Below are 144,179 nucleotides of genomic sequence, written 5' to 3' on the forward strand. Positions count from 1 at the left end.
ATTTTTTTTCCACTGATTTTCTCTCTCTCTCTCTTTTTTTTTTTTTGAGATGGAGTTTTGCTCTTGTTGCCCAGGCTGGAGTGCAGTGGCGCGATCTCGGCTCACTGCAACCTCCACCTCCCAGGTTCAAGTGATTCTCCTGCCTCAGCCTCACGAGTAGCTGGGATTGCAGGAATGCGCCACCATGCTCAGCTAATTTTGTATTTTTAGTAGAGATGGGGTTTCTCCATGTTGGTCAGGCTCAAACTCCCGACCTCAGGTGATCCGCCCGCTTCAGCCTTGCAAAGTGCTGGGATTACAGGCATGAGCCACTGAGTTCTGCCTTTATATTATTTTTTTTTTCCTTCTTCTTCTTGCTTTAGGTTATTTTTGACAACTTTTCTAGATTTTTGAGGTGGGAACTGAGATTATTGCTTTCTTAAGTTTTCTTTTTTTCAGTGTATACATTGTGTACTATGCATAGTACTTCAAAGCACTCCTTTAGCAATGTGCCAAACATTTTGATATGTTGTATTTTCATTATCACTTAGTTGAATATACTTTTTATTTTCCTTAAGACATCTTTTTTTTTTGAGACCGAGTCTTGCACTGTCGCCCAGGCTAGAGTGCAGTGGCATGATCTCAGCTCACTGCAAGCTCTGCCTTCCGGGTTCACGCCATTCTCCTGCCTCAGCCTCCCGAGTAGCTGGGACTACAGGCGCCCGCCACCACGCCCGGCCAATTTTTTTTGTATTTTTAGTAGAGACGGGGTTTCACCGTGTTAGCCAGGATGGTCTCGAGCTCCTGACCTCGTGATCCACCTGCCTCGGCCTCCCAAAGTGTTGGAATTACAGGCATGAGCCACCGTGCGACGGCTCTGGCTGGAGTGCAGTGGCGTGATGTTGGACAAGCTCTGCCTCCCGGGTTCAAGTGATTCTCCTGCCTCAGCCTCCCGAATAGCTGGGACTACAGGCGCCCGCCACCACACGGCTAATTTTTTGTATTTTTAGTAGAGACGGGGTTTCACCATGTTGGCCAGGATGGTCTCCATCTCTTGACCTCGTTATCCACCCACCTCGGCCTCCCAAGGTTCTGGGATTACAGGGGTGAGCCACCTCACCAGGCCCTTTTTTTTTTTTGAGACAGAGTCTCGCTCTGTCATTCATGCTGGAGTGCAGTGGCACAATCTCCGCTGACTGCAAGTTCAGCCTTCCCGTGTTCCAGCCATTCTCCTGCCTCCGCCTCCTGAGTAGCTGGGATTATAGGCAAGCGCCACCACGCCCAGCTAATTTTTTTATATTTTTAGTAGAGGTGGGGGTTTCACCATGTTGGTCTGGCTGGTCTCGAACAACTGACCTCGTGATCCACCCACTTCGGCCTCCCAAAGTGCTGGGATTACAGACGTGAGCCACCGCGCCTGGCCAAGACATCTTTTTTGATCCAAGGGTAATTTAAAAGTATGTTACTAAGTTTCCATGTGTTTAGAGTTAATACTGATTTTCTCCATGTTACTAAGTTTCCATGTGTTTAGAGTTAATACTGATTTTCTTCATGTTACTGATTTCTGGTTCAGCTCCGTTGCTTCCAGGGAGCACAGTCTGTATGATTTCAATTCTTTACATTTGTTGAGGTTCCTTTTATGGTCCAGGGTATGAGCGATGTTGGTAAATATTCCATGGACAGTTAAAAATGTGTATTCTGCTGTTTGGTGTGGTGGTCTGCAAATGTCCATTAGATCTTATTGGTGGATAGTTTTGTTGGGTTTCATTATCTTGCTGAGTTTTTGTCCAGTTGTTTTATTAACTTTTCAGAGTTGGTTTGTGGAGTCCCAAAGTTTAACTGTGTGTTTGTCTATTTCTCCTTCCAGTTCTGACCGTTTTTTGCTCTACTTATAAGTAACTTAGTTGTGTGGTGTACACACTTTTAGAGTTGCTATTTCTTCTTTCTGAATTAACATTTTTATGATTATGTAGTGTTTCCGTTTGTCTCTCAGAATATTCTCTGCTCTTTGCATTTTATGTTATCTGATATTATAGCCATTTCTGCTTTCTTTGACAACAGCTAGTATGGTTGATTTTTTCCCATTCTTCTGTTTCAGGCTTCCACTCTTGTAATATTTGCAGTAAGTTTCTCATAGGTAGCATATTGACGGGTAATTACTTTTCACTCTGACATTTTGTCTTTTTAGACAATGTAATGCAATTATTAATATGTGAGCTCTCATGACTGCCATTTGCTTTTCGTTTCCTCTGGTTTTTGCTTCTCTGTTTTCTTTCCCTGTTTTTTGATGTGTTCCTTAAGCAATATTTAGAATTCCATTTTTTAATCAATCATTTTTTGGTGTATCTCACTGTAGAGTTTTTGTGATTTATCTATCTATTAACATAACTTATAGTCTACTTGTGCTGAGATTTTTTCAATTTGACTGCAGTGTAAACACTTTACCTTTTTATCCCTTTCGCTTCTGCATTTATAATACATATTTTTTATTTTCTCTACTTGCATCAAAACCCAGATCTGACAATGCTGTAATTTTTGCCTCAACCATCAAACTAATTTATAAAAGTGAAGAAGAGAAGTCTGTTGTATCGAAAGAAAAGTCTCTTGTGAAAGAAAGCAGAAATGGCTATAATATCAGATAACATAAAATGCACAGAGCAAAGAATATTCTGAGAGACAAACGGAAACACTACATAATCATAAAAATGTTAATTCAGAAAGAAGACATAGCAACTCTAAAAGTGTGTACACCACACAACTAGGTTACTTATAAGTAGAGCAAAAAACGGTCAGAACTGGAAGGAGAAATAGACAAATACACAGTTAAACTTTGGGACTCACAAACCAACTCTGAAAAGTTAATAAAACAACCGGACAAAAAATCAGCAAGATAATGAAACCCAACAAAACTATCCACCAATAAGATCTAATGGACATTTGCAGACCCATATTTTTACTCATTCTATAGTTTCTTTTTTTCCTGATTGTCCAAGATTTCTTCCCTTATCATTTCTATTCCAGTTCAAGCACTTCCTTTACCCTTGTTTTAGAATAAGTCTGCTAGCATCAAATTCTCTTGATTTTCCTTCCTCTAAGAATGTCATGGCCGGGCGCGGTGGCTCACACCTGTAATCCCAGCAATTTGGAAGGCCGAAGCAGGTGCATCCCCTAAGCTCAGGAGTTTGAGACCAGCTTGGGCATCATGGCAAAACCCTGTCTCTGCCAAAAATACAAAAAGTTAGCCAGGCTTGGTGGTGTGTGTCTGTAATTCCAGCTACTGGCAGAGGTGTGAGGATCACATGAGCCTGAGAGGCAGAGGCTGCAGTGAGCCATGCTTGTGCCACTGCCCTCCAGCCTGGGTGACAGAGCAAGACTCCATCTAAAAAACAAAAAAAAAAAAAAAGAAAAAAAAAAAGAAAAAAGAAAAGAAAAGAAAAAAGAAAAAAAAGAATGTCATAATAGAACCTTCATTTTATAATAATATTTTTCTGGATATACATTCTAGGTTAACATTACTTTCAGCCATTAAAATATCTTGTGGCACTTCTCTCTGGTCTGCATGATTTCTAATGAGGAATACACTGTCATTTATTTTTTCCTGTACACGAGATGTCATTTCTCTCTTGTTGCTCTCAAGATTTTTTGACATAAATTTCTTTGGATTTATCTTCCTTTAGATTCGCACAGATTCTTGAATTTTTACTTTAAAGTCTTTATCCAAATTTGGAAAATAGTCAATCTTCCTTCAAAGACTCTTTGGTCATCACCCATCTGTCATCTTTCTCTAAGACTCTAGTGACACAAATTTCATATCTTTTGTTATAGTCTTACAGATTTATCATCATGAAATAATACTGAATATTATGAATAACTTTACAAAGACAAATTTGCATGTAATTAATAAATTACTCAAAATGTGCAAAGTAGTGAAGCTAACAAATAACGTAAAGTATGAAGAGTTCCACATCTCATAGAGAAAGCCCATTCTATAAAGCTTTCCCAAGACAAAACCCCAGGTTCATTTAGCTTCAGTAAAGATTTTAAAATATTTAAGGAACAAACAACACTAACTTTATGCAAACTTCAAACATTTGAAAAAGCGGAAAACACTTGCAGTTAGGTTTGATGACATCTGTGTAAAATTTATTTCAAGATCTGAAAAGAACTCTACAACAAATAGGAATTTATGGACCAATAATTCTTATGAGCCAAGTTCTTAAGAAAATAATAGCCAACTGAATTCAGTGATATAAAAGATGGCTACTACATCATGACCAAGTGGAGTTTATTCCAGAAATGCAAGGTTGTTTGAGCATTTGAGAATCCATTAGTGTGATTCACGACATTAACTGAAAGAAGAAGAATACACATGGCAACCTGGATAGAGTCTTGAAATATGATTCGACAGAATTCAGCACTTGGCCTTCATTTTTTAAAAATGTATTTGCAAACTTGTATTAAAAAGTTATTTCTTCAGTCTGAGAAATGATAGCTACCTTATTGCACATATTAGTCTCAGCAGTGAAATATTTAAAACTCTCTCCTTCATATCTGGAGTACTAGAGGAGTTAGGCAAAGAAAACGGCAAGAAAAATAGAGATAATTGCATCCAGGTGAAATGGTCACTATTTACTCTCAACATAATCAGCTACTTAGAAAATAAAATTAGTAAACAAACTCGTAGTTTTAATAAGTGAATTTAAATAACGTTGCTGGATACGAAGTCAGTATACATTAAAGCAATTATGTTATTGATATAGTTTGGATGTTTGTCCCCTTCAAATCTCGTGTTGAAACATAGCCTCCAAGGTTGGAGGCGAGGCCTGGTGAGAGGTATTTTGGTGGGCGGCAGATCCTTCATCAACCGCTTGGTGCCATTGGGTCCGGAATTGGTGGGTTCTTGGTCTCACAGACTTCAAGAATGAAGCCACGGACCCTCGCGGTGAGTGTTACAGCTCTTAAGGTGGTGCGTCTGGAGTCTGTTCCTTCTGATGTTCAGATGTGTTCGGAGTTTCTTCCTTCTGGTGGGTTCGTGGTCTCGCTGGCTCAGGAGTGAAGCTGCAGACCTTCGCGGTGAGTGTTACAGCTCTTAAGGCAGCGCATCTGGAGTTGTTCGTTCCTCCTGGTGGGCTCGTGGTCTCGCTGGGCTCAGGAGTGAAGATGCAGATCTTCGCGGTGAGTGTTACAGCTCATAAAAGCAGCTTGGACCCAAACAGTGAGCAGTAGCAAAATTTATTGCAAAGAGCGAAAGAACAAAGCTTCCACAGTGTGCAAGGGGACCCGAGCGGGTTGCCAATGCTGGCTCGGGCAGCCTGCTTTTATTCTCTTATCTGGCCCCACCCACATCCTGCTGATTGGTAGAGCCGAGTGGCCTGTTTTGTCAGGGCGCTGATTGGTGCGTTTACAATACCTGAGCTAGATACAAAGGTTCTCCACGTCCCCATCAGATTAGTTAGATAGAGTGTCAACTGGTGCACTCACAAACCTTGAGCTAAACACAGGGTGCTGGTTGGTGTATTTACAATCCCTGAGCTAGATATAAAGACTCTCCACGTCCCCACCAGACTCAGGCGCCCAGCTGGCTTCACCTAGTGGATCTCGCACCGGGGCTGCAGGTGGAGCTGCCTGCCAGTCCTGCGCCTGTGCGCTCGTATTCCTCAGCCCTTGGGTGGTCGATGGGACTGGGCGCCGTGGAGCAGGGAGTGGTGCTCGTCCGGGAGGCTTGGGCCGCACAGGAGCCCATGGAGTGGGTGGGAGGCTCAGGCATGGCGGGCTGCAGGTCCCGAGCCCTGCCCCGCGGGAAGGCAGCTAAGGCCCAGCGAGAAATCGAGCGCAGTGCCGGTGTGCCAGCACTGCTGGGGTACTCGGTACACCCTCCGCAGCCACTGGCCTGGGTGCTAAGTCCCCCATTGCCCGGGGCCAGCAGGGCTGGCCGGCTGCTCCGAGTGCTCCTCAAATGCCACCAAAGTGGGAGCCCAGGCAGGGGAGGTGCCGAGAGCAAGCGAGGGCTCTGAGGACTGCCAGCACACTGACACCTCTCACCATCTTAGCTGTAATGCATGAGTTCTCACTCAGTTCACAGGAGATCTGGTTGTTTAAAGGAGTGCAAATCTTCCCCACTTTCTCTGTGCCCCTGCACTCACCATGTGATACCCGGGCTCCCCTTTCCTTCCCCCATGATTGTTAGCTTCCTGAGGCCCTCACCAGAAGCAATTGCCAGCACCACACCTCCTGTACAGCCTGCAAAGCCCTGAGCCAGTTAAACCTCTTTTCTTTATGAATTACCCAGCCTCAGGTATTTCTTTTTAGCAATGTAAGAATGGACTAACACAATAATGTTCTACCATAAACAAATAGAAAACAAAACCAAGAAAATAATTTTATCAATTTCCTCACCTCTTTGTTTTTTTGTTGTGGTTGTTTTTTGTTTTTGAGACAGAGTCTTGCTCTGTCTCCCAGGCTGGAGTGCAATGGTGTGATCTCGGCTCCCCACAGCCACCGTCTCCCGTTCACAAGCGATTCTCCTACCTCAGCCTCTTGAGTAGCTGGGATTACAGGCATGCACCACCATGTCCGGCTAATTTTTGTATTTTTAGTAGAGGCAGGGTTTCACTATGTTGGCCAGGCTGGTCTTGAACTCTTGACCACGTGATCTGCCCACCTCAGCCTCCCAAAGTGCTGGGACTACAGGCTTGAGCCACCATGCAGAGCCTTGTTTTTTTGTTTGTTTTTTTTGTTTTTTTTTAGACGGAGTCTCACTCTGTCGCCCAGGCTGGAGTGTGGTGGTGCGATCGTGGCTCACTGCAACCTCCACCTCCCGGGTTCACGCCATTCTCTGCCTCAGCCTCCCAAGTAGCTGGGATTACAGGCAACTGCCACCATGCCATGCTAATGTTTTTGTATTTTAAGTAGAGACGGGGTTTCACCATCTTGGCCAGGCTGGTCTTCAACTCCTGACCTCGTGATCCACCCGCCTTGGCCTCCCAAAGTTCTGGGATTACAGGTGTGAGCCACCACGCCTAGTGACAATGTCTTATTTTTTAAAAAAGAATTATTTTAACAGGTTTACTGAAGCATAATTTACATACTGCAAAATTTACTCATTGTATATGTAAAATTTAATGATTTTAGTTAGTTAATGGATTTGTGCAATTATCACAACGATCAAGCTTTATAACATTTCTATCATGTCCAAAATTTCTCTGTTTATAGTTAATTCCCACCGATACCCCAAGTCCTAGGCACCCAATGATCTGCTGTTTGTGTCTATAATTTACCTCTTCTAGATATTTTAAGTAAATGAAATCATGCAACATGTAATCTTTTGTGTCCAGTTTCCTTCACTTAGTTAACATTATTGAAGTTCACCAGTTTTGTAGTATGTATCATCAATTGTTTCTTTTCATTCCTTTTTATTCATGTTGTCTTCTTTCATTTGTGTGAATTTATAAGGTACAAGTGTAGTTTTGTTACCTGCATAGATTGCATAGTGGTGAAGTCGGTGTTTCTGCAGTGTCCATCACCCCAATACATGCATTGTCCCCATTAAGTAATGTCTCATCATCTGGAGTGCAAGGATTGAAACTTGCCTTGGGAAAACTACCCTCATGTTCATGGTATCTCCCCTGTCAGATAAGTCTATTTTTGTCCCCTTTTATTGTTGAATGATATTGCCTTGCATGGGTGTAGTACCATTTTGTTTGTCTGTTTACTAGTTGAAGGATATTTGGATTGTTTTCAGTATGAGCCTACTATGGCTAATGCTGTTCTGAACACTCAAACACATATCTTTGTGAGGACATATGTTTTTACGTCTCTTAGGTAGATTCCAAGGAGTGAAATTGCTGGGTCATATGGCAAACGTACGTTAAACTTTGTAGGAAATTGCCAATTTCCAGGTATTTGTAAAATTATACACTCCCAGCAGCACTACATAAGAGTTAAGTCTGTCTTCAAACATAATTATAATGTTGATGATACTATTAGAAATAACATCTGTCAGCCGAACACGGTGGCTCACGCCTGTAGTCTCAGCACTTTGGGAGGCCGAGGCAGGCAGATCACAAGATGAGGAGTTCAAGACCAGCCTGCCCAACACAGTGAAACCTTGTCTCTGCTAAAAACGTAAAAATTAGCCAGGCATGGTGGCATGCACCTGTAGTCGCAGCTACTCAGTAGGGTGAGGCAGGAGAATTGCTTGAACCCAGGAGTCGAAGGTTGTGCGGAGCAGGAAACACACCACTGCTCTTCAGCCTGGACAACAGAGCAAGACCCCGTCTCAAAAAAGAAAAATAAATAAATAAATAACATCTGTCTTGTTGATTTTATATTTTCTCTTTATGTTTCAATTTTTCTTTATCCAGGATCTATTTAGTGAAAGAAAGGAGTTTGGAATACAACTTACCAAAAACTGAAACTAAATCTCAACTCTTTGTAATTCTAGACTCTGTTTTACTAGTATTTAATGAAAAAAAAAATCAGTAACGAATGCCTTTTAAAAAATAAATGTGCAGTGTGTTTTAAAACAGCACCTTATAGAGCTAGTCATTCCTTATTCTGCTTTTTTACAAAAATTTCCCTAGAAAATATATTTACCTCATAAAATAACATGTCAGCATACTTGAGTTCTAAAAACAATCCTTTTTACTTGCTTTTTTGTTTTATTGTAATTGAGTTAATGGTTAACATTAAATACTCAATGTATGTATATTATATTTATGTTTTTAAAATATATATTTAAATATATGTATAATAAATATATATGTATTTAAAAAGACCCAAAAACTCTGAATTGAGGATGCCTATCAGGAATCTCTAGGCTTTCATGTGAAATTTAACTACAAATACTAACAACCTAATAATACCACAATCTTTCATTTCCCTACTTTGAAATCAATCTCTCCTACTCCATCCACCATTTCTTTATTTTTAAAAATATATGATTTTGCTCCTTTTCTTCCCATGTGCAGCAGGCCCACTCTACAAAGGTTGAATCCTGGCTTGTCTGAGCCCATGTGATCCCACAGTCATTCCATTGTTTGAGAAAGTGGGTACTGGGAACACTCTAGAAACTGTTTAGTTGATTCTTATAAAGACACACAGGAAAAAGTCATATCCTTTTCCTGCCTTTGGGAGTTGTGAAAGAATAAGAAACCTAAAGCTGCTGCAGGGGTCCTCCTACCATCTCAGGAAAGCTGACGTGCTGTGTGTGATAGAGAGATGAGCTATGAAGTTCCAGGATCGCTGGTGATGACACTGGCCTGCTGAGTTGAGCAACCCTGGAGATGCCCAGCCTTGGATCTATCGGCTATGTGAGATGATGGGTTAAAGAAAAGAAAAGCCCACTAGATGAGATTTCCCGCAATTCGCAGCAGAAGCATCTTCATTCAAATATTCATCCCACACATTTTAATTTTGCCTTAGAATTCCACACCACAAGTCTCATATAAAATGAGACAAATTATTTCCTCAACTTAGGGAATAAAGCATAATTGTTGCAACTCTAGGATCAAACAGAACAGACATAATTATCAGCTTAATATATTCCTATAGGATTTATATTCTTATAGGATTTATACATACATGTACCGCCATGTATGTACAATAACATATAACTAAAAACAAAATATGCATAAAATAAACATTGAATTTGATTGAAAATAAAATAACAGTTGTCTCTGACAGATAAATTACGTTCAAATGATTATTACTTTGAAGTAAACTTTTGAATTGATTACGTACTTTCAGATTTGACATATTTGATGCTGACTCTCAGAACAATGGAGAACCCTCCATCTTCTAAATTTGCCTTTCTCTGAAATCTATATAAGTCCTTTGATAATACTATATTATTGAAGTCTCTGGAATGAAAAACTATATACTAATTTAAAGGTACAGATTCACAATATTGTAGACGGTGTTAAGAAAAAGTTCTGATTGACTTGCTGGCTGGTTTCTCATCTCATGTTTGCCAAGTTTGTTTCAGTTGTTATAGTCTGTTCTCAGTTTTTATGCATTGCCTTTTTGAACGTTAGGTTTACTTTTTTAATTGACAAGTAAAAATTGTGTAGTATATTTATGTTGTAGAGCATGAAGTTTTGATATATGCCTATAGTGTGGAATGTCTAAATCAAGCTATTTAACATGTGCATTTACCTCATATACTTATTATATATACATGAAAACCATTATTCTATTGGGAAATAATCATCCCTTTTTCTTATTTTTTGTCCTTGCAGCCAAATGGACCAGACAATTTTTAACTCCATGTTTGAGAAACATTGAATAATGCAATGTGTTTGTGGCACTGGGGGAGTACAGATGCAGGGGAGGCAGGAAAGTTTAGGTAAAGGGAAGCACAAAAGTTGAAGATGAGGCGCTGCTATCAGTGCTGGGATTTCAGGCCAAGAGCAGGAGTTGAGGATGCCACAAGGGAGGACATTTTCTGCAGAATTGCTGAACCAGTAGCAACCTGGTCCTGACAAAGCTCTTGTGGAAGAATAAGAGCCAAGTGGGAAAGCTTTTCATTCTGCAAAGCTGGGGCAGAAGGTTCTTCCTTGAATGTGGTCATCTGCACTTCAGCTCAGGAGTCCAGCTCAGGAGTCCTGCAGAGACAGAGGAAATTGTTTTCAGACCTGGCTTTACTAAAACTTCTTTTCCCTGCTTTCAATGACTCAGATGAGAGCACTGCAGGAAGAAGAAAAACAAGTTCCTAAGTCTCCCTGAGCCAATGATCCTGCAGAGCACAGGCCTTTTCTAAGTGGAGAGGAGGAGTTTTGGTGTAAATTGCCTGATCAGAAATCTGGATCCAAAGTCTTTCCTATTATTTCTGTCTCATGCCTTATCACCTCTGCCATCATTCTAGGGAAACCGAATCTCTTTCTGAAAGAGGATTAAAAGGCATTACCTGTTGGGTGAAGTCCAGAGTGTCCTGGGAAAAAGAGGAAAAGATACACACTTAAAAGATATGGAAGCAAATATGTCCTCCAACACAATGTCCCAGCCCCAGATCTCCCACCTGAGATTTCTCTAACACCACAACCCACACCAACCAGGGCAGAGAAGAGCAGAAACAGACCATGTGACCCATGAAGCATGAGGTGTCTGTCACAGGATCCAGTGTAATTGCATTAGCCTTAGTGGCTCTTCCTTAATTTGCTCCAGGATCTCAAACCAAAGGACCCCTACTTGTTAACCTTCCTCTTATCTCTGCAGGCCACAAGCTATTATGCTTTGACATAGTAACCATGCACTGATGATTTCTGGATTATCAGGACATTGGAGGTCATTTGGGGAAAAAAAGGCTTTATCCAGGGCAACTGATATACTGAGAACTAATCCTAGCAAAGCCATATTTCCTTCTCCAGAAAAGCCTATGGAGAGACTCAGCTCCCAAAAGCTCCTCACCTTTCTGATTCTTGAAGTAGATGAACAGCCCCGTCCCAAGGAAGAGCAGGCCCAGCACAAAGCCCCCGATTCCACTCAGCATCTTGCTCTGTGCAGATTCAGACCATGCACCTGAGAGAGGCAGCCAGGTTTAGTGATGTTTATTCCAAATTGAACCTCTTTAATTGAGACCCTAAGATTCAGAGCTTTGAAAACGGGGAAGAAGGCTACCCTGTAAGAACTACAATAACTAGCTGTTTCTGGGGGAAAAAACGGTTTTCAAATCACACTGAACAGTTACAAGGTCCAGGCATCAAACTCATTCATATATTACAGCCTTGATGTAAGGCACAACTTCAAAATCTGATCAACAGAAAGCCTGAGTCTCAGTGAGGTTAAGTAGTTTGTCTAGAGTGACAGGGCTAATAAAAGGCAGAGCTGAGATTGGACTCCCCTCATGTCAGGAAGGTCCCTGCAGTTCTCCTCTTCTCAGATCACAACAAACAACTCAGATCAACAGCACCAGAAACTCAGTCTCAGACCCAGAGGCAGGGCCTAGAGCCCAGGGAAACCACGTGACCCTGACCTGTGCTATCATGCGGAGGTTCAAAAGAGGGACAGCCTCTCCTGCCTGGCAGGTGTGACTGCTTCTCCAGGAGGTACAGTTGTTTCTAGAAATGATGCAGGGCTACCCCCAGTGACCTATGCTGATAGAGATGAGAACATGGAGAAAATGAAAACAGGATGTGGGAGAGGAGAAACCTGACACTCAGGGATTAGCACAGTCCCCTTCTTGGTGGGTGAGAAATTTATGAAGTCAGAAAACTGCTCACTCCATTGCACTGTGAGAGGGCTCATCATGCTTGGATGCTTCATTTGGCAGATGTAAACCTCTCCCCTCCGAGAAACTGTTTCCAGCATCACCAGGGTCTGGAAGGTCCAGTCTCCATTCTGGATCAGGCCTATGGATACCACTGCAGCCTTCTCTTCCTGACCATTCCGGAACCACCTGACTTCAATGCTGCCTGGATAGAGACCACTCACACAGCAGACCAGGAGGTTGCTGTGAGGCAGGGGCTGGGTTTTGCAGGATACATAGTCCCCTTAGGTTGGACTAGGAGAAAAAAAGGTAGAGAGAAGGAATCAGGAAGTTAGAGTCTCGTTGTTCAGCTGTTTGTTTGCTTCTCTGTAAACCCGGGCTCTGGCCTTGACGAGGCCTCCAGCACAGCTGGCCATACGCCCTCACAGTGTCATCAGTCTGGAATTTAATCGTGATAGTGTGGACCCATTAGATTTGCGAGATGTAAAAATTTTATTTGTTTTTTCATAGCTTGAAATTGTCGTGTATTGTTAAAGTGTTTACAAATCTTTGAAAGTACAGAGTGTATTAATTAAAACTGATACCTGAGCCAGGTCGCCTGGCTCAAATCCAAGGTCTGCGTTTTACTGGTTGATCCTGGAAGAGTTTTTTGATTCTTTTGTGTCTCTACTTTCTCATGTACAATGTAGGTTAAATTATACTAATTTACCTCTTGGGGTTATATGAGGATTAATTTACTTAAAATCTATAAAACAATAACTGAAGATAGCCTTCAATTTATGAGGTCAGAAATCTTCTCACTCCATTCCACTGTGAGGGGGCTCATCACACTTGGGTGCTCCACTTGGCACCTATTTATCATCCTCTTACACCTTGAGAGAAGAATATGATTTAAAACAATGTGGATAAAGGGACAGAGTAGGGTACATGAGGAAACCGAGTATGAATTTTTAGGAATAGTACCGCCATGCACTCACACCTTAGAACACCAGAGAAATGGTTCTGCCCCTGGGAAGGTGGGACGGACAGAAATGATTCTCCAAATCTTTGTGTTCCTAGAAAAGCCTGAGTCCTAAAGCAGAGATTTAGGAATTAAGGAACATCATTTTAGTTTTGAAAGTTCTTACATTCACATTTAGCTGATCAATGCATCTCCTGTGCAAAACAAGCAGAAATGATTCTCCAAATAGATATATATATATATTTTTTGAGATGGAGTCTCACTATGTTGCCCAGGCTGAAATGCAGTGGTGCCATCTTGGCTCACTGCAACCCCCGCCTCGCGGATTCAAGTGATTCTCCTGCCTCAGCCTCCTGAGTAGGTGGGACTACAGGCAGTAAATCCACCAGATCTTTCCATTGTCCTCTTTCTGGGGATTTCCATTACACTTTCGGAAAACCTCTTCTCTTTTTCTCCAAGAGTGGCCAATGTCTTTCCGCTGGAGTCTTAACATCCATACCAGGAGTCAAAAAATTTAAAGTAAATAAGGCTAAATATTACTTTGATTGCAGTGGTAACTTGTCTCCTACTCCTCCTTTTTGTCTTTTCAACATGTGTTGTAATGTTTGATGTGCCTGCTCTATAATGCCTTGTCCTCTAGGATTATAAGGAATTCCTGTTTTATGGGTTATGGCCCAAAGCTTCAGGAAATTTTGAAAAGCATGACTAGCATAAGCAGGTCCATTGTCAGTTTTTAATTGTTTAGGTATCCCCATATGAGCAAATGACGACAGAAATGTTGCCGCACATGACCAGCTGTCTCACCTGTTTGGCATGTAGCATGCAGCATATGAGAATAAGTGTCTATAGGCACAAGAGCATAGCCAAGCTTACCAAAGGCTGCTATGTGTGTAATATCCATTTGCCAAATTTCATTTAGAGCCAAACCTCGTGGATTACATCCTTCTACAGGTGTGGCTCCAGGGACATGCTGGCAAGTAGGACAGGATTGTATTATAGACCTAGCTTGGCTGTGAGGCAAGTTAAATGTGCAAGTAAGGGCAGAGGTGTTTTGATGCAGTAATACATGAGAGGTTTGAGCTTGCTGAAACACAGAACCAATCAATTTATCTGCTCTATCATTACCTAGAGATCGTGCTCCAGGAAGCTGTGTGTGAGAGCGAATATGAGAAATATGAAAAGGAGCTGCACCAGAGCGAATAGTTTGTTGAAGTCTTAGGAACAAATTAAGCAGTTCTGGTTCTAGGGTACTTTTAATTGTAGCAGTTTCTACATGACTGGCTACATTTACAACATAAGCTGAATCACAGACAATGTTGATAGCATCTGAAGCTGTGAGCTGCAAAACCTGAATGACTGCAATCAACTCTGAGTATTGAGCTGAAACCCCAGAGGTCATTATTGTTTGAGTATGCTTGGGTCCATAAACAGCTGTACCACCTTTGGAAGAGCCATCAGTAAAATAGGTTTGTCCACCTGGAATAGGCTTGTGATGAGTAATCACAGGAAGAATGAAAGAATAGACTTTATAAAACTGCAAAATTTTGTCTGAAGGATAGTGAAAGCAAAGGTTTCTGTGGCTGTAGCTGGGAGGCATGCAATTGCTGAAGCATCTGTTCTACAAGCTGTAACTCAGCTTCTGCCTCTTTGGTCAATTGCTGTGGGAAATCTAATGAAGAATCTCCTTGTAGGGTTTGATAAAGATGTGTCAGTTGATAAGTGGCAATACCTAGCATTGGGTGCAGCCAATTAATATCCCCTAACAACTGTTGAAAATCACTTAAAGTCTGTAACCTGTCTTTACGGAGCACTACTTTTTGAGGCCGTACACGTCTTTCAGTAACAATATTATCTAAGTAACGGTATGGCGAAGTTTTTTGTACCTTTTCTGGAGCTATTTTGAGATTCCATTTAGTTAAAGCCTGCTTTGTTTCTCAGAATAACTTTTGTAAGATTTGATCTGTAGGAGCGGCCAAAAGAATGTCATCCATAAAATGAATGATGTAAGCAGTAGGAAACATATTTTGCGGCTCCTTTAACGCCTGTCCTACAAAATGCTGACATAGTGTGGGACTATTAAGCATGCCTTGGGGTAAAACTCTCCATTGATAGCAAGAAACAGGTTCTCTTTGATTAATAGAAGGCACAGAGAAGACAAATCGAGGCTTATCCTTCTCGTGTAATGGTATAGTGAAGAAACAATCCTTAAGATCTATTACTGCAAGAGGCCAATCTCTAGGAATGACCACTGGAGTTGGCACACCTTGCTGTAATGGACCCATTTGTTTAATTTACGCATTAATAGCTCTCAAATCATGCAGCAGTCGCCATCTTCCAGACTTTTTTGGAATAACAAACACTGGTGAATTCCAGGGGCTGACTCCTCTATATGTCCTGTGTCCAATTGTTCTTATACTAGCTGCTGAAGTTGCATCAGCTTCTCCTGAGATAGGGGCCATTGATCCACCCATACGGGTTTGCCACTGGCCATTCTAATGGTAAGGCAGAGGATGGAGGAGAAATATCAATGACCCCCACCAGAAATCCTGATGTCATAGCCCTTTTCTATCTGTTTTTCCAGTTATTGATATTGGGTTAGGTTTTCCTCGTAGGAATTTCCCTAAACCTGTCCCACTCTGATATCCCATGTCTTTCAACATTTTAAATCCTGGGTTATCAAAGTTTTCATTTGTAAGTCTCATATTCCATGCCGTAAGTAAGTCTCGATCCCATAAATTGATTGCTATATTTGCAACATAAGGCTGAAAAGTACATGACTGTCCATCCGGACCAAGACAAGATAAAATCTCAGCACTCTGTTGAACACTTTTAGCCACTCCTACTCCCACTAGGGATGTGGAGGTTAGTCTGAGAGACCATACTGGGGGGGCCAGTCCTTACTGGATATTACTGACACTTCAGCTCCTGTATCCATAAGCCCATAAAATTTCTTTCTTTTAATTTGTACTACCCAGGTGGGTCTATTAGAGGCTATGGGCTGGGATAGATAGATTTCCCATGTAGTTGTGCTTCCAAACCCTTTATTTCCTCATTTCTCCTTTTGTGGAAAAGGATGTAATTTGCAGGGAATAAGCAACAACTGAGCAATATATTCTCCCAGTTCAAAAACCCAAAGACATTTTGACATTAAAACTACTTGAATTTCTCCTTCATAATCAGAGTCAACTACTCCAGGGACTACAGTCATGCCTTGCAAGTTAAGAGGGCTTTTGCCTAAAATTAGTCCTATGTATCCTGTTGGTAAAGGTCCCCAAATGCCAGTGGGAACTTTGGTAGGTTTGTCTCCTCCAACTAATGTAGTTCTTTCTCTGGTGAGGAGATCTAATCCTGCAGTTCCTGGTGTTCCTGAGGTGAGGAATACCAGGAATCAATCTTTCTCCTGGCACCCATCCCTGAAGTGGGACTGTGGTCTGAACTGGAAATGCCCTCATTGTTTGAGGGGCACGGGTCCAGGCCCCCTTCTAGTTTCCTGACAGGTGGGTGCTGTTTTCATGAAATTTTGAGCAGCACTGATTAGTCCAGTGACTTCCTTGGTTACAGCAAGGACAAAGTCCTGGTGTTTTTTCTCTCTGGGTGGGGCACTGCATTGTAAGATCCTTTCTGTCCTGAGATCTGGTGGCATTCCTTTTTAAAATGTCCAGTTTTTCCACAGTTATAACATTTTCCCATTTTAGAATTTGACGCTTGGCTCCCTTTAGATTTGTCAACTGCTAAATTAGCCATTGCCTGCGCTAATATTGTAGAGCGATGAAGCTCAGTTCCCACATCCTGACAGGCTCTGAGAAAATTTCCCAAGTTTTTTATGCACCTCACAGCTGCCAATGCATGTTTACAATCTGCATTTGCATTCTCAAAAGCTAGAGTTAAGGTTAGCATTTCTGCAGCAGCGGTATGAGGAATCTGATGCTTCATTGCATCTTGTAATCTTGCAAGAAATTGTGCATAAGGTTCCTGCAACCCTTGCATGATATGTAAAAAGGATTGTACTGGGACTCCCTCTTCCGGAATTGTGGCCCAGTCACATTTAGCAGCCTATGCACACTGCTGGCATTTGGGAGTGCCATTTGATGTTCCAGGTCTGAATAGGGCCATTACCTAACAGCATGTCCTCTGTAATGTCTCTGTGTCCAGCTACACGATTCTGTCTAGCCTGGTCTGCACACGTTTCTTGCCAATTTAAATTCCATGTCAGGTATGCACTAGGAGACAAACAAGTGTGAGACAAATTCTTTACATCGAAGGGTAGAAGGCGCACAGCACCAAATACAGATACTAGCAATCCTAAAATGAATGGGCTCTGTACGCCATTATTTACCACACTCGTTTTAATTCCTTCAACAACTTAAACTCTAGTGGAGTGTGTTCATGAATAAGCTGCTATGGATTATTTGGATCAGGCCTTACAGAAATAGGAAAAGTGCAAGGTCCTAAGGGCTCTCCAGCTATGGCAGCAGGGTGTAAAATTCTCTGTATTGGAGTCTCTATTTCTGCTACCGAAGGACGCGGTACAGATGTTTCTGCTATTGGAGGAGGCGGTATAGGCCAATTTTTATCCTCCTTCTCTTGTTTTTTTTATTTTCAATTGGAGCTGTGGGTGGGACAACAGATTCTTTCAGAACATCACTCCTGCTGTCCAGCAAGCTAAGAAGGAGATAATGGCAGAAGGACAGTATGGACTAAACTCCAAGTGGAGAAAACGGAAGGACCAACTTTGAGACCTTTTTGATGAGCCTGTTTTAATCCTTCTGCTCTGTCCCAATTTTCCATATCAAGAGTGCCTGTCTGTGGGAACCATGGGTTATGCATAATAAGCTCCTGCAGCATCTTAGTTAATGTCTGAGATCTAACCTGAGCACCAGATTATTTCAACAAAACTTTAAGCAACTGCACATAATGTTTTTCTTCAATAGACAAATTCTGCCTCACGTTACCCTGATTCAGAAAACTTCCCATTCCCAGTACTTCTTTAGAGCACTGACCTTATATTGCTCCCAGTACCTCTTTAGGGCACTGACCTTATATCAGCTGCCAGCAGACTCATCTCGGGGTCCCCATTCATCTTGTCAATTTCAATTCCTCTGCTCCAGCAGACCTTCTTTGTTCACATTCTCATGTCCCTGTGTTTAGAAACCACTATGGCGTCGCCCTGTCACTGTTTGAACATCACTATGCCACGGACCCTGTTGGACTGAACAAAGGAGGACGAATGTGGGAATAAAGACAAAAGAGTATATTTGGAAGAAGGGGTCAGGGGCACCTTGCTGTTTGTGAACAAGGGCCCTGAGCTTTGAGCTTCCTTCGTATTTACTGAAAAGAGATAGCAAGAAGAGGGTGGTTGTCGGTCTGCTGCTTGCTCCAGAGCAGCCTTGCAAGACTGCATTCCTAGAACAATAGGCTCTAGATGTCCCAGCAGATAACCTTAAGGAGCCCGACACCATGGAGTGATTGCCCTCAGCAAACCTTCTGGTGGCCAGCACAGAAGAGAGTTTGCCCCTATTCTGTACTCATGATAAACAGTTTACTGTTTGATCATATTGCCGCAGTGGAAATGCTGAGTTGGTCATGATTCTCCGGACTCTGGCTCTCTACACTAAATGGATTCAACAAGAAAGTGGTTGAATTTATGCAACTGTCTAGTTATTTATAATGAAACAAACAAAAATTAACCATAAAGAAGTGAATTGGGTGGTGATTGTATAAAAGATGTGAGTCTAGGCCAGGCATAGTGGCTCACGCCTGTAATCCCAGCACTTTGGGAGGCCAAGGCAGGTGGATCACAAGGTCAGAAGATCGAGACCATCCTGGCTAACACGGTGAAACCCTGTCTCTACTAAAAAAATACAAAAAATTAGCCAGGCACAGTGTCGGGCACCTGTAGTCCCAGCTACTCGGGAGGCTGAGGCAGGAGAATGGCATGAACCCAGGAGGCGGAGCTTGCAGTGAGCCGAGATCGTGCCACTGCACTCCAGCCTGGGTGACAGAGCGAGACTCCGTCTCAAAAAAACAAAACAAAACAAAAAGAGGTGAGTCTACACTTTTCAGAAAGAGCACAGTGTGAACCAGTGCTCTCAGCCTCAGCACTACTGACATTTTGGACCAAGTAATTCTTTGTTGGTGATGGAGGCTGTTGTGTACATTGCAGGTTCTCTAGAAGTGTCCCTGGCTTCTACTCATTAAATATCAGAAGAAATCCCTGTTGTGACAACCAAAAATTCCTCCAAACATTGCCACATGTTCCCCAAGGGTGATGGGAGGGAAGGGAGGGGTGGTAAACTATCCCTGGGTAAGAACCATGGGTGTGAACCATCTGAAAAAATCTGTGTTGAACAAGCCACTATTAGTTATGGAGCAGCTGAGAATTACTTTGAAAAATATCTGTTGAAAATCTTGGTCCTACAGAAAATGAAATTGTTGTAGAATTCTGGTCCCAGTACAGTGCTATGTTTCCAGAAAATGAACTTGTGGAGAACCAACATTTACTGATTTCCTTGCCTTTATAATCAGTCATCAAATCATATCATTTATCTGTTATAGCATCTTCTTTCTTACTTTCTGTGCCACTGGTCCACCAATTATCTGTAGTAATGAATCACAACCACAGCCATTTTATTCCCATTTAATGCCCCAACTAACTCATTTCTCTCAGTCTCCCACTCCCAACAATACTAACAGGCATCAAATTTCCAGCCTTGGCCAGAGGCAGAACTGTTGGTTTTGTAATCAAGTCCCCTCAGAAAGGGAGAAACCAAAAAAATGACATTCTCATTCAGACAGTTTACAAAAAATGAGCAGGTCCCCAGACTTTGAGTACGACCTTCGTAAAGCTTCCTTTGCCCTTTAGAAATGATGCCGTGGATCAAAAATGTCTGTCTTTTTATTCTTAAATTATCTAAGCACTTTCTTTACAGAGAGGAAGTTAAAAAATAAAAATGTGTGAAGTTGCTGTCACTGTGGTTTGCGTGACTAGCACTGTAATCCATGCTCATGTGTCCCAGTTAGGGTTGAAAGGTTTGGCAAACAAAACCAGAGGATGCCCACTGAAATTTGGATTTCCAATAAATTACGGTATGTATCTGAAATTCAGATTTAACTAAGAACCTGTATTTTATTTGGCAACCCCAGGCCAACTTGCTAGTCAAACCTCAGAACAAGGAGTGATTTAACACTTCCTTGTGTTCTTCAACACATGCCCAGGATAGACATATAGAACTTTTAAAATGATAAATGCAAAATGAATGAAAGTATAGTTCCACTATACATTGGAACTAGCAGCCCTTGCATCTCTGCTCCCACTTCAAGAAACAACCTGATACATATGAATATCAGGAATTCTGTCAATAATTCAGACACAATCTGGTCACTAATCACTAATGATGGACAGACTCTCAATCTCTAGAATCAGAAAATCTGAATGGAAACATGATCTCTTCTGCTTGGGTCAATTTTTACTAACCATAAGCCTTTTTGTAATCTATCAAATGCATTTAATAACAGCATCATCTTCACAGGATTATTTTTAAGTGTAAAATTAAATAATGACTTCTTAGCACTGAACACATAATAAACACTCAAAAATATTTTCATTTTAATTTTTTATGATCCCTTTGACTGCAGCTCACATTATTTTTCCTATTCCTTGATTCTAAAGCAATTAGTGTCTTCATCATGATTTTGCTATTGTCTTCTGTTCTATTAGTTTTATAAAGAATTGTCATTCTGAAAACATAGGGCAGAAACACTAGCTTATGTCTAATAATGCAGTATACCCAAACAAACCTCAGACAAAAGGCATCTGCTGACATAGGAGAAAGGGACTTTCTACATGCTCAGATTTAAACTACAATCTGATTTCTAGCACTACATTTGGGATACTGGGTTTTACTTATATCCTCTCAATTTTAGATTCCAGAGATGTATATATTTTTAAACACCACAGATACAATAGGATCATTATTGAAATTGTATACTGAAAATGATAGGCCTGGTACACAGTCACTGCAAAATGTTATATGGCATGTACTGATGGAGACCAGATTCATTTTATTCATCACTCCATTCTCATGACTTAGAGTAGTAGCTGGCATATTCTAAGTCACTAATAAACATGGGCTGTGTGAAATACTGGCTGTGTGACGTTTTGCATGAACATTCACCACTGCACACAGGGACCCTCTCATATTTCCTTGCCAGTAATGACTAAGCATCTCTGGTTCACAGGTCCTCCTGCTTCTCTTCAGCCTCTTTAGCCTTTTCCTTTAGATTCAGCTGGCTTCCTGAACCTAGAGCACAGTCCTTCCCTGAAGCTCTCTACTCAAAACAGTCAACCTTAACCTCATCCTCACTTCTTCTGCTGGCTCTTCAAATGGTCCAATCCAGTTTCCATCCTGGATACTCCATTGACTGCAAATATCAACCCCAGCAAACCCAGCACTTGCTTCTCTCTCACATTCTCACTTCACCCACTTAGTGATACTCATTGGCTTCTCCCTTCTTCTTGAAAAAAAATCTATTTTCCTTGACTTACAAGCATTGTGTTCTCTTGGTTTTTCTCCAACATCCCTGGGGCTCCCTCTCAGTCCCCTTTGCTGGCCTGGGCATTCTTCTTTTTTCTACACACAAGCTATTACCCTATGTATCCTCTTCCACTCCCTGGAATTTAACAGAGTACATGTATTGATGCTGTCAACATAAACACCTCCAGCCCTGAACTCACCGTGAGTCTCTTAAATTCCCTTGACCTTCTGATTGTTCCACATAAATGTCAATAAATCATTTCCAACCACCCACTTCAAATAATTTCCTCCAACAATTTTCCGTATCTCAATAAACACCACCACCATCCACTTATTTGTCAAGACAAAATCCTTAGGAATAAGCTTGATTCTTCTATCCCCTTTACAGTAATCCATTAACAAGCTGAGCAAAATACATGCCGAGTCTGTCCACTTCATCTTTTTCACTGTCTTTATCACTAATACACACCAGGAAGCCACGAGCTCTTTTCCCTGAGGATTCCCTGCTGTGCTCCTAAATTGGCTTCCTTTCCACTCGTGAACCCCCGCAATCCAATCCCCCACAGAGTAGCTAGAATTAGTTTTAAAAATTGAATATAAATTGACTCTCCCTGTAACCATCCAGTAGCTTCCCATATCTGTTTAAATAAAATTAAAATTTCTTACTATGTACATCAGGGCCTAATATGATGAGGCTCCTGACTTCTTGTCTGCATCCTACCTCATCTTCTGCCTCTCCATTTCCTTGCTTCCTATACATCAGTCCTTCTAGCCTTCTTTCTGTCCCTGCACATAATTTTCTCCACCAGGGTTTTCCCCCTATTGTGTCTCTCTGGAACATTCGACCCTTAGATCTTCACATGGCTGTTTACTTATTTTGTTGTCTCAGCTGAATGTCACTCTCTCAGGTAGAGCTGCCTAAGCATATGAACCAAAGTTGGGTGGATCCAATTCTCTCTTTTCATAAACCTGATGTCTTTTCTTCAGTGCTGGTGCTGACATTTTACGAATTTGACTAAAGTGTAGAAACTTTACCTCCTTTATATCCCTTTCCACTTCTGCATGTGTAATATATATTTTTTATTTTCTCTACTTGCATCAAAACCACATCTGTCAATGTTGTAATTTTTGCCTCAACCATCAAATTAATTTACAAAACTGAAGAAGTCTGTTGTATCTAACCATATTTTTACTCATTTATTGTTTACTTTTTTCCCAATTGTCCAAGATTTCTTCCATTATCATTTCTATTCCAGTTCAAGCACTTCCTTTAGCCCTTGTTTTAACATAAATCTGCTAGCATGAAAGTCTCTTGATTTTCCTTCCTCTAAGTATGTCATGGCCAGGCGCGGTGGCTCACACCTGTAATCCCAGCAATTTGGAAGGCCAAGGCAGGCGGATCCCATGAGCTCAGGAATTCAAGATCAGCCTGGGCAACATGGCAAAACCCTGTCTCTGCCAAAAATACAAAAAATTAGCCAGGCGTTGTGGTGTGTGTCTGTAATTCCAGCTACTCAGGAGGCTGAGGTGTGATGATCACATAAGCCTGGGAGGCAGAGGCTGCAGTGAGCCGTGGTTGCGCCACTGCCCTCCAGCCTGGGTGACAGAGCAAGACTCCATCTGAAAAACAAAACAAAACAAAAAGAAAAAGAAAAAAGAAAAAAAAGAATGTCATGATAGAAGATTTTATAATAATGTTTTTACTGGATATGCATTCTAGGTTAACATTCCTTTCGGCCATTAAAGTATCTTGTGCCACTTTTGTCTGGTCTGCATGATTTCTACTGAGCAATCCACTGTCATTTAATTTATTTTCTCCTGTGCATGAGATGTCATTTCTCTCTTGTTGCTTTCGAGATTTTTTTTGGCATAAATTTCTTTGGATTTATTTTCTTTTGGGTTTGCACAGATTCTTGAATTTTTACATTTAAGTCTTTGTCCAAATTTGGAAAATAGTCAATCTTCCTTCAAACACTCTTTGGGCATCACCCATTTGTCATCTCCCTCTAAGACTCCAGTGACACAAATTTCATACCTTTTATTATAGTCTTACAGATTTATCAGCATGAAATAATACTAAATATTATGAATAACTTTACAAAAATAAATGTGCATGTAATAAATAAATTATTCAAAATGTACAATGTACTGGGCATGTAATGAATAAATTATTCAAAATGTACAATGTACTGAAGCTGACAAATAACATAAGATAAGAAGAGTTCCACATCTCATAGAGAAAGTAAGTCCATTCTATGAAGCTTTCCCAAGACAAAACCCCAGGTTCATCTAGCTTCAGTAACTATTTTAAAATATTTAAGAAGCAAACAACACTAACTTTATACAAACTTCAAACATATTTGAAAAAAGGAAAAGCACTTGCAGTTATGTTTGATGAGACCTGTGTAAACTTTACTTCAAGACCTGAAGGGAACTCCACAACAAATAGGAATTAAGAGACCAATAACTCTTATGAGGTAAGTTCTTAAGAAAACATTAGCCAAGTGAATTCAGTGAAATAAAAGATGGCTACTATATCATGACCAAGTGGAGGTTATTCCAGAAATGTAAGGTTGTTTGAGCATTTGAGAATCCATTAGTGTGATTCACTACATTAACTGAAGGAAGGAGAATACACATGCAACCACCTGGATAGAGTCATGAAATACGATTTGACAGAATTGAGCACTTGGCCTTAATTTTTAAAAAACCTGTTTTCAAACTTGTATTAAAAAGATATTTCTCCAATCTGAGAAATGATAGCTACCCAATTGCACACATTAGTCTCAGCAGTGAAATATTGAAAACTATCTCCTTCATATCAGGAGTACTAGAGGAGTTAGGCAATAATAATGGCAAGAAAAATATATCAAAGAGATAATAATTGCATCCATGTAAAATGGTCATTATTTACTCTTGACATAATCAGGTACTTAGAAAATAAAAACAATGGACAAGCTCACAGATTTAATAAGTAAATTTAAATAATGTTGCTGATTACAAAGTCAGTATACATTAAACCAATTATGTTACTGATATAGTTTGGATGCTTGTGCCCTCCAGATCTCATGTTAAAATGTAACCTCCGTTGTTGGAGGTGAGGCCTGGTGAGAGGTATTTTGGTCGGGGGACAGATCCTTCATCAATGGCTTGGTGCCATCCTAGCTGTAATGAGTGAGTTCTCACTCAGTTCACATGAGACCTGGTTTTTTAAAGGAGTGCAACTGTTCCCCCACTTTCTCTGTGCTCCTGCTCTCACTGTGTGATACGCAGGACCCCCTTTCCTTCCCCCATGATTGTTATTTTCCTGAGGCCCTCACCAGAAGCAATTGTCAGCACCACACCTCCTGTAGAGCCTGCAGAACCCTGAGCCAGTGAAACCTCCTTTCTTTATGATTACCCAGCCTCAGGTATTTCTTTCTGGAAATGTAAGAATGGACTAACATAATTATGCTCTATCATAAACAAATAGAAAACAAAACCAAGAAAATAATTTTATCAATTTCTTCACCTCTTTGCTTTTTTCGTCTACTTTTTTCAACTTAAATTTGCTTCTTTTTATTATTAAGTTAAAATTTTACCCCTTTGATTTTTACATATTTATCCTTTTATAATACAGGCATTTAAAACTAAATATTTTCCTCTGAGGACTGCTTTGGTTGCATCTCGAAAATTTTTAAAATTCATTTTAGTATTATTTTATTTAAAATTATTTTCTAATTTCCTTCTGATTTCCTCTTTGACAAGCCATAGATTATTTAGAAATGTATTATTTTACTTCCAAAAATTTAGGCAGTTTTCTCAATCTTACTAATTTGTAATTTCATAAGATTGTGTTCAGAGAATATACTCTGTATGATTTTATTCTTGTGAAAGTAATTGAGACTAGTTTTATAGTCATAGTATTTGTTCTATTTCATGGATTATCTTTGTGCAATGTAAATAAATAAATATTCTGTAGTTATCAGATGTTGTCAATTTATGTCAATTATAAATGCCAACTAAGTTAAGAAGGTGGAAAGTATTGTTCCTATCTTGATTTCCTTCCTGATCTTTGCATGAAGCTACAGAGATGTTTGTTGTCTTCCGTCTACCTCCCTAGTTCCCACACCACCAGCATGAAGTCAGAAAAAGTTCTGGCAGGAGAATCAGCTGACAGGGCAAAGTAGATATATATTATTCAGGGGGCCTCTATAGATTGTAATGCATCACACAAACCCACGGGGCTATTGACAACTCAGCTGGTTTATCCTTACTCCCTCACAGCCTTTCTCAGCAGGCTCAATCTTCTTCCCATGTTAAGATTCAGTAGATGACCAAAGAATAAGAGTGGACACTTGACCCTGCTCGCCTATGTGGAATTTGTTCATCTCTGGAATTTGGAATTTTTATACTTTTTGATCCACGACTGGTTAAAATTTTTAAAATAAGATTATTTTCCAGTTTATCCGTTTAGTTTAGTCTATATATCTGTTTGCTCTTATTGTAATAGTGACAGTTCTCGTAATTTTCCACCTCCTAACTGGCATTATGGTTTATGATTTTTTTCCAATCCATGTTGATAGTCCTACATAATTTACTTAAAGCCCTGAATATTATTCCTTTCTGTGGTTATACCAGAGTTTACCTTTTCTCTATCTAAATGTAGGTAGTGTTTCTTTTCTCCCGTTACATTTTTTTTATGTCATCATGGACATATGAGGAAAAATTCACCAAGACTGTAACAACCTAGAGTGGAAATACTGTATTATTCAAACTACTCAAAGGGTTACACCAATATATGCTCACAGTGCCCCACACAGCACCAAATGTCATCCTGCAGTGTGCTGTCACTTCACATGCTCCATAGTTTTTAGGATGTACAAAATTTTTATAATCAAGACAAATTAATCAGTTTTTCTTTTTGAATTTGGAAATGTTTTTGTTATTCCAAACCGTGACTCAACAAACGACCAATTTTATGTCTCCTTCGGCTCATGTAGGATTCTTCTTTAAGACGGATGTTTACAACTGGATTTTTGTTGTTTTCATCAAGCACGTAACAATTGTATTTTGAGTTTTAATAGATACTACTACACTGCCATAACTTAAAATCCTAATAATATGGGAGAGTCTATTCCCTTAGAATCTTCTAAATCCTTGAGGTTAAAACAAACTATTGTACTTGCCAATTTTGGAGGGGGAGAAATAGTTTATTACATTGCTGTTCGAATTTGGATTTTTCTCTTCATTGGTGAGTTTGAGCAAATATATATATTTATCAACTATTAGGATATTCTCTTCTATAGTGAGTCTATATCCTTTGCCCAATTGTCTATGGCATTTCCAGAATTTATTGATTGATTAGTTAACAATTTTTCAGAAGAAAGCCCATTGTCTGCCTTATGTGATCAAAATTTTTCCTGAGCATCATATACTTCTTTTAATTTTGTTATTTTCTTCATGCAAAGAAATCAGTAATTTTCTTCAAATATTTTTTCATTTGTGTCTTCTGGATTTTGTCTTGCTTATGAAGTCTTATTTTTTAAAAAAGAATTATTTTAACAGATTTACTAAAGCATAACTTTCATACTACAAAATTCACTCATTGTACATGTAAAATTGAATAATTTGAGTAAATTAATAGATTTGTGCAAATATCACAACAATTTAGTTTTAGAACATTTCTGTCATGTCCCAAATTTCTCTATTTATAGTTAAGTCCCACTGAGACCCCAAACCCTAGGCACTCAATGATCTGCTTTTTGTGTCTATAAATTTACCTTTTCTAGATATTTCAAGTAAATGAAATCATACAACATGTAATCTTTTGTATCCAATTTCCTTCACTTAGTTAACACTATTGAAGTTCACAAGTTTTGTAGTATGTATCACCATTTTGTTTTCTTTTCATTTCTTTTTGTCTTTTTTCATTTGTGTAAATGCAAAAGGTACAAGTGTAGTTTTGGTACATGCATAGATTGCATAGTGGTGATGTCAGTGTTTCTACAGTATCCGTTACCCAAATCACATGCATTGTACCCATTAAGTAATCTCATCATCTAGGGTGCAAGGGTTGAAATTTGCCTTGGGAAAACTACCCTCATGTTCATGGTATCTCCCCTGCCAGATAAGTCTATTTTTGTCCCCTTTTATTGTTGAATGATATTGCCTTGCCTGGATGTAGTTGAATTTTGTTTATCTATTTACTAGTTGAAGGATATCTGGATTGTTTTCAGTTTTGGCCTGCTATGGCTAAGGCTGTTCTGAACCCTTGAACACATATCTATGTGAGGACATATGTTTTTATGTCTCTTAGGTAGATTCCAAGGAGTGAAACTGCTAGGTCATAGGGCAAACATATGTTAAACTTTTTAAGAAATTGCCAAATTACCAGGTATTTGTAGACTCATACACTCCCACCAGCAACACATAAGGAATTAGAAAGTCTATTTGTCTTCAAACATAATTATAATGATGATGATAGTATTAGAAATAGCATCTGTCTTATGAACTTTATATTTTCTCTTTATGTTTCAAGTTTTATTTATCCAGGATCTATTTAGTGAAAGAAATGAGTTTGGAATACAACTTACCAAAAACTGAAACTAAATCTCAACTCTTTCTGTTTCTAATTCTAGACTCTGTTTTACTAGCATATATAATTTTAAAAAATCAGTAACAAATGCATTTTTAAAAGTAAATGTATGGTATGTTTTAGCACCTTATAGAGCTAGTCATTCCTTATTCTACTTTTTTTCAATATTTTCCCTGGAAAATATATTTACCTCATAAAATAACATGTCAGCATACTTAACTGAGTTGTACAAACAATCCTGTTTGCTTGCTTTTATTGTAATTGAGTTAATGGCTGACATTTAATAACGCTATGTGTGTGTATGTATACACACCTATATATACATATATGTATATATGTATATATGTACATATATACGTGTGTGTGTGTGTATATATATATATATGTATGTATATAAAGACCCAAAACCCTGAATTGAGGGTGCCTATCAGGAATCTATAGGCTTTCGTGTGGAAGTTAACTCAAATACTTACAACCTGATAGTACCACAATCTATCATTTCCCTACCCGGAAATCAATCTCTGCTACTCCATCCACCATTTCTTTATTTTTTAAAATACATGATTTTGCTCCTTTTCTTCCCATGTGCCTCAGGCCCACTCTGCAAAGGTTGAATCCTGGCTTGTCTGAGCCCATGTGATCCCACGGTCATTCCAATGTGTGAGAAAGTGGGTACTGGGAATACTCTGGAAACAGTTTAGTTGCTCCTTATAATGGCACACAGGAGAAAGGAGTATCCTTTTCCTGCCTTTGGGAGTTGTTGTGAATGAATAACAAACCTAAAGCTGCTGCAGGGGTCACCCTACCATCTCAGGAAAGCTGAGCTACTGTGTGTGATAGAGAGATGAGCTATGAAGTTCCAGGATCGCTGGTGATGCCACTGGCCTGCTGAGTTGAGCAACCCTGGAGATGCCCAGCCTTGGATCTATCAGCTATGTGAGATAACAGGTTAAAGAAAAATAAAGCCACTAGATGCAATTTCCTGCTATTAGCAGCAGAACGCATCTTCATTGAAATATTCATTCCACACATTTTGGTTCTACCTTGAAATTCCACACCACAAGTCTCATATAAAATGAGAAAATCATTTCCTCAACTTAGGAAATGAGGCCTATTTGTTGCAACTCTGTGATCAAACAGAACAGACATAATTATCAGCTTAATATATTTCTATGGGATTTATACTCTTACAGGATTTATATGTACTTGTACTGCTACGTATGTACAAGTAACATATAACTAAAAATAAGATATGCATAAAAACAACTTTTAATTTGATTGAAAATAACAGTCATCTCTGACAGTGGAGAAATTATGCTCAAATGATTATTAATTTGAAATAGACCTCTGAATTATGTACTTTTAGATTTGACATTTCATACTGACTCTCAGGTAGAACATAACGGAGAACTCTCCATCTTCTAAATGTGTCTTTCTCTGAAATCTGTACAAGTCCTTTGATAACACTGTATTATTGAAGTCTCTGGAGTGAAACACTATACCCTAATTTACAGTTATAAATACAAAGTATTGTAGACGAGATGAAGAAAGAGTTCTGATTGACTTGCTGGCTGGTTTCTCATCTCATGTTTGCCCAGTTTGTTTCAGTTGTTATAGTCTGTTCTCAGTTTTTATGCATTGCCTTTTTAAATCTTAGGATTACTTTTTTAATTGACAAGTAAAAATTGTATAGTATATTTATATTGTACAGTATGAAGTTTTGATATATGCCTATAGTGTGGAATGTCTAAATCCAGCTATTTAACATATGCATTACCTCACGCACTCATGACATATACATGAAAATCATTATTCTATTGGGAAATAATCTTCCCTTTTTCTTTTCATTTTTTGTCTTTGGAGCCAAATGGACCAGATGATATTTAACTCCATCTTTGAGAAACATTTAATAATGTAATGTGTTTGTCGTACAGGGTGAGTACAGATGCACGGGAGGCCATACGGTTTAGGCAAAGGGGAGCACAAAAGTTGAAGATGAGGCGCTGCCATCAATGCTGGGACTTCAGGCCAAGGGCAGGAGCTGAGGAAGCCACAAGGATGGACATTTTCTGCAGTTGCCGAACCAGCAGCAACCAGGTCCTCAGAAAGCCCTCTCTTGTGGAAGAATAACTGCCAAGCAGGAAAGCTTTTCATCCTGCAAAGCTGGGGCAGAAGGTTCTTCCTTGAATGTGGTCATCTGCATTTCAGCTCAGGAATCCTGCAAAAGACAGAGGAGAGTGTTGTTTTCAACCTGGCTCTACTAACAGTTTCTTTTCCCCTCTTTCAAGAGCTCAGATGAGAACACTGCAGGAAGAAGAAAAACAAGTTCCTGAGTCTCCCAGAGCCAACAGTCCCGCAGAGCACAGGCCTTTTCTAAGTGGAGAGGAGGAATTTTGGTGTAAATTGCCTGATCAGAAATTTGGATCCAAAGTCTTTCCTATTATTTCTGTCTCATGCCTTATCACCTCTACTATCATTCTAGTGTGTCCTCAGTTTGTTCCTTCCGGTGAGTCTGTGGTCTCACTGACTTCAAGCGGACCTTCACAGTGAGTGTTACAGCTCTTAAAGGCAGCAGGGACCCAAAGAGTGGGCAGCAGCAAGATTTATTGTGAAGATCAAAAGAACAAAACTTCTACACAGGGAAGAGGACCTGAGTGGGTTGCCACTGCTGGTTGGGGTGGCCAGCTTTTATTCCTGTATTTGTCCCTGCCCATGTCCTGCAGATTGGCCCATTTTAAAGAGTGCTGATTGGTCCATTTTAAAGAGTGCTGATTGGCCCATTTTAAAAGTGCTGATTGGTCCATTTTAAAGAGTGCTGATTGGTCTGTTTTACAGATTGCGAATTGGTCCATTTTACAAACATCCAGCTAGCCACAGAGAACCTATTGGTGTGTTTTTACAAAGCACTGATTGGTGCATTTAGAAACCTCTTGTAAGAAAAGTTCTCCAAGTCCCCACCCCACCCAGAAGTCCAGCTGGCTTCACCTCTCACTAGGGAAACTGTGTCTGTTTCTAAAAGAGGATTAAAAGGTATTACCTGTTGGCTGAAGTCCAGAGTGTCCTGGGAAAAAGAGGAAAAGATATACACTTAAAAGTTATGGAAGCAAATCTGTCCTCCAACACAATGTCCCAGCCCCAGATCTCCCACCTGAGATTTCTCTAACACCACAACCCACACCAACCAGGGCAGAAAGGAGCAGAAACAGACCATGTGACCCATGAAGCCTGAAGTGTCTGTCACAGGATCCAGTGTAATTCCATTAGCCTTAGTGGTTCTTCCTTAATTTGCTCCAGGATCTCAAACCAAAGGACCCCTACTTGTTAACCTTCCTCTTGTCTCTGCAGGCCACAAACTATTATGCTTTGACATAGTAACCATGCACTGATGATTTCTGGATTAGCAGGACATTAGAGCCGTTTGGGGAAAGAAAGGCTTTATTCAGGGCCACTCATATACTGAGAACTAACCTCTCAGCAAAACCATGGTTCCTCCTCCAGAAAAGTCTATGGAGAGAGCCAGCTCCCAAAGGCTCCTCACCTTTCTGATTCCTGAAGTAGATGAACAGCCCGGCCCCAAGGAAGAGCAGGCCCAGCACAAAGCCCCCGACACCACTCAGCATCTTGCTCTGTGCAGATTCAGACCGTGCTCCTGAGAGAGGAAGCCAGGTTTAGTGATGTTTATTCCAAATTGAACCTCTTTAATTAAGACTGTAAGATTCAGAGCTTTGAAAATGGGGCAGAAGCCTGCCCCACAAGAACTAAAATAACTAGCCATTTCTGGAGAAAAAAAGGATTTCAAATTACACTGAACAGTTACGAGGTTCAGACATCAAACTCATTCAAATATTACAGCCTTGATGTAAGGCACGAGTTCAACATCTGATCCACAGAAAGCCTGAGACTCAATGAGGATAAGTAGTTTGTCTAGAGTGACAGAGCTAATAAAAGGCAGGGCTGAGACTGGACTCCCCTCATGTCAGGTAGGCCCCTACACTTCTCCTCTTCCCAGATCACAAAAAATAACTCAGAGCAACAGCACCAGAAACTCAGTCTCAGACCCAGAGGCAGGGCCTGGAGCCTGGGGAGAGTGGGTGACCCTGGCCTGCGAAATCATGGGGAGGTTCAAAAGAGGGACAGTCTCTCCCGCCTGGCAGGCAAGACTGCTTCTCCAGGAGGTACGGGTGTTTCTAGAAACACCTACAGGGCTACCCCCAGTGACCTGTGCTGATGGAGATGAGAACATGGAGCAAATGAAAATAGGATGTGGGAGAGGAGAAACCTGACACTCAGGGATTAGCACAGTCCCCGTCTTAGTGGGTGAGAAATTTAGGAAGTCAGAAAGCTGCTCACTCCATTCCACTGTGAGAGGGCTCGTCACGCTTGGGTGCTCCACTTGGCAGGTGTAAACCTCTCCACTCCGAGGAACTGTTTCCAGCATCACCAGGGTCTGGAAGGTCCAGTCTCCATTCTGGATCAGGCCTGTGGACACCACCCCAGCCTTCTCTTCCTGGCCATTCAGGAACCACCTGACTTCAATGCTGCCTGGATAGAAACCACTCACAGAGCAGACCAGGAGGTTGTGGTGCTGCAGGGGCTGGGTCTTTGCAGGATACACAGTCACCTTAGGTTGGACTAGGAGAAAAACAAGGTAGAGGGAATGAGTCAGGAAGACAGAGTAAGTCTCCTGGTTTGGCTGTGTGTCTGCTTCTCTGCAAACCCAGGCTCTGGCCTTGACCAGGCCTATAGCACAGCTGGCCATGTGACCTTACAGTGTCATCAGCCTGGAATTTAATCTTGACAGTGAGGACCCATTAGATTTGAGAGGTGTTGTGAAAAATTGTGTTTGTTTCTTCATAGCTTTAAATTGGCATGCATTGTCAAAGTGTTTACAAATCTTGGAAAGTACAGAGTGTAGTAATTAAAACTGATATTTGAGCCAGGTTGCCTGGTTCGAATCCAGGGTCTGCCTTTTACTGGTTGATCCTGGAAGAGTTTTTTGATTCTTCTGTGTCTCAACTTTGTCACCTACAATGAAGGATAATTATACTAATTTACCTCTTGGGGTTATATGAGGATTAATGCACGTAAAATATATAAAACAATGACTGAAGATAGCCTTCAATTTATGAGGTCAGAAAGCTTCTCACTCCATTCCACTGTGAGGGGGCTCATCACACTTGGGTGCTCCACTTGGCACCTATTTATCATCCTTGTACACCGTGACAGAAAAATATGATTTAAAGCAATATGCATAGATAAAGGGACAGAGTTGGGTATATGAGGAAACCAAGTATGAATTTTAGGAATACTACTGCCATGCACTCACACCTTAGAACACAACAGAAATTGTTCTGCCCCTGGGAAGGTGGGACAGACAGAAATGATTCTCCAAATTTTTACTTAGAACAGCATGAGTCCTGAAGCAGAGAGAAGGATTAGGGAACGTGATTTTAGTTTTGAAAGTTCTTATATTTAGATTTAGCTGATCAATGCATCTCCCATGCAACACAAGCATAATTATTATTAGGCCTATCATTGTAAAATGATTTTTCTTTCCAGAATCACATTTGGATTAAGGCAGTGTCTGGGACTCGTTACTTGGGGTGCTTATGCCCAGGAAAATCCCCGACACTAGCATACTCTCAATAAATACAATATTTTTTTTAGAAGTAAGGAGAAACCTGGAGACAACAATGCCACAAAATGGCAGATTTCAGATGGATTGTAGATCATTAATAAAAATGTTACAATATATTTTATTAAATAAAAATGTTCAAATTCTTAACATGGAAAAGAATTTTCAAAATCCACATACAAACCACAAACTGGAGCAAATGCTGGATCAAATATCAATAAAGTGTTAATAATCTTATAGTACAAAGAACGCAGAAAGTCACTGAGAAAAATACTAAGCCCTCAAGATATTAGACCGTAGATCATTGTCCATTACCTACCAAATACAATAGGGAATTCTTAGAGCAATAATTATAATCGGCCAATAAATAGGTCAAAATAATTCAAAGGAATTACAAATAAAAAATATAAATTAAAAATTAACTAGAAACACACAATTTCAACTTCTGGTGAATGTCATAATAAAGGTCAACAAACGGGAAAGTGAGGTGAGTTGTGTCACAAATATTATATATAAAAGAATAATATGTAACTACTAGAAAACTACCAGCATTATAATAAAATAGTAACCGTGTTAAAACTTTAATTCAAAAAGTTAGTTTCACAGTCATTTCTACTATGTAAAAATATACAAACTGAAAAAAACAAAAAACTAGGAAGAAATTTAGATCTAAAGAAGCTTCAGAGGTGCCTCAGAGGTCTACTCAGTTCCTCTAGAAATTAATCTATTGCTTTTACAAACAAACAGCACACACTTTTAATTCAGAGATTACACGAAGGGTGTATGCCAGGGAGAGTCTGGAACTGGCCTCCTCGCATTATCCCAAACCTGCCTTACCCCTCAGCAGTCCTCCCCTAAACCTTCACCCCAACCACACACCCCTTACATTTCCCTTCCCTGCATCTCTAAGGACCGAGATAATCAAGGTCTCCTCTCTCTCCAGCCCCCAGCACCCACCTCCCTTGTCACCTCCCCACAGAGGTCTCCAAGGATAAGAAACAGCCCCTTCCTGCCTCCCCTCCCACAACAGACACACAGACACAGACAAATCCACACTTTACACACACACCTGTGCTCTCAGAACTGCTTGCTCGGGACTGAGAGGATTCTAAATGCTCACAGATGGCGCTCTCTCTCTCTCTTCCTCTCTCTGTCTCTCTCTGTCTCTCTCTCTCTCTCTCTCTCTCTCTCACACACACACACACACACACACACACACACACACTCACTCAGATTCCCAGCTCACCGGGACTCAGGCCCCGCCGCGGCCATGCTCACCTCGCCGCTGCACTGTGAAGCTCTCACCAACCCCGTAGTTGTGTCTGCAGTAATTGTCCACCGCGGCCCGCGCCTGCTCCAGGATGTCCTTCTGGCTGTTGCAGTACTCGGCGACAGGCCGCCCCAGCTCCGTCACCGCCCGGTACTCCCCCACGTCGCTGTCGAAGCGCATGAACTCCTCTTGGTTATAGAAGTATCTGTGCAGGAACCGCACCCGCTCCGTCCCATTGAAGAAATGACACTCCCCCTTAGGCTGCAACAGGAAACGTGCTGTGGGGACACGAACCATCCGGTCACAGGGCGGCCTCCTGAGAAGACACGGACAGCGACGCCACCATCCGGGGCTCCCTGAGCGGGGTGCGGGCACTGGAACCTTAACCGGCCCCAACCGCAACGCCCACCACCAGCAACCTAGGGGCTCATCCTCCGTCTTCCTGAGTCGAACGGGGGCCTGGGGGACCATGCGGGAAAACCCCTTCTCATCCCCAGGCTTTTGGGACCCCCTCCCTGCCTCCAGCCTGTTCTGGAGAACTCCAAGCAGGAGTTGGAGGAGAATCCGCCCAGCACCGCAGCCCGCGCCGCCTCTTCCTGGGAGCCCCAAAGACACTCTCTGCTCCTTCTCTCATCCCACACGCTTTACCGGTACCTTCAACAGCACCCACCGCGTTCACCCTGTGAACACTTCCTTAGTGATGACCTTGTGCCAGGCCTGCGCTGCCTCTAGGAATCCAAACGAGGGAAAACAGACCTCTCCACTCCGCTGGGGGAGCTTAAAGAGCAGTGAAAGCGATGGCCAAAAACCAAACACACAAGAGCTTAGACAGGAATGAGAAATATCAGAAGTGTGGCGTTCTAGAGCAGAGAATAATAGAAGATTCCCAGTTAAATTTGGATTTCCAATAAATTATGGTTGTGTATCTGAAATTCAGATTTCACTAGGAACCTGTATTTTATTTGTAACTCTAGCCCAACTTGCTAGTCAAACCTCAGAAAAAGGAGTGATTTAATACTTCCTTGTGTTCTTGAACACATGCCCAGATAGACATATACAACGTTTAAAATGATAAATGCAAAATGAATGAAAGTTTCTCCTATACATCAGAACTAGCAGCCCTTGCATTTCTGTCCCCACTCTAAGAAACAGCCTGGTACATATGAATATCAGAAATTGTGTCAATAATTCAGACACAATATAGTCACTACTCACTAATGATGGTCAAACTCTCAAACTCTATAATCAGAAAACCTGAATAAAAACACGATCTCTTCTACTTGGGTCAATTTTTACCAACCATAAGCCTTTTTGTAATCTATCAAATGCATTTAATAATAGCGTCATCCTCACAGGATTACCGTTAAGTGTAAAATTAAATGATGACACTTCTTAGCACTGATCACATAATAAACACTCGAATACATTCCCATTTTAACTTTTATGATCCTATAACTGCAGCTCATATTATTTTTTGTATTCCTTAATTCTAAAGCAATTAGTATCTTCATCATGATTTTGCAGTTGTCTTCTGTTCTTCTATTAGTTTCATAAAGAATTGTCATTCTGAAGACATAGGGCAGAAACACTGGTTTATGTCAAATAATGCAGTACACCTAAACCTCACACAAAAGGCATCTGCTGACATAGAAGAAAGGGACTTTCTATATGCTCAGATTTAAACTGCAATCTGATTTCCAGCACTAAATTTCTAATACTGGGTTTTACTTATAACCTCTCAATTTTAGATTCCAGAGATGTATATGTTTTTAAATACCACAGATACAACAGGATCATTATTGAAATTGAATACTGAAATTCATAGGCCTGATACACAGTCACTGCAAAATGTTACATGGCATATAGTGATGGCGACTGGATTCATTTTATTTATCACTCCATTCTCATGACCTAGAGTAATAACTGGTACATGCTATGTCACTAATAAATATTGGCTGTGTGAAATACTGGCTGTGTTAAATATTGGCTGTGTGACATTTTGCATGAGTAGTCACCACTGCACACAGGGGCTCTCCGTATTTCCTCGCTAATAATGACTGAGCATCTCTGGTTCACAGGTCCTCCTCCTTCTCTTCAGCTTCTTTAGCCTTTTCCTTTAGGTTCAGCTGGCTCCCTGAACCCAGAGAACAATCCTTCCCTGAAGCTCTCTACTCAAAACAGTCAACCTTAACCTCGTCCTCACTTTTACTCACTCTTCAAATGGTCCAATCCAGTTTCCTACCTGGATACTCCATTGACTGCAAATATCGACTCCACCAAACCCAGCACTTGCTTCTCTGTCATATTCTCACCTGCCCCTCCTCTTAGTGGTACTCACCACAATTGGCCTCTCCCTTCTCCTTGAAAATAATCTATTTTCCTGGACTTACACACATGATGTTCTCTTGGTTTTTCTCCAACATCCTTGGGCTCTTTCTCAGCCCCCTTTGCTGACCTGTGCCCTGTTCTTTTTTCTTCACACAATCCATCTCCCTATGTATCCTCTTCCACTCCCTAGAATTTAACACACTACACGTATTGCTGCCACCAACATAAATACCTGAAGCCCTGGCCTCACCATGAGTCTCTTAAATGCCATTGACCTTCGGATTTCTCCACATAAATGTCAATCAATCATCTCGTATTTAAACAAAACTTTTATTTCAAACCACCCACTTCAAATCATTTCCTCCCATAGTTTTTCCTATCTCAATAAACAACACTACCACCCATTTATTTGTCAAAAGAAAATCCTTAGGAATAAGCTTGATTGTTCTGCCCCCTTTAAAGTAATTCATTAACAAGCTAAGCAAAAATACATGCCAAGTCTGTCCACTTTATCTTTTTCACCGTCTTTATCACTAATGTACTCCATGAAGCCACAAACCTGTTTTCCCTGAAGAATTTCCTGCTGTGCTCCTAAATAGTCTTCCTAACCACTAGTGAACCCCAACAATCCAATCCCCACAGAGTAGCTAGAATTAGTTTTAAACATTGAATATAGGCTGGGCGCAGTGGCTCACACCTGTAATCCCAGCACTTTGGGAGGCCAAGGCGGGCGGATCACGAGGTCAGGAGATCGAGACCATCCTGGCTAACACGGTGAAACCCTATCCCTACTAAAAATACAAAAAATTAGCCAGGTATGGTGGCATGCGCCTGTGGCCCCAGCTAATCGGGAGGCTGAGGCAGGAGAATCGCTTGAACCCAGGAGGCGGAGGTTGCAGTGAGCCGAGATTGTGCCACAGCAATCTAGCCTGGGCAACAGAGAGAGACTCCATCACAAAATAAAATAAAATAAAATAAAATAAAATAAACAAACAAATAAATAAATAAATAAATAATAAAATTTAATTTTTTTACTGTGGACATCAGAGCCTATAATGATGAGGCTCCTGACTTCCTCTCTGTGTCCTACACTCATCTTCTGCCTCTCCATTTCCTTGCTTTCTATACATCAGCCCCTCTAGCTTTCTTTCTCTCCCTCCACATAATTTAACACATCAGGGCTTCCCCCGATTCGGTCTCCCTGGAACTTTCATCCCTTAGATCTTCACGACTGTCTACTTATTTTGTTGTCTCAGCTGAATGTCACTTTCTCAGGTAGAGCTCCCTAAACATATGAACTAAAGTAGGTGAATCCATTTCTCTCTTTTTCACAAACCTGATGTCTTTTCTTCAGTGCACTATGACTCTCTAACATTTTCTTCGTCAAATGCTTATTGGGTTAGTGTCTGTCTCCTCTACTCTTGTGTAACTTCCATGAGAGTTGGAACCCTCTCTATCTTAATCAAATAGAATGATTTGAACCTAGAATGGAGCCTGGTAAAGAGTAGCTGCTGAGAAAAATAAGTGTGATTTACATGAATAAACCAGGGTATGGGAACTGATCACTGTGGGGATACTGGAAAGCAAGAAGGGGCTCAAGCTCCAGCACTCTTTCATTTTAATGTCACACTAGACCCCTTCTCCTCCCAGTGAGAAATACAGGCAAACTTCTTCTTTCTTCTCCTTCTAGTTGGAAGAAGAATTCACAGATAAAGAAACAATAATTTAAGAAAAAGGAAATTTTTTTATTAAGAGTCATCTCTTTTTGCCTGGGCACAGTGGCTCACATCTATAATCCTAGCATGTTGGGAGGCCAAGACAGGAAGATTGCTTGAGTCCAGCAGTTCAAGACCAGCCTGGGCAACATGGCAAAATCTCATGTCTACCAAAATTATAAAAATTAGCTGGGCGTGGTTGCCTGCCTGTATTCCCAGCTACTCTGGAGCCTGAGGAGGGAGGATCACTTGAGCGTGGGAGGCAGAGGTTGCAGTGAGCCTCGATCACACCACTGAGCTATAGACTGGGTGACAGAGCCAGGCCCTACCTCAAAAAGAAAAAAAAGTGTCTTTCAATGAATCTCATAGTGCTAAGGTTCTGTGCAAGCTTTAGAGATTTCTGGAAATGATGACAACATAGCTGGGGAAAAATAGAAACTGGAGGAAGAAGTAAGCAGACATGGCTAATTAAGGAAAGCTGAGGTCATGATGGGTCAACCTAGGAAATTTAGGACAAGACCCCAGTAAGACAATGAGTTCCCAGGACTTGCTCGTTGGCTTTTAGCCCTTGAGACGTGAACAATGTCCGCATTGTCTCGGTAACCCCACACAGAGTATATGGTTTGAACATTATTAAATTTCTGGTATTTGATTATTTTTGACTTACAAAAATAGAATTTCATATAATTTATACAACGTTAGTTAAATCTCTTCTGTCATGTCTAGTTAGAGCACATAGGACATGTAAGAGAAACAAGTACAGAAAGGTTAAAAAAGATTCATAATGAACACGAACCTGGGCCAGTTTTTCAGAGGATGCCTTAAGTTCTTTAGGCACCAAAGAATACCTCATAAATGCTCTGTATCTGTAAGGTGACTCCAAGTACTAACAATCTCAGCTTCAGTTCCAGGGACTTTTCCCCATAAGAAAGAAAGAGCACTAAGTATAACTTCTGTCAGAGAACCTACATACGCTACAGGGATACAGGCCTTATAAACATTGGAGTTCAGCAAGAAAAGAAAGGAGTTAATGGGGAGGCCACTGGGTCCATCCTCACATATGAGGAAGAGGGGCCAACACCAAAGGTCCTGTGGAGAACCTAACACTGGATAGTCTAGGAGAGACCCTTTGAATTCCCTTGACTCCCACAAAATTTTCAGTAAGAACCTCCTTTTGTCTGACGTAAGTCAACATAATAAAGGGAAGTGCTGTATGGGGAATTTATTTTAGCATCCTTATTTGTAAATCCTCTAAAGACCCTGAGGACATATGATGCAAAGGTTTTATTGGTGGAGATTTGAAAAGAAATGACTTGTGCAAAGGCCCCTTACACAGTCTCATGGAGAGGGCAAGTACCCAAGCTCCTTTTGTGGAGGAAATAATTTGGGATCCCGTGATAAAGATGGGCAATCTCTGAAGAAAACCTCACAATTTCTTAAGGGACATGGCCTGGGCACAATGTTAACACAACTCCATATTTTCCCCACCCCATAGTAGCTCAGCACCCACAATGTGCACTTACATCGGGTGTCCCCAGCCAAAGCCAGTGGTGAGCTCAGCACCATCAGTGTCACTGTCAGCGCTGTCATGCAGGAGACTCCAGGGAGCTTCAGACACAGCATGCTGGAGAACAGGACAGGACCAGGGGCCAGAGAAGCAGGCAAGTCTCACTCAGGGAGAACTATGAACCCCTCCACCCACATTCCAAGTTATAGGGAGGAAGTTACTGATTTCCTTGCTCCTGGATTGGGTAATCTCGTGTTGGAGAACGAATCAGCATCTGAGTTCAATAGCATCATCAGTTGCTGGTCAGAGATGCTGTATGAAGGTCCTCTTCTGAAACAGAATTTCCTTCTTGAAAGGATTGTTTTAATTTAGTACTTGGAAGGTTTGAACCAGTTGCATGTAAAACACCTTAATTGGGGCGCTATTGCAGCCAGCTCTGTGCTGGTCAGTGATGTGTTCACAAGTTTGAGCCTTGTAAGAGCATTCATTTCCCACTTGACAAGACAACTGTTTGCAGGAGTGTGTGTGTGAGTCTGTTTAGCAGTAAAGGAGATGGAGGGAACATTGTTGCAAATCAGGAGACCTTTAATCCGGCCCTTATTGCACTATATCTTAATGTCTCAGATTTGGGAAAATTACTTCATGTCTCACAGTTGAAATGAAGGCACCATGATCTTTCAGGTCTTTCAACACTGGAAAATGTGATTCTGTGGATGCCTCAAGGAGCAGCAGCCCCGGGTATCTGACGATATGACACAATGACAGCTGTTGACCGGAGAGCTTAATCTGTACCTATTTACAGGTAGAGATGTCTGTAATAAGTTAAAGGAAATTGAAAGTTAGTTAATAATTTAATCTGAGTAAAAAGAGTTTTTTCAAGCATGTCTCCTGATGCTGCCCGCAAGTTTAGTGTCACCTCCAGAACACACACAGGCAAGGGGCTTGAAGGGGCCACCTATGTGCAATGGAGAGTCCAAAGTTGCTTTTGTATAGCACTTACCCTAACAATGTGATAAGGTCAACTGTGCAATCAAAGTATGCAGGGGGCTGAGAGATGATTGATCAAGGACTCAAAGTCAGCTGTTGACAGAACAACTCTGTTGTACAATAATTAATATTTTATGAGTGTTCAATCCCTCATTCCTGGCTCCCATTATGATTTCTCATTTGTTTGAGGCTATGGCCCTTTACTATTCCACTTCTCTTGTTTTATCCTAAGGGAAGATATTAGAAGACTTTGCTGGCCAGGCGTGGTGGCTCATGCCTGTAATCTCAGCACTTTAGGAGGCCAAGGTGGGCGGATCACTTGAGGTCAGAAGTATGAGACTAGCCTGGCCGACATGATGAAATCCCGTCTCTACTAAAAAAATACAAAAATCAGCTGGGCTTGGTGGTGCAGGCCTGTAATCCCAGCTACTCGTGAGGCTGAGGCATGAGAATTGCTTGAACCTGGGAGGTGGAGGTTGCAGTGAGTCAGGAGCACACCACTGCACTCCAGTCTAGTCGACAGAGTGAGACTCAGTTTCAAAAACAAACGAAAAGACTTTATTAACTAATACGTTACAGAATTTTCAGGAAACAGAACCCTAGGGAAAATCTATGAATTACATCAGTTGATGTAATCATATAATTTTAAACATATAATTCTACATTTAGATAATTATTATGCTTTACATTTATATAAATGTAGCATCTAAGATTGAGAATGGACTTCAAAGTACAACTATACAGATAAAGTTCTGCATTAATTCACACCTACCACAGTTCTGATAGGCAGTCCTTCCTTATGTGCCTTAGTGTTTCTAGGAATGGGATACTCACCATGCTGCAATAAAAATGACTAAAATTTCTTGAGCAATTTTTGAGCACTTTGCTTTGTACTCAGAATTGTACCAAGAGCTTTCCATACAACATATTTTTATTCAATTCTCACATTAGCTGAGTGAGGGAAATACCCTTTTCATCCCTACAAGTGGAGAGAATAAAATGATGGAGATTAAACAACTTTTGCAAGGATGCAAGGCTAGTAAACAGTAACTCGGCCTCGCAAAGTGCTGGGATTATAGGTGTGAGCCACCACGTCTGGCCAGCAAAATCTTCTTATATCTTCCTTTACGATAAAACAAGAGAAGTGGAATAGTAAAGGGCCATAGCCTCAAACAAATGAGGAAATCATAATAGGAGCCAGGAATGAGGGATTGAACACTCTTCACATAAAATATTAATTATTTTAAAGCAGAGTTGTTCCGTCAACTCTACTGAACCAAGTTATTATATATGTGATTCCAAACCCCTCAAGCTCCGCCGTTGTATTATACTATCTCACATTCAATTTCTAAAGAGAAGTATGTCCCTTATATTAAAATTATTTTTATCGCTTTAATTCATGGCTGTGCAAATCAGTAAGACTACTTCTTTTAATGAATGGCAACATTTTATAGACTTTGGGGTAGACACTGTGTAGCAATTCTACTTCCTTCAAAAGATTCCCCTCATCACCATGGTTACTCCTCTCTGGAAGTGACACAATTTGCATTTATGTTACATAAGGACCCCCGTAGCTCCGGCACAAATCTCCTTCTTATTAAAGATAACAACAGCCTCAACATTCCTAACTCCATTCTATTACTCTCAGTCATCATTTCCAATTTCTCAGCACGATGTAGTGCAAGTTTGATCATTTCAGAATAGAGTAAAAATAGTGTCTCATTTACTTTGGAAAAATATATTTCTGTTAATGTGGAAAGTTAAAGATTTCTTGGAGAGGTTGGGTAGAAGTCACTATTGTCCCTGGATTTGAGAACAAACTGTATTCCTACACTACAGTGATAATTCAGTACTATTGATAATTGTGCAATTGCAACCAGGAGAATATCACATTTAATTTGATAACAGGAAATCGTAATTTACTAGTTAACTAATTGTGATGTGGTGATCTAGGAAAGGAACCTAAGGTTCACCTTAGTATTACAGGATAAAAGCAGAGGCAAAAATAAGTAACTCTACATCAAGAATGTACTAAAATATAGTTAAAGAGAAACTTTCAAAACTTGTTTATATAAATTTGACACACTATTTATAAATCATACAAATTTATATTTAAAAAGATGGCCAATGGCAATGAACTAAATTCTGTATATTTTATACATTTATGAGTAACAAAGATGTTGTCTTAGTTCATTTGTGCTGTGATAAAATACGGTAGACTGGGTAATTTATAAAGAACACATGGAGGCTGAGAAGTCCAAGATTAAGGCACCAGCAGGTTCAATATCTGGCAAAGGCCATGGTCTCCACTTGCAAGATGGCGCCTTGCATCCTCCAGAGGGGATGAACGCTGGGTACTCACATGGTAGAAGGTGGAAGGGCAAGAGGCTAAAAACTGTGTGAAGCATTTTTTACAAGGGCCTTAATCCCATTCTTGAGTGAGGAGCCCTACCTGAATTTTAAAGGGGACACACTTATACTACAACACATGTGCTTCTTTAAATTATATATCTCACACTTTCCCTCAGTATTCAATATAAGGATAGTTCAGGCTAAACAATGTAGCAGCTCTCACCAAACCATCAATCACACAGGTGATCTAATAGGCTGAACTTTTGCATTTAAAACAAGAGAAGAATCCTCTCAACTCTGCTGGGTGTGAGAGGTGTCAAACACGACAGCTTATTTCCTGAGGAAATGGCAATTAAATTGGTTTCTGGAAGAAAGTGGCTTTCAGTATGGAAGTTCCATGGTCTCTGGTCTTGATGCATGAAACCATAGGTTTGGTTTTACGGGAAATAAATCCCAACATTCCCAGGACTAAACAGGTAAAATCAGAAGCACAGACTTCTGTTGAACAACAGTCAGGTTGACATTGGTAGGATTACAGCATGTCTTGAGTCCTACCGATTTTCACAGAATGGGGCTCACTTGTAGTAAGCCTGAAAGCTTGCAACACATTTTGGAAAAATAGGCTCTTTTGGCTATCAGCAAGGCTTAGTTATCGTAGAATGTCTGCCACCTGTCCAAATAGTCTCCAAATGTTCTCAGGAACCCCCGCTAATCTGGAATTTAAAGTAAAAAGCAGGTTACTAATCCTTATATCTAAAGAAAAAATGATAATAACAATAAATGAATAAACAGAACCAGTTTCTTCTTAGCATGGAAGATATGTATCCTGAACAGAAAACCTTGACTCAAGCTAGCTGTTTCATAACAGAATGCTTGCCATTGCATATAGAGAAAGCAACTAGAATTCCCAAAGGCCTTTCTACTAATATTGTAAGGACAAATAATTTTCTTTTTATTTATCTTTCTAGATCTTATGTTAATTGTGCTGTGGTAAGTATCCACTTATCTATCCAGTCTGAAATAGGCCAGATTATTTTTCAAAATTTCATTTTGTTGCTCCACTAGCCCACTCCCCAGTGACTGCAGTGTGGACAGTGAAGAAATTGATGAACCTGTTGAACTGTACCAACGTCTTTGCAATCTGTCCTGTAAAGTGTGTGCCTGGTTTGTTGCTTATTTTACTTAAATAATAAAATCTTTTAGCAGTTATTTTTCTAATAGTTCATCCTTGTAGACAATTTTTTATCTTGAAAAAGTAAACTTACTAGTACTTATGTTAACATTTTACCTAAATAAAATCAACTTCTGTACATGCAAAAGAATTAGCTAACCCTTTTGTCACGACATCTCTTCCTACCCTGTGTGCTTGTCAAACAAAGCAACTCTCAGTATCATACAGCAATTTTGAGAAAAATAAAGCATAAGAACCACACTAACTATTGCTAGCATCCCTATTTTGGTCATGTGTTCATTCAAGGGGTTTCACCAGCAAGATAAAGGTGTAAAACTTGGTACTATTATGTATCCATCTAGAGATGCTAAAGATGATCTGGGTGCAAACGAAACCCTGTCAGTATCCATAGTTCACAATTTTGGATTTGACCTTAAGGAGGTATCTAGTCAATTGTTAGAATAACAAAAAAGGTATCAGCTAATAAAAAATAATCTAAGCAATAGCTATATTATTAACCAGAGGAAAATACTTTATAATAACCACAGCAGAAGATAATATAAGGATTATTAGAAATTTTTAAGTTTTTCCAGAAGTGAGGAATTCTTATTGCTATTACAAGTTCTAATGCTATGAAAAACAAAAAAGCATAACAAGAATCAGTTCTAAAAGCAATTGGTTCTGCCACCGAGACAAAATACATAGGCACGGGTTTATTTTCTCTCCAGAACAGGAGTTAAACATTAAATTCTTTTTTTTCTTTTTCTTTTTGAGATGGAGTCTCACTCTGTTGCCAGGCTGGAGTGCAGTGGTGTGATCTTGTCTAACTGCAACCTCTGCCGCCTGGGTTCAAGCAATTCTCCTGCCTCAGCCTCCCAAGTAGCTGGGACTACAGGTGCACACCACCACACGCAGCTAATTATTGCATTTTTAGTGGAGATGGAGTTTCACCATGTTGGCTAGGATGGTCTCAATCTCTTGACCTCGGCCTCCCAAAGTGCTGGGATTACAGGCATGAGCCACCATGCCCGGCCTACTAAATTATTTTAACTGTCAACATTTCCTTCAGTGGTATTGCTGATACTAATTGCAATATCATTAATATTGACCATGGTTTTTTCACTTATAGACTTACAGCCATGACCTAGATAGTACTGAGAGGTGAAGCCTGCTGGGCTTCTGGGTGGGGTGGGGACTTGGAGAACTTTTCTGTCTAGCTAAAGGATTGTAAATGCACCAATCAGCACTCTGTGTCTAGCTAAGGGTTTGTAAACACACCAATCAGCACTCTGTAAAATGGACCAATTAGCGCTCTGTAAAATGGACCAATCAGCAGGATGTGGGCAGGGCCACATAAGGGAATAAAAGCTGGTTGCCCGAGCTAGCAGCAGCAACTGGCTTGGGTCCCCTTCCATGCTGTGGAATCTTTGTTCTTTTGGTCTTCACAATAAATCTTGCTGCTGCTCACTTTTTGGGTCCACACTACCTTTAAGAGCTGTAACACTCACTGCGAAGGTCTGCGGCTTCATGAGACCATGAACCCACCGGAAGGAAGAAACTCTGGATGCACCTGAACATCTGAAGGAACAAACTCTGGACACACCATCTTTAAAAGCAGTAACACTCACCGGGAGGGTTCGTGGCTTCATTCTTGAAGTCAGTGAGACCAAGAACCCACCTGAAGGAATATATTCTGGACACAGTGCCATGGTGCAAAGACTGGCTCCACCCAAAGTTCCTCAATGGAGGACATTGCTGAAATCTTACTGGAAAGGGTCCTATCAACTCTGATGAATACTAATATGGCCTTTAAATGGCACAGTCTTCTGTCGAGGATACATATCCTCCAGGGTAAGAAGAAATTGATCCTGTTTATCCATTTATTGTTGTTATCTTTCTTTAGTAACTTTACACCATCAGAAACCAATTTGTGTTCCCATATGGGCAATTGATTGGAGCATTTATCTAGATAGACTCTAGACCGAATCCCTCCCAAAGGGCCCAACTTCTAATCCTATTATATTGGGGCCTAGGATTTAACATATGATTAGGAGGGAACACAACATTTAGTCTATAACATCTTTTTCAGAGACATATCTGTTCAAGTCCTTTGCCCATTTTTTAATCAGGTTATTTGTTTGTTTGGTTGTTTCTTTTGCTCTTGAGTTGTATGAGTTCCTTATATATTTTTGAAATTAGCCCCTTATCAAATATATGGTTTGCAAATATTTTCTTCCATTCTGCAGGTTATCTTTTCATTCTGTTTATTGTTTTCTTTGCTATGCAAAAGCTTTTCAGTTTGACTTATTCTAAGTGAAATAAGCCAGTTACAGAAAGACAAATATTGCATAATTCATCTTATATGAGGTAACTAAAATAGTCAAGCTCATAGAAGCAGAGAATACAATAGTAGTTAACAAGAGCTGGGGGCTGGGGGAAATGGAGAGTTGTCATTAAAAAGGTATAAAGTGCTATGCTGGATGAATAAGTTCTAGAGATCTGCTATTTAACATAGTACCTATAGTTAACAAAATAATATTGTGCACTTCAAAATTCGTTTAGATTTGTTTTGTGGCCTAACATCTGATCTATCCTGGAGAAAGTTCAATATGTGCTTGAGAAGAATGTGTATTATGTCTAAAACATGCTAAAGAATTCACAGAAATGCTATTAGAACTAATAAATGAATATAGTAAAGTTGCAGCATATCAAATCAACACACAAAAATCAGTAGTATTTCTATACACTAACAGTGAACTATTCAAAAAAGAAATCAAGAAAACAATCCCATTTACAATATCTACAGACAGTATAAAATTCATATGGGACCACACAAAAAGCCTGAATAGCTAAGACAATCTTGAGCAAAAAGAGCAAAACCGGAGACATTATACCACTTGCCTTCAAACTATATTACAAAGGTCTAGTCCTTAAAACAGCATGGACAGGCATGGTGTCTCACGCCTGTAATCCCAGCAATTTGGGAGGCCGAGGCAGGTGGATCATGATGTCAGGACTTCAAGACCAGCTTGGCCAAGACGGTGAAACTCCATCTCTACTAAAAATACAAAAATTTGCCAGGCATGGTTGCAGGCACCTGTAATTCCAGCTACTCAGGAGGATGAGGCAGAGAATTGCTTGAAACCAGGAGGCGGAGGTTGCAGTGAGCCGAGATGGCACCACTGCACTCCAGCCTGGGTGACAGAGTGAGACTCTGTCTCAAAACAATAACAATAACAACACCACCCAGCATGGTACTGGCATAAAAGTAGACACATCAACGATGAAATAGAATAGAGAGCCCAGAAATGAATCTAATTATTTATGACCAAGTTATTTTCAATAGTTACCAAGAGCACACAATGGGAAAAGGACAATCTCTTCAATTAACAGTGCTGAGAAAACTGGATATTCACATGCAGAAGAATAAAATTGCACCTTTATCTCACACCATATACAAAAATCAACTAAAAATGGATTGGAGACTTAAATATAAGACCTGAAACTGTAAAAATACTAGAAGAAAACCTAAACTATACAACATTGGTCTGCACAATGATTTTTATTTTATTTGACCCCAAAAGCTCAGGCAACAAAATTAAAAATAGACAAGTGGGATTACATCACATTAAAAAGCTTCTGCACAACAAAGAAAACAATTAACAAAGAGACAACCTGTCGGTTGGGAGAAAATATTTTCAAGCAATACATCTGATGAAGGGTTAACATCCAAAATATATTAGGAACTCCCAATAGCAAAAATAAATAAATAAATAAATAAGATTTTAAAATAAGCAAAGAATATGAATAAGCATTTCTCAAAAGAAGACATTTAAGTGGCCAACAGACATATGAAAAAATGCTTAACATTGGCCGGGTGTGGTGGCTCATGCCTGTAATCCCAGCACTTTGGGAGGCTAAGGCGGGTGGATCATGAAGTCAAGAGATTGAGGCCATCCTGGCTAACACAATGAAACCCCATCTCTACTAAAAATACAAAAATTAGCTGGGCATGGTGGTGCACACGTGTAGTCCCAGCTACTTGAGAGGCTGAGGCAGGAGAATTACTTGGGCCTGGGAGGCGGAGGTTGCAGTGAGCCAAGATCGTGCCATTGCACTCCAGCCTGGTCAACAGAGCAAGACTCTGTCTCAAAAAGAAAAGAAAAGAAAAATTGCTTAACATCACTAATCATTAGGGAAATGCAAATTAAAGCCACAAAGAGATATCACCTCACACCGGAAAGAATGGTTCTTATTGAAAAGGTAAAAGTTAAGTGTTGGTGAGGATGTGGAGAAAAGGGAACACTTGGCCAGGTGCAGTGGCTCACGCCTGTAATCCTAGCACTTTGGGAGGTCGAGGTAGGCAGATTGCCTGAGCTCAGGAGTTCGATACCAGCCTGGGCAACATGGTGAAACCCTGTCTCTACTAAAAAATACAAAAAAAGGAAAAAAAAATAGCTGGGCATGGCAGCGCATGCCTGTAGTCCTAGCTGTTTGGGAGGCTGAGGCAGGAGAATAGCTTGAACCTGGGAGGCAGAAGTTGCAGTGAGCTGAGATCGCACCATTGCACTACAGCCTGGGTGACAGAGTGAGACTCCATCTCAAAAAAAAAAAAAAAAAGAAAAAGAAAAAGGGAACACTTGTACACTGTCAGTGGGAATGCAAATTGGTATAGCCATTATAAAAAACTGTATGGAAGTTCTTGAAAAAGTTAAAAGTAGAACTACCGTATGATTCAGCAATCCCACTTCTAGGTGTATGGACTAAGGACTTAAAATCAGTATGTTAAAGAAATATCTGCACTCTCATGTTCATTGCAGTATTACTTATAATAGCCAAGATATGGAATCAACCTAAGTGTCCATCAACTCACAAACTTTTTAATGTGGTATACATACAGAATATATTCTGTATAACAGAATAACATATAGCATTTTTAAAAAAAGGCTGTTCTGCCATGTGTAACAACAACATGAATAAACCTAGAGGACGTTATGCTAAGTGAAATAAGCCAGACATTTCCAGGTGAAATAAGACAAATACTGCATATTCTCATTTATATGTGGAATCAAAAACAATAAAATTCATAGAAGCAGAGAGTCGAATAGTGATTATCAGAGGCTGCAGATCGGGAGGAATTGGAAGACGTTAGTCAAAGAGTATTAAGTAGCAGACAGACAGGAGGAATAAATGAAAAGTTTTTAAGGTGATGGATATATTAATTAGTTTGCATCAATTACTTCACATTGTGTATATATATCATAACATTACTTTGTACTCTATAATTATATGCAATTATATTTTGTCAAAAAATAAAAATTACAATAATTTTAAAAATCGTAGGATGGAACAAGGTTCTTATATTTATGGGAGGATCAGGATAAATCTCCAAATAACTTCCAGAGATGTAGTTGAGGTGAGACATGTACTGAAAGCAAAAACGGAGGCTGGAAACTAAAACCTGGGTATTTCCTGTGCATGTGGCTATTCACCAATCATGCCAATCGATGCTTCTCTCACTGCCTCCCACCCAAATGCAGACAGTGCATCTGTATTGTGACCAGAGAAATGGGTGTAAAAAGTAGGGCTACCCTGACATTTATTCACCAATATCCATGAATAAATAAATATGTATATGTAAATTTATAGATATATACATCCATACTTACATAAACAATTTTAAAAGTGTCCATTTTTACTTCAAGAGAACTGAGGATATTTTTGTAGATATTAGGGCAGATAAAAGATGGTAGATACAGAAAAGGGAAATGGGAAGGAAACATTTCTGTAAGTGCAAGTATTGGGGAGAAGGAGTAGGAGCTGGGGGGAAGCTGAGAATTGTGTTTTGTGACAAAGAGCGTGGTTCATGGACAGTAGCACATGTGAGTCATGGAAGGACAATAAGATATGGAGAATCAGCCAAGATGGCGCTCCAGCCAGGGTTACCAGTGTCTAGACAGAAAGCAAAGTAATAGCTCAGCAGCCGCATTGAATGGGAACAGTGAATAGTGTGAAAATAATGAGAAAATATTGGGGCAAGGCCACTGATTCCCACAGGATATTCTAGAAAAGCTCTTGACTAGGCCTCCAAAGTAAACACATGGCTGAAGCTAGCCCCTTCTCACTCAGTGGACTCCAGCATTTGGCGAGGAAATGAGGAAATGAGAAATGAATCTCAAGAGGTCCCGAAGCAAGTAATTGTATGAAGTATCAGGATCCAGTTTTGACAAGACTGTTTGTGGATATACCAGAAGAGCAGGAGAGAGTTCCAGAAGACCCAAACATCCGGCATCCAGAAGATCTTTTGTAACTGGTAAATTATGAAATGAGGACTGGTGGGCATCACTGAGAACATGATTTGGGAGCTGTTTAACCCCTTGTTCACTAGTCAGTTCATCCTCTTGTTTTCTACAAAAATGTAGTTATCTGCTTCTGCATAGGAGAAGCTGTTGTGGGAGCCACACAGGATGGTAATGAGAGGTGACAGCATGCTGGCAGCCCTCGCTTGCTCTTGGTGCCTCCTCGGCCTCGGCGCCCACTCTGGCTGCACTTGAGGAGCCCTTCAGCCCGCCACTGCACTATGGGAGCCCCTCTCTGGGCTGGCCGAAGTCGGAGCCTGCTCCCTCTGCTTGGAGGGAGGTGTGGAGGAAGAGGCCAGGTGGGAACCGGACTGTGCGAGCGCTTGCGGGCCAGCGCAAGTTCCAGGTGGGTGTGGGCTTGGTGGGCCCGGCACTCAGAGCAGCCAGCTGGTGCCACCAGCCACAGGCAGTGAGGGACTTAGTACCCGGGCCAGCAGCTGTGGAGGCTGCGCCGGGTCTCCCAGCAGTGCCAGCCTGCCGGCACTACGCTCGAATTCTCGCAGGGCCTCAGCTGCCTCCCTGCAGGGCAGGGTTCGGGACCTGCCGCCTGCCATGCCTGAGCTTCACCCCCACCGTGGACTCCTGCGTGGCAAGCCTCCCCAACAACTGCCCCCCTCTGCTCTGCAGCGCCCGGTCCCATCAACTGCCCAAGGGCTGAGGAGTGTGGGCACACAGTGCAGGACTGGCAGGCAGCTCCACCTGTGGCCCCGGTGAGGGATCCACTAGGTGAAGCCAGCTGGGCTTCTGAGTCTAGTGGGGACTTGGAGAACCTTTACATCTAGCTAAAGGTTTGTAAATGCACCAGTGAGCACTATGTGTCTAGCTCAAGGTTTGTGAATGCACCAATCAGTGCTCTGTGTCTAGCTAATCTAGTGGGGACTTGGAGAACCTTTATGTCTAGCTAAGGGATTGTAAATACACCAGTCAGCACTCTGTGTCTAGCTGAAGGTTTGTAGATACACCAATCAGCACTCTGTGCCTAGCTCAAGGTTTGTTAATGTGTCAATCAGTGCTCTGTGTCTAGCTAATCTAGTGGGGACTTGGGAGAACTTTTGTGTCTAGCTCAGGGATTGTAAACGCACCAATCAGCACCCTGTCAAAACAGACCAATCAGCTCTCTTTAAAACAGACCAATCAGCTCTCTGTAAAATGGACCAATCAGCAGGATGTGAGTGGGGCCAGATAAGGGAATAAAAGCAGGCTACCCAGCCAGCAGTAGCAACCCGCTTGGGTCCCCTTCCACACTGTGGAAGCTTTGTTGTTTCACTCTTTGCAATAAATCTTGCTGCTGCTCACTCTTTGGGTCCACACTGCCTTTATGAGCTGTAACACTCCCAGTGAAGGTCTGCAGCTTCACTCCTGAGGCCAGCGAGACCATGAACCCACCAGAAGGAAGAAACTCCAAACGTGTCCGAACATCAGAAAGAACAAACTCTGGACATATCACCTTTAAGAACTGTAACACTCACTGCGAGGGTCCGCAGCTTCATTCTTGAAGTTAGTGAGACCAAGAACCCACGAATTCCGGACACAGTAACAGTCAGTGGTAATTTGGTGAAAAGAATTTTGCAAAAGGGATTGTCCCTCCTTCACATATTTCCATATATAAATCGTCACAGTCAGAAAAAATATTCTTAATATCTATCTCATATCTTTTGCCGCACTTAACATTCGGTAAATTTTAACTGAGGATCCACCATATGCACGTGCACATACAGATGCAATCTAGGTGGGGATATTCAATCACAAAAGGTGTGTTCAGTGCTTCCTTTGTGCAAAAGATTCTTCTAATGCTGGGGATACAAAGATTCACATGAATTAGATCCTACTTTTAAGTAGATCCTACATAGACAAAAGAGCGCATAGTAATGACAGACATATAAAATTCATATAAAAATGTCACAAGATCTAAAACAGACATACCTGTAAAAAACAAACACAATTTGGTGTCATTAATTTTTAAGACAAAAATTTTAAAACAAAAATGGTTAAAATTAAGTATAAACTTATATTTACAACAAGAAGGAAGCATTTGTATAGATGTGAGTTCCAGAGGAAGTGAAACTCAGAACACAGAGGAAGGGTTATGCTTCAGGTTGGCTAGAGACTCGCTGGGGAACAGGAACTATCATGAATAACGTGTGTGCAGGAAGCAAGGGGAGTCAGGAAATGGAAATAGAGATAGAAGGGAGTCTGTTAGACTAGAATTGAAAGGCTCCCTAAATAATGCTGGGAGAGCAGAGTGGATGTGCAGAGCTGAAGTACACTAAGAAAGGCATTGAAAATTTGGCAAAGATGTCACATATTTTAGAAAGATGTGGATGGACACAGGAAAAAATATCAAGCAGCAAAACTTTTACAATCCAAGGTTAGTTATGAGCAACTGGGCAGAGATTAGTGTGGTGACAACAGAAATGGATGATGGGAATACCATGCTCCTTTTGGATTTCCAGATGTGCATTAGAACTGGTATTTGATGAATAAACGAGGAACAGAAGATCTTTTAGGAGGAATATATTTTCTTTCCTTTTGTAGGTAGCACCCAAAGAGATCAATCTTCCTATCCATCGGTGTGTTGGTTCTTTCCTTCTGGTTGAGACATTTTGTAGAAAAAAGAGAGAAATTTACTGGAAATCCCCAGCCCTTCACCAGTAGTTGTTGCTGTTTTTTTCTATAACCAATAGGGATAAAGACTGAAACAACATCACTTATCTCCAGCAGATACATCTGACCAGAAGGTCTTATATAACGTCTTCGAGAGAAGTTGCAAGAGAACAGGATGACTAAATTAGGTGTTGATAAGAAAGGCTGAAAACTTCCTTTGTGGAATAAATTAGGACGCAGATAGTTAGCAAATAAAGAATATTTGCAGAGTAAAACAAAATGTGCAGTGAGGATTGCAGGAGCTGGGCATTTAGAGTGATAGAGACATAATGCCTGATTTTCCATTCCTGTGCCTGGATAGTATTAAAAGCACAAATAAAAAGCTATCCTGCGGCTATATGCCTGCTATTCTTATTATAGAAGAGATGGAGACTGTCAGAGAGATCTATTAAGCCAACTCTGATTGCCATAGGTTTATGCACAGACAAATGAAGGGAAAATAAAATAATGAGTTATTGTTTATTTTACACCAGGCACTGAATTTTCTACTTCCACACACTTTGTTTCATTTAATTCTCATCATAACCCTGCAGTGGATGTATGTATCACACTATGTTTTCACTTAACTGCTATATCCCCAACACATTCAATAATGTCCATCACTTATAGTATTTAATAAATATTGATTATGACTGGGCGCGGTGGCTCACACCTGTAATCCCAACACTTTGGGAGCCTGAAGCAGGCAGATCACAAGGTCAGGAGTTCGAGACCACCCTGACCAATATGGTGAAACCCCGTCTCTACTAAAAATACAAAAATTAGCTGGGCCTGGTGGCAGGCACCTGTAGTCTCAGCTACTCAGGAGGCTGAGGCAGCAGAATCCCTTGAACCCGGGAGGTGGAGGTTGCAGCGAGCTGAGATTGCGCCACTGCACTCCAGCCTGGGCAACAGAGCAAGACTCTGTCTCAAATAAATACAAATAAATAAATAAATATTTATTACTGGGATATGATTAGGAAACCAAATGTGTTACATTTTTAACATTGTATAGTGACATAGAACACACATATAGTAAGACACGTAAAGCAGAAATGTACAACTTAATCAATCATTATAATGCCAACATCCATGAACCCACCACCCAAATCAAGAAACAGCATGAGGCCAGCACCAGAAGCTTTCCCATGCCTCCTCCTGTCCACATTGCTCTCCCTTCCTACCAAGACAACTCACCATCAGACTTTCATAGCAGTCCCTTCATTGCTTCTCAATACACCTTCAAAATCTAATATTTATTCCTAAATATGCTTAGTAACATTATACAAATTAAACTATACAGTATGTTCTCTTTTGTGCCTCTTTTGTGATCTAATAATTGTCAATTTAGTGACCTGGAAAGAATCAGCCTGTCAATAAATGCTGCTGGATCAGTTGTATATCCTTACTGAAAAAAAAAAGAAAGAAATTTGACACCTATCTCACTTTATACACAAAATTAATTCCAGTAGAAAACATATCTATCTATAAAAATCAATACAATAAAACTTCTAGAAGACGATATTAGAGAATATTTTCCTGACCTTGAAATAGAAAAAGATTTTTAAAATAGAATCCAAAATTCAGAATCATAAATAAAGGTTCATCAGTGGTCACAAATATAATGTATCTAAAATAGGGACAGTAAGAAATTACTAGGCATAACTAGCAGGTGCCATGGGATGTGCCTGGAAAGCTTCTCATGACGACCTACCATGAGCCTATCACACTCGTGCTAGAAGCCTCTCACCAGGGGCTTCAGTGTTTGTGGTTAGGAAAAGAGAAATAAGAACAACAGCAGAATGCACCGTCAGGTACTTTGGAAGTCACAGAAGGGAAAAGGGCAGGAAAATCGGAAACATCGGCACACATGTTAATGAATGTTTGTTGTAGTTAAATTGAAATTGAAGGAGAGGACGGAGTGAAGGACACTGGAAGCGGGGGCTCCAGGAACAGTCCTGTGATTCGGTTGGTATTTGTTGTATATAATTCCAGTTCTTGTCAAACTTTTTGGTCACTAAACTGTTCCTTTCTATATGTTAAGGCAGGTTTCACCTCCTTTCTGACTTTAGAATAAGTTGATAGAGGGCTTCACAGAGTGAAAAATACCCATCGTCTAAAACATGCACATACTTCTATAAGAAGCACAAAGTATAACTGATGATATTCAAAGAGCAAATGCTTATTGGACGTCTACCATTTCAAAGAGTGTGGTAGGAGCTAAGGTTCCAGGATGAGGATCTCATGAAGATCATTATCTATCAGGAAAAAAAGACACATATACAATATACACTCCATACACCAGAAACTTTGTGCACTATTGTCTCCTCAGTTCCTAGAAAAATGCCTGGTTCAAAGTAGATAGTTATTTAATAGCTGTTGAATTAATAAACAATGTATTAAGTATAAATATAAATGTTTATAAATTGCAATGAAAATACAAATGGGGTTTGGGGGTGGTGGCTCACACCTGTAATCCTAGCACTTTAGAAGGCCAAGGCAGGTGGATTGCCTGAGCTCAGGAGTTCAAGACCACCCTGGGCAACATGGTGAAATCCCATCTTTACTAAAAATACAAAAAATTAGCCAGGCGTGGTGGCGCATGCCTGAAATCCCAGCTACTTGGGAGGCTGAGGCATAAGAATTGCTTGAACCTGAAAGGCAGAGGTTGTTGTGAACTGAGATCACGCCACTGCCCTCCAGCCTGGGCAACAGAGTGAGGCTATCTCTGAAAAATAAAAAAAAAAAAGAAAGAGAGAGAGAAAAACAGAAAGAAAGAGAAAGGAAAAGAAAAGAAGGAAGGAGGGAAAGAAAGAAAGAGTGGGTATAATTTAAAAGTAACAAAATTCAAGAATAGTAGATAAAGTGTATATTCATACAGATTGGAGTATTTGGAGAAAATTTGAAAATACAGTTCATTTGCAGAAGTAAGACTTGAAGCAGAGAAGAGGAGGAAATGATTCCGAGGAACAGCAGTGGGAAAGGAACCATCATGAACAGCATGAGTGAGAGCAGTACTGGCAGCGGGGGTGGGACAGGGAGTGGGTTGATTTAGGGAAAAGCCCAGATTGACTGGAGTGAACATCTAGATTAAAGAATAGTATACGATAAGATAAGATGCACAGAGAGGACCTGTTTTTATGAGAGGCCTTAGAAGCTGAGCAGTCACTTCTTAGAAAGGTGATGAACTGAAATGTGCAAATGTAAAACAGCAAAATCATCTATTGGTAAGGCAAGTGTCATATAGGTACAGGAGGAGCATCAAGCCTGGGGAGGTGACAGTGAGACTAGGGGACTGGTTTTACTGAGTGCCTTGTGTCCTTCCAAACTTGTGCAAAGTACTACCATCTAATGGGTAGAAAGAGAAAATGTGGAATTTTTTTAGATCTCTTTTCGTCTTTCAGAGATAGCATCCAAAGACTGAGTTCTCAAACCCCCAGGGTGATTATCTATCCTGGTTCCCAGGCTCTGTGCTTTAAGATGAAGCAGGTCAGTTTTCTGGACAAAGGGACTTTATGAAAACCTCCATTACTTATCAGTTTTCTTCCTATGCAACCACTGAGTGAAGTAACATCATTTGTCTCCAGCAAATAACACTACTTCAATAGTCCTAGCATTAGTCTGGTTTCGAGACCCTGTGAAAAGGTGGAGTAGGGGCAAATTATTAGTTATGTGATGCGAGAAAGATATAATATCTGAAATTTGTAGAAAGAAACAGGTGATAGCTGTGTGGATTGCCAAGAACTCTCCCCTTTTCTAGTACGATCAATCATGCTTAATGAATGTAGAGCGTGAATCAGGATACTTGTTCTTTTTCAGACATAGGTGGAAAGTCCCTGTCCAGGACTAAATGAAAAGAAAATTGCTGTAATGCTAGATCTCATCACTAGTAGAAAACTAAAATCTGTGGTAGGGACAAAATTGAAAGGAAAGAAGAAAGAGATTGATCAAGGGTCATCTCCCCACCTGCTGGTTATAAGAAGAACGTGCAGGGACAATGACGGAAAAGAGAATCAATAGTTCCAGGGTCTCTTTAGCCATTTTTCAATTATCTCATTTAATCTTTATAATAACTCTGAAAATAACCTTTTGTACCCCTTTTGGAGGTGATGGTAGAAACATGGGAATTATATCCTGACTTGAAAAAGATAACGTTTATTCCTTTGGGGTAACATTAAAAAGTTAATGCTGCTGCAATTGTGCAAATCATTCTTCAAGGTTATGCGTTATTAGGATAAATAGGATCTGCAGATCTTGTTTCCTAGGAGTTCAAAGCCAATGTAAACTTGCTGTAATACACTGCAGCAAGTGCTGCAATCGATTCGTTTATAAAATACAATAAGAGCACAAATTTGTGGGTTTTCAAACATGAGCCAAATTGTTAAAACAGTTTACACACTGGCCGGGCACGGTGGCTCACGACTGTAATCCCGGCACTTTGGGAGGCAGAGACAGATAGATCACCTGAGGTCAGGAGTTCAAGACCAGCCTGGCCAACATGGCGAAACCCAGTCTTTACTAAAAATACAAAAATTAACTGGTTGTGGTGGCACATGCCTGTAGTCCCAGCTACTTGGGAGGCTAAGGCAGGAGAATTGCTTGAACCTGGGAGGCAGAGGTTGCAGTGGGCTGAGATCTCGCCACTGCACTCCAGCCTGGGTGACAGAGCGAGACTCTGTCTCTAAAATAATAATAATAATAATAAAAGTTTTACACACCTACATGAACCTTAAAAATTAAAGATTGGAGCTCTCTATGTGTATGAGATAGTAACACTCATTAAAAAGGGCAAGTTTGGTTAATTAAGACAGGAGGAGGTGTAGAGAAAATATAATGAAACGATATGTAAGGGAAACGAAGGATGAAAGATGCAGGCAGGGAGAGGAGTACTGTCTGATGGGAGTGAAGATTCTTCCTTCAGGAATGGAAGGGGATGCACAGAGTGAAGCCACCCAACAAAAACAAGACTTGTATAGCTACAGATGGAAGGGAAATCAACCAGGAAATTATTTTGGAAGTCCCAGTGTAGTTACAAGGCTAGGAAGTAATAGTTAGAATGAAGAGTTTGTATTTACTGAGCACTAATATTCTCATAATCATGCTAGGAAATATCACTTGATAAAGAGAGAAAGATGAGTCGTTTAAGAAGGAATACATGTCTCTTTTCAGAGGCAGTACCCACAGGCAGTTTTCAAACCCATAATCTGCCTCATCAGTCTCAGTTCAGGTTACTGGGTATGGGGAAGGCATTCCAGCTTCTTGCACTAGGCATTTCAAGAAAGAAAAGCATTCCTGGAAATCCCCAACTGGTCACAGGCATGTTTCTCCAACCAATAGGAATAGAGAATGAGGCAGCATCACTTGTCTCCAGCAGATACATCTGCTAAGAAGGTCTGATCTGATCCCAGGTCTTGGGGAGGAGGCAGGGAAGGAGCAGGATGACTCATGAGTGGTAAGAAGAATGGCTGACGATGTAGTTTCATGGAAAGAAATAAGATACCCCATGTGGAGAGACAAGATACCATATTTTGTAGTTGTGAAGCAGAGTAAAGACTGCAACTCTTAGTACTTAGTATTGGTGGGGGAGAAGAGGTTACCTGATATTTTTCATGCCTCTGTGGGAAGTCCCTGGTCAGTTTTAAAAGGGAAGGGCATGACTATGACGCTGGATTCTCCCTGCTAGTGATGCATGAGCACCTGTGGTGAACGAGATGGAAATGATGAAGAAGCCCATGATCCCACCTGCTGATTGTCATAGGACAATTTGAGGGAAAGTCACATTATCATGTGCTGATTATTTTGCTCTAGCAAAGTAGTACTTCCAGGTGTATTATCTCAATTAATCATTATTTTTGTTAACTGCTGAATGTTCAGTTCCCGGCACTCAATAAATATTTGTAAAATTAATAAATACATAAGTAGGTTACTAAGAATTAGCAATTTTAAGAGACCACTAAGAATTCGTGATTTTAAAAAGTGATTTTAAGAAATTGTAGTGATTTAAGAGATAATTATGAGGATTAAAATCCCGTTCTGCCTAAACTCAAAGCCCAGGAATTAAAATTATTAGTTTATTTGAGATCAGCAGGGTATCTAAAGTAAAATTCCAATACCCCTCTCATACAAAGTCATATTTTACTTTATCAGAGCTCCTTGGGGTTCAGTTAGTGAATATAGTTACATAGTAGAATGGGAATAAAAACACTGTATTCATGGTCATGAGGTCAGAATTCTGGCACCCAACCCACACCTTGGTCAAGTAATTTACCCTTTTGAGTGTCTGTTTCTTCATCACTAAAATTAAAGGGTTGAATTGCATGATCTCTCAAGCTAATACTTAACTCATTCCCGGACCATGATAAATACTAAAAAACATTTCATTTTTATTTCACTGTCATTAGTCATTTCAGTCACTGAAAATACAGTTCACACTGTAAACCAAAAATAAAATTTAAGCCCTCAACCAACTAAATGGGCCCTTCTGCTTGGCCAAGGACATTTTAAAGTAAACTTGAAACACTAGTTCAGGTCACGATGGGAAGGGGAGGTTGGACTTGCATCATTATACCTTCCTCCCTCTAGAATCGAGGCACATTTGACCCTCATTAACACTAGAACAAAGACCTTGAGACTGACAAAACAGACTCTTTGTAGCAATAAGACACAAACGCAACAGATAGCATGCCCTGAAAGAAATCAAAGTATTTTATCACAAAATATAATTTGACATATTTTGAAATGGCCCTGCAAAGCTGTCTCTTGTGGGGAAAATCTACATTCTGTAGAAAATCTTCTTTCGAGGTCTTTCCCTTCATCCAGGAGAGAATTATCTAAGCATCTGGCACTTTCTTTCTTTCTTTTTTTTTTTTTTTTTGAGACAGTCTCACTCTGTCGCCCAGGCTGGAGTGCAGTGGTGCAATCTCGGCTCACTGCAACCTCTGCCGCCTCCTGGGTTCTAAACGATTCTCCTGCCTCAGCCTCCCTAGTAGCTGGAATTACAGGCGCTCACCACCATGCCCGGCTAATTTTGTATTTTTAGGAGAGATGGGGGTTTCGCCTTGTTGGCCAGGCTGGTCTTGAACTCCTGACCTCAGGTGATCCACAGCCCTGGCCTCCCAATTCTGGGATTACAGGCGTGAGCCACCATGCCTGGCCCATCTGGCACCTTTTTAAGTTTGATAAGAAACATTTACAATCTAGTCTGTCTGAAGCCTGCTACTTGGAGGCTTCATCCACATGATAAATAACCACCTTAGTCTCCACAACCTCTTATCTTAACCTAGACACTTCCTTCTATTGAATCCACATCTTTAGATAAATTCTCAAACAATTGCCAACCAGAAAATCTTTGAATCCATCTGTGACCTGGAAGCCCCTACTTCAAGTTGTCTCCTTTCTGGACCGAACCAATGTACATCTTATATGTATTGATTGATGTCTTATGTCTCCCTAAAATGTGTAAAACCAAGCTGTAGCCCAACCACCTTGGGCACATGTTCTCAGGATCTTCTAGAACTGTGCCAGAGGCCATTGGTCACTCACATTTGGCTCAAAATAAATCTCTTCAAATATTTTACAGAGTTTGACTCTTTTTGTCGACAACTTAATGCAGGGGTTAGGGACACCAATGCCCAACACAGTCAAAAATCTTCATATAACTTTTGACTCCCTAAAAACTACCAATAGCCTACTGTCGACCAGAAGTTTTACCAATAACATAAACAGTCTAGTCATACATATTTGTATGCTATATTTATTATATACTATATTCTTATAATAAAATGAGCTAGCAAAAAGGAAATATTAAGAAAATAATAAAGAAAAGAAAATACATTTACAGTACTGTACTGTGTTTATCGATACTGTAAGTTTACATGACCTGGTTTACAAGACAAACCATGTGTCTAAAATCATGAAGAACCACAGCTGCAGACCCACTCCATGGTACATATCAAAGAATTCAACTTTTTCCTGTAATGCCAGGACTTTTCTCTGCTCCTTGGGAGCACTTCAGCATCACTAGTGGCACTTTGTGTGGATCCCATGGTGTTATTCAAGGTTTACAACATAACGCTAAACATGAAAAATATACGAGAAACATAAGAGATTACTTTTTACTGCAATACACAATTTATGATGATTAGCATCAGGAGGCATTTTACGCATATATTTGCAACACTCGAACTTACCACAGCAGCAACAGAAGGTGGCTATGAAGTTATTACAGTAATGTCCTATGTATTATAGTTATTCAATGCAGTTGTGACTCAATACTGTATCTTTATGTTTGTTTACATGTCTCTCCACTGTGAATGGCATTATGTATGGTCTATAAGTGCATAACTTTTCATAAGTTTTAATTTTTTATAACAGATTTGTGTATATTTTATGGTAGTGAATTATAAAAACAGACTAGTATCTACATATGTTTTATGAGTTCATGACATACCTAACTTTAACAAAGTTTTCAATATTTCTAGGCTATATGATTCGTCTGTGGGTTTTTGCAAAGTGTCATATATCTCAAAAAAAATTCAAATATATTTATTTAAAAAAATCAAACCATAAGAGGACCCATGCAATTCAAATCTGTGTTGTCCAAAAGTAAACTGTAATTACAAAAAGGAGAAAATAATTTTCTGAAACTGACTTTAACAAAAATAAAGATAAAATATTTTAATTTTCCTAAAGAAAAATAATTCCCCAATATGACTAAACAATGTTAACTAATAAAAACAGTCCTTTGTGGATTCTTTTTCAAGTACTCCTTAGAGGCAAGATAAAAACATTATTTGTTGAAACCATTTTGGGGGTAATTATGCTTAGTGAAATTCAATTAGCCAATACATTAATAGTACCATTTGCACTTAACATAGAATTATGGAATGGGGTCTTCACTCTTTGACTAAGAAATATAAGTCTCACGAATTAGGCAAGAAATATTGTAGCTTAGTTTTTCATCATTATATACTCATGAACTTTCCAACTCACTTCCTGAAAAACTGGCCAAATAGCTACAATTATTTGTCACCCCCTTGGTAACTCCATGGGAATACTTTGCTGAAAGCCTGGCATGGTCCCCGTGCTTCCAACGCACAACTTCCTAATATTCTGTGCTTGCCAATTCCTAAGTAAGGGTGAAAAAGTTGAAACTCCTTGTCTTTTGTATGAACCAGTAGTTGGAAAAGTGTGTCACACCTCATGCAGGAAGTTATAGACCTAAGTAGGGTTTATTGAAGCGTCCTATAAATCTCCCTAGAATATAGAAATTCACATCAAGGGAGGAGAGGAATAACCAAGTGATCTGCCATTTTCATTGTTGGAAAAAAAATATCAGTATTCATTTAAAAGAGGTCTACTTTATGAGTCAAGTCTTGGTCCAAAAGGAAACCTCCATATACATGCAATGTAAGTAGGGATTGGTCAATACTTTCTCAGGTGAATTCTCAAGTACAAGAGAATATTTTAACTGCAACACTGCCTCATTGATGTCAATACCCAGCTATCTTTCAGCGGGGCTACTGGTTGTTGGAGCAGGTACAGGACTTCCAAAATCCAAGTGAAGAAAAAGCATAGTGAGTCATATTCTTTTTTGTTTAAAAAAAATAAAAATTAACACACTACTTTTCTTATAATACTAGTAACACCTGCCCAATAAGGAAAGATTGGAAGTCTACAAAATTAATAGAGACAAATTAATCTGTCATTTCTTCATTGTGAGATAATCACTATGGGATCCACTCTCCAATGCAACTGATTTTTAAAAAATTAAAGCCTCTGAAGAGCCTCTTAAGGACAAACAGCAATAATGAGACATCTGTTCAAGAAAATCTCTGAAAATTGGCAAGAAAAGCAAGAGTCTGTGGTGTTTGAACCAAGACTATACCCTCCCTCTCTCCTGCATGCCAGCTCAGTGAGGTCAGTGAGGCATAGACTCCACTCTAGACTGCTACAGCCCAGAGCACAGGCCTTCCTCTCCCCACAGCTCCATATCAGAGCGCTTTATTTCTAGGAAGGGCAGGAATTCGGAATCCCTCATCCTGCCAGCAGCTACCTGTTGCTGAGACTATGTCCCAGACAAGTGCAGTTGAGAAGTGAGAGGACCCTTCTTCTGCCCAACTCCCAGTTGTGGAATGGAGAATCTGCCTTGGGTGTGGTATGCTAAGACTCCTGGAGCCCTATAACCCTTTACCTAACTCATGAAGGAATGGCTCCACTCCAGGAGAGGCAAGCCAATAGGACAGCAGGCTGCTGGCCACACCCCCTACTCAGTGCTCAGCTCCTAGAATTGAGGAGTCACTCAGAGAGAAGCTTGCCACAGTTACACCCAGTTTCAGAGCCCTGACTTAGAGAGTTTGCCTGGGAGGAAAGGCAATATATTAGGAATATATTTTAGGAACATAGAATATATTTTATATCTATTCTATATAAAATAGAATAGATATCCTAATGTATTCCCAAAGGAAGTGACTTCATTTGGAATAGAGCATGGAGAAGTTTAAACCTAAGGGCACTCTCAATTATAGTAGAGGTTGTGGTGAAAAGCAGTTGGGAGATTTGTGCATCTAATGCAGGTACAGCTTAGACTGTAGGCTGGTTAGTTTACAGAAGAGAACTAGAGAATAAAAGAGGTGGGAGGAGCTCTCCTGAAGTAGAACAAATATCAAACACTGACCTCAGAAACTATTTCACAGAAGGACTCACTATTTTATTGGACTACCTTGTAGAGGAATTTTGCCCCAGGGCATTATTGAAAAGCGTGGTAATTAATGGACTTCAATGGCTTGGTTGGTGAGGGAAAGAGTGAAAAAGAGTCCTACAGGACCACTGTCATTCCAGGGTAACCCTGGATATACTCAAAGCTGGGCCTCCTTGAGGTAACATCAAAAGTTTAACACTGTGGGATGAGGAGATGAAGATAGACTTTATTAAAATAATCCAGACAATCATTGTTAATCACATAAACAAACAAGCAAATAAGAATAACAAGCACAGTGTGGGGGTAATACCCAGAGTTGCTATAATATAGTTCCTAAAATGTTCATTTTTCAATAAAAATTATGAGCTATGCAAAGAAACAAGAAAGTATGACCAATACACCAGAAAAATAGAAGGCAGAAGAAATTGCTTGAGAGAACAAATTTAACAGAAAAATATTTAAAGTAGCCACTATACATATGTTTAAATATATTCAATGTTTTAGTCAGGATTCTCCAGAGAAACAGAGACAAAAAGATATGTATGGTGATTGACTCGCTCAATTATGGACGCCACGAAGTGCCACAATATGCCATCTGCAAGTAGGAGACCCAGGAAAGCAGGTGGTGTAATTCAGTGAGAGTCAGAAGGGTTGAGGATCAAGGGAGCCAATGGTACAACTTCCAGTCTGAGGCCAAAGGCCTGAGAACCAGGACATGGGCTGGAGTCATGGCAGGAGGAGGGGAAGAAGGAGCTCTGGTGTCCAGGGGTAGAAGTAGATGTATGTCCCAGCTCAAAGAGAAAGAGAATTCACCCCTCCTCCACCTCTTTGTTCTATTTGGGTCCTCAATGGACTGAATGATGCCCACCCATATTAGTAAGGGATATCTTCTTTATTCAGTCTTCTGATTCAAATACTAAAATATTCTGGAAACACCCTCACAGTCACACTCAGAAACAATGTTTTACCAGCTATCTGGGCATCCCTCAGCCAACTCAAGTTGACACATAACATTATCCATTACATTCATAGACCTAAAGGAAAGGATGACTAAAGAAGTGAAGGAAGGTGTGATGGCAATGTTGCATCAAAGAGAGAATAACAATAAGAGGAGGTGCAGCTGGGCTTCCTGGGTCGAGCAGGGGCTCAGAAAGCTGTGAAACTCACTCATTTCCTGCATCAGGACTTACTTCAGTCCTGGATGAATAACACTGAAGATATATGCTTAAAATATTCCTAACACCAGGATTTGTGTATGTGTTTTCTTCCCCAAGAAAGCTATAAACAGTGAAAATTTTGCTGTAAGTTTCCCTGTGTCTTTCTCTCCCTCTCTCCCTTCCCCCTCCCCCAAAACTAAAGATGAAAGGAATGTTAACTGTCCGTTTTTCTGTGACCCGCAAACCTTATCTAACTTCCCAATTCCAGTTCCTTGTGAACATACTTTATAAAGTCCTGGTAAGATCCTGTCTCTTTTGCTATGCCTCTACAAGGTCATAAAGTAAATAAAACCTAGGTTGCAATTCCAGTTTTCCTCAAGATCTAAGACATGGAACAAAATAATTTACTGCCTTTGTTTCTCACTCTGGTAACATCTTCCCACCGCATGTATTTCCCCCCTTAAAGAGTTTAAAAGGCAATTACCCAAAACCAGCAGTGGCTACCCGTTCGGGACCCCTTCCACACTGTGGAAGCTCTGTACTTTCACTCTGCTCAATAAAGCCTACAGCTTTTTCTCTCTATTGGTCCGTGTCTCTATCACTCGTGGCAGGCAGCCGCCACACCAATTCTTTGGCGTGGCTAAGGCAAGAACCTTTGGCATTACAACAACAGCGATAGTAGTTGTCTTAGTCCATTCAGCTGCTATAACAAAATGCCTTAGACTAGGTAATTTATAAACAACAGAAATGTATTGCTCTCAGTTCTGGAGGCTAGGAAATCCAAGATCGAAGAACAAGCAGATTCAGTGTCTGGCAAGGGCTTACTGTCTGTTTCCCAGACAGTGCCTTCCACCTGTGTTTTCCTTTTTATTATTATTATTATACTTTAAGTTTTAGGGTACATGTGCACAATGTGCAGGTTAGTTACATATGTATACATGTGCTGTGTTGGTGTGCTGCACCCAGTAACTCGTCATTTAACATTAGGTATATCTCCAAATGCTATCCCTCCCCCCTCACCCCACCCCACAACAGGCCCCGGTGTGTGATGTTCCCCTTCCTGTGTCCATGTGTTCTCATTGTTCAATTCCCACCTATGAGTGACATGTGGTGTTTGGTTTTTTGTCCTTGCGATAGTTTGCTGAGAATGATGGTTTCCAGCTTCATCCATGTCCCTACAAAGGGCATGAACTCATCATTTTTGTGTGTTTTCATACAGTGGAAGTGGTGAATAAGCTCCCTCAGCTTCTTTTACAAGAGTACTAATTCCATTAATGAGGACTCTACCCTCATAACCTAATCACCTACCAAAGACCCCACCTCTTAATACCACACACTAGAAAATGGGAATTGAGCTTCAAAATATAAATCTGGGGGCAGGGGACACAAATATTCAGACAATAGTATAATAAAAAGGAACCAAATAGAAATTATGGAGTTGAAAAGTACAATAATTGAAATAAAAATTCACTAGAGAGGCTTAACCATAGGTTTGACCTAGCGGAAGAAAGAAATATAGAATAAAGTTTAAACTATATTTCAAAAAAAGATTTTGGTAGGTCTATGCCATGCTTCTTCCTCATCATCTCTGCCTTTTAAAATCGAAAGACATTTTCAAAGTATATTTAATTGTAACATTTCCCTTGAAAGTACGCATTATTCTCCAAATGTACATTATTTTTTTCTAAGAAACCACCTACTACTTAACATTATAAATAGGTGCTTCTTTTGTGTTCCATTAGACCATAAGCCCTTTAAGTTTAAGCCTGTTTTCCACAAGTCTGCATCTCCCACCATGCTTAGAAAATGGCCTTGATTCAAAAAATATTTCTTGTGTCTTTAAACAAATTGAGTTGAATTCAACACAGAGGGGCGTTTCTCTACAACTCTACACTGACCCTACATTCTCTAGTGTTTTCATATTACACTTACCTCCAACACATTTATTTGTTCCTGGTCTCGCTCTTCTTCAGTCATAAGTTACAACTAACAAATGAATTATATAAAAACAATAACTGGCCAGGCGTGGTGGCTCACAACTGTAATCCCAGTACTTTGGAAGGCTGAGGTGGGTGGATCATAATGTCAGGAGATTGAGACCATCCTGGCTAACACGGTGAAACCCTGTCTTTACTAAACATACAAAAAATTAGCCAGGCGCGGTGGCAGGCGCCTGTAGTCCCAGCTACTCGGGAGGCTGAGGCAGGATAATGGCATGAACCTGGGAGGTGGAGCTTGCAGTGAGCCGAGATCGCGCCATTGCACTCCAGCCTGGGTGACAGAGCAAGACTCCATCTCAAAAAACAAACAAACGAACAAACAAAAATAACCACTGCTTCCTATATTACCTCATTCTCATGTGTGCTTTTTCAGGTACAAATTTCTAGAGATTAATTCAAACACAAGGAATTGCATCTGGAAATTTAGAAGCTGGAATTCTCTAATGATAGAGACTGCCTCTTAATTCTTGTCTGGCCAAGACTAGCATTGTCTTCAGTCAAGATGCAAATGTATACTTCCTTGCCCATTTGTCTACAAGCTCAATCACATGTAGATAAGTCAACTTATCACGTAATATAAATGGTTGCAAAAGAAGGGTACCAGGGCTTTGGAATTAGGCAGAACTTAGTTTAAATTTTACTCTGCTATATCCTGGATGTCTGACTTTGGGCAGTTTTAATGGTCTCTCTGAATCTCAACATTATAACCTACACAATATGTTAAGCAAGTCTTATATGAACAAATAATTGAATAACATTAAAATTAAAGTTAGGTATACTATCTATAAATCTAACAAGTTATAGAGATCTGTTACATCAGGGTTTTACATTGAACTAAATGAAATTGATCAAAATTCTTTTTGATCAAAAACAAATGATTGTTGGTAATTTTAGGTAGTTTAATTTAATTTAACACTTCATTAAAAGACATTAGAGACTGGGCATGGTGGCTTATGCCTGTAATCCCAGCACTTTGGAGGCCAAGGCAGTGGATCACTTGAGGCCAGGAGTTCAAGACCAGCCTGGCCAACATAGTGAAACCTTGTCTCTACTAAAATTACAAAAATTAGCCGGGCATGATGGTGTGAGCCTGTAATCCCAGCTACTCAGGTGGGTGAGACACAAGACTCGCTGGAACCTGGGAGTCAGAGGTTTCAGTGAGCCAAGATTTTGCCACTATGCTCCAGCCTCCAGAGAGTGTGAGATTCTGTCAAAAAAAAAAAAAAAAAGACATTAGAGATACCTATGCAAATGGAAAGATATACTATATTCATAAATAAAATATCCAAAATATAAACACAATTTTTCTCTGAGTTAATCTATAGAACCAATGCAGTTCTACTCCAAATCCCAACATAATATTGTGGAATCACTATGCTGATTATAAATAATTATAGAAGAGCAATTGTTTAAGACTAGCCTACAAGTTAGTTACACATGCAAATAAACAGTTTGGTTTCTTTACTAGTTATACATAGAAAGAAACAGGTTGGTAAGATTTTGCCCAGCTAGTCCTCAATCTATCATCAGACTTAAGTATAAATAGGAGAGTTGTATTGATGCATGGATAAACCTATAGACAAACGAACAAAAACAGCAGGCCCAGAACCAACTCACTCATACGTAAAATCATATTTATGTTGGAGTTGGCATTGGAATTTACTTATGAAATAGTGCAGTAAGTCATCCTGAGAGAATTTGTTATCCAGACAGAAAACTCAACGTTGGATTCATACAACATAGTATCCACAAAAATCAATTCAATTCAGACTAATCAAATGTGAACAGGAACCATAGTGAACTATCATCTTATCCCAGTTGGAATGCCTACTATCAAAAAGGCAAAAACAAAAAAATGCTGGTAAGGAGGAGGGTGGAAGGGAACTTTTATACACCATTAGTAGGAATGTAAATTAGTACAGCCATTATGGAAAACTGTATGGAGGTTTCTCAAAAAACTAAAAATAGAGCTATCATACCATCTAGCAATCCCATTACTGAATATTTAGCCAAAGGAAAAGTAATTTTTAAATTTTTAAAATAGAAAATTTAGAAGATTATTTTATGAACTGAAGTAGGGAAATATTTCTTAACAGGGATGAAATAGCAAAAAAAATTTAAAATTTTTAATAAATATACTTTAATACATATTTTAAAAAACTTCATCAAAATACACTTTAAAAACATGACACAAACTGGAAGAAGTTATTTTTAATACATATAATATAGGAAAATTAAGTTGTAAAAACTAAAATTTGTCTTATAAGCTTAAATATATCTATACATATGACATTTTTATATTTATAAAAATAATAAGAAATTCAGTGCCACTCCAGGGATGAGAGCTAGTTTGTGAAAAGGAAGCATAGCAGGTCAATACATAATGTGAAAAGATTTCCACCCTTATTAGTAATCAGATAAACACATTTCAAATCACTAGGAAGTATCATTTAATTCTCAAGAGATGGGCAAAATGAAGTCTGACAATAATTTATTGGCAAGAAAATTCATTAGTGTGAACAATTAAACACTTCTAGTGGGGGTATAAATTCATACAACTAGTTATGGTAAAGTTGTAAACACAAATATAGTGCATAGAACTTCTAGTCTTAGGCACTGGTTCTAAAGAAAAATTAGGTATGTGGACAAGGAAGCATGCACAGGGATGTTAACAGAGGTGTAGGTCATAATAGCAAACAGAAAGAAAAGAAATAACCAGAATTCTATCATGGAAAAGGTTCTCAGAAGCAAAATTCCTGCACCCTTGGTTATGGATCCACAGAGGCTTAATGTGAAGGAGGCATTCAGAGCAAATGCTCAAAGTGGAGTAAGATATCATTGTCTTTCACAGAATCACTTCATAGACTGCAGCAGATCTCCCTTGACCAACCCCCCGAAACCAGTCAAATTCTTCATTTTCCCCAAGGTGAGGACTCCCACATTAAGAAGCCCTCAGTACTGAGATAACCAGTAGATAAATTTATCCATTGCAAGGGTGGTTTTGATGCAGGGCCAGCAAGCCTCAAAATTGGGGCTTCGCCCTAGAGTGTTCTTGGCTTCACTCGGGAAAGATTCCAAGGATGAGACAGTGGTGTTAGACAGCAACTTTTATTGAACCAAGCTACTCCTTGCAGAGCAGGGTTACCCCATAGGCAGTGTGTCAGAATAGTAGCTCAGAGGCAGTTCTGCAGTCATATTTATACACACTTTTAATTATATGCAAATTAAGAGGTGGACTATGCAGAAATTTCTAAATAGGGTAGAAATTTCTGCATAATCCACCCCTTAATTTATAGATGGTAACTCCAATTACCACTTCAATGACCCCAGCGGGTCATTATTGCCATGGAAAGAAGTGATAACCTCTGGGTGCAGCCATGGCAATGGTAAATTGACATGGCACACTGGTAGGCATGTCTTATGGAGAGGTGCTTCTGCCGCATCCCTGTTTTAGTTAATTCTCAATTTGATTTGATGTCTGAGCCCCACCTACTACTTCAGTCTTATGACCCCCAGACTCCCCAGTTGATAAGAAGATGCATGAGTAAAGGAGGAAATTGAGAGATGCTTCCTTTCAGTGTCCAAGTGTCAAAAAGGATTCCTAGTCTTAATTAAAATTTAGATATAAGAAATCTACTGAAAGAGAGTGATTACAGAATTTACAAGTTGACTTGGTGATGCCTCAGCAAGAGTGAGAAAGATACAACAAACTACAAGACAGAAAATCCACGAGAGCTAAAAATGAGCATTTTGTGGTACCAATCTTGCTGTAAAAGTCTTAATATTTTGTGTATCTTTCTCAGCACTAGACTAGAACATATATGCCAATGGGTAGTGAGACACATCTGTCACTGGTAAAGTTGCATACCAATTCACAATCCTATTCTCATACTCAAGTTACCACCACACACTGCTCTTGAGTCAGTAGCTGCGTTTGCCACCCTGGCTCAAAATATCAGCCATCACATTTAGTAAATTCTGTCATACAAAGCACATTAGCACTGATTTCTCAGATTTACCATTGGGTGGGGTGAAGAGGAGGAGGGTGCTGGTTGACCTAGCCCAGGCCCTGAAGAGCCCTGTTCCAGAGAATATACTTGTGCTCTTCCTCATGGCCCAGCACATGCACAGGGCTCCAGGCATTTGCCTCCAGCAGGGGGCTCTTCCAAACTCACTCACAGTCAGCTGGGTTCCAGTCTCTGTTCAAGTGTGAGCAATGCAGATCCAGCCCCCTGGTTAATGTAGTCATCACTGTTCAAGCCCAGTCTCTTTCAGATGTTGAGACAGTGGCCCTAACTCTGTGTGGCTGGCGCAGAGCTGTGCACCTACACTCACTGTCATACCACGTAATTTCAGATCCTTATTGTCATGAGTTTCCCATCTACTTTTTTTTCTTCAGGGGAAACCTCCACAATGTAGTTGTTAATATGTTGAATTCATACTCCAAAAAGTGTCCTGTAGAATAATGTCTTACTGAAAACAGCTATCACAGCCAGGAATGCTTAACTATACTCTTTTGATACCCTTAGTTACAGACAGTTTGTTGTCATGTTTTTCACATCTTGTGTGAAGATTGCTTGAGGGTTGGCCAAAGGATATGTCACTATCTAAAATTCACATTGAGAACCTCAGAGTAACTAATAATAAGCTTGATGCTTGTAGGAAAGGAAGAGCTGTTTGGTCACAGGATGTGGTTATTAAAACAGGGTTGTGGTTGAAGGGGAAGGATGATGACATAAATCTTTGCATAAACCACATTAACATGAAACCTTGATATTATCATTACATACTTTTCTTTTTATCTAATAAGGCAAAGTAGAGAAGTCAGCATCATTTGTCTCTGGCAGACTAAACTGTCAAGAAGGCATACCCAAGGTTGGTGGCAGGGGGAGCTTCATTAGCATTAGGAATAATAGAAAATATCAAAGAATAAGTTTTGTAAGAAATATATAGACTCAACAGAAAGTAAAAAATGTGCTTTATTGAAAAGAAAACAAATTATAAATGAATCATGAAGTTGGATGGAGATATAATCTATAGATTTAAAACTATTTTTATTCAAAATCCTCATGAGATTTTAAAAAATAATAAATGTTCTGAAAGGCTACGATAAGTATACTGTCCTGTATTGTTGATGTTTTAAAGAGTAATAGAGTGTATTATATAGCATATTATATAAAGGCATGGGCCTGAGTTAGGCAGTCTTTTTGTTTGTTGAGGTAAAATTCACATAACAAAATTAACCCATTTTAAGGTGCACAACTCAGTAGCATTTAGTGCATTCACCATGTTGTACAACCATCACTTCTATGTAGTTCCAAAACATTTTCATCCCCTCCAAAGGAGACCTTGTACCCACTAAGCAGTCACTCCCCATTCCCACTTCCTCCTCAGCAACCACAGTCTGATTTTAGACAGGCCTTGTTTTGCATCTAGGGTGGTGATTTCTCCATCAATCTATGCAGAAGATGCCTAGGCCCAGAATTCTGCATGGTGGGTAGGGGCTGTGGCTTGTCTTGAAGCTGGGTTCGCTTGCATAGCAAATGCTTTATCTTTATTTATGTGTGTTTGGGTTATTTAAAAAAGAATGTCTCATAAATATTATGGTTATACTGTTAATTTTCAAAGTGTTTTTGTTGTTTTACCTATGGAGAAAAGATTAATAGCAATTTGACTTGTTTTACAAAGGGACTACCTTTTCCAATGTTTGTGAAAATAATAATTAAAATTTTGTTTGGCTTTGTTCTGTGTGTATATTTAAAGCTGTCTTGAATTTCTAATCTATCTGTTTTAAGTTTTTTCTTTTTGTTTATCCTTATTGCTCTCTTAAAATGTTTCTGTTTCTTCATATTATTTTACATGTAAGAGCAACTAAAAAATGGTCATGAGTTCGAAGAAATCAAATGGAATTTTGTAGGAATTTGGGGCTAATATTTCAGGGTCTGATTCTTTCACTGGAGGACCATGAAGCCCATAGAGTGGAATTATTTTCTCTGGGCCCATGCAATTTCTTCTGAGAGGAAACTTAATGTATTTTGTTTGAGGGATAGATGCCAGCCACCTAGGTGGCAGAGGTCAGAGTGGAAGAGAGGTGGGGTTAACTAATCCCCATATAATCTTTCAATTAATCTCCTGAAGTGTCCACAAGTTTTTTTTAAAAAATGTTTAAATAAATACTATTTCAAGTGTGTGGTGATGTTTTTATAGCCACTAAAGATAAGATTTTATGAAACTGTTTAGTGATGTAGAAGATTGTCTGATCTGTGGGAAATTATCCACAGATTAAGTAAAAAAAAAAAAAATTACAAAGACTAATATTACAATTCTGTAAATGTATCTATACTGTGATATTTATATTTATAAAAACAGGAAGGATCTTAATGACACTCAGAAGACTAGAATTAGATGATAGAAGAACAACTACATTTTTCTCCTCCCAACAGTCTTAATAGGGCCTGCAGGTCTAAGGTGAGTGGGCTTGAAAAATGTCTGTTCAGGGAAATTTGTATGGAACATTTTAATGTGGAGCATTGTGTAGAAGTTCGCCTATACTGTCCCTGTAGTGTCTTTTTTCCTCTCCTGCAGGTCTTCATGGTCCTCTGGGATCATAGCCACAAAGTTTCTGTTCTCAATTGCGCTCTCAGGTCTACTTTTCAATCCTTTTACATAACTTTACTCATCTCTACCTCTCCCTTCCCTCCAAAGAGTTCTTTTTTATCCGCTGTCCTCATGGAAGTAAAACAATGACCTCACCATACCTCACAAATAAACAGAAGAAGAAAGATGTGAATCCTCCCTAAATCTAATGTCTTAAAATTGAAACGTATGAACCCTGTGGTACTCAGTTGAGCAGAGATAGGAGAGCACTACGCAGGTTCACACTCTTTTCCCTGAAGAAGGAAAAATTCAGAAAAAAACTCCAGTCTGTAGTTTTAGAGCAACTTTTGTGTGGGACCCTCCCAGACTGGAAATTTCTGGTCCCTCTCTTCTGGGGTTGGGAGCAAGCCCTGACTCTTCGGTGCCATGTAGCCTGGTCTAAGCTCAGGGACATTTCTATGGTTTTTGACAAAGCTGCAAAATTTTATTAGCCATAACATGTTTGAACCTGTAAGATTTCTAAGTAAGTCTGACAGTAAAATTTCAGGTTCTTCAGCTGACCATGAAGACTTCAAAGTGCATTCACTATTTAAATCACCTGTAGATGAATTATGCTGGACTTGACTAAGAGTGTTTGTCTGTGCATAAATCAAATACAGTCGACTTTCCCTATCCAAGGTTCCACATCTGTGGATTCAACCTACCATGGATTTAAATCTACGGATATGGGTTATTACAGCTTTTTTTTTTTTTTTTTTGAGACGGAGTCTCACTCAGTCCCCCAGGCTGGAGTGCAGTGGCGTGATCTTGGCTCACTGCAAGCTCTGCCTCCTGGGTTCACGTCATTCTCCTGCCTCAACCTCCCAAGTAGCTGGGACTACAGGCGCCCACCACCATGCCTGGCTAATTTTTTGTATTTTTAGTAGAGATGGGGTTTCACCGTGTTAGTCAGGATGGTCTCGGTCTCGATCTCCTGACCTCGTGATTCACCCGCCTCGGCCTCCCAAAGTGCTGGGATTACAGGCGTGAGCCACCGCGCCCGGCCTATTACAGCATTTTATAGAAGAGACTGAGCATCCACAGATTTTGGTATCAGCTGGGGTCCTGGAACCAATCTCCTGGGGGTGCAGAGCCACAGTCAAGTATGAGAAACAAAGAGAAGAGGAAGGGCCCATTTCTGTCCATAAGGCATCTACAGAGGAGGGCTTAATCAGCTACATTAATGCAAATTTCCACCTCAGGGCTGGCCCTGGAGAAACACCTCTAGATGAAGACAGTTGGATGTGTAAGTGGCCAGATCCATGTGCAATTACTTCTTTAGAAGAATTAAGTCGTGGCTTGACAAATGTTCCCTTGCCTGTGATAGGAGTTGTGGCATAAATTCCCTTCTGGGCTACAGTGTAGCACAATTGCCCTCTCTCTATGGTATCACTCTGAAGTTAGACTGCATGGATTTGAATTCTGGCTCCATTTCTTACTAGTGGTGTAGCTTTAGTCAAGTATCCAACTCTTCCATGCTACAATTTCCTAATTGGTAAAATGGGGGAGGGAGATATAATAATATACCTACTTAATGGTGTCATTCTAAAAGTTAAGTCAGTTAATATGAGTATGGTAAAAGCAATTAGAACATCTGGCATGTGGTAAGTACTCAATACATATCAGGCACTATTATCATCATTACTATCAATTATTATCATCATCATGACTGGGAGGTAACATGGCAATTTGTCGACATTTTCTTACCAGCCTGGCTGATAAACATCCAATATATCTGAAGAGAAAGTTTCAGAGTCAAAAGCAAAAAGAGGCCTGGCTTGCTTTATATTGGGTGGGAATAAGGAGGAGGGAAGGAATATGAGAGGAACAGGCAATTTGTCCTTTTGGTTTTATTTTAACTACCTCCAGGAAATTAACCTATTCTCACACATCTGGGGAAACAACCAAGTCCATTCCTTCACTTTAATTCTGATTTTTTTCCCACAATGTACACATCCCAGGATTTTTGGCTGACTTTAAAACTACAAACATCAGGTTCATACCAGTAAGCCAAACTCATAGTTGATTTGGAGGTTCATTGTCAATTTAGTAAACAGTGCCTAGATCATAAGATTCAACTGGCACATCCTGAAACTCACTGGAGACTGTGTGGACTAAAGAAATGAAGCATCCTCTACCTTTTCACAAGTGCAAACACATTAAGATGCTGCTATTTACAGTTACTCTTTCTCTGTAGACCTGTGGGCATGAGCTGTCCTTGGTTTAAGTCACTTGATAGTGACTCAAAGCACAAAGCACAGGGTAATGCCTGTTCTTTCCTTTTTTCTTTTTTCTTTTTTTTTTTTTCCTTTTTGAGACAGTTTCGCTCTTGTTGCCCAGGCTGGAGTGCAGTGGTGCGATCTTGGCTCACTGCAACCTCCACCTCCCAGGTTCAAGCAATTCTCCTGTCTCAGCCTTCCAAGTAGCTAGGATTACAGGCACGTGCCACTACACCCAGCTCATTTTGTATTTTTAGTAGAGATGGGGTTTCACCATGTTGGTCAGGCTGGTCTTGAACTCCTGACCTCAGGTGATCCACCCACCTTGGCCTCCCAAAGTGTTGGGATTACAGGCATGAGCCACTGTGCCCGGCCTACCTGTTCTTTAATCTGACTGTTGAACCCTTCACTTCTCTGGTTAGTTAATTTTCCAGGCAGAGGGCGCTGAAAGGACACCCATGTATCATGTGTTATTTACAATTCCTCACCCCAATCCCCAATCTCCACAACCTCACTCCCTTCTAGTCAGGTTTTGGTGACCATTGGCCCTTGCAGAAGCTGGGTTTAAGTGAAAGCAAAATGAGACATTAAATATTTTCCTCTTCAGCAAATCAGAACCCTGTGGGAAGCAGCATCATCTGTCTCTGGCAGACTAAGCCATGAAGACTGTAAGAAAAAATATTTAGTGATGGAGGAAGGAAAAAAGTATCCATTAGCAACAGCAAAATAATATAAAAAGTATTTAACAAGGAATATAAAGAATCATCAGAGAAAATGTTATAAAACTTCTTTGAGACCACAAGAGAAGATGAGTAAGTGGAGAAGAACATGGTGTTCACAGAGAGAGAAATATAGTAGATAGAATTAATACAGTTTCAAATTATGTACTTTCCTGTTGTTGGGTGGAGTGTTCTGTAAATGTAACTTAGTCAAGTTACTTGATAGCATTGTTCAGTTATTCTATATCCTTACTGACTTTCTGCTTAATTTTTCTATGAAATACTAAGAAATGAGTATAAAATCTCTAATGATAATTTTGGATTTTTCTATTTCTCCTTCCTTTTATGTCAACTTTGTCTCCTGTATTTTGAAGCTCTGTTGTTAGGTGCATATGCGCTTAAGATTGTTATGTCTCTTTAGAGAAATAACCCTTTATCATTAAGTGATGTCTGTCTTTATCCCTATTAACATTTCTCGCTCCAATTTCTACTTTGTCTAGTATTGACATAATCATTCTGACTTTCTTTTGATTTCTTTTGCATGGTATATATTTCCCTTCTTTTTACTTTTAATGAAGGTATGTCTTTATATTTAAAATGGGTTGCTGATAGGTTATAGTTTAATATTCCATTTTTATTCAATCTGTTCTTCTTTATCATTTAATTGGTCTGTCTGGACCAATTATATTTAATGTACTTATTAATATGGATGAATTATTTTTGCTATATATTTCTATTAATTCTATGAAATATTTATTTTTAAAATCTTTTTTTGCTTTCTTTTGGATTAGTTCTTGCCCTAGAATTTTACGTGTATGTATAATCTATCTTCAAATATACCTTAGATTAGCATACTCCAGATTTCTCTCTTATCCATTGTGTAATTGTTGTCATATAATTTCTTTCTCATATTCAATAAACACAATACATTGCTACTATTTTTATTTTAGAGAATCTGTTACCTTATAAAGCAATGATTCTTAAATGGGGGCAATTTTCCCCTCAAGTGACATTTGACAATGTCTGGAGATAGTTTTTGTTGTCACTGCTGGGGAGGGTGCTACTGGCATGTATTGGGTAGAGGCCAGGGGTGCTGTTAAAAGTCCTGTAACACACATGACAGCCTCCCACAAAAAAATAATTATCCTCTGGCTCAAAATATTAATAGTTCTCAGGTTGAGAAACCTCATTTTAGAGCATTTTTTAAACTTTTAAGTTCAAGGGTACATGTTCAGGTCTGTTACATAAACATGTAAACATGTGTCATAGGGGTTTGTTTTATAGATTATTTCATCACTCAGGTATTAAGTTTAGTAACCAATGGTAATTTTTCCTGATCCTCTCCCTCCTCCCACCCTCCACTCTTCAATAGGTCCTACTGTGTGTGGTTCCCCTCTATGTGTCCATGTATGTGTTATTATAATTTTGCTCCCACTCATACGTGAGAACATGCGGTATTTGGTTTTCTGTTCCTGTATTAGTCTGCTAAGAATAGTGGTCTCTAGTTCCATCCATGTCCCTGCAAAGAACATGATCTCATTCTTTTTTCTTTTTTTGAGACAGAGTCTTGCTCTGTCGCCCAGGCTGGAGTGCAGTGGCACGAGCTCTGCTCACTGCAAGCTCCGCCTCCTGGGTTCACGCCATTCTCCTGCCTCAGTCTCCCGAGTAGCCATCACACCCGGCTAATGTTTTGTATTTTTAGTAGAGACAGGGTTTCACCATGTTAGCCAGGATGGTCTTGATCTCCTGACCTCGTGATCCGCCTGCCTTGGCCTCCCAAAGTGCTGGGATTATAGGCATGAGCCACTGTGCCGGCCGATCTCATTCTTTTTTATGGCTGCATAGTATTCCATGGTATATATGTACCAAATTTTCTTTATTCAGTCTATCATTGATGGGTATTTAGGTTGATTCCATGTCTTTGCTATTGTTAATAGTGCTACAATGAGCATACGTGTACACGTGTCTTTATAATAGAACAATTTACAGTCCTTTGGGTATATAGCCAGTAATTGGATTGCTGGGTCAAATGGTATGTCTGCCATTGGGTCTTTGAGGTATTGCCACACTGTCTTCCAGAATGGTTGAAACAATTATCCCACCAACAGTGTATAAACGTTCCCTTTTCTCCACAACCTCGTCAGCATCTGTTAGTTTTTGACTTTTTAATAATAACCATTCTGACTGGTGTGGGATGGTCATTGTGGTCTTGATTTGCATTTCTCTAATGATCAGTGATTTTGAGCTGTTTTTCATATGATTGTTGGCTACATGTGTGTCTTCTTTTAAGAAGTGTCCGTTCATGCCCCTTGCCCACTTTTTTATGGAGTTGTTCGTTTTTACCTTGTACATTTGTTTAAGTTTCTTATAGATGCTGGATATCAGACCTTTGTTGGATGCATAGTTTACAGAACTTTTCTCCCATTCTGTATGTTGTCTGTCCACTCTGCTGATAATTTCTTTTGCTGTGCAGAAGCTCTTTAGTTTAATTAGATCCCATTTGTTAATTTTTGCTTTTGTTGCAATTACTTTTGCCAATGCCTATGTCCTGAGTAGTATTGCCTAAGTTGTCTTCCAGGGTTTTTATAGTTTTGGGTTTCACATTTAAGTCTTTAATCCATCTTAAGTTAATTTTTGTATATGGTGTGAGGAAAAGTTCCAGTTTCAACCTTCTGCATATGGCTAGCCAGTTCTCCCAGCACCATTTATTGAATAGGAAATCCTTTCCCCATTGCTTGTTTTCCTCAGGCTTGTTGAAGATCAGATAGTTGTAGGTATGAGGTCTTCTTTCTGAGTTCTCTATTCTGCTCCATTGCTCTATGTGTCTGTTCCTGTACCAGTACCATGCTGTTCTGGTTACTGTAGCCCTGCAGTGTAGTTTGAAATCGGGTAGTGTGATGCCTCCAGCTTTGTTCTTTTTGCTTAGGATTGCCTTGGCTATTCAGGCTCTCTCTAGTTCTGTGAAGAATCTCAATGGTAGTTTTTAATAGGAATAGCATTGAATCTATAAATTGCTTTGGGCAGCACTTGCTTTTAAAGTTTTTATTAAAAATTATTTGTCATTTGTTTAATGATTAATGCTAAGGAAAGGTATCTGTATAGCCGGGTGGGGTGGTATGCCTCTGTAGTCCCAGCTACTTGGAAGACTGAGGTGGGGCCTGGGAGTTTGAGGCCAGCCTGAGCAACACAGTGAGACCCCATCTCTAAAATTAAATAAGTAAATAAAAAGATCTATACAAAGAATGTTTACAATATGTACATTAGGACTGGGGAGTTCCTGGGAGGAGAATCAATCACTACCGGACATGAGGAATATCAGTCTCCAGACAGTCAGCTCTGTAAACTGATTCAGATGATTAAGAATTTCAGTCCAAGTCAACAAGTATTTATTGATTACATACCATAGTCTCTGCAAAGTCTTCATGAAATAACCTCTTAGGTTTAGCTGTAGAATACTCTGGAGCTATGGAGAAGGTAGATCTGGACATGGAGGTAATTTTGCATGTTTTTCAGTAGAAGAGCATTACAAAGCAATCTTTCCTCATATTATTATTATTATTATTATTTTTTTTTTTGAGATGAAGTCTCACTCTGTCGCCCAGGCTGGAGTGCAGTGGCACGATTTCAGCTCACTGCAAGCTCCGTCTCCCAGGTTTACACCATTCTCCTGCCTCAGCCTCTTGAGTAGCTGGGACTACAGGCGCCCGCCATCACGCCTGGCTAATTTTGTTTTTGTATTTTTAGTAGAGATGGGGCTTCACTGTGTTAGCGAGGATGGTCTTGATCTCCTGACCTCGTGATCCGCCTGCCTCTGCCTCCCAAAGTGCTGGGATTACAGTCGTGAGCCACCGCGCCTGGCCTCCTCATATTATTTTTTATTGTGCAGTTTATTCAAGTGAGTTATTTAAAACAACTAGTTCACACACATAGGAGTTGTTGCTGATAAAGAATTGGTGGAAATGATATTAAATAACAATTGTTTTTATAAGTTTCCTCTGCTTCATTAATTTTATGATTGTGAGAGACCACGTGACTGGATATCAGCATACAGGACTTTGTATCAGAATATGAGCTTGGCAGTCATAAGAGATTACTTACAATTCTTCACAATTCTGTATTTTCATTTGTAAATCTCCATAAAGTTTTTTATAAGAATAAATTGTAGCACCTTATTCATACTGGAATTCAACAGTTCTTAGTTCAAGTCTCCCTTGAGAAAGCTTCACTGTGTTTTTAGGGCAGATTAGTAAAGATAAGATCTTGACTGGTAGGTGAGTGGGTGGAATTTATTTCAAATATGGGGGCTCTCCAATGCTTGCACACCAAATTCATTTACATATTGTCAAAAGCCAGAGGATATTTATGATAAGTTGCAAAAATAGCTGCAAATTCTTTGTAGCCCATTCTGTCAAGAAATGCAATCTATTAATGCACCTCTTGATGTGAGCCAGTACTATGACTTGCTTTGAATAACAGAATGTAATGGAAGTGATGTTGTGAGTTTTAAGTTTCAGCTCAAGACATCTACTGTTTCTATCTCGCACAGGAGAGCTTTCCAGCACCTGTGATAAGCCTCAGCCCGCCTGCCGGATAATGAGCCCACATGGATTGAGAGAGGCCTCCTATCCCTGCCAAACCTATTGATGCTACAGAGATGTGAGGGAGCCCATCTGAGAAAAGCTGAACCTGCCCAGTACATAAAGACCACTCAGGTGGGTTGAGCACAATTTCCTGTCTTACAGAATCATGAGGAGACACTAAACAATTATTTGAAGTCATTAAGTTTTGGAGTACTTTGTTACATAAAAAAATCTGACAGATACAAGAGTCTTCAAAAAAATTTTGTTTTTCAGCAATGTCTTAGTGCTTCTGTGGCTCACAGGCTCCCACATGCCTGGAGTGCTACAGGGAGAAGGTTAAATGAATGAGGAAAAATTGATAGGCTTTCCCAGCCCAAAGCATGCTGTTATTATCATTATCATTATTAATATTTGTCTTTATATAGGAGCTACCACTTGGGAATAGTTGCTATGTGTCAGACACTGGATTGTATTTAACTTTATAATTGTACTTATCTATCATTTCATTTTACCATATTAACTATCATCTAATAATTTTCCTTCTGTTTTATAGAAAATAACCTTAAGGCTCAGGTGTTTTGAGTAGCTTGCCCAAGGTGATGCAGCTGATAAAATGAAAAGCAGCATGGAATACATATTTATCTTATTACAAAATCTGTATTCTTTTTACTTTGCTACTCTAGACTCTCTTATTATTGTGAAGCAGCTTTAACTACTGCAAGACAGAAGTCTTGGCCTTCAGAGTAAAACTTCACCAGTGCATAAAATCAGACTAAAACAATTTGAAAATATACAGTCTTAGAGAATGTTATAACTGTTTATTAGAACTAACATAAATTCTACCTAATTTCTTAGAGGGCTCTTAATGATGTCAATTATAATGGCACATCCCATTGCTATTTTAGTCATGGAATCAATGGCATGTCAATAAGTGCTTTCTGAGAAAATTGTTGGACAAAGTACTATTTTGAACTCCAAATTTTATTCCCACTATTAATTTATGAAGAGGGCCTTTTCTCTTTCTACTAGACAAAGGTAACAAATTAGCTCTTGTTAAAATGGTATGCTGTTCTTCTGAGTCTCATTTACTTATTACTTTACCTTACATTAAAATTATGACCTGAAGACAGAAGCAACTAGAACAATGTTCACTGTGTTATGGCCGGATGAAGCAAGAAGAGGAAAGAGACAAAACTAGGTTAAAGATAGAAATGGCATCTATTGGGCCAGTCGTGGCCTCACTCCTGTAATTCCAGCACTTTGGGAGGCCAAGGCAGGCAGATCACGAGGTCAGGAGATCGAGACCATCCTGGTTAACACAGTGAAACCCCATCTCTACTAAAAATACAAAAAATTAGCCGGGCGTGGTGGCAGGCGCCTGTAGTCCCAGCTACTTGCAGTGAGCCGAGATTACGCCACTGCACTCCAGCCTGGGCGACAGAGCAAGACTCTGTCTCAAAAAAAGAAAAAAAGAAATGGCGTCTATTATCTCTTCAATGACTTTGCCTTGCTTGGACTTTCCCTTCACCCCACAGGATGTGAGGTCTGAAATGGCACCCTCAACTTCCCATCCAAGATACAATTCTAATCCTACATTTAACACCCTAACTTCTTAACTGGAGTTGAGTTATTTAAACTGTAATTTTAATAGGTGAAATTCTGGACTACCATCCCAAAACATTTTGTTCATTTGCCAAAGTCCTAAGGAATTTCCATAAGATACAAAGCAGGTAAGTCTGGATACAGGAAAAAAGATAAAAACATGTTATTTGCTACACAGCAAGAAGGATATTGAGTGGCAAAGGGAGCACATCTCAAAGGGGACCTCAAAAACCCTCTTCATTCACAATGGCAGGAGCTAGAAAGAATAAAGCCACCTATAGGGTCAAATATCTCTCCTAATCATGTTAAGGCACTGCATTCTGAATTCGCACAGAAGGAGACTCTCACCCATCACTCCTCACAAGGACTCATGGCTTGCCCCTTAGCATCACATCTGTGCTACTTACCAGCTGCATGACCCTGGGAAAAGTCCTTCAACTCTCTGGGCTTTAATGTCCTCCTCGGAAAATGAGAACGATATTAAAATATGACAAGTATATGTAAAGAGTCCAGGAATTTTTCATTCCAAGTGCAGTGTATGTACATTTCTCACAACTGCCTAATGAGGTACCTCAATGCCTCCAGCCAAAGACCAGCAGGAGCATACAAGCAATGAACCAGTCAGCTTTATTGTTTATTGCAATGATGGATAAAACTCACCATGAGAATCACGCAGCCCCTCAGTAAGAGATTGTTGGAACCAAAGAAGTAGAACCAGGAGAATACATATATTAAGAGAATGATGCGAGGAATTAATTTTTGCATCTGTGGGGGTGGGCTAGGCAAGTCAGAGATCCTCTGGGAGGTAGTTATCAGGAAGGGCAGGCTGGAACTCTCAGCACAAGCTGACACACTGTCCAGAGTGGAATTTCTGTTTCCTCAGAGAAACCTCAGCTCTGCTCTTAAGGCTTTTCAACAGCTTAGATTAAGCTCACCCAGTTTTCCTAGGATAAATTCTTAAAGTCAACTGATTATGAACTTCAATGACATCTACAAAATATCTTCACAGCAACATCTAGATTATTAGTGTTTGACTGAATAACTGGGGATCACAGTCTAGCTGACACATAAAATTGACCATTAATCAGTTGTAAGGTTTGTGCTTGTTTTAGGTGATTTTGGGGAGGATTTAAGAAAGAGGGATTTTGCTTTTAATTGGATTCTGACAGAAAGTGGAGAGGTGGGGTGGCAATGTTATGATTGGGTAGCTTCATAAATCCTACCTAGAGGGACAGAAGACTATCCTGAGGCTACAGACGTGGTTGGTAAAGAAGCAGTAATCACTCCCAAGAGAGAGATGTGCCTGGTCATTTTTGTGGTTTGGACAATATTCATGTTTTGTCTGGGTTCAGACATGATGACTGAGCATTCAGGTGTTCTGTCTCAATCCACTGTGCTCACAGAGTACCTGTCTGATTCTGATGTTCTATGAAATCCTTTATCTCCAACAGGAGAATCAAAACCACCTGGGAGTGCCAGCCTAGCTCCTAGCAACCCCAAGCCTTTGTTAATTACATCCAGACAGCTCTCAGGTGTCAGGACATTTTTTTTTTGTTTCACTTTTTTTTTTTTACAGTCTCTGCCAGTGGGAGGTAAAACATAGTTCTGAGAATCTCAGAAGGCCATTTATCAAGGACAGAGTGATTCTAAATAGAAGCTCCATTAACTTATGGTTTCTATCACATACAGAAAATAGATGCATCTGAAAAAATATAATAAGTTTCCCTCTAAGGACTAACTTTAGCTCAATCTCTAGTCCCTTGCAAATATTTGGAATTTTAATGGGGTAGGATAACAAGTTTTAAAAGATCTGGTAGTTTAAGAAAAGAAAACCATTTTTCTAAGTCAGTGCAATTCTTCTTATTCTACCCTCAACTTTTGACTTCATATTCTTAATTTTTTAAAAAAAAGTTCTTAGAGTAATTGAGCCAGTCAAATTTTAAATGTAATCAATGTCCCCAAATTTCCTTTAAACATACTCAAGAAGCACCAAAACACAGAATATAAGGATTACTCAATGCAAAGAAAAACTGTATAAAGTCTCATACAGTTACTATAGACAGCACCATCTGACATTATAACCCCTTTTTATTGCCCTGGCCAAAACCACTTGTATCTTTTGAGTGCTTGAGAAGAACTTACCCAGCTGGATTTGTACAAGTAGAAAAGGCAAAGGTATTGCTTGGCTACCACCAGCAGAGATCCGTAGGTAGGTGGGGTCAACTTAACATTTGGAGAATTCCACACGCACTATGGAAGCAAAAAGAAAAACAGCTAACCCACATACAGAAGCCAGAGAAAGGGCAGGGGATGGGGACTGCCAGGGAGGGAAATCAACTCAGGGAAAAATTCCTGGAGGTTGTAACCCAGAAAATCCTGAAGGATGCCATATAACTGATGACCTCATCTATCCATGAGGCTGCTCAGAAGTGCCCTCCCCTGGCCAGGCGCGGTGGCTCATGCCTGTAATCCAAGCACTTTGGGAGGCTGAGGCAGGCAGATCACGAGGTCAGGAGTTCAAGACCAGCGTGGCCAACACAGTGAAACTCTGTCTCTACTAAAAATACAGAAATTAGCCGGGCGTGGTGGCAGGCGCCTGCAGTCCCAGCTACTTGGGAGGGTGAGGCAGGAGAATCGCTTGAACCTGGGAGGCAAAGGTTGCAGTGAGCCGAGACCATGCCATTGTACCTCAGCCTGGGTGACAGAGTGAGACTACGTCTCGAAAAAAAAAGGAAAAGAAAAAAAAAAGAAAAATGCCCATCCCTCTTGCAAATGGCAGACATGCACACACCAGAGAAGATTCCAATTTAGTGTCCTCCCTCTGTTCATAGAACAATTCCTCAAGTCCACTCTGAGTAGAGGCTGCATCACAACAAGGGGATTGCCCTGTCTCCTTCCAGGGCTCTTAATACAAACTCTTCAACTAGTAACTGAAATGTCACCATGGGGGATTTTTCTAATTGGCCAAAACCTGACCTGGCAGGGTTTGGTTTGGGTGTCTTCAGATTTCCTTGTCTTGAGGTCCTTACAATTACTCTACAGCTCAGAACAGCAACTGCTGAGGCTGTCTTGGGAAGAGGATGATCCTAAACAAAGCTCTGCTGCTGGGGGCCCTCGCCCTGACCACTGTGATGAGCCCTTGTGGAGGTGAAGACATTGTGGGTGAGTGCATGAGTGAGGAATGTTCTCTGGAGCTGAAAAACAGTAAATTGAAGGAAAAGAGAGAAAGCGATTTGCAGAGAAATTGTAGAGATTTCCTAAGACCCCTTTCAGTATTAAGAGAATTAAAAATTATAGCTGTTCCTCCTTCAGGAAACCAGAGCCCCAACCTACTCTTTTTGTTATGTATGCTTTTGTGTTCACTAAGGACGCTATTCTGTTTATATTATATTCAGTGACTACAGCCTGGAGGTCTCTATGTCGTTCCATCATGATTGCCTCAAAAATTAGTGAGGTTTCCATCAGTGGATAATTTTTTATTATTAAAAATGTATGAAGTGTCATTCTCAAATTTCCCTGAACAACTTTTGAAGCTTTTCGTATGTCTCCTATAGTAGATCTTGGGGTCGTTCCATCAATTATATACTCTATAGATATTAAAAAAGTTGCCCGTTTCTTTCTCTCAGACTTACTCACATTTCCACATGGGAACTGGCACAGGTGGGGAGTGGGTAAAGGAGTCCAGCAGGCTGAATGCCTTCAACAATCATTTTACCACATGGTCCTCACTTACTCTCAGCTGCCTCATATGTGTCACCTCACAAATAATCAAATAAAATGGGCATGTAGCTAAGCTTTGTAAATAGTGAAAACATGGATGTCAATTGTTTTTACATATTTCTATTACAGGTATAGCTTCACATTTTTCTTTAGCAAAATAAGGGATCCTTTTAGTTTAAAATTGAGAAGTAGAAAAAATTGGTAAATTAAATCATTTTATTCTCAAATTATCAACCCAAATTACCTGTTCTTCACCTCATCTAATAAAGTCCTATAAAAAGAAAAGCGGGCCAGACAAGGTGGCTCATGCCTGTAATCCCAGCACTTTGGGAGGCCGAAGCAGGAGGATCATTTAAGCCTGGGAGTTTGAGACCAGCCTGGGCAACATAGCAAGACCTCATCTCTACCAAAAAATAAAATAAAAATTAGCCAGGCATGGTGGTGTGTGCCTGTGGTGCCAGCTACTCAGAAGGCTGCAGTGGGAGGAGCACTTGAGTCCAGGAGGTGGAAGCTGCAGTGAGCCATGATGGCACCACTACACTCCAGCCAAGGCAACAGAGAGAGACCCTGTCTCAAAAAGAAAGAGGAAAGAAAGAGAGAAAGGAAGGAAAGAAGGAAAGAAGGAAGGAAGGAAGGAGAAAGGGAAGGGAGGAAGGAAAAAAGAAAGAAAGAAAGAAAACGGAAGGAAGGAAGCACAGATTAATTACTTGGTCTCTTAGTCTCCTCTGCCTTTGTCGTCCATCTCTTCCCACCTCTCTTCATGCATTCCTTTCTCCCTCTTCCCTTTCAGGATCCATCTCTGGCTCCCTGCTCCTTTATAGAGATGGACAGTGGGTTTGTAAAACAAAAGTTGAAAAGTCAGATAGTTAAAAGGGGAAGTGAACTGGAAGGTCTAAACTTTCACAACCTTATTAACCGTGGCTGCTCCCATTCTGATTTTGTTCAGCAGTGGAAGTTTCACCCTCTCCTCCAGAGCGCTTGGCTTCTTTGTTCCAAGTTTCCTTTCTTCAACCTCACACCAGAGTTCCCTGGTCAGGCTTGGCTCATCCATTAGGCACAATGTGGGCAGTGCAGGGGACCCTCCATACTGTAAAGCCACATGAGAATGTTTTAACTCCTTTTAAAATTATAAAAAAATGAAATTGTAGAGCCTAAGAAAATGTTTTAACTTTTAATTCAGCCTAGATTATATTGTCTTTATACCAATTCAGTCATAAAATATAATTTTCCATATTTTTATGGAGGAAGGCGTCCACACAAGCAAGAGTGCTTGGGGCTCACATGTCAGAACGCAACCCTGATCATGGCTGATCCTGGCCTTCGTGTGGTTCTGCTAACTATGTGCCTGTCAGTCTTCCCCAAAATCTATGTGGTCCTCAAATATAACAACTGTCATTCAATACACATGTTTGAGCACCCAGTGAGCTAAGTTTTAAGGATTCAAAGATGAAAAGTCATGCTGTCTCCCCTGCAGAGGGTGCTCAGACTAGTGATGGAAACAGTATGGGATGAAAGAAAGCAGAAGGCCGTTGCTGAGCAGGCAGTGGACTCAGCAGAGGCTGAAACTATACAAGTGACTCGGTTCCAGCTGGACCAGCAGGATAACCAGATGAAAAGAAGGATTGCATATATTCCATATATATTTATGTTTGAACAAAGAGTCAAGGTTTATTGCAAGGATAAGGAGGCTTTGTTGGTGGCCTGTTAAGACCATCCAGGGTGGTCATACTGGATAGGGAAGAAGGTGAGCTGGAAGAGGGATAGACAAACTTGGATGGCCAGATGTTGAGATGGAGGAGCTGGACGTCATAACGTGGTCAAAAACATGTTGATGAGAGGACTTATCTACAAAGTTGTTAACTTAAGAAGAAACCTCAAGGATTGATTTTATGATTTCTCCAGGAAGTCCTAAAAGATAATTTCATTTCAGGGAGAAAAACAACAGACCACTGCAAAGACCAGGAACATGAAAGGATAATGTAGTTTGGTTTGCTTGGCAGATACTTGTGAAAGATGTTGGACTGTAAGGCTGTCAATATCCTCCTCGCAGAACTTACTACAGTACATTGTATCTGCTCCCTTACCTACCTGACTCTCCCACTATTCAGTTTGTTCCTTAATGGTAGACCATGCCTGATCGGTGTTTTACACATCCCCTGCTATGTCTGATACTTGTGGATGCTCAGAAAGTGGGGAAGGAAGGAAAGATACGATGGTAAAAGGCTTACACATGTCTTGACCAGAATGTTCAGTTTGGCTCATTTGGCTGGAGTCATACTGCATGGCTGCCATTCTGCTCTGGCATCCTCAGAGAAGCATACCGCCCATTAAAGGAAAAAGCGTGAATATAAATGTTGAGTCAGAACACTGCAGACATTTAGTAACCTCCTTCAGAGGAAAAAAAAAAGGTGGGGGGAATGACAGAAATCCAAAAACTAGTAGAGCTTCCACTTTTTCATTTCAGAAGAAATCAGTTACTCTCCTCTAAGGACCATTACTATTAACAAAACAGAGACCTTAGAAGGAAGCATTATTTATTTATCATATATTTTGTAATGTTATTACCTTTCTTGTTATACTCTTTCTTATACCCTACCATTGTTAGCAGAAATTATTTTAAATTAATAAGATCCTGCATGCTTTTCCTTTTTCTAAAAAAAGAAAGATCTCTGTGTAGAATGTCCTGTTCTGAGCCAGTCCTGAGAGGAAAGGAAGTATAATCAATTTGTTATTAACTGATGAAAGAATTAACTGAAAGATAAACCTTAGGAAGCAGAGGGAAGTTAATCTATGACTAAGAAAGTTAAGTACTCTGATAACTCATTCATTCCTTCTTTTATTCATTTACATTATTTAATCACAAGTCTATGATGTGCCAGGCACTCAGGAAATAGTGAAAATTGGACACGCGATATTCTGCCCTTGTGTAGCACATACTGTAGTGGGAAAGAAAGTGCACTTTTAACCGGACAACTATCAACACGAAGAGGGGAGGAAGCAGGGGCTGGAAATGTCCACAGACTTTGCCAAAGACAAAGCCCATAATATTTGAAAGTCAGTTTCTTCCATCATTTTGTGTATTAAGGTTCTTTATTCCCGTGTTCTCCGCCTTCCTGCTTGTCATCTTCACTCATCAGCTGACCACGTTGCCTCTTACGGTGTAAACTTGTACCAGTCTTACGGTCCCTCTGGGCAGTACACCCATGAATTTGATGGAGATGAGGAGTTCTATGTGGACCTGGAGAGGAAGGAGACTGTCTGGCAGTTGCCTCTGTTCCGCAGCTTTAGAGGATTTGACCCGCAGGGTGCGCTGACCAACATTGCTATTACAAAACACAACTTGAACATCCTGATTAAACGCTCCAACTCTACCGCTGCTACCAATGGTATGTGTCCACCATTCTGCCTTTCTTTACTGATCTATCCCTTTATACCAAGTTTCATTATTTTCTTTCCAAGAGGTCCCCAGATCTTCTCATTGCAATTGCTGAAATTTTATCATTTCTCATCTCTAAAATCACATATTCCCATGTAATACAAGGGTCTTTCCATTATGCATTCATTAAGTCCTTCTAGGAGAGGTCTCATCAACCTCCTACTTTATTAAACATGCCCACAGAGAGAAGGGCACAGGAGTAAAGCAGAGGCAATGTGTCGTTGCTCCCAAGTAGAAGGTAAATAAGGCCTCTTTGACCAGCAGGAGAGGAAATGCTGGTAGGAAGACTCTTCCAGGATGTAATGCAGAAGCTCAGGGCAGAGCTATTCACACTTCACACCAGTGCTGTTTCCTCACCATAGAGGTTCCTGAGGTCACAGTGTTTTCCAAGTCTCCCGTGACGCTGGATCAGCCCAACACCCTCATCTGTCTTGTGGACAACATCTTTCCTCCTGTGGTCAACATCACATGGCTGAGCAATGGGCACTCAGTCACAGAAGGTGTTTCTGAGACCAGCTTCCTCTCCAAGAGTGATCATTCCTTCTTCAAGATCAGTTACCTCACCTTCCTCCCTTCTGCTGATGAGATTTATGACTGCAAGGTGGAGCACTGGGGCCTGGATGAGCCTCTTCTGAAACACTGGGGTAAGGATGAGTTTCACCATTTTTTGATGCTTTCTTGTCTGTCAAGTTCAGAACTTCCTGCCTTTTACTCTATATCCCAAAACTTGTTTTCCACACTTCATGAGTTTCTTTTATCTTTTTTTTTTGAAAGAATTAAGCAACAAAAGCACAGATTTATTAAAAAAGAAAGTACACTCCACAGGGTGGGAGCAGGCCTGCCACTTCATGGGTTTCTAATAACAGACTTCACTCTCCTCCCTAAGCCAGGGGCCTTCAGTCTTTGCAGAGCCAACCCTCCACCCCATCCCATCCCACACACATGCACATGAGCACACCCTGCATTCTGAACTCAACAACTTCACTTCCACAGAGCCTGAGATTCCAGCACCTATGTCAGAGCTCACAGAGACTGTGGTCTGCACCCTGGGGTTGTCTGTGGGCCTCGTGGGCATTGTGGTGGGGACCGTCTTGATCATCCGAGGCCTGCGTTCAGTTGGTGCTTCCAGACACCAAGGGCCCTTGTGAATCCCATCCTGAAAAGGAAGGTAAGATTGAGATTTGTTAGAGCTGATGCTGCAGGAAGGAAAGTGGGAGGAGGCTGTGGACATGAATGTGGTTGAAAGTTGTACGGGAATTGGGAAGTGGCATGATGATGACACAGGAGCCCCCTCGGACCCATCGATCTCATGTGTGTCCTGTTGCAGGTGCATCACCATCTACAGCAGCGGAAGAGTGGACTTGCTACATGACCTAGCACTATTCTCTGGCCCGATTTATCATACCCTTTTTCTCCTGCAAATGTTTCTCCTCTTATCTTTTCTCTGCTTTTTTTTTCTTAAGCTGCTGTATCCCCTCAGAGCTCACAAATGCCTTTGAATTATTTCCCTGACCTCCTGATTTTTTTTTCTTTTCTCAAGTGTTACCTACTAAGAGATGCCTGGGGTAAGCCGCCCAGCTACCTAATTCCTCAGTAACATCGATCTAAAATCTCCATGGAAGCAATAAATTCCCTTTAAGAGATCTATGTCAAATTTTTCCATCTTTCATCCGGGGCTGACTGAACCTATGGCTAAGAATTGTGACACTCTCATGTTTCAAGCCAATTTCATCTCATTTGCCAGATCATATTTCATATCCAGTAACACAGAAGCAACCAAGTACAATATAGCCTGATAATATGTTGATTTCTTAGCTGACATTAATATTTCTTTCTCCTTTGTGTTCTCACCCTTGGCACTGCCGCCCATCCCTCAATTCAGGCAACAATGAAGTTAATGGATACTCTCTGCCTTTTGCTCAGAATTGTTATAGCAAAAATTTTAAAACCAAAAAATAAGTTTGTACTAATTTCAATATGGCTTTTAAAAGTATGACGGAGAAATAAATTAGGATAAAGGAACTTTGAATCACAAAAATATCAAAAGTAAAAATTTATTCTCAAAACTTTGAATTTGTAAAGAATGATGACAGTAGAAGCCTTCCTCTCCCCTCCTCACCTTTAGGGAATAAAAATTCTTTAGGTAGGAAAAGAAATGGAAGTCAGAAAAACATTAGAAAAAGACAGTAATGTGGGTATCTGAAAAGGAACAAATACTTATTCCTCACATAGGGTTAGTGACAATGGGAAAAGGGATAGGAGTAGAAGCCACAGACATATCTAGGAGCCCTGAATAGAGGCGCAGTCTGCCTCACCTCCTGAATGAAGCTTTGCTAGATAACCACGTAGCTTTCCCTGTGCCACCCTTGCATGAAGGAGACAGTATAGGGGATATGGCTGCAGGATGTTTCTAGGAAACATGCCGATACAAAACAATGCCAGTATCTTCAGAAATCCCCAGCCCTTTCCCCTCACCCCTCCTGGCTAAGGAAAGCACTAGCTTATGAGAGAAACCCTAGGAGGAACAACACAGTTGAGACAACGTAGCAGCATCTGTGGGTGCTGTGTCCTCCACTGGATTGGCCATTTCCTAGCAGAAACTCTCCCAGAGGAAATGGTCAGCAGTGACCTCATGGCTCTAAACAGCTATGAAATCTGTGAGGGTATTTCTATCCATGCTACCTGCATCAGTGAGTTTAAATTTTAATTGGAGAAAAAAGACAAAATATTAACACATTAATTGATACAGTATAGTTTGGTGCAAAGAACCCTAAATCCAAATCAAGGATTCAGTACTTTGAAGCTAGTATTTTAAACTTTATAAATGGGTAAAGTATCTAACATTTCTGGCCTTATTTTTCTCTTCCACAATGGAGGAGTAATAATACTTTCCTTGCAGAGTTATTGATGGAATTTGAATAATCTTGATATATAGTCAATGCCTTACATATAGTATATAAATACACAAGAAAACATTGTGGTTATATTTATAATTAATTTATTTAAAAGAATGGATCACGTTATATGAAAAGTACTTTTGTTTTTCTCAGCCCCTTAATGATTTAGGAGATTCAAATGTATGTAGAACTATGGGTGAATTTCTTTTCATATGATCATTGCAGGATATTGTTTTCTCCAAAATGAGAGAGGCTGAGATCAATTGCTAAGAGAACTCTTAGGATGAGAAATTGTAATATTTCACTTTGGTTTTCAACTCTTTAAGAAGGGATATATTCCCTCCTTGTGGCCTATAAGTCTTTATTCAAAGTATTTCATATGCAACAGATGTTTATGCATGTTTACTTTGGGGAGGAGGTGAAGAAAGTTCAAGGAGAAAATAATTTAAAATGCAGACTAGGAATCAGTAAGCAAGGGAGTGTGAACAAGTGATCATCAAAAAAATGTCCATCACAGAGCACAGAGCACTTTTAGGGCAATGAAACTACTCTATTTGATACCACAATGTTGAAAAATGTCATTATGCATTTGCCCAAATCCACAGAATGTACAACACCAAGAGCGAGACAATGTAAACTATGGACTTTGGGTGATAATGATGTGCCAATGTAAGTTCATAAATTATAGCTAATGTACCACTCTGGAGGGAGATGTTGCTAATGGGGGAGGCTATGCATGTGTGGGAGCAGAGTGTATCTGGCAGCCGTCCCCAACGTTTTTGGCACCAGGGACCAGTTTTATGGAAGACAATTTTTTCACAGATAGTGAGGGGAATGTGGGTATGATTTGGGGATGAAACTGTGAAACTGTTCCACCTCAGATCAAAAAGCATTAGCAAGGTTCTCATAAGGAACATGCAACCTAGATCTCTTGCATGCACAGTTAACAATAGGGTTCGCGCTCCTATGAGAATCTAATGCCACCACTGATCTGACGGAAGGCGGGGCTCAGTTGGTAATGCTACCTCGCCCACTGCATGGTCCAGTTTCTAACAGGCCACCAGCTGGTACTGGTCCATGGCCCAGGGGGTTGGGGACCTTTGGGATATCTCTGCAGCTTCTGCTCAGTTTTTCTGTGAACCAACAACTGCTTTAAAATAAAGTCTATTTTTTTTATTATACTTTAAGTTTTCGGGTACATGTGCACAATGTGCAGGTTTGTTAGATATGTATACATGTGCCATGTTGGTGTGCTGCACCCATTAACTCGTCATTTACATTAGGTATATCTCCTAATGCTATCCCTCTCCCCTCCCCCCACCCCACAACAGGCCCCGGTGTGTGATGTTCCCCTTCCTGTGTCCATGTGTTCTCATTGTTCAATTCCCACCTATGAATGAGAACATGTGGTGTTTGGTTTTTTGTCCTTGGGATAGTTTGCTGAGAATGATGGTTTCCAGCTTCATCCATGTCCCTACAAAGGACATGAACTCATCATTTTTTATGGCTGCATAGTATTCCATGGTGTATATGTGCCACATTTTCTTCATCCAGTCTATCATTGTTGGACATTTGGGTTGGTTCCAAGTCTTTGCATTTGTGAATAGTGCCACAATAAACATACATGTGCATGTGTCTTTATAGCAGCATGATTTATAATCCTTTGGGTATATACCCAGTAATGGGATGGCTGGGTCAAATGGTATTTCTAGTTCTAGATCCCTGAGGAATCGCCACACTGACTTCCACAATGGTTGAACTAGTTTACAGTCCAATCAACAGTGTAAAAGTGTTCCTATTTCTCCACATCCTCTCCAGCACCTGTTGTTTCCTGACTTTTTAATGATTGCCATTCTAACTGGTGTGAGATGGTATCTCATTGTGGTTTTGATTTGCATTTCTCTGATGGCCAGTGGTGATGAGCATTTTTTCATGTGTTTTTTGGCTGCATAAATGTCTTCTTTTGAGAAGTGTCTGTTCATATCCTTTGCCCACTTTTTGATGGGGTTGTTTGCTTTTTTCTTGTAAATTTGTTTGAGTTCATTGTAGATTCTGGATATCAGCCCTTTGTCAGATGAGTAGATTGCAAAAATTTTCTCCCATTCTGTAGGTTGTCTGTTCACTTTGATGATAGTTTCTTTTGCTGTGCAGAAGCTCTTTAGTTTAATTAGATCCCATTTGTCAATTTTGGCTTTTGTTGCCATTGCTTTTGGTGTTTTAGACATGAAGTCCTTGCCCATGCCTATGTCCTGAATGGTATTGCCTAGGTTTTCTTCTAGGGTTTTTATGGTTTTAGGTCTAACATGTAAGTCTTTAATCCATCTTGAATTAATTTTTGTATAAGGTGTAAGGAAGGGATCCAGTTTCAGCTTTCTACATATGGCTAGCCAGTTTTCCCAGCACCATTTATTAAATAGGGAATCCTTTCCCCATTTCGTGTTTTTGTCAGGTTTGTCAAAGATCAGACAGTTGTAGATAAGCGGCATCATTTCTGAGGGCCCTGTTCTGTTCCCTTGATCTATATCTCTGTTTTGGTACCAGTACCATGCTGTTTTGGTTACTGTAGCCTTGTAGTATAGATTGAAGTCAGGTAGCGTGATGCCTCCAGCTTTGTTCTTTTGGCTTAGGACTGACTTGGCAATGCAGGCTCTTTTTTGGTTCCATATGAACTTTAAAGCAGTTTTTTCCAATTTTGTGAAGAAAGTCATTGGTAGCTTGCTGATAAGCAACTTCAGCAAAGTCTCAGGATACAAAATCAATGTACAAAAATCACAAGCATTCTTATACACCAATAACAGACAAACAGAGAGCCAAATCATGAGTGAACTCCCATTCACAATTGCTTCAAAGAGAATAAAATACCTAGGAATCCAACTTACAAGGGATGTGAAGGACCTCTTCAAGGAAAACTACAAACCACTCCTCAATGAAATAAAAGAGGATACAAACCAATGGAAGAACATTCCATGCTCATGGGTAGGAAGAATCAATATCGTGAAAATGGCCATACTGCCCAAGGTAATTTATAGATTCAATAAAGTCTATTTTTAAAAAGGAGAAGAAAAGGTAACCAATTATGGTCCCAAATATATAAAATAAAACTTTTAGTATGAAAAAGTCACATTAAAATGCGCAAATGTGCTAAGAAATTTTTAGCAATAGGGTTTCAAATAAATTTCATATAAATTTCAATGATTCATGAGGCAAGAATCCAGCATATTGGAGTTGTGTGCATTTGTGTGCTTGTGTATGTGTGTGTGTGTGTGTGTAATATAAGGGGTATACTGAATGGCAAAATGACTAGTCATACAGAAATCTACAAATGCTGCCCAACTCAGACTCATTCCTCAAGAAGTACTGTGGAAAGCAAATTTAATGATATTGCATTTTATTAAAAGGTTGTATTCAAAAAGTATTTATGTAATGTTAAAATAGCAGAATTAAAACTAATTCTAAAAAATAAGAGTAAATTTTTTTAATCAGCTAAAAAAGTAGGGTCATTATTGACATTACTATAAATGGGGTTACAGATCAACCTGCATGATTTTAAATCATGCGATACTTAAAAATTATTTCAGTTATTTGAATTATTTCAGATTATATACATAAAGTGTGACTTCATTAATATTTAATATCACATTATTTAAAATTTACAAAATTAGTGGGTCACAGAGGCTCGTGCCTGTGATCTTAACACTTTGGAGGCCAATGGAGGAGGATTGCTTGAAGCCAGGAGTTCAACAGCTGCCTGGGCAACAAAGCAAGACACCATCTCTACAACATAAAAATAAATTAGCGCATGGTGGCGCGCCTGTAATCCCAGCTACTCTGGAGGCTGAGACGAGAGGAGCGAACCCAGGAGTTCAGGGCTTCAGAGGGCTAGGATTGTGCCACTGTGCTCGCTCCAGCCTAGGCAACAGAGCAAGACCCTACCTCTAAAAATAAATAAATAAATAAATGAATTTTACAAAATTTTAAAAATCACATGAAATATTTCAGGTTTGTACTTGCCACAAACAAACTAGGGATTTGAAGAATTAAACATTTTATTTTACTTACAGTCTGTACTGGCACATAGTAAGTAGTCAGTAGGTGTTAACAATTAGTGTTATTGTTATTTTCTGGAGTCCAACTAACAAATCCCACAGCGAATGACACCACAGGCATGAAACCAACAAGATTCAGAATATGGGAACTTCCACTAGATAACTCCATTTTTTCAGCAACAATTCAAAGACAGACAGAGAGAAAGAGAGAGAGAGAAAGAAGAGAAGAGAAGAGAAGAGAAGCTATACATTTTTAAAAGGCTGAAGAAATATATGAACCATATTGATATGAGGCAATCAGAAAAATTGACACTGACTGTATTAAGGAAATAGCTAATTTTAGTGTGGTAATAGCATTGCTATTATGTTTCTAAAAAGTCATTATACTTTAGATTTTCATAATAAAATAATTATGAATGAAGTATGGTATCTGAAAGTATCTTCAGAATAACCCAGTGTGCATGTATGATTAATTGGGTGGGTTTACAAAATTGCCCATGAATTGATCATTGTTAAAGCTTGGCTGTTAAAACATGGCACTCTTCTCTCTAACACTGTTGAAGTTTTCTGTAATACAAAGTTTTTTAAAAAATGCATTCCAGGAAAGTCCCATAAACATAGGCAGAGAAACATTCTGTTTGAAGTTATGTTAGTTTTTAGGCTTTTCTCATTTTTATCACAGTTAGGAAATCCTAAGTATCCAAATCCTGCCTAAGACTATAGGAACCTCTCAAAAATGCAACTCTAAAGAATGTGTATGCAAGAACTAATAATAGCAAAGGAAAGCAAAGTACTTTTTCCTTTATTATTGGCTGTACTAAGCCCCCAGACTTGTTTATATATTCCTTAATTCATCAAAACTGCAAAAATGGTCTTTGAGTACCATTATAGCAATAAGTACCATACTTTGTTATACGTATCATTAAAATAATGTGAAAAGAGATACATTCATTGTCTTCATAGAACTTACACTCTAGTGGGAAGAAATATACATATATTACGTAATTCCACAAACATATAATTACAAACTCTGAATAATTTATAAAGGAAAAGAGAACAAGGTGAAGTGAGAGAGTGTTGCACAGGAACCAGGTATAATTTGGGGGAGATTAGAGGTGGCTCGAAGAAGTGTATCTTGAGATGAAATAAGGTGGTATACAGTAGGTAAGGGACAAGGTTGAGGCAGTCAGAGCAAATGTTTGAGAAACTCTTACAACACGAAAGAGAAGATGAGAATAAAATAACATGAAAATTATCACAGATTTAATATGCAAAGCTCATGTAACAGCAAACAAGTTTAAAGTCTTTCTAATTAGAATTCTTAATCTGTAAAAGTAATAATAGAATGCAATAAACAATCGGAAAATTTAATAGGAAGGTTGGAAACCTAAATCAAGAAATATGAAGGGGCAAAAATTGTACCTACCACACATAGTTTTATTAGAAGTTGACTAAGAATATTACTTAGTAAAGTGAAATTGTTAATCAGGAAATGGGAAGATAAGGAATACAGAAAACTGAATTTAACCCAGGACCTCACTGAAAAGGGATCGTATTACAGCAGTTCCTTGGCAAGCAAAGAACGTCTGATACATGAGTGATATTTAGAAAATGATAAACTATTTTTTTCAATTTTTAGAATTAAGCTACGAGCAAAGCCCAAGTATGCTTATTGTTACAGCAGAATGTCAAAATTGTCAGCTTTGACAATATTGAAGAAAGGGTGCCTGTATCTCATTTTGGCAAGTGGAAGCATAAAGGGGAGGGGAAAGGAAGGGTATCAATGCCAATAACTTCATCTCCCAAGAAGCAGAAAAGAGACATTGCCCATAGTTAAGGAAGAAATCACAAAGATCACTACATTTAAATTACATTTGTAACCAAAAGAATTATGTAAGATGGCTCATGAATTAAAGCAGGGTTTTAGAAATTGGACTATCATTCAGTCAAAAAGTCTTCATCCTAACCCCCAGGGAGTTCTGAAGCTGTAAGATCCCTTCAGATTTGGCTTAATTTAGGGAAAGGGTTTAGGACATTTATACCCCAACACTGACCAGTCATTATAGGTGGGTTCTTCCTGGGAAGTGGAGTAAAATCTGATGAGGCTGCTTTCATCACCTAAAGCAATTCTGGGGGATGACTGACAGCTAAGGGCTGTCAGCCAGCAACATTCCCAGCAATGAGAGAATAAATCCTTCAGTCCCAAAGGGAGGAGTTTAGGTAGAACAGAACAGCATCCACAACAGAAACGGTGTTCTAGTTCCTGGGAATACGTATATATTCATGTAGAAGAAAACAAACAAAAAACAAAATATATATATAGTTTTATTTTGCAGTCTCGCTCTGTCACCCAGGCAGGAGTGAAATGGTGTGGTCTCGGCTCACTGCAACCTCCGCCTCCTGGGTTCGAGCAATTCTCCCACCTCAGCCTCCCAAATAGCTGGGACTACAGGAGAATGCCACCATGCCCAGCTAATTTTTGTATTTTTAGTAGAGACGGGGTTTCACTATGTTGGCCAGGTTTGTCTTGAACTCCTGACCTAGTGATCTGCCCACTTCGGCCTTCCAAAGTACTGGGATTACAGGCGTGAGCCACAGCGCCCCACCCAAATAAATGTTTTTTTTTTTTTAATTCATCATCTATTTAAAAAATAAAAATAGAACTACCACATCATCCAGCAATTCCACTGCTGGGTACATCTGCAAAGAAAATGAAATCAGTGTATCAAAGAGGTATTTGTGTTCCCATGTTCATCGCAGCACTACTCACAATGGCCAGGAGATGTTAACAACCTAAGTCTCAATCAGCAGATGAGTGTATAAGGAAACTGTGGTCCATATTCACAATGGAATACTATTCAGCCTTGTAAAAGAAGGAAATCTTTTACATTTTTTACAACATGGATGAACCTGGAAGACATTATGTTAAGTGAAATAAGCCAGGCACAGAAAGACAAATACTGCATGACCTCACTTACCTGTGGAATCTAAAAAAGTCAAAATCATGGCAGGTCGGGGAGTGGGGGTAGCAGGGAGGGGGACAAGGAGGAATGAGAAGATGTTGGTCAAAAGGTACAAAGAAGGGCAAGGTGTGGTGGCTCATGCCTATAATCCCACCACTTTGGGAGGCTGAGGCAGGTAGATTGGTTGAGCGCAGGAGTTCAAGACCAGCTTGGCAGCATGGTGAAACCCTATCTTTACAAAAAATACAAAAACTAGCCAGGCATGGTCACACATGCCAGTAGTCCCAGCTACTCCAGAGACTGAAGTGGGAGGATGGATTGAGCCCAGGAAGTGAAGGCTGCAGTGAGCTGTGATCGTACCACTGCACCCCAGCCAGACCTAGACCCCGTTTCAGAAAAAAAGTACAAAGTTTCAGTTAGGCAGGAGGAATAAGTACTGGAGATCGATTGTGAAGCATAGTGACTACGGTTAATAATAATGTACAGTCGTCCCTCGGCATCCACGAGGGATTTGTTCCAGTACCCTCTCTGTATACCAAAATCTGAGAATGCTCAGGTCCCTTACTAAAAATGTCTTAGTTTTTGCATATAACCTAAGCCTATCCTCCTGTATACTTTAAATCATCTCCAGATTATACTTAGAATACCCAATGTAATGTAAATGCTATGAAAATAGTTGTTATGCTTTATTGTTTTTGATTTGGAATTATTTTTATAGTTATATTGTTAGTTTTCATTTTTTTCTAAATATTTTCAACCCACAGTTGAATGAATCAGAGGATGTGAAACTCACAGATATAGAGGGCCAACTGTATTGTATATTTGAAAATTGCAGAGAGAGATTTTAAATATTCATACCACCAAAAAGTGAAGTGATGGATATGTTAATTAGCCTGGTTTAATCACATGTATCAAAAAAATCACACAGTACCCTGTAAATACACAGTGATTTGTCAATTAAAAATAATTAATGAGTTCAAAATTCTTTTGAAGTGTAACATCCTTAACTTTTTCTTGTTCAAATAAAGTTTTCTGTTTTTTTATTTTTTTAATTTGTTTTAAAAAATCATCTCTTAACTTCCATTAACTCAGTTGATTCACCCTATTAACTTAAGGACTCTCTTCTTCCTTAAGTTAAACATTTCCTGATAATCAGGAAGGGCAAGGTTATGTTGCAATAAGATCTTAACCCACAGTAAAAAGTAGATCTCAGTGACTTAACTCAATAAGGAGACTTAATTCCACAGTTATTCAAATGACTCAGATTATGGAGTTTCCAGCATCTCATACACCACCATGCACCTACTTGCAAGTTCCATTGGTTACTGTTAGTCAAATGTCCCCAACCTAACAGCAGAAAAGACTGAGAAATGTACAGGAGCTTTGGAATACTGGTAAGCATCACTGTCTCCAAAAGTTATACTGTTATTATCTAAGGTAAGGACAAATGCTCAAGACTGGTAGGTTGTCCTCTAGAACACCCACACGCTTTCCTCCAAGTTATATGCTGACTAAGACTCAGTTCTTTGTGTTAGCAAACTTATTTATAGACGATGTACTTATTATTTTAATTAATTATCCATTAAAGATTATACTATCCAATGAAATCTGGGTGCAAAACATAGTTGTTTCTATGAAACTGTCAATGGAAGAAAGAGAAGACGATTTTGACCCTCTCGTTAATAAAGAATCTTCCAGCATGTGTGCTCAGTGTGACAATGTTGAACTGTAAGAATGTCCTAGAATATAATCTATCACCCACCCCGATTATAGGGCTTATGCTTCAGCTAGAAAAATCAGATCTCGATGTTCCCCTAAACTTTGAGTCTTGTTCAATCCCTAGCCCTGCCTCTTCCCTTTGCAGGGTCAAAAGCCAGGAGCTACACACAGAGACTGAGGACATGCTGGACAACCCAGCACATGCCTTCCCCATTTCCCCAAAAGTGTTACTCCCTTTTGATCCCTATGGTGAATGACAGTGCCCACCCTGAGGAAGAGGACAAAATCGGCACAAAACTTTTGACTCCATTCAGAATTTTGCTTGGGGAAAATTCAGACCATAACCCTGGGGAACAGAATCTCAAGTGTTGGTGCCTCTTTCTGCGCTAGTGTCCCTGTCTGAGGACCTGCATGACAGCCTGGAGTGTAGGAGATGAAGGTCCCAAGGAGACCTAGTTCTCCACTCTGACCTTGTCCATAAGAAGGAAGAGCCTGCCAAAGGCTCCTCAGGCCCAGTGTGTGGGTGAGGGAGAAAGGAAGATGGGGTGTCTGCTTTCAGGGTCATGGCCTTCCATAACCTCGCAGAAGCTCCCAGACTCTGTCTTCATGACGAAACTCAGAGACTGAGATGTAGACCAGATTCAGGGCTGGACCCATATCAAAGGGGTCACAGTGTGTAGTGACCTCCCTCATAACCGGGAAAAGAGTGTCATCAGCAATCAACAGGTTACAATGTCAATGACATCATACAATGTCAATGACAAACGGAGCTCAGACAAGGAGTGGAATGACTGTGAACAGGCACCCCCAATGAGGGACCCTAGAACCACAGGGAGCTCTGCCATTTGTCCTGTGGGCTCCACAAGAAACAAACTGCCCCAAACTGCCCCTCCACTGTGAGGAGGCTGTGGAGGCTGAGGTGCTCCACATGGCTGGTGTAGACATCCAGCACCACAAGAATCTGGAAAATCCAGTCCTCCTTCCTAATAAGAGGGATGAGCACGCTGGCTGTCAGCATCCTGTGCACAGGATGGTGTGTGTGAGGTGTGCATGTTACCCAGGCTTGGCCAATCAGAATCTTTCCTAAAGCTGTTAAAACTCTGGTAGACATTCTAGAAACATATATAACAGAGACAGACAAACAGACACACACACACACACACAGAGCAAGAGAGAGAGATGAGATAAGATGTGAAGCGATAAGGAAGAGAAATACAGAAAAATAGGTGCAAAAAGAAACACAGAGACAGAAAAAATGCAGATAAATAGTGACAATGGATTAGAAAAATAGAAAGGCAACAATGTAGTGAAAGACACAACAAGGGGTCACAGACAAAGATGCAGAGAGACACACAGAAAGAACTATACAGGGACAAAGAGACACAGAGAAAGAGAGACAGATTCACAGATAGAAATATAACAGAAAGAGAGAGGTGAAGATCTCATTGTGTATCTGGAACTAGTCACTTCTGAAATCAACTTGACTCTAGGCTTCCTTTGTACCATGAACAAAATATATCTGGGTTTCTATCATTTAGAATCAAAAATAGTATTTTTATTGCTGGTTACGCTTTCTTAAAAGTAAAAATTATTCTTGATTGATGCGACTTGCCAGAATGTTTGAAACACCATATCTGTCCCCAAACAATTCCACCATGCTTACTTACACAGCACTCACCAAACCAGAAGAGAGGCTGCGATAGTCTCAGGCCACTGCACTGAACATCAATATGAAAGAACCATGAATGATGTGACAACTGAGTTGATTTTCTACCTCCTCTGCTCACCCTGACTTTGTACCCCAAATTCTTTCAGTGTCTTTTCAAGGTACAACCCTCCTTCTGGCCACAGGTTGTCTGGGTCACCTCAAGGTATGTTCCTTCATTCTGCAGTGATTTCCTGCCGCTGCTCAATTAAGAAAGTTCAGAATATGGATAACTCAGGATCATGTTTAATTATGTAAAAAAGCTCTAAAGTCAGGTAATGGTTTTCATGTGCTTCTCTTGAGCAGTCTGAGGAGAGAATAGAAACAGACATCCCTTGGGACCTGAGTAGACGCAGCTGGCCGTGCACAGGCAGAGGCTCTGGGTCAGTGCAGGAAGCAGTCACAGCCAGCGCCTTGGGGTGGGGATGAAAGGAGATGACCTGGTGGCTGTGTGACAGCCACTGTAGGACTCTGATCTCAGGGGGACAAGCTGACACAGGCAGTTGGGAATTCTGGGCAGGGACAAGCAGGCATTACAGAACAGTGATAACCAATCCCAGTTAAAATAGTCTCAGGAGTCAGTGCAGGAGCCCTGGAGAAGAGAGAAGAGAAGTGATCAGCACAGGGTACGCTGGTGGGCCTGCCATCTCACCCCTCAGGGGCCCCCTGCAGCTTCAGAGAAAGCTGAGGTCCAGGGTGTATTGTCACCTCCCCCAAGATATGCACCAAGGTGAAATTAGCTCATGAGGACACAGAAATTCAGCTTGATGCAGATGTGTGGGAGGTGGGGGAATAGCTGTTACTCTTCTGGGGAATATGAAGGGTTCGGTCTTTTTAGGAAATTGGATGATACCTCATCCCTACCACTAGAAGTCTCTTTCAGTCACTGGAAAATGCCTACAGGCAGTAGCCACCAAAATATGGCACAAAATGGGCATCATCCTAGTGTCTAACATTTAAGCTGTGGTTCTGGCTCCACATTTCACAAGAAGATGCCACCAAAGTTAAGGCTTGGTTCTGGGGAACAACCTCTGGCAGTTTCCTAGAAACTGGCAAACTTCGCCCCTAAGTCTTGATCCTCATAGCAGCAAATATACCACGAACAGAGACGATTGTGGTCAGGTACATTCAGCTCATGCTCTTCCCTCTTACACCTGTGCTCCCCGACACTGGATCATGGCTGAAATATCACCTGCTGGTGGATGCCCTTGAGGTCTTACAAAAGGAAGTTATGCAGAGAAAGGTCTCATTACACAAACAGCCAGTCTCTCACCCCAAAGGAAAATGACACATGTGACTTAATTAGAGTTATATTCTCTTCCCACCCATGTCCTTCAAGGCCTTAAGCACCCTAATTTAAAATCCCCTAAAACAAAGGAAATTGTCACTAGAAGGCAAGGAGGCCGAGGCTCTGACCCTCTTAATGGAGGAAGCTTTTGGAAAGGAGCCAATGAGACAATGATGAACAGTAAGGATGACCTGCAATAAGCTCTGTCAGTGAGCTGTGTGACAGGGCTACCTTTCAACTAGTAAAATCAGATTCCAATGCCTCCTCCAATCTTGTCCTGTCTCCTCCCACCTCCAGCTCAGCTTTCTTCCTCTCGGGGTCAGGAGGAAAGAGCCACATCTAGAGACAGGACCTCCCTGAACAGAGGGTCTGGGTCACAGCCCATCTTCCCCTTTTCCCTTGGGGTTCCTCACCTTTCTGACTCCTGTGATGGATAATAAGGCCCAGCCCGAGGAAGATCAGCCCCAGCACGAAGCCTCCAACGCCACTCAGCATCTTGCTCTGGGCAGATTCAGACTGAGCCCCTAAGAAGCAGAGCCTGAGTGTCAGTGTTTGTCTCCACACCCCATAGCATTCCTGCTGAGGAGCTGAAGTCCAGTCTGAGATTCAGGAGGTGAAGGCGTCAAAGGAAACTAGTTCTCCATTCAGACCACCCCTAAGGGAGGAAAGGCTAGCCAATAGGTCCTTGGGTACAGTGAGTAGGTGAGAGAGTGGGGAAGCAGATCTCCACTCCTCAGGAACTCATCCATAACCTTAAACCCTAAGATCCCAGTCACCAGCCCTAATGATCAGTCCCTCCGAGCTATCAGGACTGGGATCCAGAGAAACAGTATGTAGAGTAATTTCCCTAGCATCTGGAAAGGTGATGAGATCAGGATTCTTCTGATGCACTTGCCATGGAGCAAGAGGTGCTCTAGTCTCCTGTGATTCCCAGCTCAGTAGTGACATCAGGGATAAGAGATGGGAAGGGATGGGTCAGAATGAACTCTGCCCTTTGTCTTGTGGGGCCCATAGTAACAGAAACTCAATATCCCCTTACGCCACTCCACGGTGATGGGGTTCTGGAGGCTGGGGTGCTCCACGTGGCAGGTGTAGACATCTCCATGCTGGGGAGTCATTTCCAGCATCACCAGGATCTGGAAGGTCCAGTCACCGTTCCTAATAAGGGGGGTGGACACAACGCCGGTTGTCTCCTCCTGGTCATTCCGAAACCATCGGACTTTGATCTGGCCTGGATAGAAATCTGTCACTGAGCAGACCAGCAGGTTGTGGTGGTTGAGGGCCTCTGTCCTGGATGGGGAGATGGTCACTGTGGGCTCCACTGAGGGCAGTAACAGACAGGAAAAGACAGGAGTGAGATGTGAGACTACACAGCACGTCTACCATTGGGAAGGGTCCCTCCTTGGAACCGGAGTGGAAAGATACCTGGAGTCCAAGTCTTGGATTAAGATTCATTCAGCACATATAAATATGACAATCACTGAGAATCCAAAGATAAACAACATACCACGGTCCCTGCCTTTACAGAATGTGCGATCTAGTAACAGACAGCAAAAAACAAAAAGAATGTGACTTCAAAAGTTTGTAATATTTGAAAAAAAAGTAGGCAGGCCTTGAAAACAAATAACACTGATCAAACATCATGTTTGCCCATAACTCGATTCCTTTATCTTCTCAGATTGCTGCTCATAGTAAAAAAAAAAAATGACACATCTTTCCCTGCCTCTTTTACACATCTCATCCTTTACCTTTCAGGCCACTTTATTGCATTTCCTTTATTCTCTTAGTGTAAAACTATAGTAAATATTTAATGTATGCTTTCTTTATTTAGTCATATGTTCTCTCATTTTCTTTTTTCCTTAATTTATTTTTAACACACAAGTGAGTTTAATTACTAGCTGTCTACCCTACTCCATTCCCTTGCTGTTGAGAATTACTTTTTTGTCCTAAAATCAGATATTATCATTGTATGTTCTCTGTAGAAAATATTCTGAGATCCTTGCAGAGGTCAGCCTAGGTTAATGAGCCTGTAATGCAAACATATACATATAGCTGGGATTTGCTGAGGACAGCAGGTGGCACCCCTATTAAATGGCACTCACGAGCCATCATCCGGAAGGAATCACGGTTTCTGCTTGGACTTGAACTTTTCTTTGGTTCTCCTTCCTGGAGTCCACCTGAAATCACAGTCAGCTATGTGGTCTTATAAGATTTGTTCATCTTACACAGATTGGGAGTAAAAATAGAGGGCACAAATTTATGAGAAAAGATGATAAAATAAATTTTATGGAAATAGAACTGAAATAGCAAAAATATAAGTACTTGCTGGCACTATGATGTGAGTCAAAAGAAGGCAAGGGAGTATAAAGTAAACTAACAGTTTTGTGAATCTGACTGGAGTCAGACTAGGGATTGATTAATCATAAATTTGATTGATTAATCATAAATTTTCAATGCCTTGAAAGTATCATTTTGTCCCATTAACATGGAGATCAAACAGGAAGAGACCATTGCTGCTTCTGGTCAAAACTGGCTTTAACAAGGCTTTATGTCCCTTTGACTCTACAGATGTGTAGTGAGGAAGGTAAGAATGTTGTGTACTTTGGGAGGCTTAAGGTCTTGGTGAGTAATTGTGGGCTGATTACTTAAAGTGTTTATCATGTACTAATATTAGGATATATAAAGTGGTGATACTAATCTCTAATGCACAGGCAACTGCGAGATTAAATGACATAACATAGATGGTATTTGATAAGGCAACTTAGAAATAAGTGCTCACTATATGGGTAAAATTAACTTTCAGAATGTTTATTCCTGAAGTGGATAGTGATGGGGGGAGGGGAGAACCTAGGCCAAAAGCAACCTGAAACTATTTTTATCCAATAACTTAATGGCTTCAATCTATTTATTCCAAAACTTCTGCTCTTTGCATTGTACCATTTGTTCAGCTTTTCTAAGAAATTAAAACTGCCTTACAAACATCATTCAAGTGTTGTTTTTATTTTTAGCAAACACTTTTTTCCTCAGACTTTGTATTCACAAACTATTTAGATCCAAGTCAGTAAGAGTTTACTTTAAAGAATTAAGCAAAATGATAGAAAATAATTAATAAAAGTCCATTTTTAAGGTTCTGTTTACCTCTGGTTTTTCTTGAGCCTAAGTGGATGGGCAGCTGAGTACATTTATTCATTAATTTAACAGAAGATTATTGAGCTCATACCACATGCCAGTCAATGTGTCAGGTACCGGCCATGAAATGATTAAAATACTCTCACCTCAAAGAGCTCCGCCATGAATGAGAGCCGTTTAAGAAAACAGAATTACGATGAATAATAATTTGAAGCCAAAAGTCAAAATATCTTATTTCACAACTGTAATTGCTGGATGCCCTGCGCACAGTTGTGGAGCAGCCCTAACTCCACCAGGCCAAGCCTGAAGCTTCCTGCGGCATGAGCAGTGCACGTGGACCTTGCTGGGTGGGGCAGTGCTAGCGGGGCGGGCGGGCAGGGGAAGAGGGCAGAAATTGGGGGCAGAGAGGACTGCTTAGCAAAGGCAAGGCATGAGGAGGCAAACGCATAAGGCACGAGGCGAGAACGTGCAGAGCCAGAGGGCGAGGCTGACGGACGGGAAGGCTGGGGCAAAACTAGGCAGTTTGACCAACTCTACCTGTACCCCTGCTCTGCCCCCAGGTCCCTGCCCCTCGTATGCACCTGCCCCACCACCCACGCCGCCAACTCCTGTCCCCTGGGGTAGAACGAACGCGGCTCAGGTTCCAGAGGCCTCGCCCCCCTCGTCCCTCCTAGCGCAGAGACTCGGGGCCCCGGCCAAGAGTGGGCCTCGCAGCGGGGCGACGACGCTCACCTCGCCGCTGCAAGGTCGTGCGGAGCTCCAACTGGTAGTTGTGTCTGCACACCGTGTCCAACTCCGCCCGGGTCCTCTCCAGGACTTCCTTCTGGCTGTTCCAGTACTCGGCGGCAGGCGGCCCCAGCGGCGTCACCGCCCGGTACACCCCCACGTCGCTGTCGAAGCGCACGTACTCCTCTCGGTTATAGATGTATCTCGTCACAAGACGCACGCGCTCCGTCCCGTTGGTGAAGTAGCACATGCCCTTAAACTGGTACACGAAATCCTCTGCGGGGAATCACCGGCCGGTCAGTCCGGCCCAGCCCAGCCCGTCCTCCCCCGCAGCCGCCGCCCTGACCCGGCCCGGAGCTGTGGAACCGCCCGCGCGACCTCCAGTTCCCGCCGGCCTGTGCCTCGCGCTGCAGACCTGGGATCCTCCCGGGGGCTCTGCCCAGCCCTGTCCGCCCTCTCGGGGGTCTTCGGGAATCCGCCTTCCTACAGGCAGGAAAGGGAGGAAAGCCCTGTCCCTGTCTGGCTGGGCCTGTGAACCAAGCGAAGAGGCAGTCGGGTTGATTTTGCATGGACCTCTGCACTTAGAGGGATCAGGGCGTTCTCGCATGAAATCCCCTTTTCCATGGAGCTCCTGGGTATCTCAGAGATAAAGTTATCCACATAAACCTGAGAGTTCAAGGGAATGACGAGACAGGTCCAGGAATTAAACCTGTCCTCTTTTGATATGCCTATTCTCTTGGTTCCTGGGTAAAATACCTTCCTTCCCATGCCTGGATTTACCCTCCCAAGTGCCCTATGAGGTTCACTCACTTCTGTGTTAGAAAGAAGGGAGTCCTAGATCTCTGAGTCCTAGAAAGAAACGTTTATTCACCGAAAGAGCACAAGCTTTTGAATTTGATAAACTAGAATCCCATTAAACTGTGGCAGTCACCAGCTCGGGCAGGTTACGTAACAGAATATCCATATCACAAGTATAATTGTGTAAAAGAAAATCATGATATCTACACACAGGATGTTAGAAGGAGTGAGAGAGAATTTATATAAAGTATTGTTCTGTGTCTGAGTGAGTGGTTTCATAATATGTGTTATTTCCCTTCTTTACATCCTCCTTTCTACTAAATTCAGTCCACCATTAACTCGGGTCTCTGAATCCCACTCAAGTCACCATTTGCCCATAAATCAGTGAAACCTGAAGACTCCCTGTCTGTGGTCAGCCAGTCAGCTTCCCTCAGTACCAAGATTTTGCCTCCACAAATGCTCCACTGAGTCAGGAATACAGACACCTTTTCCCCAAATACGGGGACTACAGACACCATTGCTGCCTTACATTTGCCAATGCAGGATCTCATAATAGTTAGTCCAGGCAGTCTTGGGGGCACGCCTAAATGACAAATCATGCTGTGTCTTTGGAGAAATTCATATCTTCAAAAATAACCCCATGCTCACTTTGTCCTATCACTGGTAGTAAATGAACACTTTGTCTCCTCTTTTCTCTCCTCTCTCCTCTTCCAGGCTTAAGTCTGTAGGATGGGATTGGATTCTCCTCACCTCATCATTAAAAGATAAATGGGAATGCAACATAGCTCTCTTTCCCAAAACAGAGGAAATATTGATAAAAGATTGTGTCTGAGATAATCGAGATCACCATCGCCATACCCCAGCCCAAGGAGAGCTTGTTCCCAGAGTGGCGGCTCTGGAGAGCAGTGGCCCTGCACTTACCGGGAGAGTCTCTGCCCTCAGCTACTGGGGTGCTCAGCATCGCCAGCACCAAGGTCACAGTTGCTGCCCGAAGGCCTCCGGGGATCCGCAAAGCCTTTTTCCAAGACATAATTGAGACGAAGGGAAAAGTAGTGGTAGTCAACACAGCTCGGACCTGATGGATCTGATGTACCTGGCAGAAAGAATAAAAACCTGTGGATGTTTCCATGCGTGGTAGGATTGGATGGTCCCTTGGAAAGGAACCAATCAGCACTGGAGCTGAAGGACCTCATCTGTCTCTGGGCAGATTTTTTTTTGTGAAGGTTCTCAATCCAGTGCCTGGCACTGTGACGTCTTCCAATTGCACTGGATGAACATTTGAGGTGAAAATTTCCTCTCAATTATGGAAGAGCTGAAGACTGAATGCCTAAGGGATTTTAAGAAGCCAAAAAAAAAAATGCGATTCAACAGTAAACATCTTTGTAATATTGATTAAAAACCAGTTGTTTTTATACTTGGGATTCTTTCAATAGGGCAAATTAAGTGGGGATCATATTTCAGGGGAGAGAAAATTGCTGTCATAGACATTTTTACTGCTGTTGTCTTAGACACACTTTGAGGAGCCTTAAGTTTTGGTGAAAAGAGCAAAGTTTTTAGAAGGAAATAATGGTGAGTTGCAGTTCCACCACTAATGTGCTTTAGGAGAGTCAACAAATAACTGAATTTATTTTTGCCCCAGGCTTCTCTTTGTAAAATGTGGATCATGTTTCATGCATTTTACATCTAGATCTTCACGTATACAAATTTAAGATTAATATGACTTGTTTAATGTTACAAAAGGATCCTCAACTGTTATGTATAACTATCAGGTTAATATGTGGAACAAGAAAACAAGCCAAAAAAAATTGACACCCATCTCTGCTGGTAAATGATTCTTCATTATGCAATAATACATTGTATTTATACTCTCCGAGTGAAAGTATTTGAAAAGTTAATTAAGTTGACATTCCTTTTCTAAGTTCTTCAGCTGTTTAAATCCTCCCTGAACCATGAAATAGGTGCATCTGGTATCAGCAAAGGCACAATACACAAACCTTTACAGTATTCAGACATAGTCATGTCTAGATTTGAGGAGAGAGAGCAAAAGCTGTGGAGAAGCATTTCCTAGGTCCTGAATAGTATTAATGATGGAGAAAATGTTTAGAGTCACAGATTGTACTGTGCCAGCCCTAAACATCAAATCCCAAATGGCAGAGGTATCAATGTGGTTTTTTTCAATTCTATGTATTTTTTATTTAACAGTTCCTCATGGGCATATCTACATCAATGCGTTTTTATAAATAAGCATAACTTATCAGGCTCCTCTTGGCAGTGACTAGGGGCAGTACTAATGGTTATAAAGCAATTAGAACAATGCCTGGCAAACATTACTTCTGACCCCAACCAAGAGAATAAATATCTCCACCTCTCTTCTCTCCCTTTCTCTCTTTCTTTTCCCAAAATTTTAGGTTCTGCTTTTAAAGTAGAGAATACAATCTAAAATCAGAATATAAGTTTACCAGGTAAAAAGAAGCAGGGAAGAGGCAACAGCAAGAGATTTGCAATAGTGGCACATGAAAGCGTTGAGCCACTCCAATATTCTGTATTATTCACAGCATAATTCTAGAGCACCTGAGACTGGGAAAGTTGCCACTGGGCGTCCAGCAGCAGTGGTTTACTCAGGATCAGGGTAAACCCAGCCTAAGGAGGGTCTCCACTGCTGTGATGGACACATAAAGGAGGAACCATACTCACACCTGGAATGGAGTTGGGGCAAGGAAGAGTAGGCAGAGAGACCTGAAGGTGCCCTCAATGTCCTTCCTCATCCCCCACATCAGTGTCCCTCAGAATAGAGGCCTCTAATGCATCCTATCCTTCCTGTTTAAGGGAAAAACTTCCCACAGGTTTATTCTGAGGCAACTGCTACGCCAGACCTGGGGATTCCCCAGTCTCACAGGCCTCTTCGCACAGACTTTTCAGCTAGCAACAAGTTTCACTTTAGAGCCTTTTTCTGATTGGCTAAAACCTCACTGGAAAGGTTTTGCTTTGGGCTTCTGCCAGTTGTGTCTGCCTGGCCCAGCCTTCTCTACAGTTGTCTACCCTGGCCCTATCCCTGCTGCATTATTCAGGGCATTCAGGCAGAAGAAGGCCAGAGAAGAAAGAAACTAGATCAAGCATCCTTATTCCGAGTGTCTCACCTGAATCACCTGCCCAGCCTCTGTGGGGACAGAGCAATTAGAGCATTTACCCCAAGTGGGTAAATGGGCTAAAAAGCCACTGCCATTAGTAGGGGCGGTCAGGGTTACAGTAGGGAGACTTACTTCAAGGGACATTCTCTCTTCCCTCAGGGCGGAAGAAAAAGTCGTGGACTCCTTCTTTGTGAAAATCAAGGGAGAAATCATCTTCCCTAGTCAGCATCTCTTGGAATCTGTGCTTGGTCAGTGGAATTGAATGTGAACATAGGAGCCACCCTGTCACCAGAAGGACCATCCAAGACTCTACCCTGCATTTACTTCAGGAATCAAGAATCACTGTATATTCTGAAAGGTTCTGTGGCCTCCTTAATGCCAATGGTAATATAACTAGAAATGCTGCTCCCAGAATATTGTTTTCCTTTAATTAAAATTTATCAAGCAATTATCCCTAAATTTTTCAAAATCTTTGTGAAGCCACTTACATATTTCTTTTATATCAACTTCTAGGTAACCAGTTATATATAACAATTTTTCATGGCACATATAAACTAGGTCCTTTCTCTTGGCACAAAGTTATCTCTTTAAAATCTCAGTCTAGAGAATCTGAAGAAAGCGCCAAATCAGTAGCATTCAGGAGCTGTGTTCAGACAGTGCCTCCCACAAGCAAGTGGCCATGGTGAAACTCCAGGGTGGAAGTCAGATAAGAATTGGAGGATGATGGAGAGTGAAGGAGTAGGAGTATGGGAAAAGCTTTAGCAGGAAGATAGAAAATCAGGTGATACAGGACATTTGGAACATTTGAGGGGAAATGAGGAATGTGGGTGATCTTGGCACAGAAGCCCAGACCTCACCGGTCCCACGGCTCCTCATGCTCTATGAAAATAGCCGTTGAAGACAGAAGACTGGAACGAAAACCAAGCTGCCTGCAGTGGATATGCTGTACAATGAAGCTTTGTTTCGTAATCTATATTTTCAGGTTCCTTCCTCCTGTCAATCTCCTCATCCATGCATTGCCTCAGTTGGACCATTGGTGATTAAACCACCGGAAGCTAACCTACACATCACTCTTTCTAACACACCTCTGCTTGTGTCTACTTCTGGTTCCCTAGTGATGCCTGGGATATTTCCAGAGACAGCTCTTCCTCCAGCCTCTAGATTAGTAGTCACCATGCTCCTTCATTCCCAGAAAAAACTTAAATATCTCTCTGTGAGATCTTTATAATGTCTCCTTCTTCTATAAGTTCTTACCAGTAAAGAGAGGCCCTAATGTTCAGCCACATAAAAATATATGTAGTTCTTGAGTACTTAAATCCATATCCAAGTACTCAAAAACTCGTATGTCCAAGAACTCAGCTCAAGGCCATGGTTCATGCAAAACAGCAACATTAGCAGTAATATTCTGGGGAGAATACTCTTACACCCTCAAATAGGAAAACTTAAGATATTCCATTTTAACCACAATGACATATCACCTCACATCTGTCAGAATGGCTATTATCAAAAAGACAAAAGATAACAAGTGTTAAGGATGTAGACAAAAGGAAACATTTGTACGCTGTTGGTGGGAATGTAAATTAGTACAACCATTATGGAAAATAATATGGAAATTCCTCAAAAAGTTAAAAACAGAACTATCATATGATGTAGTAATCCCATTTGCAGGATGTAGACAAAGAATTTAAAATTAGTATGTTGAAAATATACCTATACTCCTATGTTCCTTGCAGCATTATTCACAATAGTCAAGGTATAGAATCAACCTGTGTCATTCAGCAGATGAATAGATAAAGAACATGTGGTATGTATACACAATTAAATCCTATTCAGACTTTAAAAAGAAGGAAATCCTGTTGTAAGTCAAAAAGTGACTGAGGTAGGTCTCAGTCAATTAAAGGTTTATTTTGCCAAGGTTGAGGAATACACGTGGGAAAAACACAAATCACAGGAGCATCCGTGATCCATGCTTTTGCCAAAGAGGGTTTTGAGAACTTCAGTATCTAAAGGAGAAAGAGCAAGCAAGAGTGAAAGGAGAAAAAAAGGTGGAAGAGTAGGGCACGACACAATTGGTTACATTCCTGAGTCTTTGATTAGCCTCAGTAAATCTACATTTTACCTGTGAAAAGAGAGTAGAGGAAAAAGTTGATTATAAATTATGTTATGCTCGGTAAATCTACATTTTACATAAAATTAAGGAAACGTGAAAAGAGGGAAGGAGTAGAGGAAACGAGGTTATGACAAGGGGTTGTGAAATTGCCGTTATCTGTTTGGGAACAAAAGGAAGACAGTATTGGTGCCTCAGTCCTCAAGATTAACTTTCCCTTGGCATAGTGAGTTTGGGGTCCCAAGATTCTATTTTTCTTTCACACTGTTATTTGTGACAACATGCATGGACCTAGAGGACATTAAGCTAAGTGAAATCAGCCAGACACGGAAAGACAAGTAATGCATGATCTTACTTATATGAGGAATCTAAAAAATCCCATTTTTGAATTGAATTTATTTTATTTTATTTTATTTTGTTTTATGTTCTAGCGTACATGTATAGGACATGCAGGTTTGTTACATGGGTAAACGTGTGGCATGGCGGTTTGCTGCAGCTATCAACCCATCACCTAGGTATTAAGCCCAGTATGCATGAGCTATTTATCCTGATGCTCTCCCTGCCCCTGCCCCTCACAGGCCCCAGTGTGTGTTGTTCCCCTCCCTGTGTCCATGTGTTCTCATTGTTCAGCTCCCACTTATTAGTGAGAACATGCAGTACTTGGTTTTCTGTTCCTGCATTAGTTTGCTAAGGACAATGGCTTCCAGCTCCATCCATGTCCCTGCAAAGGACATAATCTCATTATTTTTTATGGCTTCATAGTATTCCACGGTGTGTATGTACCATATTTTCTTTATCCAGTATATCACTGATGGACATTTGGGTTGATTCCATGTCTTTGTTATTGTGAATAGTGCTTCAATAAACACACGCATGCATGTATCTGTATAATAGAATGATTTATATTCCTTTGGGTGTATACCTAATGATATGGTTTGGCTGTGTCCCCACCCAAATCTCAACTTGAATTGTATCTCCCAGAATTTCCACGTGTTGTGGGAGGGACCCAGGGGGAGGTAATTCGATCATGGGGACTGGTCTTTCCCATGCTATTCTCACAATAGTGAATAAGCCTCACAATAGCTGATGGGTTTATTAGGGGTTTCTTCTTTTGTTTCTTCCCCATTTCTCTTGCCATAGCCATGTAAGAAGTGCCTTTCACCTCCCACCATGATTCTGAGGCCTCCCCAGTCATGTGGAACTGTAAGTCCAATTAAACCTCTTATTCTTCCCAGTCTCCAGTATGTCTTTATCAGCAGTGTGAAAAAGAACTCATATAGTAAATTTGTTCCAGGAGTGGGGTGTTGTTGAAAAGATACCTAAAAATGTGGAAGCAACTTTGGACTGGGTAACAGACAGAGGTTGGAGCAGTTTGGAGGGCTCCGAAGAAGACAGGAAAATGTGGGAAAGTTTGGAACCTCCTAGAGATTTGTTGAATAGCTTTGATAAAAATGCTGATAGTGATATGAACAATAAGGTCCAGGCCAAGGTGGTCTCAGATGGAGAAGAGAAACTTGTTGGGAACGGGAGCAAAGGTGACTCTTGTTATGTTTTGGCAAAGAGACTGGTGGCATTTTGCCCGTGCCCTAGAGATTCGTGGAACTTTGAACTTGAGAGAGATGATTTAGGGTATCTGGCAGAAGAAATTTCTAAGCAGCAAAACATTCAAGAGGTGACTTGGGTACAGTTAAAAGCATTCCATTTTAAAAGGGAAACAGAGCGTAACAGTTCAGAAAAACTGCAGTGTGGTGATGCAGTAGAAAAGAAAAACCCATTTTTTAGGAAAAATTCAAGCCAGCTGCAGAAATCTGCAGAAGTAGCAAGGAGCCTAATATTAATCCCCAAGACCATGGGAAAATGTCTCCAGGCCATGTCAGAGACCTTTACAGCAGCCCCTCCCATCACAGAACCAGAGGCCCAGGAGGAAAAAGTGGTTTTGTGGACCAGGCCTAGGGTCACCGTGCTGTATGCAGCCTAGGGACTTGGTGCCCTGTGTTCCAGCTGCTTCAGCCATGGCTGAAACAGGCCAATGTACAGCTCAGGCTGTGGCTTCAGAGGGTGGAAGCCCCAAGCCTTGGCAGCTTACATGTGGTGTTGAGCCTGCGGGTGCACAGAAGTCAAGAATTGAGGTTTGGAAACCTCCACCTAGATTTCAGAAGATGTGGGGAAATGCCCAAATGCCCGGGCAAAAGTTTGCTTCAGGGGCAGGGACCTCATGGAGAACCTCTGCTAGGGCAGTGTGGAAGGGAAATGTGGGGTCTTAGCCCCCAAATAGGGTCCCTACTGAGGCACTGCCTAGTGGAGCTGTGAGAAGAGGGCCACCATCCTCGAGACCCCAGAATGGTAGATCCACTGACAGCGTGCACTGTGGGCCTGGAAAAGCCACAGACACTCAAAGCCAGCCCTTGAAAGCAGTCAGGAGGGAGGCTGTACCCTGCACAGCCACAGAGGCAGAGCTGCCCAAGACCATGGGAACCTACCTCTTGTATCGGTGTGACCTGGATGTGAGACCTGGAGTCAAAGGAGATCATTTTGGAGCTTTAAAATTTGACTGAGGCTGAGTGCGGTGGCTCATGCTTGTAATCCCAGCACTTTGGGAGACCAAGGCGGGTGGATCACAAGGTCAGGAGATCAAGACCATCCTGGCTAACACGGTGAATCCCCATCTCTACTAAAAATACAAAAAAGTTACCAGGGCATGGTGGTGGGTGCCTGTAGTCCCACCTACTCAGGAGGCTGAAGCAGGAGAATGGTGTGAACCCAGGAGGCAGAGCTTGCAGTGAGCAGAGATTGCGCCACTGCACTCCAGCCTGGATGACAGAGTGAGACTCCGTCTCAAAAAAATAAATAAATAAAAATAAAAATAAATAAAATAATAAAATAAAAAAATTTGACTGCCCCGCTGGATTTCAGACTTGCATGGGCCCTGTAACCCCTTTGTTTTGGCCAATTTCTCCTATTTGGAATGGCTGTATTTACCCAATACCTGTACCCCCACTGTATCTAAAAAGTAACTAGCTTGCTTTTGATTTTACAGGTTCATAAGTGGAAGGGACTTGCCTTGTCTCAGATGAGACTTTGGACTACGGACTTTTGGGTTAATGCTGAAATGAGTTAAGACTTTGGGGAACTGTTGGGAAGGCATGATTGGTTTTGAAATGTGAAGAAGTGAGATTTGGAGGGGCCAGGGGAAGAATAATATGGTTTGCCTGTGTCCCCACCCAAATCTCAACTTGAATTGTATATCCCAGAAATCCCATGTGTTGTGGGAGGGACTCAGGGGGAGGTAATTGAATCATGGGGGTCAGTCTTTCCCATGCTATTCTCACGACAGTGGATAAGTCTCACAAGATCCGATGGGTTTATCAGGGGTTTCTGCTTTTGTTTCTTCCTCATATTCTCCTGCCACTGCCATGTAAGAAGTGCCTTTCACCTCCCGCCACGATTCTGAGGCCTCCCCAGTCATGTGGAACTGTAAGTCCAATTACATCTCTTTTTCTTCCCAGTTTCGGGTATGTCTTTATCAGCAGCATGAAAATGAACTAATACACTCAGTAATGGAATTGTTGGGTCAAATGGTATTTCTGGTTCTAGGTCTGGGAAGAATTGCCACACTGTCTTCCACAATGGTTAAACTAATTTACATTCCTGCCAACAGTGTAAAAGTGTTTCTTTTTCTCTGAAGCCTCGATAGCATCTGTTGTTTCTTGAGTTTTTAGTAATCGCCATACTGACTGGCATGAGATAGCATCTCATTGTGATTTTAATTTGCATTTCTCTAATGATCAGCAATGTTAAGCTTTTTTCATATGTTTGTTTGCTACATAAATGTCTTATTTTGAGAAGTGTCTGTTAATGTCCTTTGACCACTTTTTAATGTTTTTTTCTTGCAAATTTGTTTAAGTTCCTTGTAGACTGGATATTAGACCTTTGTAAGATAGATAGGTTATAAAATTTTTCTGACATTCTGTGGGTTGTCTGCTCACTCTAATAATAGTTTACTTTGCTGTACAGAAGCTCTTTAGTTTAATTAGATCCCATTTGTCAGTATTTGCTTTTGTTGCAATTGCTTTTGATGTTTTTGTCATGAAGCCTTTGCCCATGTCTATGTCCTGAATGGTGTTGCTTAGATTTTCTTCTAGGGTTTTTATAGTTTTGGGTTTTACATATAAGTCTCTAATCCATCTTGAGTTAATTTTTGTATAAGGTGTAAGGAAGGGGTCCAGTTTCAACTTTATGCATATGGGTAGCTGGTTCTCTCAGCACCATTTATTAAATAGGGAATCCTTTCCCCATTGCTTGTTTTTATCAGGTTTTTTGAAGATCAGATGGTTGTAGATGTGTGGTCTTACTTCTGAGTTCTGTATTCTGTTTCATTGGTCTGTTTTTGTACCAGTACCATGCTGTTTTGGTTACTTCAGCCTTGTAGTATAGTTTGAAGTCAGGTAGCATGATGTCTCCAACTTTGTTCTTTTTGCTTAGGATGATTGTCTTGGCTATATGGGCTTTTTTTGGTTCCAGGTGAATTTTTAAATAGTTTTTTTCTAATTTTGTGAAGAATGTCAGTGGTAGTTTGATGGGAATAGCATTGAATCTACAAATTACTTTGGGCAGTATGGCCATTTTCATGAAATTGATTGTTTTGTATTCATGAGCATGGGATGTTTGTCCATTTGTTTGTGTCCTCTTTGATATCCTTGAGCAGTGGTTTGTAATTCTCTTTGAAGAGGTTCTTCCCTTCCCTTGTTAGCTGTATTCCTAGGTATTTATTCTCTTTGTAGCAATTGTGAATGGGAGTTCATTCATGATTTGGCTCTCTGCTTGTCTGTTGTTGACGTATAGGAATGCTTGTCATTTCTGCACGTTGATTTTGCATCCTTGTGGGGAAAAGAAAGAGAGATCAGATTGTTGCTGTGTCTGTGTAGAAAGAAGTAGACATAGGAGACTCCATTTTGTTCTGTACTAAGACAAATTCTTCTGCCTTGGGATGCTGTTAATCTATAACCTTACCCCCAACCCCGTGCTCTCTGAAACATGTGCTGTGTCAACTCAGGGTTAAATGGATTAAGGGCGGTGCAAGATGTGCTTTGTTAAACAGATGCTTGAAGGCAGCATGCTCCTTAAGAGTCATCACCACTCCCTAATCTCAAGTACCCAGGGACACAAACACTGCAGAAGGCTGCAGGGACCTCTGCCTAGGAAAGCCAGGTATTGTCCAAGGTTTCTCCCCATGTGATAGTCTGAAATATGGCCTCGTGGGAAGGGAAAGACCTGACCGTCCCCCAGCCCGACACCCATAAAGGGTCTGTGCTGAGGAGGATTAGTATAAGAGGAAGGCATGCCTCTTGCAGTTGAGACAAGAGGAAGGCATCTCTCTCCTGCCCGTCTCTGGGCAATGGAATGTCTCGGTATAAAACCCGATTGTATGTTCCATCTACTGAGATAAGGGAAAACCGCCTTAGGGCTGGAGGTGGGACATGCGGGCAACAATACTGCTCTGTAAGGCATTGAGATGTTTATGTGTATGCATATCTAAAGCACAGCACTTAATCCTTTACATTGTCTATGATGCAGAGACCTTTGTTCACGTGTTTATCTGCTGACCTTCTCTCCACTATTATCTTATGACCCTGCCACATCCCCCTCTCTGAGAAACACCCAAAAATGATCAATAAATACTAAGGGAACTCAGAGGCTAGCGGGATCCTCCGTATGCTGAATGCTGGTCCCCTGGGCCCCCTTATTTCTTTCTCTATACTTTGTCTCTGTGTCTTTTTCTTTTCTAAGTCTCTCATTCCACCTAACGAGAAACACCCACAGGTGTGGAGGGGCAACCCACCCCTTCACATCCTGAGACTGCTGAAGTCCCTTATGAGCTTAAGAAGCTTTTGGACTGAGACAATGAGATTTTCTAGGATCTAGGATCATGTCATCTGCAAACAAAGACAATTTGACTTCTTCTCTTCCTATTTGAATATGCTTTATTTCTTTTTCTTGCCCGATTGTCCTGGCCAGAAATTCCAATACCATGTTGAATAGGAGTGGTGAGAGTGGGCATTGTTGTTTTGTGCATGTTTTTAAGGCGAATGCTTCTGGCTTTTGCCCGTTTGGTATGATATTGTCTGTGGGCTTGTCATAAGTGATTCTTATTATTTTGAGGTATGTTCCTTCAATACCTAGTTTATTGAGAGTGTTTAACATGAAGGGATGTTTAATTTTATTGAAGGCCTTTTCTGTGTCTATTGAGATAATCATGTGGTTTTTGTCTTTAATTCTGTTTATGTAATGAATTATGTTTATTGATTTGCATATGTTGAAACAGCCTGGCAACCTGGGGATGATGCCAACTTGATCGTGGTGGATAAACTTTTTGATGTGCTGGTGGATTCGGCTTGCCAGTATTTTATTGAGGATTTTTTAATCAGTGTCCATCAGTGATATTGGCCTGAAGTTTTCCTTTTTTGTTGTATCTCTGTCAGGTTTTGGTATCAGGATGACGCTGGCCTCATAAAATGAGTTAGGGAGGAGTCCTCCTTTTCAATTACTTGGAATAGCTTCAGAAGAAATGGTACCAGTTCTTCTTTGTACCTCTGGTGGAATTCAGCTGTAAACCTGTCTGGTCCCAGGCTTTTATTTTTGTTGGTAGGCTCTTTATTATGCCACAATTCCATAACTTGTTATTGGCATATTAAGGGATTCAACTTCTTCCTGGTTCAGTCTTGGGAGGGTGTATGTGTACAGGAATTTCTTTTAGATTTTTTAGTTTATGTGCATTGAGTTGTTTATAGTATTCTCTGATGGTTGTTTGTATTTCCGTGGGGTCAGTGGTGATATCCCCTTTATCATTTTTCATTGTGTCTATTTGATTTTTCTCTCTATTATTCTTTATTAGTCTAGCTGGCAGTCTGTCTATATTATTAATATTTTCAAAAGACCAGATCCTGGATTCATTCATTTTTTGAAGAGTTTTTTGGTGTCTCTATCTTCTTCAGTTCCAGTCTGATTTTGGTTATTTCTTATCTTCTGCTAGCTTTGGGGTTTGTTTTTTCTTGGTTCTCTAGTTCTTCTAGTTGTGATGTTAGGATGTCAACTTGAAATCTTTCTAGCTTTTTGATGTGTACATTTAGTACTATAAATTTCCCGCTTAACACTGCTTTAGCTGTATCCCAGAGATTCTGATACATTGTCTCTTTGTTCTCATTGGTTTCAAAGAACTTCCTGATTTCTGCATTAATTTCATTATTTACCCAGGAGTCTTACAGGAGCAGGTTGTTCAATTTCCATGTAGTTGTGTGGTTTTGAGTGAGTTTCTTAATCCTGAATTCTAATTTGATTTCACTTTGGTCTGAGAGACTGTGATGATTTCAGTTCTTTTGCATTTGCTGAGGAGTGTTTTACTTCCAAATATGTGATCAATTTTAGAAGAAGTGCCATGTGGCACCAAGAAGAATGTATACTGTGTTTTTTTGGGTGGAGAGTTCTGTAGATATCTATCAGGTCCACTTGATCCAGTGGTGAGTTCAAGTCATGAATATCTTTGTTAATTTCCTGTCTCAATGATTTGTCTAATATTGACAGTGGGGTGTTAAAGTCTCCCAATATTATTGTGTGAGAGTCTAAGTGTCTTTATAGGTCTCTAAGAATTTGTTTCATGAATCCGGGTACTCTTGTGTTGGGTGGATGTATATTTAGGTTAGTTAGCTCTTCTCGTTGAATTGAACCCTTTACTGTTATATAATGCTCTTCTTTGTCTTTTCTGATCTTTGTTGGTTTAAAGTCTGTTTTGTCAGAAACTAGGATTGCAACCCCTGCTTTTTTTTCTGTTTTCCATTTGCTTGGTAGATTTTCCTCCATTCCTTTATTTTGAGTGTATGTGTGTCTTCGCACATGAGATGGATCTGTTGCATACAACACACTGATGAGTCTTGACTCTATCCAGCTTGTCATTGTGTGCCTTTTAATTGGGGCATTTAGCCTATTTATATTTAAGGTTAATATTCTTATGTGTGAATTTGATCCTGTCATCATGATGCTGGCTGGTTGTTTTGCAGACTTGTTTATGTAGTTGCTTCATAGTGTCATTGGTCTGTGTACTTTAGTGTATTTTTGTAGTGGCTGGTAATGGTTTTTCCTTTCCATATCCAGTGCTTCCTTCAGGAGCTCTTGCAAGGTAGACCTGGTGATGACGAGTTCCCTCAGCATTTGCTTGACTGGAGAGGATTTTATTTCTCCTTCGCTTATGAAGCTTAGTTTGGCCAGGTAAGAAATTCTGGGTTGGAAATTATTTTCTTTAAGAATGTTGAATATTGGCCCCCAATCTCTTCTGGCTTGTAGGGTGTCTGCTGAGAGGTCTGCTGTTAGTCTTATGGGCTTCCCTTTGTAGGTGACCTGGCCTTTCACTCCGGCTGCCCTTAACATTTTTTCCTTCATTTTGACCCTGGAGAATCTGATGATTATGTGTCTTGGGGTTTGTCTTCTCATGGAGTATCTTACTGGGGTTCTCTGAATTTCCTGAATTTGAATGGTGGCCTGTCTTGGTAGTTTAGGGAAGTTCTCCTGGGTGATATCCTGAAGTATGTTTCTCAACTTAGGTCATTCTTCCCATCTCTTTCAGGCAACCCAATCAGTCATAGCTTCAGTCTTTTTTACATAATCTCATAGTTCTTAGAAGTTTTGTTCATTCCTTTTCATTCTTTTTTTCTGTAATATTGTCTGCCTGTCTTATTTTGGTAAGATAGTCTTTAAGTTCTGAAATTCTTTCTACCACTTGGTCTATTTGGCTACTAATACTTGTGATTGGATTGCAAAGTTCTTGTGTTGTGTTTTTCAGCTCCACCAAGCTATTTATGTTCCTCTCTAAACTGGTTATTCTGGTTAACTGGTTAATAGCTCCTGTAATGTCTTATCATGGTTCTTAGCTTCTTTGCATTGGGTTGGAACATACTCATTTTGTTCAGTGAAGTTTGTTATTACCCACCGTCTGAACCCTACCTCTGTCAAGTCATCCATTTCAGACTCAGCCCAGTTCTGTGCCATTGCTGGAGAGGTGTTGCAATCATTTGGAGGAGAAGAGACACTCTGGACTTTTTTATTTTCAGCATTTTTTGTTGACTTTTTCGCATCTTCCTGAGTTTATCTACCTTCAGTCTTTGAAAATGTTGACCTTTGGTTGGGGTTTTTGTGGGGTCATTTGTTGTTATTGTTGTTGTCGTCATTATTGTTGCTTTCTATTTTTCTTTTAAAAGTCAGGACCCTCTTCTGCAGAGCTGCTGTGGCTTGCTGGGGGTCCACTCCAGACCCAACTCACCTGGGTCCCTCCTGCACCTGGAGGTGTTACCAGTGGAGGCTGCAGAACAGCAAAGATGGCTGCCTGCTCCTTCCTCTGGCAGCTCCATCCCAGGGCACTGACCTGATGCTGGTCAGAACTCTCCTGTATGAACTGTCCAGCAACCCCTGTTGGGAGGTCTCACCTAGTCAGGAGGCATGGGATCATGGGATCAGGGACCTGCTTAAGGAAGCACTCTGGCTGCACATTAGTGGAGCAGGTGCACTGTGCTGCAGGGAATCCCCCTCCTCTGGATTGCCAGGCTCTTCAGAGCCAACAGGCAGGAAAGTGTATGTTTGCTTAACTGTGGAGGCTGTAGCCACCCCTCCCCCAAGGGGATGGACAGCCACAGTTTCCACAGTTTATGAACAGAGTTCTCTCCACAAACCCCTAGCTGGAGTTGCTGAAATTCCTGCAGAGAGGCCCCACCAAGTGAAGAGGGATGGATCCAGATCCCACCTAAAGAAGCAGTCTGGCCATGATCTGCTGCAGCTGCTGTGCTGCACTGTGGGGAGTTCCTACCAGTCCAAACCATTCAGTCTCCCCAGCACTGGGACAGGAAAATGGCCAACTGGAGCCACAGTGATGGCAGCCACCCCTCACCCTAGGAACTCAGTTGTTTTAAGCAGTCCCCAACAGGCTGCCACTGGCCACAACCCCAACAGCCACTCAGAGTCTGCACAGTTCTGTGCTTGGGACCCAAGGCTCTGGTGGCATGGGCTCACAAGGACATCTCCTGATCAGGAGTACAGATCAGGTTGTACAGATCCATGAAAAAAGCATGGTTTCCCTGGTAGAGTAGCACAATCATTCACCATCTCCCTTCGCTGGGGGTGGGAGTTACCCTTACCCCTTGTGACTTCTGGGTGGGCTGTTGCTCCACCCTGCTTTTCTTCACTCTCCGTGGGTTGTGCCAACTCCCTAGTCAATACCAATGAGAAAACCTGGATACCTCAGCAGAAGGTACAGCATTTACTCACTGTTTCCATTCTCCTCAGTGGGAGCCACAGAACAGAGCTACTTCTAATCAGCATTCTTGGCCCCTCCCTTGTTTTTTTATTTTTGGGTTTTAGAAGTTCTTTACAAATCCTGGACTTTTTTTTTAAGAGACAGTGTCTTTCTATTTTGCCTACTTGTCTAGGCTGGTCTTGAACTCCTGGGCCTAAGTAATGCTCCTGACTTAGCCTACCAAGTAGCTGGGATTATAGATATGAGGCACCATGCCTGATCATATTTTGCATATTGATCTCTTATGAGATATGCTATTTGTCAATATCTTCTTTCATTCTGTTGATTACCATGTTTACTCTATTGACACTGTCCTTTTGTGCACAGAAGTTTTAAAGCTTTTATGTCACATTTATTGAAGAGAAAATTGAAGACATGATACAGAAGAGTAATAGGAACATGTTTGTCCATATAGTTGCCATTCAACTACATTAATTGATTTCTGTAATGTGCCATTTGGGGCAAAAACAATAACATTGTAGAATCTTTCCAAGAGATTCACTTTCTATTTTCAAAGACCAACAATTCCACCCAAGTGAATTACTGCAAAAGCATCCTGACTGGTCTCCTTGCCTCTACTTTACAATGTAGACATTGCTCATAAATCCAAGTTAATCTCTCTGAGTGTTAGTTCCTTCAACTGCAAAATGAGAATATCTATTCCATGGAGTAAGGCTGGGGATTAAATGAAATGGCAAATATAAAGCACCAAAAATAGTGTTGAACACATAGTAGATAATAATAATAATTTTAAAATATTTTTAATATATTTTTATGTCAATAGTTGTTGGGGTACAAATGACTTTTTGTTACATGGATAAATTGTATAGTTGTGAAACCTGAGATTTTAGTGCACCTGTCATCCAAGTAGCATAAACTGTACTCAATATGTAGTTTTTTATCCTTCACCCTCATCCCATCCTCCCCTCTTCTGAGTCTCCAATGTCCATTTTACCACTCTGCATGCCTTTGTGTACCCATAGCCTAGCTCCCACTTGTAAGTGAGAACATATGGTATTTGTTTTTTTCCTTTCCTGAGTTAGAAGTTTTACATTTTGATGAAGTCCAATTCATCTATTTTTTTCTTTTCTTGTCTATGTCTTTAGTGTTATGTCCAGGAAATCATGGCCTAATCAAATGTCATGAAGATTTTCCTTTATGTTTTTTTCTAATAGTTTGATAGTTTTAAGTTTTACATTTAGGTATCTGATTCATTTTGAGTTCATATTGTCTATGATCTAAGGTAAGAATCCAATTTCATTCTTTTGTATGTGGACTTCAGTTTTCCCAGCACCATTGTTGAAAAGGCTGTCCTTTCCTCAATTAGTGGCCTTTGCACCCTTGTTGAAAATCGTTTGACAGTATATGTCAGGGTAATTTCCTGGTTTTGATATTGTGCTTTAGTTATGTAAGATGTGACAATTGGGAAAAACTGGATGAAGGGTATAGAGAATCTTTCTGTACTATCTTGGTAACTTCCTCTGAATCTATAATTATTTCAAAATACAACATTGAAAAATAAAGTCAACCAAAATAATATGCTTATTTAAAAATAAAACCAATTCAATAAGGTACCTAATAAAAATTATCCAAAGTGAAATACAAAGAGAAAAGAAGAGTGGGGGATAAAAGCAAAACAGAGCGTCCACGAGCTGTAGTACCATATCAAATGGTACTATATTTTTGCCTGAAAAGTGTTAAACACTTATTTATTTATCTATTTTTAAACAAGGTCTCACTCTGTTGCCCAGACTAGAGTGCAGCGGTGCAGTCACGGCTCACTGCAGTCTTGACCTCCTGGGCTTAAGTGATCCTCCCACCTCATCCTCTCGAGTAGCTGGGACTACAGGTCTATACCACCACACTCAGTTAATTTTTGTATTTTTTGTAAAGATTGTGTCTCCCCATGTTACCCAGACTGGTCTCAAACTCCTGGGCTCAAGCAATCCTCCAGCCCTGGCCTCCCAAACTGTTGGGATTGCCACACTTGATCTATTTTTTAAATTTGCTTTTACTATTTGTTTCTCTTTGTGTTTCACTCTGAATAATTTTTATCGATCTATTTCAAATTCATTGATTCTTCCCAGGGCCGTGTCAAGTTTGCTGATGAGTTTGTCAAATGTATTTTTTATTTCTTTTAATGTATTTTTATTTTATTTCAATTTTACTCTTTCTCAGATTATCTATCTCTGCCGAAGTTACCTATCTAATCTAGCATGTTGTCTATCTTTCCATAAGAGATTTTAGTATATTAATCATAGTTTATGAAGCAGGTTTACTAATTACCAATCCCAAAGGAGGACCCCCACTGTGTGGAGAATAACAAAGATCACTACTATGCCAACCACTAGGAAAAGAAGTCCAGATACTTCTTTCCACTGCATCCTGAGCTACTGTTTAGGTCCACCACGCACTGGTTACCTATTATCTGAGTGTGATGAAATAGAACATGCCCACACACAAGTTATGTAAAGCAGGTTTATTACTTACAGATCAGTAGCAAGGGACAGAAGAAGCCTCAGCTCCATTGTGAGTCAGTCCCCTAAAGCTCAAGAAAGCTGTCTGGGATATACAAAGTATTGACTACACCAATTATTATATCATGATCTAAAGTGTAAGTCACAAGTCAAACTCTTGATCACTTCATTCATATTACATGTTCCAGATTATAACCACTGGAAAACTTCTCTAACAGTAATTTTCCATGAACTCATGTGTTCTAAAACTACAACCAAGTGTGCATTTCTTCCTGATAGGCATTTAACACACTAAGTGACCATGTGACTTAAATTGTCCATATGATGCTGAGAGTTATAAGATTCATAGAATCTTAAGTTTGGACATACCAACCACAATCCATCATGCAATTAAAGCAGTACATTTGAAACCAGACTTCAGCAGGTTTAAAAACTAGGTGGTTGTTCTGGTTTGGTGATAGAGACTACAATCCCAGAAGGGTTTATGCTCTTGTTTATGTTCTCCTTGATGGAGTATAATTGTTTTAGTGTCTACTGTATTTTCATCTAATTTGGTCTTGAGGACTCTCTCATGAGAACAGCTATAAACTAGTTTTGCTCTGCTGGAGCTTTAGGGAATTTGGGTGTGGAGTTTACAATGTATCTTCATGGGATGCTTCTTTATTCTGGAAGATGGTCTAATGCCTAAGTGTCTGACCTGTAACCAAGCGCCCCTCTCACAGGAAACTTGTTTATACTGGAAGACACTTTTGTGGCTCTTGTCTGACCTGTGTCCAGTTTATTCCTGCCAAAATTTCACTCTCTGGGACAGCTCTGTCTGGGAAAGAAGTTAAATTTGAATGTGTCAGGTAAGATAGAAAGAAGACAATTCAACAAACCACATGACTCAAAATTCCAAAATTCGTATATTAAAACCTAACCTTGTTGTCCCCAGTGTGATCATTTTAAGAGATGATTAAGTCGTGAGGACATGAGCCTCAAAGATGGGATTAGGACCCTTATAAAAGGACTCAAGGTTGAAGGGAATGCTCCCTTGCCCCTCCACCTTCCACGATGTGATTCACTTTCCGCCATGTGAAGACACTGCAAGATGGCCCTTACTAGATGCCAGTACCTTGATCTTGGACTTTCCAGCCTCCAGGACTGTGAGAAAATAAAATTCTGGTCTTTGTAATTTATCCAGTCTGTGGTCTTTTGTTATAGCAACACAAACAGTCAAAGACAACATCCTAGAGGGCAGTGTCTTCCAGCCAGCACCATTCAATTATTCTTTTGGACTGACTACATCTAGGTAATGGGTATATATCATTATCCCATTGCTACGTCTTGTTACTAAATGGGTTTTGTAGTCTTGAGCAATATTAAACATAGCATCCCATGAGTGTTTGAATGGCAATGGTTTTGGAGGCAATGTAGGTGAGAATAGCAAATCCATATCCAAAGTGTATACTAATTCCAGAAAGAATAAATCACTTCCCCTCCAAGGTGGAAGATTTTGATACAGTCAACCTGACACCAACTCGCTGGCTGATCTCCTCAAGTAATGGGGCCATATGGTGAGTTCAGTGTTCTACTGCTGGCACGGTGGAACTCAGCAATGCTATTAAGAAGATAATCCCTGTTGACTGTAGTCCTGGTTGTTGAGCCCATGCATATTACTTTTCCCTTCATTAGAGGAGGACTACAGTTGATAGCCATTCTTATGAGAGATGCCTCAGGAACAAATTAGAGGAAATACAACGATATCTTTTAGTACTTTTATGCATGGTAATGACTATCAGTAGACACTAAAACAATCAATCCAGCAAGGACAGGGTAAATAACAGCATAGACCTTTCTGGAATAGTTGTCTCTGTCACTCAAACAGAAAAACAAACTATACTAAATTCAGAGGATGAGGGGAATCAGGAGCGGCTTGTGACAGAGGGAGATGAATATTAGTTACAGTCATAATGACAATGTAGTGGACACTGTTGCAAATTTCACTAACCGTCTTGCCTTAATCTTCTAGATCACAATTGGCCACTCTTCCTGACCTCCCTATTTGAAGAAAAATTAAAGTATGTTAATTTTCACAGGAAAAAAAATGAGAGGCACCATATTAGAGTATGGCAGCTTGGATCCCTGAATCACCAGCTTGAGAAGAGCTACTCACAAATCATCAGTATCTTCCTACTGTTACATTAGTGAGTTATAAAACTCTACTGTATTTCAGCCTTCATACACTTTCAAGTCTAGTTATTGTAGCAGTCTGGCCTATTCTAATTAACATAAAAAGAAGAAATAATAATTGTAGGAAAAATCAAACAGAGAATATAACAATTTTAATGGTTTCTCCTGAGCTAGACTTACTTGAAATGGTCCTCATTTTTTGTTTTAGTATTACCAGAGATGTAAGACAGAATCTCATGAAAATATTCAAGCTGGTGGATGAGGCCAAATTAGGCAACTAGGTTGTGTGTCTGGAATTCAAACCATATTAAGTACTCCTTGCCCGCCTTTCTCCTATCCTTTAGAGCAGAGCCTGATTCTCACATATTGTCCCATAAGTCTATATCAATCAAATCAATTTTTATTATCCTGAAAGCACCAATGGAAATACTACCTTTTTTGAAGTTAAATATGAGCACTCTGCTCTATGCTGTTTTACTGATATTTAGAACTGTACAAACTTATATTCTTTACATTTGTGGGAAATTATTATATTGTAGATGAGCCTAAAATATTCTGTGAATCAAAACTTACTATAACAAGTTGTAAAGAACAGCTTTAGTGGAAAGTGTGTACATGAAACTAGCAACCCAAACACTCAAAGCAAGAAGAATAATAACTAAGTGACCACAAAGGAAATTTTTTTAATCACATGCCTGGCTCTTGCAGGTGGAGAAGGTTGTCTTGCCCAAAGGAAGTGGTTACTAGACCAGAGTGTAACCAAATACGAGATGCTGCTTTAAAAAAAAAAAAAAAATTCACAGAAGTTGTGCTTGAGTTAAACCACTAAGTACTTTCCTCGCCAGCCAATGAGAAGAAGTGAAGCCGCATCATTTGTCTCTGGCAGACTGAGCCAGTAAGTCTGTTACAGAAAAAAAAAATCACTTAAAAGAGCAATAAACATAGAAAATATCAAAGCGTCTACTAGTCATGTGTGCAATCCACAGAAAAGAATAGAAGAAGTTTACTGAAGAAAAGTTTGATAAATAAAAGTACCACATTCTTGAACGAGACAATTTGTGTCAATTTTCCAAACAAAATACATAGACTTTGTGATGCTTTAATCTAAATATCAATAAGATAGTTTTGTTAACGAAATGTTTCTAATTTTTTTCAAGAGTAATAAATATAAAAATAGCTATTGATAAAAATGAGGGGGAGTTGCTCTAGTAGATGCTTACAAATAATTATAAAGCTAAACAATTAAAACATGCTTCTACTGCCACCAAAAAAAAAAAGTCAACTGTGGAACAACATTGACTGCACAGAAGCAGATCCAAGTTTATGTTATGATTAATGAGATCAAAATTGTATTTATAGTAGTCCCCCCTTATTCATGGGGGATACACTGCAAGATCCCACAGTAGATGCCTGAAGCCACGGATTGTACCAAACCCTATATGTACTATGTTTTCATACACATACAAACCTATGATAAAGTGTAATTTATAAATTATTCACAGTCATAGATAAACAAAAACTAATAATAAAATGGAACAATTTTAACAATATACAGTAATAAAACTTAAGTAAATGGGGTCCCCTCTCTTTCTCAAAATGTCTTACTGTACTATACACCCCTATTTTCAAACTGTGACTAACCACAGATAACTGAAACTATGGAAAGTGAAACCATGGAAAAGGTGGGGCTACCGTATTATATTTCTAGAAGTTGCTAAACTTTTGAGAAAATTTTGGGATGGGACATAAACATATTTCAAAGAAGCTTCCAGTGTTATAGTTTATATTCTTCATTTCTTTGAGGCACAGAAGAACCCATTTCACTCTTTTGGAGTCAATCCAGGTTTGTGGGGTAAAGGACTGTAGCTGATGAGGATTGGAAGTCGGTGAGATATAAGGGGTTAGGAGGCAAGTTTTTGCAATATACTTGAACAACATGGCACCTATGTGGAATGGAAGAGAAAGCAGCGTAGTGGTGAGGAAACTCTGGTGGGTGAAGACATTCTCAGGTGAAATTTTTAGAAGAAAAAGCTATTTTAAGAGAATTTTAAATCATTTTCCTTGGTATTAGAAACACAATTCTAATTCAATGTTTTTCAAGAGATTGCAATAATGGTTTGGAGTGTTTTAAATGGTGCACTGGGAAGTTTACTCTTGCTTGTTAAAGAATGCCACGTTAGAACTGCTTTCAAGAACAGGACAAGTTATCCTGAATTTATGTTGGATAAATTTTTTAAAATGCAGTACATAATAAAAGTGGACTTTTTATTCAGTGGAATGAGGGAAATTTACTAAAAATGATGTTGGGTCTATTGGTTATTTAGTAGGAAAATAAAAAGAGCTCATACATACACACATACAGAGATGATATTGAGTTAGATTAAAAGTTTAAATGTAAATCAAGAAGGAACTCAAAATACAGAAAAAGATACATGCTAATATTTATTTTATTAAAAAGTGTTGGAATGATTTAAATAAAACAAAAGAAAGAAACCATATAGAAAAATATTGTTAGACTATATTTTTAAATCATCATAAATACAACCACAACTTAAATGAAAATCAAGAGTTAATATGTGAAATGTATATCAATTTTAAGCATTGCGCTATATTAAAAGAAAGTGCTTATAGTGCAGTACGTGAACATTAAATGAGCAAAATATATTGTATTGGTTTTCTAGCCACTGTCACAGAAAATTAGTACAAATGCAGAAGCTTAGAACAAAACCCATTTATTACATCAGCTTTCTAAGTCAGAAGTCTAGGCAGAGCTCAACTGGGCTTTCTGCTTAGGATGTCACAAAACTCAAATCACAGAGACATTGTAATTCTCATCTGAGTTTGGGGTCCTCTTCCAAGCTCACTGCCTGTTGGCTGAATTCATTTCCACATATGACTGAGGTCCATAGCAACTATAAATATAGGTGCATCTAATAAAATATCCTCAAAGACATGAATCAAAATTGATATAATATTTAGGTAGAAAGCAATAAATCTACCATTTATAGTATGATATTTTAATATATGTTTCTGGGTTCTTTATAAGTCAAGAAGGCAAAAGTAGGATATAAAAGATCTAAACAACACAATTAGTAAGCTTAACCTAATAGACTCGAATATATTATAAAGTTATTGTCTATGTTCTCATCTATGTGCCAGGTGGTAGATTCACCAGTCCCTATTACATTAATTACATTACATTAAAAAACAAATTAAAAATAATAAACTGGCTGGGCGCGGTGGCTCACAACTGTAATCCCAGCACTTTGGGAGGCAAGGCAGGTGAATCACCTGAAGTCAGGAGTTTGAGACCAGCCTGGCCAACATGGTGAAACCCTGTCTCTACTAAAAAAATACAAAAATTACCAGGGTATGGTGGCATGCACCTTAGTCCCAGCTACTCAGGAGACTGAGGCAGGAGAATCACTTGAACCTGAGAGGTGGAGGTTGCAGTGAGCTGAGATCGCACCACTGCATTCCAGCCTGGGCTATTAAGCAAGACTCTGTTTCAAAAAAAATTAAAATTAAAATTAAAATTAAAATTAATGTAATAGGCGCTGGTGAATCTACCAGTTCACATAGATGAGAACATAGACAATAACTTTATAATATATTCAAGTCTATTAGGTCAAGCTTACTAATTGTGTTGTTTAGATCTTCTATATCCTACTTTTGCCTTCTTGACTTATAAAGAACCCAGAAACATATATTAAAATATCATACTATAAATGGTAGATTTATTGCTTTCTACCTAAATAGTATATCAATTTTGATTCATGTCTTTGAGGATATTTTATTAGATGCACCTATATTTATAGTTGCTATGTTTTTCTTTTCTTTTCTTTCTTTTTTTAGACAAAGTCTGGCTCTATCGCCCAGGCTGGAGTGCAGTGGTGCAATCTCGGCTCACTGCAACCTACACCTCCTGGACTCAAGCCATCCTCCCACCTCTGCCTTCCAAGTAGCTGGGATTACAGACACGCACCACCATGCCTAGCTAATTTTTGTTTTTTGCAGAGACAGGTTTTAGCCATGTTGCCTAGACTGGTCTTGAAATCATAAGCTCAAGCGGTTCCCCCTGCCTCAGCCTCCCAAAGTGCTGGGATTACAGGTGTGAGCCCCTGTACCCAGCCTTTGTTTTCCTTGACTAGGTGAATGTTTATCATATCAGTCTTTCTGTCCTACGATATCTTTTTCCTTAAAATTTGTTTTTGACATTAATAAATAAACACCATTTCTTAGAATTAGTTTTTGCATAATATGTCCTTTCTATGTTTCACACTTAATCTCTGAAATGACTTTTATGCTTTAGGTATGTGTCTTGTAAACAGTATAACCTGAATTTATGTTTTTGCATTCAATTTGTCAGTCTCTGTCTTCCGGTCACAAGTTTAGTCTATTTGCAGTTACTAAAATTAATGAGATGTGTGGACTTTATATTATAATATTTTTCACTTTAATCTTTCCCATGATTTTACTGACTTTTTTATCCTGTTGTCCCATGTCTAGAACCCATTCTAACATGTGTATCAGGCCTGGGTATGCTGCCTGGAAGGTGGATGTATTTTGTCTCCTACTTTGGGATGTGTTTTCAGTCTCTGTTAAGGTTTTGGTTGCTCATTTCTGGCATCCTCCTTCACACAGGAAATACCCAGACTCAGCCATTTGCAGATTTTGAAACATTGTTCTGGTTCTCTGCATATGGCCTGTCTCTGGACTCAACTCAACACCCCATGTCCTCGCTCAGACTATATAACTCTAGACCCAGCCTGTTAATATGGACTGCCTGTCTGCTTGTATTTTTTCAGAGAAATCTCTAAAAGAAATTATCAATTTCTTCAAAACATTAACTTGATAGGTTCTTTTTAAATCAAGTAATCTATTGAAAATTATATGGGTGCTCTAAACTATATCCCCTGGATAATCTAACCTGTAAATAGTTTGAACAGTTATCTTTTACAGCCAGAATAATGATACTAGTTAATACCAGAGGACTAATCTATGGGTAGCTCATTTCAAAATTTACTCTGAGAGCTTAAAAGAAAATATATTTTGTAGGGAAACAAAGCATATTTTTCCAAGATCCAGTCGGTAGTGAAGGCATCTTAATAGTATCCAGGATCCTCACATGTGAAGAAAAGTGAACTAGGTAACAAATGAGAAGACTTATATACGCTTAGTTCTTGCAGGAGGAAAGGAACTATCTGGGTATGGAAAAGGTTACTAGGCAAGACTGTGATTGAAGAGAAAGGATAATGATAAAGGGGCTTTGCAGAAGCTCTGGTTAGAAGAAATAACTAATAGTAATGAATATGTATCTCTCCAACCAATGAGAAGCATATGATGAGGCAGAGTCACTTGTCTCCAGCAGTCCAAGCTACTAAGAAGCACAAATAAAATATATAGTAGCAGGGGGAGATGGGAAGGGTGAGAGAATGTAGGATAAATTACCATTCAAACTTCCAGTAGAAATATAAAATTTTAAGGAATAAATTCCACAAAAAAATACAGTGTTTTAATTACAAAAATTTACCATGCAGCATAAAGACATAAATGATTTAAGAAACATGACATGTTCAGAGATGGGAGTGTAATTTTGGGCTTGTATTTTCAAACAAAATTCATATGACAATGAGAATTCAAACAGTTTAGATTATTAAAATTAAATTTAATGAAGTTGGTAGCTATATTCTGGTTATGTACAAGAATGTATCCTTTTCTTAGGAAATACACACTGAAGTATTTAAGGATAAAGAGTTCTGATGAGTGCAATTTCAGAAAAAAAATATATAAGTACAAAATATTATTCTTATTGCAAGTTTTCTTTAAGTTTACTTTTTTTTTTTTTTTGAGCAGAATAGTTGCCCAGGTGCAGTGGCTGACATTTATTTATTTTTTATTTTTTAAATATATATGTTTTATTATACTTTAAGTTCTAGGGTACATGTGCACAACGTGCAGGTTTGTTACATATGTATACATGTGCCATGTTGGTGTGCTGCACCCATTAACTCGTCATTTACATTAAGTATATCTCCTAATGCTATCCCCTCCCTCCTTCCCCCTCCCCACAACAGGCCCCCGTGTGTGTGATGTTCCCCTTCCTGTGTCCAAGTGTTCTCATTGTTCTTTTTACAAACTAAAATGAAAAAATCTACATGAGGCTATAAAAATATTACCTCTATAAAATAAAAACAAAATGGAATGTAAAAAGAGACTGGACATACCATAATGTGAAGATTCTCCTTTTTTGTGTACTCATATATCCAAAAAGGAAACTTTCCATTTTGTAGTTGGGAAGTAGAGCCAAGATGTAGGAGTAGGAGGGGAATTGAGAACCAACAATTCAGTAAAAATGCTTTCAGTCAATTCCCATCTGTACTCAAAAAAAAAAAATTTTTTTTTTTTGAGACAAATTCTTGCTCTTGTCCCCCAGGCTGGAGTGCAATGGCTTGATCTCGGCTCACTGCTACCTCCGCCTCCTGGGTTCAAGCGATTCTCCTTCCTCAGCCTCCCGAGTAGCTAGGATTACAGGCACCTGCCACCATGCTTGGCTAATTTTTGTATTTTTAGTAGAGACGGGGGTTTCACCATGTGGCCAGGCTGGTCTCGAACTCCTGACCTCAGGTGATCTGCCCTCCTCGGCCTCCCAAAGTGCTGGGATTACAGGTGTGAGCTACTGCACCTGGCCTCAAAATTTAAATAATTAGGTAACAAACTATGACACAATTATATACAGTCTTTCAAAACAATGTTTTAGAAAGATATTTAATGATAAAATAGAGTTGTTTACCATATGTTAAATTTAAAAGGAGTTAAAATTAGCACATTCACTGTGATCTAAAACCTCTAAACCTGTTTATGTTTATATTTGTATCTACATTTATACCTTTGAAGCCCTCCCAATATCAACTGTCACCCAAGGTTCTAAAATACAATAAAAGTGATCTTGTTTTCTTCTGTTCTTGGTTATAATTCTAAGACGGTCTGACAAGTCTATTGTGATTGACTTTAAAAATACAGGTGTTAAATGAAATCTGTATGTGGAACTATTGGTCTCAATGATATATGCAACTACTCAGCTTTATCTAATCTCTCCCTTTGCTCACCTCCACCAGGCTTGCAACGCCCTCTACAGTCCAGGCAACAGGTACACGGTTTTCAATCCCATTTGAACTGCTTCCGGGTCTCCCTATGTTGCCTAGGCTGGTTTCATACTCCTGAGCTCAAGCAATCCTCACACCTTGGCCTCTCAAATTGCTCAAGCATCTTCTCTGAACCCAGTGGAATAAAACTGGAAATTAATAAGAAGAGAAATTTGGGAAACTATAAAAATACATGGAAATTAAACAATATGCTCCTGAATGACCAGTGGGTCAATGAAGAAATTAAGAGGGAAATTGAAACATTCATTGAAACAAATGACAATGAAAACACAACATACCAAAACCCATGGGATACAGCAAAAGCAGTAATAAGAAGGAAGTTTATAGCTATAAGTGCCTATGTCAGAAAAGGAGAAACTTTAAATTAGCAATCTAATGATGCATCTTAAAAACTAGAAAAGCAAGAGGAAACCAAAGCAAAAATTAGTTGAAGGAAAGAAAAAGTAAAGATCAGAGTGGAAATAAATGAAATTGAAAAAAATACAAAAGATCTATGAAACAAAAATTTGCTTTTTTGAAAAGTTAAACAAAATTGACAAACCTTTAGCCAGACAAACTAAGAAAAAAACAGAGAAGATCCAGATAAATAAAATCATAAATGGAAAAGGAGACATTACAGCTGATACTGCAGAAATTCAAAGGATCATTAGTGGCTACTATGAGCAACTATATGCTATAAATTGGAAAACCTAGAAGAAATGGACAAATTCCTAGACACATGCAACCTACCAAGATTAAAACAGGAAATAACTCAAAACCTAAAAAGATCAATAACAAGTAACAAGATCAAAGTCACAATAAACAGTCTACCAGTAAATAAATTCCCGGACCTGATGACTTCACTGCTGAATGCTACCAAACATTCAAAGAAGAACTAATACCAATCCTACTCAAATTATTCCAAAAAATAGAGAAGGAGGGAATACTTCTACAAGTATTTTATGAGGGAATACTTCTAAACTCATTCTATGAGCCCAGTATTACCTTGATACCAAAACCAGACAAAGACACATAAAAAAAAACTGTAGGCCAATATCTCTGATGAATATTGACGTAAAAATCGTCAACAAAATATTAGTAAACTGAATTAAACAATACATCAGAAAGATCATTCATCACAATCAAGTGGGATTTATCACTGGGATGCAAGGATGGTTCAACATACGCAAATTAACGTGATACATCACATCAACACAATGAAGATAAAAATAAAATGATCATTTTAATTGATGCTGAAAAAAGCATTTGATAAAATTTAACATCGCTTCATGTTAAAAATTCTCAAAAACTGGGGATATAAAGAACATACTTCAACATAATAAAAGCCATATATGACAGACCCACAGCTAGTATCATACTGAATGGGGAAAAACTGAAAGTCTTTTTTCTAAGATCTGGAACATGACAAGGATGCCACTGTCACCACTGTTATTCAACATAGTACTGGAAGTCCTAGCTAGAGCAATTAGACAAGAGAAAGATATAAATGGCATCCAAATTTAAAAGGAAGAAGTCAAATTATCCTTGTTTGCAGAAGATATGCTCCTATATTTATAAAAACTTAAAGACTCCACAAGAATACTATTAGAACTGATAAATTCAATAAAGTTCCAGGATAGAAAATCAGCATATAAAATCAGTAGAATTTCTATATGCCAATAGTGAACAATGTGAAAAAGAAATTTGAAAAGTAATTCTATTTAAAATAGCCACACACAAAATGAAATACCCAGGAATTAACTTAACCAAGGAAGTGAAAAATCTCTATAATAAAAGAAATTGAGGAATAAGAAATCTCTATAATAAAAGAATTTTTATAATAAATTCTGTATTCTATTATAATTCTATAATAAAGGAAATTGAGAATAAGAAATCTCTATAATAAAATAAATTTTTTTATAATAAAAAAAGGAAACATGTTCCATGTTCATGGCTTGGAAGAATCAATAGTGTTAAAATGTCCATACTACCCAAAGCAATCTACAGATTCAACACAATCACTATCAAACAACCAATGACATTTCTCACAGAAATGGAAAAAAATCTTAAAATTATATGGAACCACAAGACTCAGAATAGCTAAAGCCATCCTAAGCAAAAAGAATAAAACTAGAAGAATCACATTACTGACTTCAAATTATGCTACAGAGCTATGGTAACCAAAACAGCATGGTACTGGCATAAAAACAGACGTATAGACCAGTGGAACGGACTAGAGAACCCAGAAGCAAATCCACAAGCCTACAGTGAACTCATTTTTGACAAAAGTGCCAAAAACATACACTGGGGAAAAGACAGTCTCTGCAATAAGTGATGCTGGGAAAACTGGATATTCATATGCAGAAGAATAAAACTAGACTCATTTCTCTCATCATATACAAAAATCAAATCAAAATGGATTAGGTACTTAAATCTAAGACCTCAAACCATGAAACTACTACAAGAAAACATTAGGGAAAATCTCCAGGACATTGGTCTAGGCAAAAATTTCCTGAGTGATACCCTACAAACACAAGCAGCCAAAGCACCCATGGAGAAATGGGATTACATCAAGTTAAAAAGCTTCTGAACACAAAGGAAACAATCAACAAAGTGAAGAGACAACCCACAGAATGGAAGAAAATATCTCCAAACTACCCATCTGATGAGGGATGAATAACCAGAATATATAAGGATTCAAACAACTCTATAGGAAAAAACTAATAATCCAATCAAAAGTTGGGCAAAAGATTTGAATAGATGTTTCTCAAAATAAGACATACAAATGACAAACAGGCATATGAAAAGGTGCTCAACATCATTGATCATCAGAGAAAGGCAAATCAAAACTACAGTGAGGTATCATCTCACTCCAGTTAAAAATGGCTGATATCCAAAAGACAGGCAAAAGCAAATGCTGGGAAGGATGTGAAATAAAGAACACTTGGACACTATTGGTGGGAACGTAAATTAGTACAACTACTATGGAGAACAGTTTGGAGGTTCTTCAAAAAACTAAAAATTGAGCTCTCATATGATCCAGCAATCCCACTGCTGGGTGTACACTGAAAAGAAAAAAAAAGTCAGTATATCCAAGTATCCATCAACAGTTGAAAGGATAAAGAAAATGTGGTACATATACGTAATGGAGTACTATTCAGCCATAAAAAAGAATGAGATCCAGTCATTTGCAACAACAGGCATGGCAGTTCCATAAGTGAAATAAGCTAGGCACAGAAAGACAAACATCGCATGTTCTTAGTTATTTGTAGGATCTAAAAATTAAAATGATTGGATTTATGAACATAGAGAGTAGAAGGATGATTACCAGAGGTTGGAAAGGTAGTGGGGGATCAGGGAGGGAGGGATATGGGGATGGTTAATGGGAAAAAATTGGAAAGAATGAACAAGATCTACTATTTGATAGCACAACAGGGCGACTATACAATTGTATTCACCACAACAGGGCGACTATACAATTGTGTTTAAATACTATCGGGTTTGAAAATATTACAGATAAATTATAAATGCCAGAAGTTGGGATATGAAATAAGGAAAAAAGTAGAGCAGGAAAGAATAGGGTTAGCAGTATCTTCATCTACAAGGAGAAAACTCAAGAGATCTTGAATATAACTGATAGAATAATAGAGTACTGTGTTTAAAAATACAGGGATTGGCCGGGTGCAGTGGCTCACGCCTGTAATCCCAGCACTTTGGGAGGCCGAGGCGGGTGGATCACGAGGTCAGGAGATCGAGACCATACTGGCTAACACGGTGAAACCCCGTCTCTACTAAAAATACAAAAAAAAAAAAAATTAGCCGGGCGTGGTGGTGGGCGCCAGTAGTCCCAGCTACTCAGGAGGCTGAGGCAGGAGAATGGCGTGAACCCGGGAGGCGGAGCTTGCAGTGAGCCAATCGCGCCACTGCACTCCAGCCTGGGGGACAGAGCGAGACTCTGTCTCAAAAAAAAAAAAAAAAAAAAAAAAAAAAATGCAGGGATTACCTACGGAGGAACTAAACATAGTAAGATAATAAAATCACAAGAAAGATGTTAGAGACCGAATTGTTGGTGGTCTAAATTATCTGGTTTCATAACAGGAAGTCAATGGATGTCTAAATTAATACCCCCATATACACAAAGATACGCATATTGCTGTTAAAAGTCATTGAACTGGGGATAATGTCAGTGGAGGAAAGGAATGGTGTGACGGGCTCTTGTTTTCATTAAAATACATCTCTATTGTTTAATCTTCAAACTATATACTGATATCCCGATAAATTTAAAATAGTAATTGTAAAGTAAAATATCGTTCTTACTGAAATATCAAGAATGCTGCAGATGGTGTCAGAATGTTCAATGTGAAAAAGGATAGTGGCTTGCACTAGAATGACAGCAGTGAAGTTTGTTTTAAGCATGTAATTTTATAGTGGCAATCTCTTACCTGTGAGAGCATGTAAAAGACTGAGCTCCTCAGTTCTCAAAAAAAGCAGACTTTAAGTCTTGTTCCAGTCATGTTTCTTTGCTTCTCAAACATCCAAAACCGCATCTCAGATTACATCATATTCTGAACACATGGAAGGACGAGTACGGGAAATAAGAGTGGCTGTGTTACCACCCTCAAGGAATCCTGACCTCTCAAATCCAGACCTGCCAAGGGGCAAGGAGAAAAGGGAAAGCGGCAGCTCCCTTGAATTTCTAAAGTGCAATTGTCCCCACCTACTGGTGAACACGACCCAATTAACATCCCTACAGCTGTCCATGTCCTCCTAAAATAAGAACCTTGAACTTCTTCCAGTAGTAGAATCCGTGTCCTTTAGCACAGTTCGACACCAAAAGATAAACAAAATATTAATCCAAAATTTTTACAATGCAATGAAGGTGTGGGAATGATAATTTTAAAACATGCCGCACAAGGTTAGTTTTAAAATAACGCCATCGTTAGCATTCCCTTTCCCTAGTATCTATCTACTCTCACAGCTTCTGCTCAGATTGTCTTCTCTCCGTTGTCTCTTCCATCTCCCTGTACACTGCCTTTCCTGCCTTTCCTGCCCACACCCTGCTTCCCATGTGTTAAATTGGCATCCTTTTTTCCCTCTCATTGTTTTCTGGCTTCTGATATTTCAGATAAGAAATCTGATTCCAGTCTGGTTCTTGTCCTTTTATGTGTAAACTGTTTATTTCCTTCTTGGAAGCCATTAGATCATTTTTATTACCATTTTATTTTCTGATTGTGTAGTAAAAATTTTCATCCCTACAGCTACAGAACTATTTGTATATTTTCATGATTCCACTTGATTCCTTTAAATTGCATGAATCTTATCTAGCCAGAGACTAAAGTCTTCCTTTCCTTCAGAAAAAAAAAATCTTTGATTTTTTATTGTATCCTATATTCTTTCTATTTTTCTGGCACACCTATTATACAGCAGTTGGAGATGGCTGTATAGAACTTTCTCAACATATTTTCACAAATTTATGTGTTCCAAGGTAGTTAAAACAAGAATTCGATTTGTTTTGTACTTTCCCACCCTCCTATTTTTTTTAAGACTCAGAACCACTACTTGAACACTCTAATTGATAACTGCTTAGTTATTTTTCACCTGCCTTAAAGCGTGTTTCTTCATTATGCTCAAGAATAACAGCAATTTAAAATGAAATCATTTTAACCTGTCTCCTCAGAGACAAGTTCTGTTGGCTTCTTTTTTTCCTATGTATTATGTGTTGCTAAAATTTTCTAGTTTCTTTGCATGTCTTGTAATTTTTGTTTAATATTGATATTTTAGTTAATGTAATGTATTAACTGAATTCTGATTCCCCAATCCCTAGGAGTAAGTGCTCTTGCTGTTTGTTGTTTGTGTTAGTGACTTGCTTGGGCTAGTTCTTCGAAGTCTGTTTCCCCCTAGTATGCAGCCTACGGTGTCTCTGTTTGATAATTTTTGTTTTCATTATTAAGCCTGATTTCCTACAATCACCCCTGGTCATCACAGCTTAATGTCAGCCTATAATTGATGAAAGATTCTACTTAAACACATTGAGTCAGTAAAGCTTCCACACTTTGCCACTGAAGTGAGTGTGACTTGGGAAATGCTTTCAAAGTTCCGGGACTTTACAGGTATGTCCCAGTTTTTACTTTCTGCCTTCACATGTCCTTATATTCAGCCAGGTCTCTCCTGAGCAGGCTTAACCAAGCTGATGCAGACAGCTATCCACACTGGGGATAAATGAGATTTTAGCAAGACTATTTTTTGACTATCTCATTCTCTGGATCTCCCTGTTAAAATTCCTGACTGGCCTACCATCATGACTTCAAGCTAGTTGAAATGTTAGCCTTCCATAATTATTTACCCTGAGGTCTATGCTGTTTTCTACAAAACGCCAAGATGTTATTTTGAGGGTATGGGGGGGGGGGGGTGTGTGTGCGCGCGCGCGCGTGCATGCGTGTGCGCGAGCTCTTTTCCAAACCATGTGTGTGAGCTCCCTCTGGCAGGTTAAGAAGAGCTGTCTAATCCCATGGCCTGTCCTCCCACACAGGTAGAAATTCTGCACCATAAGTTGGG

The 144,179-nt window shown here is 40.1% G+C and overlaps 3 protein-coding genes and 1 pseudogene across 19 annotated transcripts; 1 reads left to right on the forward strand and 3 right to left on the reverse strand.

Moving 5' to 3' along the window:
- Positions 1 to 10,871: 10,871 nt before the first annotated feature.
- Positions 10,872 to 18,225, reverse strand: LOC129144362 (HLA class II histocompatibility antigen, DR beta 4 chain-like; annotated as a pseudogene).
- Positions 18,226 to 30,104: 11,879 nt separating this feature from the next.
- Positions 30,105 to 86,718, reverse strand: PATR-DQB1 (major histocompatibility complex, class II, DQ beta 1). Of its 11 annotated transcripts, none has more exons than XM_063811918.1 (10): positions 86,627 to 86,714; positions 85,978 to 86,085; positions 84,243 to 84,295; positions 44,606 to 44,763; positions 40,728 to 41,523; positions 35,170 to 35,439; positions 32,607 to 32,888; positions 31,795 to 31,905; positions 31,294 to 31,317; positions 30,139 to 30,474 (listed from the first exon to the last, which is right to left on the reverse strand). In XM_063811918.1, exons 5-10 carry the CDS (start codon positions 40,825 to 40,827, stop codon positions 30,461 to 30,463), a joined length of 801 nt encoding a protein of 266 aa, XP_063667988.1. In that variant the 5' UTR covers positions 40,828 to 41,523; positions 44,606 to 44,763; positions 84,243 to 84,295; positions 85,978 to 86,085; positions 86,627 to 86,714; the 3' UTR covers positions 30,139 to 30,460.
- PATR-DQA1 (major histocompatibility complex, class II, DQ alpha 1) lies at positions 77,447 to 92,634 on the forward strand. Of its 3 annotated transcripts, XM_063812369.1 has the most exons (7): positions 77,540 to 77,746; positions 81,398 to 81,548; positions 82,200 to 82,365; positions 90,641 to 90,941; positions 91,354 to 91,635; positions 91,985 to 92,159; positions 92,319 to 92,634. In XM_063812369.1, exons 3-6 carry the CDS (start codon positions 82,297 to 82,299, stop codon positions 92,137 to 92,139), a joined length of 807 nt encoding a protein of 268 aa, XP_063668439.1. In that variant the 5' UTR covers positions 77,540 to 77,746; positions 81,398 to 81,548; positions 82,200 to 82,296; the 3' UTR covers positions 92,140 to 92,159; positions 92,319 to 92,634. The 3 variants fall into 3 exon arrangements, with proteins under 3 accessions (XP_063668438.1, XP_063668439.1, XP_003950844.1); XM_063812368.1 differs by lacking the exon at positions 81,398 to 81,548 and having other exon boundaries at positions 77,447 to 77,746; XM_003950795.5 differs by lacking the exons at positions 77,540 to 77,746; positions 81,398 to 81,548; positions 82,200 to 82,365 and adding an exon at positions 86,782 to 86,997 and having other exon boundaries at positions 90,693 to 90,941.
- Positions 92,635 to 104,545: 11,911 nt separating this feature from the next.
- On the reverse strand, positions 104,546 to 113,166 carry LOC100616520 (HLA class II histocompatibility antigen, DQ beta 1 chain). Of its 5 annotated transcripts, none has more exons than XM_063812366.1 (7): positions 112,959 to 113,137; positions 111,184 to 111,355; positions 109,880 to 109,993; positions 109,471 to 109,740; positions 106,649 to 106,930; positions 106,023 to 106,133; positions 104,546 to 104,913 (listed from the first exon to the last, which is right to left on the reverse strand). In XM_063812366.1, exons 1-7 carry the CDS (start codon positions 113,034 to 113,036, stop codon positions 104,900 to 104,902), a joined length of 1,041 nt encoding a protein of 346 aa, XP_063668436.1. In that variant the 5' UTR covers positions 113,037 to 113,137; the 3' UTR covers positions 104,546 to 104,899. The 5 variants fall into 5 exon arrangements, with proteins under 5 accessions (XP_063668436.1, XP_016810719.1, XP_003339166.1 ...); XM_016955230.3 differs by having other exon boundaries at positions 112,722 to 113,114; XM_003339118.5 differs by lacking the exon at positions 109,880 to 109,993 and having other exon boundaries at positions 112,722 to 113,166.
- Positions 113,167 to 144,179: the final 31,013 nt, after the last annotated feature.

The sequence above is a fragment of the Pan troglodytes genome, chromosome 5, assembly GCF_028858775.2.
Source record: "Pan troglodytes isolate AG18354 chromosome 5, NHGRI_mPanTro3-v2.0_pri, whole genome shotgun sequence".
In the NCBI taxonomy this organism is placed as follows: Eukaryota; Metazoa; Chordata; class Mammalia; order Primates; family Hominidae; genus Pan; species Pan troglodytes.

Coding starts and splice junctions, on each gene's coding strand:
- LOC100616520 (XM_063812366.1), bottom strand. CDS start 113,036: ATGTGGGGGATGAGGAAGGACATTGAGGGCACCTTCAGGTCTCTCTGC. Junction 109,994..111,183: donor TGAGGGCAGAGACTCTCCCG/GTAAGTGCAGGG, acceptor CTTGGTTCACAG/GCCCAGCCAGACAGGGACAG. Junction 106,134..106,648: donor CCCCATCACCGTGGAGTGGC/GTAAGGGGATAT, acceptor TCTGCTTCTTAG/GGGCTCAGTCTGAATCTGCC.
- PATR-DQA1 (XM_063812368.1), top strand. CDS start 82,297: ATGCTACAGAGATGTGAGGGAGCCCATCTGAGAAAAGCTGAACCTGCC. Junction 90,942..91,353: donor CTCTACCGCTGCTACCAATG/GTATGTGTCCAC, acceptor TCCTCACCATAG/AGGTTCCTGAGGTCACAGTG. Junction 91,636..91,984: donor GCCTCTTCTGAAACACTGGG/GTAAGGATGAGT, acceptor TCACTTCCACAG/AGCCTGAGATTCCAGCACCT.
- PATR-DQB1 (XM_063811920.1), bottom strand. CDS start 40,827: ATGCTGTGTCTGAAGCTCCCTGGAGTCTCCTGCATGACAGCGCTGACA. Junction 35,440..40,727: donor TTTGGCTGGGGACACCCGAT/GTAAGTGCACAT, acceptor GTGTCCCCACAG/CACGTTTCCTGTTGCAGCCT. Junction 31,318..31,794: donor CTACTTCAGGAATCAGAAAG/GTGAGGAGCCTT, acceptor TCTTTTTCCCAG/GACACTCTGGACTTCAGCCA.